Raw genomic sequence first — 144179 nt, 5'->3', positions numbered from 1 at the left:
CTCGCCACAGGTGGGAAAAGAATACTCTATCTTTCATTTCGCAGATCAACTCCACCGGTCTGTGGTCCGAGATGTCTAAGGCGAACGGGGGAAGCTCCGCTGCCTTGCAGTCAACGATCGAGGAATTCAAAGAAGGAGACGCATAGGCGCGGTCCAAGCGAGCATGTACATCACCTCGGCACCAGGTGTGTTGGAACGTTTGACCGTGTCGTAACACGTACGCGTCTGATAAATTAAACTGTTGCACCAGTTTTTGGAGTTCTGTGATATATGTGTCAACCCGCTCTTTAGAAGGGCCTGATCTATCTGTGAGATTATTGAGAACACAGTTAAAGTCGCCTGTAAGTATGAAATGTTTCCGTTCCAGGAACAAAGGGTTCAGCTGTTTATAAAAGCTGGCCGTTGCCGGGCTTCTAAGTGGTGCATAAATTTTTATAAGTCTTAATTTTTCTGTTTGGTACTTGAAGTCGAGTACTACCATGCCACCCTCGGGGTCGAAACTGAAATGGCATCCGTTAAGCAATGACCAATTTAATATTATGATACCGGCCCCGCACGCTTGATGTGTGGGGAATGACAAGAACCCTTTGGCCCGGAATTGCCTTTCGAGACTCTTCACTTTCTCTAAGGAGTCTATGTTGGTTTCCTGTGCGTGAAACCTTAAAACGTTCTGCTGACTGAAGTCCTTGCTTTTCATTCGACTCAATCTGCGACTGCTTACATAGTTAAGCACTTCCGGACGCGAGCTTGGTAAATGCCTGGCTGGAAATGAAGAGGCAGAATACGTTAAATTCCTCAGCCGCGTTAATCTCGTCTTAAGGTCATTCAGGTAGGTCTTCATTAACAGTGAAGACGGTTGTCCCCGCTATACGATCCGGATACGATGCAATGCTTAAGCTCTCTTCCTTCATCTAGGCAGATCTCCCTCCAAGATCGTTTAAGCTCGTCCCATTTCCTGCGTTCATCGTCGCTGCTAAGCAGGTCCGAAGACTGGCCGAGGCCGTTTCGTCATAGAAAAGCTTATTATCCACTCGCCACAGGTGGGAAAAGAATAATCTGTCTTTCATTTCGCAGATCAACTCCACCGGTCTGTGGTCCGAATGTCTAAGGCAAACGGGGGAAGCTCCACTGCCTTGCAGTCCGCGATCGAGGAATTCAAGGGAGACACGTAGGCGCGGTCGAAGCGGGCCTACCTCAATTACCTCGGCACCACGTGTGTTGGAACGTTTGACCGTGTCGTAACACGTACGCGTCTGCTAAATTAAACTGTTGCACCACTTTTTGGAGTTCAGAGGTGTATGTGTCAACCCGATCTTTAGAAGGGCCTGATCTATCTCTGAGATGATTAAGAACACAGCTAAAGTCTCCTGTAAGTATGAAATGTTTCCGTTCCTGGAACAAAGGGTTCAGCTCTTTATAAAAGCTGACCATTGCCGGGCTTCTAACTGGTGCATAAATGTTTATAGGTCTGAATTTTCTTGTTTAGTACTCAAAGTCGAGTACCACCATGCGACTCTCGGGGTCGAAACTGAAATGGCATCCGTGGAGAAGTGACCAATTCAATATTATCATACCGGCCCTGCACGCTTGATGTGTGGGGAATGCGAAGAACCCTTTGGCCCGGAATTGCCTTTCGAGACTCTTCACTTTCTCTAAGGAGTCTATGTTGATTTCCTGTAAACATAAAATGTCGCAGTGTAGCTTCCTGGCGACTCTTGCTACTGTTTTTTGCTTAGCTTGGCTGCTAAGTCCTCTGACACTCCACGTAACTGTATTTAATGGCATGGCTTGGTGAGATAAGGAGACAAATTACGGCGTGGACCTTTACGTGTTTATGTGACCTTAGTTCGATTTGAACATGTGAGCCTTCCCGGATAATTGTAACGTTTACACATCGTCACCTGGCATGGTCGAGTGTCAGTTAATGGGCCTGACACATGTAGGAGAACCATCCCCCAGCTACACGAAGTGCTCGTGCCCTAGGATGTGGGGTTGTGTGCGTTGTGGCGAAATGTAACTGCAAACCAGTCACAATAATACACGTGTGGCAACGTGCCTGCTGCCTAAAGAATACACAATTTAACAACTTGGGTATGCATTGGTGGGTGGCATAACCCTGTACACTACACCAAGATGAAATGTTCAAAAAACAAAGGATGGCCAGTTGCGCGCTACGGCCGCCTGCCCACCAGTGTGTGCTACTATGCACATGACAATGATACACGTGTTGCAACATACCTGTTGACTAATACACACATCCACGTAATACAGAATGCAAGAATCATGACATGCCTTGACAGGTGACTTAACCCTCTACACTAAAGGATGATGCAATGTTGGAAAATTGAAACGATGCCCGGTTGCGCGCTACGGCCGCCAGCGCATCGGCGTGCGCCACTATGCACATCACAAAAATACACATGTTGCAACATACCTGTTGCCTAAAAACACACATCCACGTAATACAGAATTCAACAATCATGGCTCGCAATGATGGGTCACTTAGCCCTCCATACTAAGGATGATACAATGTTGGAAAATAAAGAATAGGCCAGTTGCGCGCTGCGACTGCCGACCCACTAGAGTGTCCTGGGCGCGTGTATACCACGGCTGGCATCGGGTGGCCCACGAGCCTCCACAGCCAGTTGTTGTGCTGTCGCGCAAAAACAATAGAGACAGAAACACATTCTAGACGCCAAACTTGCGTCTATCAACCCGCAGCCGCGCTGGGAACACGTTCCACTCAAGTGGTCGCGAACAACGCAGTTACGCCAGTGGACAGGAAACTTCCCACCGATCCGGGTGGCCTTTGCCAAACTCGGACGACTGGAGCGCAGTGCTCGTTCCAGAAAATGGTGTGCGAGTGCCAACCAAAACCCGCCCCGGTATAAGAGTCTTTGGGAAAAAAAGACCGTATGCAGGCAGCACACGTCATCCGCATTCGTTAAACGGCGGCAGAGACACGCCAGCGCAAGTGTCAAACTGCCCGGAAAAACGAGCGAAACAAACATTCTTAGCCGGCGCTAATCTGACGTTTGTCTTCGTAAATACACACGAAGCAGATGCACGCCAGGAACCCGCCGGCGCGTGACACCAGCTAGAACAAAAAAAGGGGGGGGGGGGAGAGAAACCCCGCAACAACAACCATCAGGCCAGACGGGCATTTTGACGCGCTCCTTCGTCGTTATTACTGCTTCTGCACCTGGAACAGCCTCCGCGTTAGCAGCCGCGAGCGAAGCAGCTACGCAAACGGGCAGGCAATGCTGCGCCAGTCCGGGCAGCCGTACTACGCCATGCTCGCTCAGCCAGCCGAGCCTTCACTCCCGCCCCAGGAGAGCAGCGCTGCACGGCCGACAAACCCGCTCCGATGAGCGAAACGTCCAAAAGGCGCGCCCACAGGCAGCCCTCGCTGTCTGCCCCGCCAAACCGGCGGCGGGAACACGGCCGTAGAGGCAACCAGTTGAAGGACCACGAAATGAAAAAAACTATAAGTCCCCAGCGCGTCCGGCGCCGCCACGGGTCTGCCGCGCAACCGAAGGCGGAACAGTTGCCATAGACCTAACTACGGGCACGGTACACAAGCTGCCGCGAACAGAAATAAGCGAAACCATCATTGTCGCTCACGTACCTAATAAAGGTCACTGTTGTCCGCATCCATTGCGTCCACAGACCCTGGTTCACTGTCGCGTCGCCCGGGCGTTAGGTCTGTCCATTCCTCTCCGGCCGACCAGTCCAACCGCCGTTCACCACTATGGTCGCGCCTAGGCTTCTTGGCACTCCCGTGCTGCCGCTCCGTTCCGTGTTCAGCCGAGACTGAGGGAGTCGCGGTGTTGCCGTGGCCAAGTGTCTCGGGCTGCTGGCGTACATCGTTGTGCGCTGCTCGTCTGTGTCCGGAGCGTGAGTTGCGCCTGAGCGGGTTGTCGCTGCTCTCGCCCCTCGGAGATTCTGGTGCTTCTTCCTCTATGACAAGCGCGCTCGGCTCGTCTGATGACGACGTCGACGACGTTTCAGCTTCCAGGAGGTTCGTCCCGTCGCTGCTCGCTTCGGAACCACGTCGGGCGCCCCGCCTGCCCCCCAGTTCTCGCCGCCCCTTGGGGCTACTTCGTGATGCTAGCAGAACTGCAGCCTGCTGTTGTGCAACAGGCTCTGTACCAGGAAGTTGATCCTGAGACTGGGCGTCTTCTTCGCCCCCTGCTTCATGGCCTGACTGCCCGGCCGAACCGCTGCTTCGCCCTGTTTCGGTCTTAGCGCGGGGGCCAGTGGCGACCTCCTGCCCGTCTTCGTCGCCTGTTTTATCCCACCATTGGCTCGGGCTTGCGCCGGCGTCCTTCCGTTGTCCCGCCTCCCCTCGACTCGAACCAGGCATCGGCTCGGTGCTCTGCTGCCTCACGCCTTCCTGGGGGGGGGGCGTGTCCGTTGTCGCCATGTTGTGCTCCCTTTCGGGTGCTGCCGCCGCCATGAGGTGCGGCTGCGGCGCCGCTTCCTGACTGGACGCCGTCGCGCTGGCTTGGCGTCTTAATGCCATCGATGTCTTTGATTTCCATGCGGGTGTCTTGCGGACCCTGCGGTTGAGTCCTCGGTGCGGGGTCCTGCAACGTAGGACCGTGTTCCGCCCCTTCCCTGGCGTTGCAGCTCTTCTGTAGGGACCGGGGCGCTGCCTTCAGCGGTGTCAACTTCCGCTGCGTCCTCTCGGCCTCCGGCGCCCTTCCGAGAGGAGGGAACTCGTCCACGTCCATTGCGGCCATGCTATAAGACTTTCGACCGGTGCAATCCACGCTTGCGTGCGCGCCACCACAGCGGCGACACGCAAGCGAGCAGGTCTCCTCAAGGTGGCCAAAGATGCCACACCGTCGATAAAATGGTGTCTCGCATTGAGCCTTATAATGTCCCTCCTGGCTGCAGCGACGACACAGCCGGCGGACACCTCGGTACTCAAACGTGGCACGATGACCACTCACCCGGGCGAAGTTCGGGAGGGGGTTGTCGCGTTTCATATTCATCTTAAGGTACCTTGTACCTGTGCGTATACAGGGCCGGTCTTTATACCGCGCTTACTCGATTTTCAGGCTGGTTCCAAACATCTTCAACCTCTCGGCTACTTCGTTGTCCGAAATATAGCTCGGGAGGTATATGCAGGTGACGCCGGCGACTTGACGTGCCACGCGGACTAGGGCTGCGACTTGGTTTCCGAGGCGGAGGCCGCCTACTTCGAGAACCTTGTGGACTGCAGGTGCAGAGTTGATGCCGACTTGAAAGCCGAACGCTCCAAGGTGCTGGACACTATAGATTTCATTGACGGTGACTAGGGCTTCAACGGCGTCGATGACTTCGTCAACGGACGTACCCGGCGGCGACCGGACGTTCAAGATGTGATGCTTTGGCGGTGGGATGGCGACAGGAACCCCGCGTGCTGCCCTCGCGCGGGCACGATGAAACTTGGTTCTGGCGGCAATTAACCGGCTTGATGCTTCGATTTGAGGAGAGACCTGAACGATGCAATTACCTATACTCTCCGAGGCTGGTTTCCTAAATGGGGTCACTTACTTGGCCAAGCGAACCTTCAAGCTATTCTCAAATTTGCATGCTTAAACCTCAACTCTTCTTATTATTTAGCAAGTGTATATCTGACTGAGCTTTTCTACATGTACTTGTTGGTAGAGAAGTTTTTCATGTTGGTGTATTCACGTTTAAAAGCTAATAACATCATTAAAAGTAGCCCGGATTGGTTGCACTGCACGACTGCTATTTTCATGCGCAGCAGTCGCCATCTGGTGTTGAACATCGAAGTTTTAAACGCATGGGGAGGATTTTTTTTTACCGGATCCTTTTTTGTATTAGTTCTAAAAGCCAGTACACATGCAGTTGGTCCCACCCATAGCCTTCAAGGCTAGTGATGGGTCCACACACTAAACAAGTACAATAATATTGCCAGAGTTTTTGGTCAATGGGCTCAATCACAACACACTTCAGTAACACAGAAGAAAACTGGCAAGCTTAAGTATATAACTTTGTGGTATATTCGACCGAAGCAGAGAGTCCAAAGAATGTCCAAAGCACCGACGGGGCATCAAAAATAAAAACAAGCTGTTTCTTCTTATGCAAATTTATTTACACGCTTCTTCATTCCAATAGTTCCATAGAAATCAGGAAAAGATGTTTTAACGATGCCAAAATGTCCTTCCTTTGTCCACAGGCTCCTTTATATTGTACAGGTCTATGTGTGTATGTATTATGAGAAGGCGGGAAGGTAAATAGACTCTTTGTAGCGGCTCTTGTTTGTTTCATTGATATTCTGAGTATAGTAAGGGGCACCTCCTTATTGGACCTTATTTATTGTATTTACTACTTCAGCTATCTTTAAATTATATGAAATTGATGCGGGTAACATCCGTAGCTGTTCAAAAAGGGCATACAGGGGCGAGTACTTCTCGAATAATTTATCGTACGAATAGCACGTTATTAAAGGCGACAAACATGGTCTCAATACGTTTTGTATGTCTTGCCCCTCGTTTGCAGGCAATAGCATAAATCGCTGAGCTCAAATGAGAAATACAGAACGCGTGAAATCGAAAGTCCAAAGCACTCTCTAGCTTTTAGTAATACATGACAGCCATGACTTCATTTGGAGCAGATATTAATAATTTGTTCCTTCCAGTGCATATCAGACTCAAACACAGCACCAAGATATTACTTGCATTGCGACACGCTGAGCACATTCTTGTTGTTAATAATTGATGCAACGTGGTGATAATTTATGTTATGCGCGAGTGAAACACGGTGTACTTTATTTTCTGGTTATAAAGAGTCAACTGATTACTTATGTACCATTGTGATACTTCGCTAAGTTCTTCAATAAATTTACATTTCAGTTCCTCTAAGTTATCGCCTGTGGAAAGTAATGCTCTGTCATCGGCATGCATAATAGGTTCAGAATCCTTCAGACCTGACGGAAGATCGTTATTATAAAAAAAAACAGAGGCCCAGCAAGAAACCTTGCAGAACACAGAAAATAGTGTTTTGTAGTAGAGAGGTTAGGTTGTTTACAGCAACATATTGATTCCTATTTGAAAAATAACTTTTAATTGGATTATAAATATTTCCTTTCAGACACTAATTTTCCAATTTCTGTTGCACAGTATTGTCTTATCTACCGCATCGAAAGCTTTGGATACATCTAAGTAAACTACTAAGGCTAGTTTGTTATTACGCAGTGCAGTATTTACGAGTTGTGTAAGAACAACTGCGGAAGACGTTGATCATTGGCGCCTGAAGCCATGCTGATTAGGACAGATGATGTTACATTTGTTTTAAAATTTATGTATACGCTTACAAAGTGCCTTTACAAAAACTGTATTGATTGCATTTAGCAGCGATATAGGCCTGTACTTTTCTATGTCGGATCGCTCACCGCTTTTAAAGATAAGTATGACCTTCTTGACCTGCAGTTGATCAGGATACACTCCATTTTCCAACGTATCGTTTAGGATATGCAGTAGATAGATTCCCAGCATATCAAAGTTGTTTTTTATCAGCCTAACAGGTAATGCATCTGGTTCTGCCGCCTTAGAGACTGAAGGGGTTGTTTACTGTTGTAACTAATTCTTCAATTTCTATGTGAGGCAATGGAAAAGTGTTGTCACGCTCTGCCATTTTCACTGAAGAAACATCAGCATGTAATTGTGCAGCTACCTTAGGCCCTACGGAGGCAAAATAGGTACCAAATAATTCAACTGTACCTTCGTCAACAGTTTCAGGGAAAGTGGAGATGTTCGATCCTAAGCTGATTGCGTAATTTACCGTGTCCCAATGTTTTGTTTTGTATTTACATGCGCCTGCTTCACGAGAGATGAATAACATGTTTTTTTTCCTTTTCCTCATAGAGAACATAGATAGCTTGAGATAGCGTTAAAATTGAGTTATGTAATATTCGTTTGATCTGAACTGTTACCAATTGTGGTACCATTTATCTTTTTACAATGTTAATATTTCAGCATTCATTCAAGCACACTTTGGGTAGATGTATTTTTATGGGTCGGCACAGACCGCCATTTAACGGCATTTTAAGTGTATCTAGAAATTTCATGTACTCGGTATCAACGTGTTTATCATATGCCGTAATGAAATCTGTTCGTTCTAATATTTCACGCAGCCGGACCTAGTCTATCTTACTCAGTGTTTTACTATGTACCGAATGTAGTGTTTCTCAATAGGAACAATAATGGATTAATGGTCTGCAATCAACTCACCGCAAGGACCAGCCTGCGCAGCTTAAGTAATATGGCACAGGATGGGATCTAGTGAGTAGTTGAGGTATCGGGGCGCGAGTTGCTTCTGTTTAAAAAGTTTTCTCCGAACCTATTAATGCTCTTTCGAACAGCTTACGCCTATACGCCACGCTGTTACGGATCCGTGCGCCGACAATGGTCCGCGCAGGCGCACGTTACACTTTTCTGACAGTAACGCTATTATTGCGCGATGATGCACAGGAGCGGTAACTGCGCTCGGACTGCCACTGCGGTAACACCAGATACGCTTGCTCATCGATATCGCGCCAATCAACAATGTAAGTCTTTCTTTTGATTGCAATGGTAGGCCCTGCCCAAACGGGCAAGGCCTCTCAAAAATTGGCCTATAGGCTCATTGGAGTGTCCCCCCCACAGTAATCTTTAGTAAAAGGCGAATAAGGAATTTTATTCGTGACTCGGGTACAATCGGGTTCCAGTCAGTTTACAATCGTCAAGGTCACAGACAGGTTCCAGACAAATTCAAACACACTATTTCACATGGTGCATTACAAGAATGTAGCAGGTTGTCTATCCCTGCCATGGACACAAACAGTACACTTCATGTCTTGCGCAACCCTTCAATTGGGGCGCACTGAAATTTCACTCTTCCATGCGTGAGTGCAATAAACGGGCATGACAACTTCTTAAGGAACCCTTCTTCTCCCAAGAAGAAAAGCTCTGTCTCCAAATGGTCAATTGCTATGGTGTACATTCTTGATAGCAGCCTCCACTGATTTTTCCGGGCCTTACCCTGATTCACAGCCAGCCCCTTGTTCTCCCACAGGACGAAGAACCCTACGGCAATCAAGAGCCGGGCCACATGGTTATGCGGGCACGGTCCTCGGTTAATAAACCTTTGGATCTTTAACGATGCATACGCTTTACCCAACAACGTCCAGAACGTTTTTGCTACCTGACAGAAGAGCAAGGCGTGTTTGTTGTCTTCATCAGATTCACAGTTAACACAGTGTTCACTTTTGGTGTAGTGCCACTTGTACATGCGGTCCGCTGTTGGTAAGACAGACCAAGCAAAGCGCCAGACGACATCCTGAATGTCACCCGGTAGCCATCTGGGGGTTAGCAAGACCCATGGGAATTGTGTTTTCTTTGTGTCGTTTACCGAAGTTAGCAAGAGTTCTTCGGCTAGTTCTGTATTGTTCACCTCCAAGAGGGGCGTTTCTAATCGTAGACAAGAGATTCTCTTGAAGATGCCTATGAAATGCCTATAAAAAGCTGAAGGGTTTACTGCTTTACGACCTGTTATCTGTGCCTGAGAAAACAGGCGACCTTGAACACCCAAAAAGTAGCAAGCTGGCTTCCTTGCTGGGTGGTCCGGACTCAATTGCAGTACTCTCAGTGTGGTCTTAAGGGCAAAGATGTGTGCCAAAACAACAACCGAGGGGATGTTCCAGCCGCCTTTCTCTCTTGGCAAGCCAAGATTCTCATACTTCACCAAGGCTGTCTTGGTATTCCAGAAGAAACGTATTATCTGCGACTTCACCTGTCTGGCTATCCGGTACGGTACGACAACAGAGTTGGCCAAAAACCACAGAACGCCCATAACGAGGTACCTTCGTACAGCGAAGGGAAATCTTGAGGGCGTGGGCACACCTCCTTTTTGAAAGAGTGGAGTTCAGTCTTCCAGCTCTCAACTGATGTTCCCTTTGCATTGTACTCGATCCCTAGTATGCGGATCCTATTTACCACTGTGAAACCATGCAGCGTTGGTGGTGCTCACGAGTGCAAACAGAGCGACTTACATTTGTGGATATTAAGTTTCGCGCCTGAGATGGAGGCGTACTCTGCGAACACTCCTAAGGCTACGCCTAAACTGTCTTCGTCCCTGTGATAAATTGTCACGTCATCTGCATATGCCGTGACTTTTGCCGAACAATTGCCTGGGAGCTGTAACCCCAGCACGCTCTTGTGTTTTTCTACTTGCAACAGGAATGTTTCAATCGTCAAGGCGAAGAGCAAGGGTGAACGCGGACAGCCTTGTCGCACGCCGCGTGAAACCTGAAAGGATGCTACTATCTCCTGATTCATGGTCAGGTCACTACCGATATCATTGTACAGTTCCATGATCAGGTACACAAACTGCCTAGGAAACCCAAACGCTAGTAATACCGCAAATATGTATGTGTGGTCCACCCTGTCGAAGGCTTGAGCTTGGTCGAGAGACGTTAGCCGCCCTCTGGCTTGCCTTGCCCCAGTGTACTCTATTATGTCCCTGTTGAGCATGTTTAAAGTTTGGACATTACGCCCTGAGACGGAGCAGGATTGCCAAGAATGTATTGAGCAGGATTGCCAAGAATGTATTAACGATGGCATGATCTCCTGCACTCGCATCGTCAGTACGGTGGTCAGCAGCTTGTAGTCGGTGCCCAACAACATGATGGGGCTCCAATTACGTGGATCCTCGAGGCCTTCTTCCGATTTCGGAAGTAAGATGATCCTTCCCTTGTTAAACGACTGTGGGAGACTGTGCGTACTTATGAACTCATTAAGGACTTCACACAACTTTGGACCTATGAGGTCCCACAAAGTGCGGTAGAATTCAGCTGTAAGGCCATCGCAACCTGGCGCTGAGCCTTTATGCAAGTGGTGTAATGCTCGTGAGAGGTCCTCTAACGTTATCGGGGTAATTAGGTAACAGTACTCTTCTGGTGAGAGTTGTGGCAAGTCCGCCAAGAAAGGATGGCCGAGTACACTATTCAACTTGAGCTCAAGCTCGTGGGTAGAGAGGCTCTCAAAATGTGCGTGAAACCTTAAAACGTTCTGCTGACTGAAGTCCTTGCTTTTCATCCGACTCACTCTGCGACTGCTTACATAGTTAAGCACTTCCGGACGCGAGCTTGGTAAATGCCTGGCTGGAAATGAAGAGACAGAAGACGTTAAATTCCTCAGCCGCGTTAATCTCGTCTTAAGGTCATTCAGGTAGGTCTTCATCACCAGTGAGGACGGCTGGCCCCGCTATACCATCCGGATACGATGCAATGTGTCTGATTAGGTCGGAGTGCCTGTGCTTAAGCTTCTTTCCTTCATCTGGACAGATCTCCCTCCAAAATCGTTTAAGCTCGTCCCATTTCCTGCGTTCATCGTCGCAGCTAAGCGGTTCCGAAGACAGGCCATGGCCGTTTCGTCATAGAAAAGCTTATTATCCACTTGCCACAGGGGGGAAAAGAATAATCTGTCTTTCATTTCGCAGATCAACTCCACCGGTCTGTAGTCCGAAATGTCTAAGGCAAACGGGGGAAGCTCCACTGCCTTGCGGAATTGCCTCGAGGAATTCAAGGGAGACACGTATGCGCGGTCCAAACGGGCCTGTAGATTACCTCGGCACCACGTGTGTTGGAACGTGTGACCATGTCGTAACACGTACGCGTATGCTAAATTAAACTGTTGCACCAGTTTTTGGAGTTCAGAGGTGTATGTGTCAACCCGAGCTTTAGAAGGGCCTGATCTATCTGTGAGATGATTAAGAACACAGTTAAAGTCTCCTGTAAGTATGAAATGTTTCCGTTCCAGGAACAAAGGGTTCAGCTGTTTATAAAAGCTGACCATTGCCGGGCTTCTAACTGGTGCGTAAATGTCTATAGGTCTGAAATTTTCTGTTTAGTACTCAAAGTCGAGCACCACCATGCGACCCTTGGGGTCGAAACTGAAATGGAATCCGTTGAGAAGTGACCAATTCAATATTATCATACCGGCCCCGCACGCTTGATGTGTGGGGAACGAGAAGAACCCTTTAGCCCGGAATTGGCTTTCAAGGCTCTTCACTTTCGCTATGGAGTCTATGTTGGTTTCCTGTAGACATAGAATGTCCCAGTGTAGTTTTCTGGCGACTCTTGCCACTGTTTTCTGCTTAGCTTTGCTGCTAAGTCCCCTGACATTCCATGTAACTATATTTAATGGCATGGTTTGGTAAAAAAGGAGACTAAATTACGGTGTTATATGACCTTGTTAATTCGATTTTAACATGTGGGCCTTCCCGAATAGTATTAAGATTTACAGATCATTGCCTGGCCTGATCGGCTGTCAGTTAATGAACGTGATACATGAAAGAGAACCATTCCCTTGCTCCACGCAGTGCTCGTGCCCTTTAATGTGGAGTTGTGTGCGTTGTGGCAAAACGCAACTGCAAACCAGTCATGATAATACACATGTGGCAACATGCCTCTTGCATAAAGAATACACATCCACCTGAGACACAATTCATCAGCTTGGGTATGCATTGATAGGTGGCATAACCCTGTATATTATAGGATGATGTAATGTTGAAAAAATGAAAGGGTGGGGTGCACGCTACGGCCGCCGACCCACCAGTGTGAGCAACTTGGCACCTAACAATAATACCCATGTATCAACATACCTGTTGCCTAAAAACACACATTCACGTAATACACAATTCAATAATGGCATGCATTGATGGGTGGCTGAACCCTCTACACTAAAGGATGATGAAGTGTTGAAAAAAAAAGGATAGGCCGGTTGCGCGCTACGACTCCCGACCCACTAGGGTGCCCGGGGCGCGTGCATACCACGTCGGGCATGGGCTGCGCGCGTGCCGCTACGGCCAGTTGTTGCACTGTGGCGCAAAAACAATAATGATAAATATGCATTCTAGACGCCAAACTTGCGTCTACCTGCAGCCGCGCTGGGAACACGTGCCACACAAGTGGTCCCGAACAGAACAATTCCGCCAGTGGACAGGGAACGCCCCACCAGGTCCGGGCGGCTCGTTGCCACGCTCGGCCGTCTGGAGCGCAGTACTCGCTCCCAGAGAATGGCGTGCCAGTGCCAGCCGAAACCCGCCCCAGCATACGAGCCTTCAGAGGGAAAAAAACCGTCTGCATCCGTTCGACGACAGCGGGGACACGCCTGCACAAGTGACAAACTGCGAGGAAAAAGAAGAAAAAAAGAAAAGAACACGCAACGAGCAAGACGAGCATTTTGACGCGGTCCTGCGTCTATGTTGCTGCCTCCGCACGCGGAACACCCTCCGCGTGGACGAAGAAGCCACGTGAACGGGTAGGCAATGCCATGCCGGTCAGGGCAGCCATACGCCACGCTCGCTCGGCCAGCCGAGCCGCCACTCCCGCCCCAAGAGCGCAGAGGTGCACGGAAGATAAACCCGCTCCGATGAGCGAGACATCGAAAAGGCGCGCCCACAAACAGCCCTCGTCGTATGCCCTCCTAAGTGGCGGCGCGAACACAACCGTACAGGGCAAAACCCGTCCATACACGTTTCCGCCGACCAGGTTAAGGCACAGAACACCTATACAAACTTAGAGAAGGGAAACTGTACTGTACCTTCCACAGTGCAACGGAAATAAGCGTAGCGGTGGCGTCGTGTACTAAGGTACGCGACCACAGGTGGCGCTGTACAACAGGAAACGGAAACGGGGTTTTGCACAGTATACCAGGTGTTCTGTGGCTTTACTGGGTGTCTGGCTGCTGCGCCTCGATCGTGCTCACGCCAGTTTAGTTGCTGTGTGGCAAACGTTGCTTTGGTTGTCACACAGCAACCAAACTGGCGAGAGCACGATCGAGGCGCAGCAGAATACATGTAGCGCTGAGTCATATCGAGTTAAGGCACTCTCTGAACTGACTTTTACGGACATCCCGAGCGGTTTTTCGTTCATTACGCCGCCGTTACCCCGAGTTGTGCCGCCGCGCTCCAGCTGTTGCATTTCGTGTAGGGCTACTGACAGAATGCGGTTTCCAGGTGGCACGATGGCCTCGACTGGAATAAACGCATACGACACCAAAGATTGAGTAAGCCTGAAAATATTTTATTTGCATTTTACAAGTACAATAAGCACACGTCTACGCATCCACACAAACGCGGTTACATAGTCAAGAAATGGCTCATTAATAGGTGTAGCACAAACGCACAAGAAAGACCTAAGCTACAAAACGTAAGGTCGGCTGGTAAGTATAATAATTGCCCTGTCACCGCGTGTCACTTTTATACAGCATCTTTACAGCACTACCAGGCCGGGTAGTTTGGCGGAAAGAACGCAACAGCTTACGGCCGTCAGCTGCCTCTTCCTTACGGGTGTCATAATTATCCTAATCTCCGCATGAACGTCGTGCAAGTCCGCATACAGGTATCTGTATCTGAACCACATGTGCCAGCTTAGTGAAATTACAACCACTGCGTCTTATCAAACGTATTGGTTTTGCAAATGCGCATTACAGCTGACGGAACGACGTATTGTAAGTGAAGCACAAGAGAACAAGGACAAAAGGAGGATACAACACTTGTAGAAATGAAGAATTAGTAGGCGTAAAGCAAACAAATGATGACGGAGAACACGCAATGATGCATCGGGTGTTCTGTGACATCGGTTTGCGTAGTTATGGTGTTATGGAGATCAACGGCATAAAAACGTACCTTCAAGCGTACTACCTCAACCTCCGCCGCATTCATTATGATAATCAACGCCTAAACAAAATGAGGCACTATTCTTTGCCAAGAGTAGACCTTTTTACAGCAAGTCTATGTAATGACTCGCAGACGAAACCAGCATGCTTTTGAAAATGTTTTACCGCCGTTGTATTCGAACGCCAACGGCCAGGAAACACATCGATACCAATAGGCTGTCGGCTGTCGGTGGTTAATCAAGTACAAAAACCTTGACGCTATGACTAAAAAGTAGCTTCAACAATAAAATAAAAGAAATCAACTGGCTATTTGCTTGAGATAAAAAAAAACATCCTTAGACACCGCGATTGTTTATGTAAATAGTTTGTGCAAAGTAAAAAATTCAGCATGTTCAGCGCCCCTAGCAGAAAAAGCACAAATTAAAGTATGCGATCAAATTAGAGTAGCTCCACTTGCGCGCTTACGCTGAAACACGCCTTGATTGATTTTTCGCCCTCTGCGGCCATTTGCTGAACATGAGTGTGCGGGGCCTGGTTAAGTACCGCCAACCTGCCCTCCTCCTCCACGCTCCTCTCCCACTCACCCCCTTAGCTTCCGGGTCAAGCGGAACTTACGTAGCTGCAGCTTCCTATTCCGAGTGGAAGTGACACTTAGTTTTTTAGCGTTGTTTACTTTCGCGCCGCTGGAGAGGCTTTAATTGCACAAGCTGCGGTTGAAACTGTGAATGCGATTCCATCCAAGAACCACCGCCTACTGTAACCAGCGATCTGCTCGTATTCGCTGCTTCGCGTCAACCTGCGACGGGTTGTGGCACGAGCGACATCGTACAGTGGAATGTAGCGCCTGGGCGCTTGGAGACCACTGCCGCTTTTCGTGCATTTGGACAACTGCGACCGCGAACTACTACTTAGGTGGAATACAGCAGCTTGTTCCTTTTGCATTCGTGTGCTGTGTGCTTTGCATTCGTGTGCTCGTGTGCTGTGTTTGGGGTGAAGCTAGCAGTTTACTGCCTCTGAGACGCAACACCTGTGTGGCTGTGTGTCGTGCAGTGTGGGTACACGCACTCGCAGTTATGCTTGTGTGCTGTGTTTGGGCTGAAGCTAGCAGTTTACTGCCTCTGAGACGCAACACATGTGTGGCTGTGTGTCGTGCAGTGTGGGTACACGTACTCGCAGTTTTGCTTGTGTGCTGTGTTTGGGCTGAAGCTAGCAGCTTACTGCCTCTGAGACGCAACACCTGTGTGTCGTGCAGTGTGGGTACACGTACTCGCAGTTTTGCTTGTGTGCTGTGTTTGGGCTGAAGCTAGCAGTTTACTGCCTCTGAGAAGCAACACCTGTGTGTCGTGCAGTGTGGGTACACGTACTCGCAGTTTTGCTTGTGTGCTGTGTTTTGGCTGCAGCTATCAGTTTACTGCCTCTGAGACGCAACACCTGTGTGGCTGTGTGTCGTGCCGTGTGGGTATGTGTAGCTGTGGTCTTCTCGATTTCTGTTGGCAGTAGATGAATGGAATGCACCGTGCCTCTTGCATGAACAGTGAGAAAAGAAGAGCGGTAAGAATGGTTGCACATCATTACAACATTCCAGCATCATAGCATAATGGCATTATAGCATGCAGTTGCGATGTTGCCATTACTTCATCCCTCTAATGCTGTTGTGATTGCTTTCTTGTCACTTCAGCGTATTTGTGTCATTTTCAGTTTCACTCTCACCGTCTTGCCGTTGCATATCGTGCTGCTGCCTATGCCGTTGTCGCCGTACCGTGAAATCAGCTGTCATTATTTCATCAGACAGAGAGAGAGAGAAAGGGAAGAAGGAAAGGCAGGGAGGTTAACCAGACTGAGTCCACCATAGAGTTTCTCACTACATTACCTAGAGGGAAATCTGGCGCTGCTGCGCTGTGGTATGCATGGGAATGCCGGTATATTGTGGATTCGGATTGGCATCGTTCTCGTAGAGACAGGACACCTTGAGGACGCGCTTGGCAAGTACCGTTCCGTCTGTCACAATGATTCATTTTCTACTAGAACAGCATGGGAAAAGCTGTTTTAGCTTTATTATTACGCGAAAATATGTTTTGTTTAACTATGAGAACTTGTTATAGTGTATACGACTACATGTTAAGTAAAAAGTATCAGTGGGCCGCTGAAGTTGGAGGACAGACGACAAGGTTTGTGCTCACTTTGAAACAGTTGGTCGTCTGTTCTTACTTTTCTTCCCTTGGTCATGCATCGTGGGTGAGTAAAGATGTAATATGCGTGAATGGAAATATTTTATGAAGATTTTACTTTGAGAACGCGTTATTTGCGTAGCCATATCCACGTTTTAGACGAAGCCTCTTACAACACCAGCGAACACGAGCCTCGCAGACAAATACCGTCATTCCCATGACGGCACGATGCCCCCTTAAGAAACTCCCATAGACGGTGGCGCCAGATTACCCTCTAGGTGTTATAGTGAGAAACTCCATGGAGTCCACCTTGCTACCCCACATCAGTCATGCCGTCGCACTCATTGTGCCCGCATCTCTGAGTCAGAATTGCACAATACCATCTCCATCATTGGCTTTGATCTCATGATGACACCATTGTCATCCTGTTTTTGTCAGCATACCAGGTTCATGATTCCATCATCATGTCATCTCGCTGTGTGTTAGGCCACTGTCATCATATTTCCTACAAAGCTACAACATTTCATGGTTGACGTGCAGTGGTCGTAATGCCGTCATCACCACACCATCGTGTACATCATATGGTTTCTTTGTTGTCATTATTGCTTCATCCAGAACTGTCGTTTAATGGTTCCTGTACTGTCGGCCTTGTGACATTCCGGTAGTGTCATAGCAGTGACGTGGTAGTGGGTCCAGTCTCGCATTTCCCTTGAGAGAATCTCCTCAACTTGGTATCAACTCTGTTGCACCACTGTAGAGCAAGAAGGTAGGTCTATTGCAAGTGTTCGTATGAGCCATGTAGTGTGCAATTGCTAATTTTCAAGGGGCAATAGCTTTCTTCAAAAACATAGACGAAAGGTTTGCGTGAAGCAATTGTAATGCATGGAGACTGCAAGAACAATTTTTGCTCAATGAAAGTGGAACTCTTACCTTCACCGTATATGGAGGAGCAGTATTTTTTATGGATGTAATCTCACGTGATTGCTTCTTTCTAACACAATAGCGTCACTTCGAGCTGAATGCGTAATACTTTCCTAACCTGCAATGTTGCAGAAGTTCCTAAACATGTGAAAGTGTTGCCTACTGCCTTTTCTTTAAATCGCTGAAGCATTTTGTAGCCTCCACCATATATCTAATAGGACGCTCCACTTCACGGCCAACAGAAAATGAACACTGAAAGGGCAACTTTGGAAATTTTTCTATGTCCACTGACCTTGAAATTAAAATTTTGAGTATACATTCCCTTTTTTACTCTGATTGTTCATGCCAAACGGTGTGACTAAACATGAATTAGTTTTCCTTATCACGAACCTCAAATATTGGTTGCATGCTCCCGGGCCATGCCCACGGATGTATAACTCTGCACTTGGCGTCCCGTGTTTGTGATGTCGTACACTACACGACCACTTAGACCACAAACGACGAAGCTAGGACCCTTTCGCACAAGTCGATGGCCAGCAATCATCATTTCGAGATACGTCACCACCGATGCTTTTCTTCGTCTACCTGCAGCACACTGTGTTGTGTTTCGGCATGTCAGCTGCCTTGCACAGTGGGCAAAAAAAATATCGATCCTGCAGTGCTAACTCTGAGCAATCGAAGGTTTATTCGCAATTTAAAATTAGGGATGAGCTTCTAAGCCAATTATACCATTCCACTGGTAACAGTAATGTCAACGGCATTTGGATATTAAAACGTCCTAATGTACCTAAACACCAGAGGTTCCATTTAAAGTGTATCCAAACTGTACAAGTGGCTTGCATGACATAACCGTCATAGCAATCGCATTGAAATGTGTTGAAGTTTAAAGAGAAATAAAAATTGCGGCCTTACAAGAAAAATGGCACCTGTGAATAACGTAGGGGCAAATTTTACTACAAATCCGCTAACAGGTAATTTCGGAAAGCTTCACTGAAAGAAGGTCGTCATGACGTGAAACGTGTAACATAACAAGATTATATGTACGTGAATGTGAATGACACCCAACAATGATCTTCAAACGTGGTACAGCGTACGTAGCATTGCTGCACATTCAGTATGCTTTATGATGTACAATATTAGATTGGCAGCATATTTCCAACACCTTCGCGAACTCGAACTATGAGGTTCATGTTAAAAGGTGCAACTTGCACAATTGTTCTTTGTTTGAGTGGCTGACAAAATTTAAATTTCATTCCCTTCTTTTGTGTTGCACAACTGTGAAAATAAATTTACAACGGAAACTAAGCATTGTGTTAAAAGCAGTGTGGGGCTGATCATACGAAGTTTTTTTGTTTTTAGGTGCGTTTTACAATTCGCTGGTCACCTCATTTGGTTAAATGATATGTTACGAGCTATGTTGCATTATCATGTGTATCTCAAAGTGTCACCTGTATTGCTGTGACTGAGAAAGTCCGATTTTTTGTTGCATGGCGGACAAAGAGAAGCTTCTTATTACCGTGTATTTCCATGTGCTCCTACGAGGTCATGTTCACTCATGACCGAAACCAAAAATACATGCAGTTTGTGTGCCAAGCCGTAGTTTCCACCTCCTTTATGTCCATGTGAATTATTTAACACACAGTTTAGGTTTCGACAGCATAAGCTGTAAAGGAACGCACTCAGACTTTTGTGGCAACAGTTGTTCTGTATGCACTGGAAGACATGCTATGTGGGCTGTGCTGTTACTGTGCTTGCTGAAATGGTGTCGTGCGACAATTCTTTTAATAGAATTTGTCCTCTTTGAATGATTGGCCATATTCGTTGTTTTTAGTTTGTTGTTGAATACTTCCGTAGTGTTTGCTACGTGTGTTACATTGTGACATACATCGAGATTTATTTGTGCTGGAAGTCGTTAACATGACGAGATTTTTCCTCTGTCTGAGGCGGACACACATTTGTGTCCTATCATCGAGGAGCGGTTTACTTTTTGACATGTTATGCTCGTATGTACTGCAAAGAAGTGTGCGTGCGTAACACCTCCTTAGTATTTCCTTTCAGCATGAGCGTAGGAAGCAATGGTGACAGCAGTTAGCGGCTCGGACTTAAACTACTAATCCACGTAATTTATAGCTTTGGCATGCATTTGTGTAATCTACACGAAGTACACGTGATGTTGTGTTGGCAGTGAGGGTGCAAGTATTAGTTTAAAAATCGGCTTTTTTCTATACTTCGATGGCACAACAAAGTTGTGCGGTGCCTATCCATACTTGAAAAGCACTGGAAGTGCATGGTACCTCACAAGATTATTGCAAAGGTGGAACTCCTTTGTCAATTGCACCATCTTGGCAGAAAGGCGAATTCCTGTTCCATACTGTGCAAAAACAAAAATGTGGAGGATTGTGCCATGAACAGGGAGCGAATTCTATGTAAAAAAAGGGGGGGAACAGCTGTTCACATGCTGCACACCTAGCCAACGCGCCTCCCACATGAATTTTTGCGCTCACAACAGCGGACTTTTCAGCGCTTCCTGCAACTGGCCGGCGCATGCACGGACACTTGGGTGGTCGTAATTAGAATGTACTTCATTAAATCTTGAGTTGGTCAAATGGCATCGTCGGCCCGTCCTCACACGTTTTGACTCGCACATACTTTACAGCATACAGCACACGGCGGCGTCGTTATCGCCTCTGGAATTTATCTGGAACATCACGGCTACAGCGACGGCAGAAATGCGCCTACAGTGTCCATATAATTGCTATTGTGGTAAAAACAGATTGGAATAGCTAGAAGTTTCACCAGCCCGGAGTTGGTCGCGGCTCTCTGCGTCTGCAGTGACATATCGTGAACTAGAAGCTGTGTGACCGCGCTGATTGCGCCACATGATTTATTAACATTGCAGTTATCAGCGTTGGCACGGGAATGCGTAGTTAGATCATAGTGCCAACAATGCTCTTGCCTTTATGCAGATAAACATGCACAATGCTGCCTCTTTACATACTGTAATGTTGTTTTCGTGTTTGTCTTTAATATACTTATGTGCTTTCGAAGAGCCCTGTAAATTCCATTATTCCACCAAAATTGTCATTGGCCTGCTCCAAACTGCATCAAAATGAATATTTTCTGCCCCAAATTGATCCAAAATACAATTTTGTCTGCTCCAGACTGCTCACGCAATGTTACTTGCTCCAAGAATTGCTGAAAAACTATTTGGGGCAGTTTCACCTGTTACATTGCCACACTACATTACTACTAAACCTTGAAACATATGCTGGTATTTTTAAGTTTTAATTAATACATACACATTAGTTAGAAATCAGCAGTAAACTTTTGGTGTATAGTTTGTAATAAATGAGGCCATGACTGTGGCCAACTCTGAAATTGGCCTCAGCTGCCGTTCCAGGGTGTCTGCCTGCCGCTCCATTGCGTCGGCCAGCCTGCTGCTAACCTGGTTGTTGAGCGCCTGTAGCTGAGCAGTTTCCTGCAATAAAAATCTTTCATCAGCAATGCTTCTGCACATGTTACTGTGAAAGGCAGAGTTTTGCTGAACATGCAGTCGTCTTCGACGGCAAAACCCATGGCCATGCAATGCCACTAGCACCAACACATTCATTCACATTCGGACTTGCTGTCGTTAATTCTTGCGAAAATGTAACGGAGAGAACGAGGCTACTAGTTTCACTCTACCAGCATGCAGCAGCACTCATTCAGCCTCGCTTCTAAAAAAATGTACTGCCGCCATCACAAGAATATGTGAGGATAACTGGTAATGTGAAGCAGCACTGGATGCAATTGCACTGGGAACACAAGAGTATGGTTGGGTCAAAGCCAGGCATGCGAAACGTGTAGACAATCTAATGAACCATTAGTGTAGTTGTCACTTGAACCATGTATTGTAAGTGAACATGGCTAGCCTTCACGGGCACAAAACTGTGCTTTTTGCAGAGGCGGCAATTCGCATGCGATTAATTTGTCAGTTACGGCCCAGCCTGGACAGGCTAATACAGCGTTTGCATAGCGTCTCGGCGACTGATCATCTGGCGTGGTGCAGGTGTGACTTGACAGGCATGCATGTCTGGCCTGTGCCTCTAGGTCAGCAAGCAGAATTGCAGCTGGTTTCATATACTGCAGAAATGGACTGCATGCCTAGTGGTAGGTTGGGCGCAACCTCGCTTTTGTATAGATTTCATCCAGTCCTGTTTCGCCATGGTGACGTTGCCCAATGATGTTTGCATCCGCATTTGGGTGAAGTGTCGCAATGGGAGCACATCACGTCAACTTGCTAGTGCTTGCCTAATGTGACTCCTACTTGCATGTGTGCACTCTCAATCTCAGTACTGCTTGCATCACTGCAAGGGCGTACCAACGTATTGTTTTCTGAGGGGGAAATGTTGGGTAGGTACTGCAACATGTCTGATTGTTAGATATATAGTCAAGTGAACAATGTACTCAATGTAATGTCAACCTCACGACGCAGGACATATGCAAGCCTGTTCTGCGAAACAAAGCTTTCGTAGCTTCGTTTGGCTGCTCTGTACTATCCACCTTTTACCTGTAGGTTTTGGTGCAACTATTTCTGCTACTGCACTATAGCTCTCGATCCACAATTAAAATAGAATGCATGTTCCTGTGCTATCGAAGTTCTTTGCGAAACCTGCAAGCATGTATTGCATTGATAGTCAGACGTTGTGTAATTCCCTCGCATTTCTACAGGTAACAGTGATGCGTTGTAATGGACTTATTCATTAACAGTGCGCGGTTTGTAATGATTCACATATTTTACTAATTGCCCCGTCACTGCTTTGCAACTGACATGTTTATATGTATTGATATTCTTGGTGCTATTTATTTGCCTTAGTAGCAACGCGCTCGGGTGTCTCGTTTCATAAAAAACTACAGCTGTACCTCGCATTTTCATGTGCTGGTCGTCCGTCTCTCTTGTCATGTAGCATTGCCAGTTTTTTTTTTCAGTTGTCAACGCCATGTTTGTAAAACTTTCTGATGCAATTATATGTCGCTCCATGCTGATTTCTGTCATCATAATTGGCATAAATCTTTTAAATGTGCTGTGTGCTGCTACGGACGCATGTGCCGTCACAACATAATAAAAAGATGAAGTGCTACAAAGCAATCGACAATGGCTGCTTGACCTTATGGACTCTCACATGAGATTCAGATACTGCCAGCTGTGTGGTTACAGCACAGTTATAGCGGCCGTTATAGATGAATGAAAAGCGTGCTTGGGTACAGATGTTCAGCGATATGCATGGCATCTTGACGCATTTTCGAGCAGAGCAAAATTTTTTGAGAACATTTGAAACAAGACACAGTATAACTGTGTTAGTACATTACCCAGGGGCCACTGACAACAGAATGCTTGACTCGGGAAAAGTTCGCAGAGTGCATATACAAGTAGGACTGCATGGTCAGAGTGCAAGACCCAGGAAAACGCTGCAAGCAGGCAAACATCAATGAAATGTCACATGTACAATACATGTTCGGTCACCTCCACAGAATGACAAATGTACAGTGTAAAACAATGCAATGTTACCACACTTAAGAGTGTGCCTATCTTGTGACAATAGGTAAGCAACGAATGCACTCAATTTCAAAGTAACATTGTGATATGTAGGGTTGCTTATGCACACATTGGTATGCAACTAACAGTTAGTTAAAACAGTGTTGTATTGTTCCACTTGCACATCTTGCATTTTCTGTCAAGTGTATGTATGTTTTCTAAATGAATGTGCCAGTAATAACGCTTCAATGCTTGGAAGCACAACCACTAGAAAGACTGCCGTTGTCAGGCATGATGTGGCACCTAGCCCCAGGAGAAAGTATCTCGCATTTTGGCCGCTGCAAGTGCAACATTGCTATTCATAACGAAAGGTTCTCAGCCATGCCAAAGGGGGTCACGGAAGGGGGGGAGTTGGTGAAAATTATGAGGCATCTCAAATTCACATTAACATCGCCGTTTCGATACGCTACACTTATCCATATGTCTGGCAAATGTCATGTAGCTGCATCACAGTGCTTTTGAACTGATTACAGAAGCGTGTATAAAACTCGTACTGGAGGCCGTGAGGTCCTGATAAGCTATCACCTGAACCCTTTCAGTGTCGTTGACGTACCGATGTGTTTCTGCGTTTCTTTCGCAAAAGAGTTACTTTGACATTGCTTTTGTGTGACAGTGATTTGAGGACCACAGAAAGGGAGCATTTGCCATTCTAGGTGGCATCATATTTTTTTTTCTGCACAAACAAGAAGAGACTGGCATTTTGTTTGCAATATCGGAGAAAGAAAACCGCTGGGGGTGTTTCATGCCCGAAAGGAAAACAACAATGAAAGGGTGAAACAATGAAATCAGTACATTTATGCTGTAATCAGTACAAATCAGTACAAACAACAATGAAATCAGTACATTTTATGCTAGCTATGCGTACATGAATAACAATGTATTGAACAGCTCTACATGTGACAAAAGGTATTGCGGCTGCCTAAGCACTACAAGCTGCTTGTTACAAGACTTCAATCCCACTTTTTAGGGCATATACTTGCATGTGATGAGCAACGTTGTTTTTCACATTAAGTTAAGTGACCAGTACAACGGACTTCTATATCACTATTACAGCTATGTTGACATTAAATGCACACATTTTTGGCGTGAGGTCGCTATTACGTTCATACACCACACACGTTCATACACGTTCATACACCACACACTTACGGCTGGCAGTACACCTGCTTCCTGTAACGCCTGTGCTCACAGATGGTGGTCGCTGCTCAGAGACAAGTGTCGCCTGGGTGTGACACCTGTCACAGCTGAGGAGTGAGGTTGCTGGGAGTCGCTCTGCTTTAAGAAAAGCAAATTGTTAAGCTTAAGAGATGCAGACACTGGTCACAATAGTTACAAAATGTGAAGCATATTGTGCAATGCAATAGGCTTTGCTCTTTTAGGTACAGCATTGCCTCCAAGGCCTTCATTTGTGATGGAAACTTGTGCTCCAGCATTGTTTATTGCCTACTAGTTTTATTTAGAAAATCTCATTACGCCCTTCCTTACTGCTTAGTTACACAAGGCAACAGGACAGGTGAAGGTTTCTAACTGCCAATCCTGGCCTTTCTAAAGGAATACATACAAACGAGATTCTCACTTCGCAGTGGCTGCTCACGAAGAGCGTAGGCCGCGCCGGTACGGTGCTCGCAGGGCCGAGTAGGGCGAGCACTCGGCCCTTGGCGCCCCCAAGAAGTCCGCCGCCGGTAGACCTGCAATGGGGTTTGCGTAAACACCCTAAACAGACGTTGCCGTAAAGCATACACGCCTAGTTTACTTACTTCATGACGGCGGAGAGGTTGCCTGCGTCCGCCCTGTCCCGACTTACGAACCTATTCCACCAGCAACGGCGCTGCACCACGGGCTTTGTGGGAGGGCCGGTATCATTTAGGAAATTGGCGAGCTCCTCCAACATTTCCTTTTTCCTTTGAGCGATGAATTTTCGGTCCAGACCTCCGGATGATTTAACTAAGCGGGGATTTCGTTCCATAAAGTTGATTATAATTTTCTGTGGCCGATGGTTTATGTGAGGGCCAATATCCCGTGGTGCCATGGCGCTTTGATGGACAAACACTGTCGTCTAGAAGCTTGACTGCAGAGGGGTAGAAAATATTTAGGAAAACGTACAGACCGCTACTGGACTCTTTTATTCAGCATAATGAATAAATCCTTTGCAGTACACTCTTCTTGAACTTGTGGGCCTGCATAAATATTATTATGCGCAGTCAACATCACAGCCGTCTGTTCAACGCCGCGACTTACCGTTGAATGTCATATTTCCTTGACGCAGCAGACAATACAGTTGTCGGTGTGGTACTAGAGGCGATTCGAGTTCCAAGTTCTCTCGAAGCATTGCACTCGTGACGACTGCAATGCTTCGTTGCTCCATTCGTTGCTCCATTGCTCCAATGCTCCATTGACAACGATTTTAGCAGTACTGTGGGAGAACTCTCCGAGACAGCAACCATCAACACGACATACTGCCGCCGCTACTTTACAGGGATTACCCACGCTCAGTAGCCGACTATCCTGCGTCAACTATTCATTGCAAGCGTAGACGCTGTCATTTTGCGCTTCAGTTCCAACATTAGCATCAGCGAGTGCACCAAGACAGCAACTACCAACAAGACATATACTCCTGCCGTCAGTTTACGGGGATGCTCGGTAAGCGACGGTTTGTGGTCAGCTGTTTTTCATTTCAAACAGCTGCCATCTTGAGTTTCGGTTCGATACGTGGATACGGTTCGATACGTGGTGGCAAACTAGCAATTGCAGTCGTTCCAATGCCACAAAAAATTGAAACGCCGCTATACCGTACAAAAAAATGAGGAAAATAAAATTTTCAGACACATTATGTTGTTACCAGTCACGCGGCCAAGCTCGTCTCACATCTTCACTCGGCAAACCACAACCGAAACTAATAGCAAACGGCTAAACGGCATTTCAATCGATTTACGTTGTCACGGGTGAGTTCCAGGGCGCGCCAGGCACGATTCTCTTCGGGTACGCGGTCTTCCACTTCATTTTAGTGCAAGTTCGGACTCCCTTCTGATGACGTCAGCACTCGCTGAAGTTCAGAACAGAACGCGCATCCGATGATGTCAGGCCGAAGTGGACAGTCCACTAGGTGGACTCTTGCAGAATATCCCCCCAGGCAATTAGTTGAAGAACCACGAGAAGAAAAACCGATGAGTTCTCAGCGCGTCCGGCGCCGCTACGGGCTGACCGCACAACCGAGGACGGAACAGTTGCCATAGGCCTAACTACGGACATGGTACACAAGCTGCCGCGAACAGTAAAAAGCGAAAGCATCATTGTCGCTCACGTACCTAATAAATATCACTGTCATCCGCATCCATTGCGTCGGCAGACCCTGGTTCAGTCATGTCGCCCAGGTGTTAGGTCTGTCCATTCAGTTCCGGCCAACCAGTCCAGCCGCCGTTCAACGCTGTCGTCGCGCCTAGGTTTCTTGGCACTCCCGTGCAGCCGCTCCGTTCCGCGTTCCGCCGAGACTGAGGGAGCCACGGTGTTGCCGTGGCCAGGTGTCTCGGGCTGCTGACGTACATCTTTGTGCACGTCTCGGCTGTGTCCGGAGCGTGAGTTGCGCCTGCGCGGGTCGTCGCTGCTCTCGCCCCTCGGAGATTCTGGCGCCTCTTTGTCTATGACGAGCGCGCTCGGCTCGTCTGATGACGACGTCGACGACGTTTCGGCTTCCAGGAGGTTCGTCCCGTCGATGCTCACCTCGGAACCTCGTCGGGCGCCCCGCCTGTCCCCCCTTTCTCTCCGCGCCTTGGGGCTACTACGTGTTGCTGGCAGAACTGCTGCCTGCTGCTGTGCAACAGGCTGTGTACCAGGAAGTTGGTCCTGAGCCTGGGCGTCTTCCTCGCCCACAGCTTCATGGCCCGACTGCCCGGCCGAACTGCTGCTTCGCCCTGAATTGGTGTTACCGCGGGGGCCAGTGGTGACTTCATGCCCATCTTCATCGCCTGTTTTATGCCACCATTGGCTCGGGCTTCCGCCAGCGTCCTTCCGTTGTCCCGCCTCCCCTCGACTCGAACCAGGCGTCGGCTCGGTGCTCTGCTGCCTCACGCCTTCCTGGGGGGGGGGGGGGGGGGCGTGTCCGTTGTCGCCATTTTGTGCTCCCTTTCGGTTGCTGCCGCCGCCATGAGGTGCGGCTACGGCGCCGCTTCCTGGCTGGACGCCGTCGCGCTGGCTTGGCGTCTTGATGCCGTCGGTATCTTTGCTTTCCATGCGGGTGTCTTGCGGACCTTGCGGTTCCGTCCTCGGTGCGGGGTCCTGCAACGTAGGACCGTGTTCCGCCCTTTCCCTATCGTTGCAGCTCCTCTTTGGGGACCGGGGCGCTGCCTTCAGCGGCGTCAACTTCCGCTGCGTCCTCTCGGCCTCCGGGGCCCTTCCGAGCGGCGGGAAGTCGTCCACTTCCATTGCGGCCATGCTATAAGACTTTCGGGCGGTGCAATCCACGCGTGTGCGCCACCACAGTGGCGACACGCGAGCGAATAGGTCTCCTCCGGGTGCCCGAAGATGCCGCACCGTCGACAGAACGGTCTCTCGCACTGAGCCTTATAGTGTCCCTCCTGGCTGCAACGACTGCATAGCCGGCGGACACCTCGGTACTCTAACGCGGCGCGATAACCACTCACCCGGGCGAAGTTCGGGAGGCGGTTTTCGTGCTTCATATTCACATTACGGTACCTTGTACCTGTACGTATACTGCGCCGTTCTTTATACCGCGCTTGCTCAATTTTCAGGGTGGTTCCAAACATCTTCAAACTCTCGGCTACTTCGTTGTCCGAAATATAGCTCGGGAGGTACATGCAGGAGACGCTGGCGACTTGGCGTGCGACGGGGACTAAGGCTGCGACTTGGTTTCCGAGGCGGAGGCCGCCTACTTCGACAAGCTTGTGGACTGCAGGTGCAGAGTTGATGCCGACTTGAAAGTCAAACGCTCCAAGGTGCTGGACACTGTAGATTTCATTGAAGGTGACTAGGGCTTCAACGGCGTCGATGACTTCGTCCACGGACGTGCCCGGTGGCGACCGGACGTTGAAGAAGTGATGCTTTGGCGGTGGCATGGCGACAAAAACCCCGCGTGCCGCCCTCGCCCGGGCACGATGAAACTTGGTTCTGGCGGCAGAAAAACCGGCTTGATGCGTGGATTTGAGGAGAGCCCTGAGCCATAAAATAAAAGAACCAACTTAGAGAAGGGAAACTGTACATTCCGCAGTGGTTCGAAAATAAGCAGCGGCAGCGCATTGAACTTAGGTGGACGCCAGATGACGTTGCTCAATCCGGAAGGGGAACTGCACATTTTTTTAGAGCGAAATCCAATATGGCCGCTTTTTGCCGGTCGCGTACGCTGGTACGCGCCGTGCTTGCCCTGTAGGCTAAGCGGCATGCCTCAATGCCTTCGCGGCTGCGTAGCTGGTGCGTTCTAATTGCCAAGAGCCTCCACTGACACCCACACAAAGAAGCCACAAGTGAGTGAACAGAACGCGCGACTCTATTGGCAGAAGACACAAGCTCTGTACATTCTCGTGCAATAGCAGAAATAAAATTTGCATGTCGAGATACGCTGGAATCATTGACGCGAGCTCGTAAACGGCTTACCGTCGTCGTCGCACGTGGTGGCCAGGTTAACGAGCGACAACCAGCAGCGGAAACGTATTGGACCGAATGTGCCACCTGTTTGCAGCGACAGTCGCCGTTAAAAATGCCCAAATTGCATTACGAAGCAATCGGGTGACGCAGGCATCTGCTGCCGCAGCCTACACAGCGACATGGGCTACCCCGGATTTTAGCCGTTCACTCCTTTCTTACCTGCCCGTTTCTTTTCTTTCGAGGGCCGCTAATGTGTGGCTCACACTTGATGTCTCACATTTTCTCAATACGGACAAGTCGCTTTCGTGGGCATCACCTTCATCAGCTACTTTTGCGGGCCTTTCCAACCATCTGGCTATCAACTTCATACGCATCGAACTGTGTAAGCACGTATGCTGCTCTCCGTTCATGTCTAATCGCGGCCGAGAAAGGCAACAGGCACAATTTGCCCATGGCTGCAGCAGGAAAGGCTGAACGGGAAGCACGAATCACGGTGTGTGTAAATTGGGAGTCTATGTCTCTGTGCAGATTGCAGGAGCAAATGCTTACTTCGAGAGACTGCTTCCCAGTGCAACCGACCAGGCCGCAATATTCGAAAAACATAACACTGCGACCGTAACCAAGTGACATAACAGCAAAATTAAAGAGCAATCAATCACCACATAAGGTTCAGACAATACATTATACATTGGCTACGAACCGTATGGCAACATAGAGCATTCACATACACGGGTCTCTTACGGTACATTCAGCCGCCTACCTACAGGCGTAATGCTTGCCTTCATCGCACGTGGTGGTCTAGTAACGAGCGACAACCAGCAGCAGAAACAGATTGGACGGAGTGTCCCACCTGTTTGCAGCGACAGTCGCCGTTAAAAATGCCCAAATTGCATTGCGAAGCCATCGGGTGACGCAGGAATCTGCTGCCGCAGCCTACACAGCGGCATGGACGACCCATCATTTTAGCATTGACTCCTTTCCAACCTGCATGTTTTTCTTTCGGAGGCCGCTAATGTGTGGCTCGCACTTGGTGTCCCAGTGTCTCAATATGGACAAGTCGCTTTCGTGGGCATCACCTTCATCAGCCACTTGTGCGGGCCTTTCCACCCAACTTCATACACGTCCGACCATTTAAGCAAGTATGCTGGTCTCCGTTCATGCCTAATCGCGGCCGAGAAAGGCCAGAGGCACAATTTGCTCATGGGTGCAGCAGGAAAGGGTGAACGAGGCGCAAGAATCACGGTGTGTGTAAATTGGGAGTCTATGGCGCTGTGCATACTGCAGGAGCAAATGCTTACTTCGAGAGACTGCTTCCCAGTGCAACTGACCAGGCCGCAATATTCGAAAAACATAACACTGCGACCGTAACCAAGTGACACAACAGCAAAATTAAACAGCAATCAGTCACCGCATGAGGTTCAGACAATATATTATACATTGGCTACGAACCCTCTTACATGCATAATGCGTGTCTGCCGCATGTGGTGGTCTGGTAACGAGCGACAACCAGCGGTACAAACAGATTGGACAGAGCCTCGCACCTGTTTGAACCAACAGTGCCCGTTGAAGATGAGCAACTTCCATTGCGAAGTAATCAGGTGACGCAGGCATCTGCTGCCGCAACCAACACAGCGACATGGACTACCCGGCATTTTAGCGTTAAGTCCTTTCCAACCTGCACATTTATTTTCTTTCGAGGGCCGCTATGTGTGGCTCACACTTTGTGTCCCACTTTGTCGCAACGTGGACAAGTGTGCTTTTGTGGACATCACCTTTAGCAGCCATTCTTGCGGGCCTTTCCACCCATACGGCTATCAACTTCATACACTTCGAACGATGTAAGCACATATGGTGGTCTCCGTTTTGAGCAAATCATGGCCGAAGTAGGCGACAAGCACAATTTGCCCATGGCTGCAGCAGGCCAAAACGAACGGGGCGCACCAGTTACGGTGTGTGTATACTGGGGGTCTATGTCGCTTTGCGGACTGCAGGAGCAAATGCTTACCTCGAGGGACTGCTTACCAATGCAACTGACCAGGCCCCCACACCCGAGGAACGTAACACAGTTACCACAACCAAGTGGGGCAGCAAAACCATATTCTGCAATCAATCACTTTAGTGTAGCTTGCACAAAGACCCAGGCTATCAAGGAAGAGGGGCAATCATCAGCGAGACTAGGAATATGGAAAATGAGAAAGTCTGCATTCAAGAGAGAAGCCACTCTGCTCTGCAAGCACTGAAGGCTAAAAACATCAAGAAAAGTAAAATGGTGCACATCACACGTGCATAGGTTAATGCAAGACACATGCCAATGCTGCATGAGCTATTTCAGGAGAGGAATTGCGCATGACAACATACACTAGAAGATACTGCTACAGATATGTCAGGCTACTAGACAGTGACTGGTATCAAGTATCAGCGAAGAATCGATTGACCTTTATGTTTGGATGAGGATGAATGATCTCTAACAAAAATGGGCAATGAGAAAGCTTGCATTTATAGAAAAAAATTACACTTGGCACAAACCGAATTGACATGGCTAGGAAGCTGATTAAGGGCAAACTGACGGAACTCAATCTTTTGGCCAGCGTCGTCCGTGCTTGGTCAGATGTTGCAGGCGCATCTGAAGACGAAGAATTTCTAGAAAGTCCTTTTTGAGTTACCTGGATGACTCAGCCAAATGTCCGTGCTGGTGGAATGGTGGCTGAAGCTCTGTTCAGTCTTGACACAGTCCTCTGCAGACTTGATATCCCATCCATATTCTTCTGCATGCGCTTCTTTCTTGGTGTAAAAGCCTTGCAAATTCGGCTCCAGCCCCTTTCTGTTGGCGCAGACTGTTGGGGCAAAACGGTGACACATGACATACAGCACAGATTAGCCAAACTTATGTGTGTTTTCTCTTATGTTCGAACCAATTATACTGAACCGTAAATATTCATGAACAAACAATCATATCTGCTGCAAACACCAAGCCAATACAGCGTATATGAAACATATTTATTGCTGAACCATCTGTTGTTTACCTTGTAGTAGTCCCCGCAGGGGCGTCTGCGTAAGCAGGCGTTTGGTGTGTTGCGACACCACGTACCCGAGCACACGAGGGTTGGACCCTCCCGCGTGTAGCCGTGCGCGGCTTAGCCGTGTCTGGGGAAAAGGGGATCCTGGGGGTTGAGTCGATGCTGGGTGTTTGGACCTTTAAGGCCCCCCGGCGGAGGCAACACACCTCTTCGGCCTCGCCTTCACATAGACGGCACCCCCGGACTGACCCACCCGGGGGAAATCGGCAGTCGCCTTTTCCTATCTCTCTCTTCGCACATCTTCGTCTTTCCCTCTCCCTTTTAGTCTTTCCTGTCTTCTTTTTTTTCTGATAACTTCCAACATTCCTGGCGGCGAGGGTTAACCTGGTGTGGTATGACCTACCTTGGTTATAACATATGTGGTTATAGCGACGATGTACAGTTGGCATGGTAGGGCTTGTTTCACCACATACCTTGCCTTGTCCCCTTGTTGGGCTCGGTGGTGGGTGACTGGCATTGTTGCTGAATATTCAACATATTTCATGGGAACTTCCAACCCTTTTTCAACCGATCGTCCCTCTAAAACGGGGCGCACCGATGCTACATTTCAGTTTTCTCTAAAACCCACTCAGACATTCCCGAAATTTCACGTTGTACACAGTGACAAACCTGACAAGAAGGCAAGAACGATTTCACCATTCATTGTGGCGAAGTATCTCACAGAGACCATTGGAGGCGGCTATAAAATCACCAAGCTGGCCAGTGGGGACCTGTTACTTGAACTGAAAGACAAAGCACAACATGACAAGCTAACAAACCTTGTACAACTTGGAGACATCCCCGTCAGTGTAACAGCACACCGAACCGTGAATACGGCCAAAGGCGTAATTTCTGACATTGACTTGATGGATTTGACCGAAGAGGAACTCCTGGAAGGATGGAAGGATGAAAATGTAATAAACGTACAAAGAATAAAGATCAGACGGGACAATAAGGAGCTACCAACTAAACACCTGATAGTTACCTTTGGCTCTAGCACGTTACCAGAGACCATAGAAACTGGATATATAAAAATCAGAGTACGACCCTACATCCCCAACCCGCGACGCTGTTTTAAATGCCAGAGGTTTGGCCACGCTTCCCAGAGCTGCCGAGGGCGGCTAACATGTGCAAAATGCGGCATCAATGATCACTCTGCAGATGACTGTAAGGCTGAGCCCCGTTGTAGCAATTGCAACGGTGGCCATCCCGCATATTCTCGATCATGCGCTGTCTGGAAAAAAGAAAAAGAAATAATTACGATAAAGGTAAAAGAAAACATAACTTTCAGAGAAGCACGACAACGCATCTCACCAACATTTGCACAGAGCACATCTTTCGCCGAAGTGGTACGTCGGGGGGCAGTACCACAACGGCACTTGGCGGACGCCAGCGCCACGCATAGCGAGCGTGCGGCAACGCCACCCGCCCCCACGGTGGGAGCAGCGAAGGCTGCCCTACCTCTCCCGAATTTGTCCACAGTGGAGGCCTCTGCTGGTGCTGGCACCAGTCAGCCCAGCTCCGAGGTCAAGACAAACCCACCAACCACCAGGACGGTGGGCTCCAAGGCCTTGTCTTTAGAGACAAGGCCTTCGCGTAAAACACACCGCTCGCAAGAGCGCGTGTCCAGTGCCTCTCAAGAGGCCATGGACACAACACCCAGTCAGAAGGCGCAGGTACGCCTAAGGAGCGGCGCGACATTGTCGACCGCTCCAGGAAAGACAAAACTCCAATTACAGGGCCTCAAAAGGGCGCTGTAAGCTAAATCAAGTCCTCTTTGACACATAGCACAACATTTATTTTAATATGGATACAATGATTATTCAGTGGAATATCAGAGGCCTGCTTTGCAACCTCGATGATATCCAAGAAATCCTTAAAGAACTAACTCCAAAAGTGCTGTGTGTCCAAGAGACTCACTTGAAATCCAATCATAAAAACTTCCTACGTCAGTATGTTATTTTTCGGAAGGATCGCGATGATGCCCTCGCATCATCCGGCGGCGTAGCCATCATAGCTGACAAATCTATAGCCTGTCAACACCTACGGCTACTAACACCCCTTGAGGCAGTGGCCGTTCGTGCTGTACTTTTAAATAAACTGATAACCATTTGCTCTTTATACATACCACCGCATTTTCAGCTTCACAAACAAGAATTTCAAACATTAATAGATCAGTTACCCGAACCATATCTTGTGCTTGGAGATTTAAATGCACACAGCAACCTATGGGGCGACTCGCGCTGCGACGCGAGAGGTCGCCTGATTGAACAATTCCTTTTTTCTTCAGGTGCATGTCTTTTGAATGGGAAGGAGCCCACGTACTACAATCTGGCAAACAAAACATACTCCTCAATAGATCTTAGCATTGCATCTCCAACTCTTCTACCTTACTTTAAATGGAAAGTTATTAAAAACCCTTATGGGAGTGACCATTTCCCTGTAGCTCTATGCACACCAAGGTCTGATGAACGTCCCCCACAATTACCTCGCTGGAAAACTGACTCAGCTGACTGGGAAAAGTTCAAAAAACTTGCTTCTTTATCCTGGGACGACATGAGTGCTTTAAGCATAGACGCTGCGATTAAATATTTTACGGGATTTCTCCTTGATACCTCCACCAAATGTATCGCTGTAACAAGTGGATTGTCCACAAAACGCCGTCTTCCGTGGTGGAATGATGTGTCGAATAGCGCGTAAGAAGCAGAACAAGGCATGGCGTTTACTTCGGGATTCTCCGACGGCAGAAAATTTAGTCAATTTCAAGCAGGTCAAATCCCAGGGTCGAAGAACGCGGCGACAAGCTAGAAGAGAGAGTTGGAGAAAGTATATATCGGGCATTAACTCTTACACTGACGAAACAAAGGTTTGGAATAGAGTGAATAGAATAAAGGGCCGACAGTCTTACTCTCTGCCTTTAGTGAATACTCAAGGCGACAGCATGGAAGATCAGGCGAACTTTCTTGGCGCACATTTCGAACATATATCCAGCTCGTCGCACTACTCTGAAACATTCCAAAGATACAAAAGGCAAATAGAAGGACAACCATTAGAACGGAAAAGTACAAACTGCGAGGCATACAATAGACCTTTTTGCATGGCAGAGCTTCAGGCAGCCCTAAACAGCTGCAACAAATCTGCCCCAGGTTCTGACCGCATCCTATATGAAATGCTAAAACACCTGCCGTCTGAATCACAAGAAACCCTTCTTTGTCTCTACAATTCTATATGGTCTTCCGGCCACATTCCCTCTGCCTGGAAAGAGGCCATCATAATTCCTATTTTGAAACAGGGTAAGGACCCTTCTTTGCCAAATAGTTATAGGCCTATTGCATTGACGAGCTGCTTATGCAAAGTTTTTGAAAAGATGGTAAACAGTCGCCTGGTTCACTACCTAGAAATAAACAAGAAATTAGACCCATATCAGTGTGGTTTCAGAGAAGGCAGATCGACGACAGATCAGCTTGTTCGCATGGAAATGTATATCAGGGATGCCTTTATCCACAAACAGCTTGTATTATCAGTATTTCTCGACATGGAGAAGGCTTATGATACTACGTGGCGCTTCGGAATCCTTCGGGAGTTTTATACAATGGGCATTCGCGGCAACTTGCTGAGAATAGTTGAAAGTTATCTCTCTGACAGGACATTTCGTGTTAGAGTTGGCAACGTGCAATCTCGACCATTCATACAGGAGACAGGTGTACCGCAGGGTGGAGTACTGAGCTGCACGTTATTTATTGTTAAAATGAATTCCCTCCACACCGTATTACCTCGCACACTCTTCTATTCCGTCTATGTGGACGATGTACAGATAGGGTTCAGGTCATGCAATCTTAGCATTTGCGAGCGGCAGCTACAACTTGGCTTGAATAGATTCTCAAGGTGGGCGGACGAGGATGGTTTAAAATTGAACCCGCAAAAGAGCACATGTGTCCTGTTTTCAAACAAGAGAGGTGTACTACCACAACCCGATATTAACCTTAATGGAGAAAAACTAACTTTCAGCCCTGAACACAAATTCTTAGGTGTTATCCTGGACACAAAACTTAACTTCATCCCCCACCTAAAATATCTTAAAGAAAAGTGCCTCAAGACCATGAATCTCCTCAAGCTGCTCTCTCGAACAACCTGGGGCAGTGACAGGAAGTGTCTGCTTACCCTGTACAAGAGTCTCGTACAATCACGCCTCGACTACGGAGCCGTCGTGTACCATTCGGCAACTGAGAGTGCGCTAAAGATTCTCGACCCAATCCACAACCTCGGTATACGACTGGCAACAGGCGCATTTAGAACTAGCCCTGTTGAAAGTCTGTACGTTGAAGCCAACGAATGGTCTTTACACCAACGCAGAACATTCCTAAGTTTTGCATACTACACCAAGGTTAAATCAGACACCGAGCATCCATGTCATTCCATAGTTAGCGACCTGTCCGCTTCCAGACTTTACACTAACCGCCCACGTATTAGAACTCCTTTGAGCCTACGCTTGGAAGCAATGGCAGAAGAAACAGACATCCATATCCCGGAAAATATCCTTATGCCTCCCACTCGCCTTCCACCTCCTTGGGAATGGCAGACCATGCAATGCGATATCTCTTTTGTCGAAATAACAAAACATGCACCAGAGGCACACATACAGTCACACTTCCTCGAACTCCAAGCGAAGTACTGCTGTGCGGAATATTATACAGATGCTTCCAGATCTTCTGCTGGTGTCGCGTATGCAGCTCTTGGGCCATGTTTTTCCACCTCGGATTCTCTAAATCCCAACACAAGTATTTTCACGCCTGAGGCGTACGCGATACTCTCTGCTGTAAAACATATCAGACAAACAAATCTCAATAAGGCCATCATTTTCACAGACTCATTAAGCGTAATAAGGGCTTTAATGAGTTTTCGAAAACATAAAAACCCTAGTTTTAATAATCTATACACAGAACTATGCCTAGGCTTACATACAACCAAAACATAGTCATATGTTGGGTGCCTGGCCATAGGGGTATGAAAGGTAATGTAGCTGCTGACGAAAGTGCAACGTCAGTCGTCTTTAATGAAACGGATGTGAATAAACCCATAGCAGCTACAGAACTTAAGCCATTCTTACGCCACAAACTGAGGAAGCACTGGCAGGACCAATGGGATAATGCAGTAGAGAATAAGCTACACGTTATCAAACCAAAATTAGGCAACTGGATATCTGAAAGAACAGCAAGACATAAGGAAGTGCTTCTTTGTAGGTTAAGAATAGGACATACTTACGTCACTCACTCCTACCTTTTGACGGGAAGCGAACCTCCGACATGTACCAAATGTGGCAAGAGGCTTACAGTTATCCATGTTCTTATATAATGCACAGAAATAGAGGCAGAAAGAAAAAAGCACTTTCCCTCTGCTTATCTCCAACACACACCGTTACACCCAGCATTCTTTCTCAGCAATGAACCCCTTTTTACTTTTCAATCAGTAATAAACTTTCTAACTGAAACGGACACCTTACAAGTGATTTGGCCAGGCTACTTGTAGCACGGCCTCCGCCTGGAGGACGTAGCTGCAACGAAACCATTATTTAGAGCACGTGTCTCCCAGCCCTTGCTTTCAAGGCCTTGCTGAGGCACTAGTGCTACAGATTCTACATATTTTACTGATCATCCCTATCTCGTGGAACATCTATTGTCATCAGAGAAACGATCAATCACTGTCATTTTTAATATGTAGATATTCTTCTTTTATGCACTTTAGAGCGAATAAATTTTAGGTCCTTTTACATCTTCATTACACCACATGCATGTTTTGCACATTTTAGTGAATATTTTAGGCCACTATACAGCCGTGTTTTATTACTCCTCGCAATTAACACTCACATATCATTGAGAAGCACTTATCATCGACTTGGCGCTCTTTCGCCACATCTGGCCCTTGCGCCAATAAACTCTACTAATCAATCAAATCAACCTTGTAGTAGTAGCCAACGTCCACACAATGACCTTGCTGTAGCAGGCAGCAGCTTCTGTTTAGCGCGTGGAGTGTGTTGCTTTATACTGGTGCCGTCCTCATTACTGTATGTCTGGAACAAAAATTTTGACTGAATCAGAAAACGAAAAAGCAAAATTTTGCAATATGAAATGCATAAAGGTATGACAAATATGTTATGATTTGCGACTTCCCCGCAGGGGCGTCTGCGTCAGCAGGCGTTTGGTGTGTTGCGCCACCACGTACCCGAGCACACGAGGGTTGGACCCTCCCGCGTGTAGCCGTGCGCCGCTTAGCCGTGTCCGGGGAAAAGGGGATCCTGGGGGTAGAGCCAATGCCGGGTGTTTGGACCTTTATGGCCCCTCGGCGGCGGCAACACACCCCTTTGGCCTCGGCTTCACGCAGACGGCACCCCCGGACTGACCCACCCGGGGGAAATCGGTAGTTGCCTTTTCCTGTCTCTCTCTCCCTCCAGCCTTCGTCTTTCTCTCACTTTTCACCTTTCCTGTCTTCTCCTAGCTTCCGTTTACTTCCAATTTTTCCAGGCAGCAAGGGTTAACCTTGTGTGAATAACCAACCTAGGTTATCTCATATTTGGTTATAGTGATAACATACAGCTGGCGTTTGCAGGACCTGTCTTTACAGTCCCTGTAACGTCCCCTTGTAGGGCTCCACGGTGGGTGGTTGGCGTTATCGCCGAAAATTACATTTTTCTATGGCAAGTTCCTTTCCTCCAATTCCTGATCGCCCTCAAAAAAGAAGGCGCACCGAAGATGTATTCCAGTTCTTTGGCCGTCAAAGACCGAACTTCTCACGGTACCATGTCATCCACTCTGAAAAATCCGATAAACAAGTACGAAATATCTCCCCTTTTATAGTTTCCAAGTCCTTAACTGATGTCCTTGGTCCAGGCTACAAGGTATCAAGGCTGGCAAGTGGCGATCTCCTGTTAGAACTACATGACCAGAAACAATACGAAAAGTTGCCCAGTCTAGTGTCATTTGGGGATGTTCCATTGACAGTAACTCCTCACCGCACTCTGAACACCACCCGCGGCGTTGTGTCTGATGACGATTTGTTCCAGCTGACAGAAGCTGAGCTCTTGGAGGGCTTCAGTGAGCAGAACGTTGTCAATGTCAGAAGAATTAAGATCAGAAGGGATGGTAAAGAAATTCAAACGAAGCACCTAATACTCACATTCGGTTCAAGTATTCTGCCCGAGTCTGTAGAGGCCGGGTACATCAAGCTCCGTGTCAGACCATATGTACCGAATCCCCTAAGGTGTTTCAAATGCCAGCGTTTCGACCACAGCTCGCAGAGCTGCCGAGGCCGCCAAACATGTGCGAAATTAGTGCCCTTGAACACGCCACTGAAGCATGTAATAACTCTCTCCACTGTGTAAACTGTGACGGGGATCACGCCGCGTACTCGCGGTCGTGCCCCTCATGGAAAAAGGAAAAAGAAATTGTAACTATAAAAGTAAAAGACAATATTTCGTTCAAAGAGGCACGAAGGCGGGTATCATACCTGCCAAAGAAAACCTTTGCCGATGTGGCGCGTCAGGGGGCAGCGTCACAACGGCCTCCGGCGGCTGTCCGACCCTCAAGCAGTGAGTCGGCAGTTACGCCATCTGTCCCCGCGGCGGTTGCAGCTAGCGCTGCTCCGTCAACCGAGGAGAAGGGATCATCGACCCTGAAGGTGGGCGCAGCCGAGGCTGCCTCAACCTCCCACGTCCCTTCCAGCGCTGGCAACGGCCGGCGCAGCCAAATCCCCCAGGGAACCCCATCGACCTCCGGGCTGGTGGGCGCAGGGGTCTTGCCCTCCAAGGCGGGACTCTCCCTGGTAACTTCTCGCTCGCCGCAAGAGCAGGTGTCCGGCGCCTCACAAGAGGCAATGGACACTACACCTATCCTCCAGGGGCGCCACGCGCCTAAGGAGCGGCGAGGTTCACTCGAACGCTCCAGAAAGGGCAAGACCCCAATTACAGGGCCTCGAAAGAGCTCTGTAATCTAATCTCTGAAATCTCTGTAAATAATAGTTCTGTTTCCGTACACACAGCACCTATTTACTCCAAATATGGATACACAGATAATACAATGGAACGTCAGAGTTCTTAGAAATCTTGATGATGTGCAGGAACTCATCCACAAATACAATTCAAAAGAGCTGTGTCTACAGGAAACACAGCTAAAATCCAAACATACAAACTTCCTCCGACAGTACATAACTTATCGCGATGATGCTGACGCATCATCGGGCGGTGTCGCCATTGTTATCCATAAGAGCATTGCGTGTCAACGTTTACAGCTACGAACGCCTCTCGAAGCAGTGGCGGTTCGAGCTGTTCTCCTAAACAAACTCATCACCATTAGCTCTCTTTACATACCCCTACATTACAAATTAACGAAACATGAATTTCAATCCTATATAGATCAAGTGCCAGAACCTTATGTTGTTCTTGGCGATTTCAATGCGCATAGCACCTTGTGGGGAGACTCTCGCATCGATGCGCGAGGTCGTCTCGTTGAACAGTTCCTTTTTTCTTCTGGAGCGTGCCTTCTAAATAAGAAGGAACCCACATATTACTCTCTTGCAAACAGATCCTTTTCGTCAATAGATCTTAGTATAGTTTCCTCGTCAATACTGCCTGAACTCAAATGGGAAGTTACAAGCAATCCTTACGGGAGCGATCACTTCCCCGTACTGCTAAGAACATCTAAAGAAAATGAATTTCCCCCACAAGTTCCTAGGTGGAAGATAGATACAGCCGACTGGGAGAAATTTCGTAATCTATCTAGAATCTCATGGGCTGATATGTCTTCTCTAGAAATCGATGCCGCTGTGGAGTATTTTACAGCGTTCATAATAGATGCCGCATCTAAATGCATATCTGAAGGAAGTGGTTTGGCATGCAGATGGCGTGTCCCGTGGTGGAACGACGAATGTAGGATTGCTCGTAAGAAACAGAACAAAGCGTGGGGGTTGCTACGCGCTTCCCCCACTGCAGAGAATCTTATCAACTTTAAGAAAGTAAAATCGCAAGGCAGGAGCACCCTCAGGCAGGCCAGAAGAGAAAGTTGGCAGAACTTTTTATCAAGTATTAACACGTTTAGAGATGAGGCGAAAGTCTGGAACCGCGTAAATAGAATTAGAGGGCGGCAAACATATTCCCTCCCTCTAGTAAATACACAGGGCGATACACTGAAAGATCAGGCCGACTCACTGGGGGAACAAAATCATTATTCATAATCCTTCCTAAAATATAAACAAATAGAAGAATGCAAGCCACTCATCAATAAATGCCGACAGAATGAACCGTACAATTGCCCTTTTAGTGCTGCCGAGTTGAAAGCTGCCTTGAGCGCATGCAAGACCTCTGCACCGGGATCCGATAGAATCATGTATGAAATGCTCAAAAACTTACACAATGACACGCAAGTAACACTACTTACACTCTTCAACACTATCTGGGACGCAGGGTACCTTCCAACGGCATGGAAAGAAGCCATTGTGGTCCCTGTTTTGAAACAAGGGAAAGACCCTTCTTCAGTGGCGAGTTACCGCCCGATAGCCCTCACAAGCTGCATGTGTAAGGTATTTGAAAAAATGATAAATCGGCGACTCATCCATTTCCTTGAACAAAACAAAATGCTTGATCCCTTTCAGTGTGGCTTCCGAGAAGGGCGCTGCACAACCGACCATCTTGTACGTATCGAAGGACATATTCGTGACGCGTTTGTACACAAACAGTTCTTCTTATCGATATTCCTCGATATGGAGAAGGCGTACGATACGACCTGGCGCTACGGAATCTTGAGAGATTTGTCAGAAATGGGCATTCATGGTAATATGCTAAACGTAATAAAAAGCTACTTGTCCAATCGTACCTTCCGGGTGAAAGTAGGCAATGTGCTGTCACGTCCTTTTGCACAAGAAACCGGTGTACCCCAGGGTGGCGTGCTCAGTTGCATACTCTTTATTGTTAAGATGACAACACTTCGTGCTTCCTTACCACCGGTCATTTTGTATTCCGTCTACGTGGACGACATTCAAATAGGTTTCAAATCCTGTAACCTCGCAAGGTGCGAGAGACAGGTACAGCATGGTTTGAACAAGGTGTCAGGGTGGGCAGAGAAAAATGGATTCAAAATCAATCCTCATAAGAGTTCTTGTGTTTTGTTTACAAGGAAGAGAGGCCTGGTTCCGGATCCCTGCTTAGAAGTGTGTGGACAACAGATACCTGTAAACAAAGAACACAAATATCTAGGTGTCATACTTGACTACAGACTCACTTTCGTCCCCCACATTAAACATCTTAAAGAGAAATGTCTGAAAACAATGAACATAATGAAACTTCTATCCCAGACTACGTGGGGTAGTGACAGGAAGTGTCTAATGAATATCTATAAGAGCCTCATTCGATCCCGACTAGACTATGGTGCCGTGATCTATCATTCTGCCGCCCCGAGCGCGCTAAAGATGCTAGGCCCTGTTCACCATCTGGGTATCCGTTAAGCCACAGGAGCTTTCAGAACGAGTCCCGTACAAAGTTTATATGCAGAATCGAATGAGTGGTCACTTCATATCCAGAGAACATACATCAGCCAAACATATTTTCTGAAAGTCCACTCAAATCCACAACATGCCTGTTTTAATACCATTAATGACATGACATATGCTACACTCTTTCACAATCGTCCCTCCGTAAGGCAGCCTTTCTCGCTGCGTGTGAGGGAGCTTAGTGATCAAATGCATGTCCCACTCCTCGAGCTGCCCCTAATGCATCCAGCCAAGCTGTCTCGTCCTTGGGAGTGGCAGCTCATACAATGCGATATATCCTTCATGCAAGTTACAAAACACGCTTCAGACATTGAAATCCAAATGCATTTGCGTGAACTCCAGCACAAACACTCCTGCACGGAGTTCTACACAGACGCATCGAAGTCACACGACGGGGTGTCCTATGCAACCGTCGGTCCATCCTTCTCGGAATCCGACGTACTGCATCCGGAAACTAGCATCTTTACGGCTGAGGCCTACGCAGTATTGTCGACCGTGAAGCATATTAGCAAATCAAAACTCAAAAAATCAGTCATATATACGGACTCCCTAAGTGTTGTGAGGGCTTTGATATCGTTTTGTAAGCACAAAAATCCTGTTATAATCGAGCTTTATTCCGTCTTATGTAAAGCATATGTATCTAACCAGTATGTGATTATATGCTGGGTGCCAGGTCATAGGGCCATCGAAGGTAATGTTCTGGCGGACCAGATGGCCACGTCAGTTGCAAGGCATTCTGCTAATTCCACCGCTGCAGTTCCTGTCACAGATCTGAAGCCCTTCTTACGGAGGAAACTACGCAACCACTGGCAACGCCTATGGGACGCGGAAACAAATAATAAGCTCCACGTGATAAAGCCACAGTTAGGATTCTGGCCTTCCGTAACAAAATCACGCCGAACAGATGTCCTATTCTGTCGGCTGAGAATAGGACACACATTTGGCACGCATAACTATTTACTCACTGAAAATGATCCTCCAACCTGCGGTAGATGCGGGGAGAGGCTGACCGTCCTCCACGTCCTCCTGGAGTGTCCGGAAGCCGAATATGAACGAAAGAAACATTTTCCCTTAGCATGCCGACAGCACATCCCCCTTCATCTTGTTATGTTACTCGGCCCAGAACCTTTATTTGACACCAACGCAGTCTTAAGTTTTCTGAAAGATGTTGTCTTGCATGTTTTTAGCCCCACATGTTCGTAGCGGGTCCTGTCTTCAGAGGATGGCGCTGCGATAGCTTTTTCGTATCGCACATGCCTCTGGGCCGTTGTGTTTCAAGGGCTGTGGCGAGGCAGCAGTGCTCCAAGTAATTTTAACATCCTATATTTTTCTACTTTGCATCATTCTTCCACGATGGATTTTAATGTTCATAGTATTCGCCTTTTGTCATTGCCATAATTTTATAACAAGTTAATTTTACGCACTTTACAGCGAATATTTTTAGGCCACTTTACAGCCAAGTCACATCTTCCATAATACATCGTCAACGTTACCACTTGTCATGGCGCTCTTTGGCCAAACCTGGCCCTTGCGCCACAAAAAACCACACATCATCATCATGATTTGCGACTACAGAACACATGCAAATGTGCACTGTCTGTTCTAGGGTGCTTAAGCAGCATGTAAAATAAATATTACTATTGTCCATAAGATTGATGTCTGCCTAACTAAAATGCATGTCAACAGCTTAAGTATTATTAAGATCACAACTGAGAACATTAGTGAGTTCATTTATACACTAGGAGATATCACACTGCTGGTTCCACAAGCAAATGCATGAAAGTCATGAAGCTATCGGAACTGATCCATTATTTTTCTACACGAACGTGATGTACTGCTTCACTACTGCAAAAATAAATGCCCTAGGGTAAACCAAACTGAACAGCAAGAACATTTGGAACCGACAAGTACGAAATATGGGTGAATTATCATGCTTGCAACTGTTTAATACATTACATTCTGTACTTTCACTTCATTTTACCAAAGGATTATTCGGTTTTGTGGACGAAAGACGTTGCCGGCGGACTCGAAAAAAAAGTTTAATATGTATATTGATAAGGCTACTCAGTCACCTACGACCACGGCTACAATAAGGTGAAAAATGAGACGCGCGTTCCGATATCGCTTTCTTTCCTGGTTGTGTGTGTAAACGACAGCCTCGCAAATAAAAGTTTATTTAGGAAACAGCTACTGAGATCCTGACTGCCCATATGTAATGCAGGATCTAGTTCGTTAACTTGTGCCCGCCTGGAAGGTAATGAGACGGATGTTAAATAACCGTTCAAGCAGTGGTGTTAAACGACTCACCGTTTTTGCCGTTGTCAGCCACAGCAAAATCCAGCTCCCGTTTCGATGCAGACTTGTTCCGAATGGCTCACGACCGAAACCCAACTTCCGGGCTTATATGTCCGCTTGCAAATACGTTACTTCACCCTAAGTTAAATAACGCGAGACATCGAAGCGCAAGAAACTAGTTTTAGAAACTAAGAAGCAACCAGTCTGAGTGTACGAACGAATGAATCCGTGCCGCCGTGCACTCAAACTACCGGTAATTTTTTTTTAATCCAGGCCAGAGGTCACGTGAAAGATCGATGATGCTGAACGCTATTTGCGTTTATAATGACGAAGAAACATTGTACTCTTTGCTGGTAAGTTTATTATCTAATGAGCAATGATAATTTTGCCATGTTTTTTATGTAAAAAAATGCTTCGGTATTTGTAAGAGAAAGTTTGTAAGATAAAATTGCGCTTACTACGACGCCTTTACCGGGTAATGTTGGAACTAACGTTACCATCCCGAAGTGATTCTACTACGCTGCTTTTGTTAGCAGCGGCGCGCGGTCGATTTTTTCGCCCTCTGTGGCCATTTGTTGAACTTGAGAATGTGCTACCCCTGCCTGAGCGATGAAATTACGTACGCTTTCCGAGGCTGGTTTCCTAAATGGGGTCACTTACTTGGCCAAGCGAACCTTCTAGCTATTCTCAAATTTGCATGCTTAAACCTCAACTCTTGTTATTCTTTAGCAAGTGTATATCTGACTGAGCTTTTCTACATGTACTTGTTGGTAGAGAAATTTTTCATGTTGGTGTATTCACGTTTAAAAGCTAATAACATCATTAAAAGTAGCCCGGATTGGTTGCACTACACGACTGCTATTTTCATGCGCAGCAGTCGCCATCTGGTGTTGAACATCGAAGTTTTAAACTCATGGGGAGGATTTTTTTTTACGGGATCCTTTTTTGTATTAGTTCTAAAAGCCAGTACACATGCAGTTGGTCCCACCCATAGCCTTCAAGGCTAGTGATGGGTCCGCACACTAAACAAGAACAATAATATTGGCACAGTTTTTGGTGAATGGGTACAATCACAACACACTTCAGTAACACAGAAGAAAACTGGCAAGCTTAAGTATATAACTTTGTGGTATATTCGACCGAAGCAGAGAGTCCAAAGAATGTCCAAAGCACCGACGGGGCATCAAAAATGGAAACAAGCTGTTTCTTCTTATGCAAATTTATTTACACGCTTCTTGATTCCAATAGTTCCATAGAAATCAGGAAAAGATGTTTTAACGATGCCAAAATGTCATTCCTTTCCATTACTTCGTTTGGAACTTCAATACACACGTAGGCTCCTTTATATTGTACAGCTCTATGTTTGTATGTATTATGAGAAGGCGGGAAGGTAAATGGACTATTTGTAGCGGCTCTGGTTTGTTTCATTGATATTCTGAATATAGTAAGGGGCAGCTCGTTATTGGCCCTTATTTATTGTATTTACTACATCAGCTATCTTCAATTTATAAGAAATTGATGCGGCTGCTGATGCTGAAACATGCGTAGCTGCTCAAAAAGGGGCATACTGGTGTGAGTACTTTTTGAATAATTTATTAGACGAATAACACGTTATTGAAGGCGACAAACATGGTATAAATATGTTTTCTATGTCCTGCCCCTTGTTTGCAGGCAATAGCATCAATCGCTGAGCACAAATGAGAAATACAGAAAGCGTGAAATCGAAAGTCCAAAGCACTCTCTAGCCCTTAGTAATACATGACAGCCATGACTTAATTTGGAGCAGACATTAATAATTTGTTGTTTCCAGTGCATATCAGACTCAAACACAGCACCAAGACATTGCTTGCATTGCGACTCGCTGAGCACAATCTTGTTGTTAATAAGTGATGCAACGTGGTCATTATTTATGTTATTCGCGAGTGAAACACGGTGTACTTTATTTTCTGGTTATAAGGAGTCAGCTGATTACTTATGTACCATTGTGATACTTCGCTAAGTTCTTCATTAATTTTACATTTCAGTTCCTCTAAGTTATCGCCTGCGGAAAGTAACGCTGTATCATCGGCATCCATAATAGCTTCAGAATCCTTCAGACCTGACGGAAGATCGTTAATATAAAAAAACAGAGGCTCAGCAAGGAACCTTGCAGAACGCAGAAATTAGTGTTTTGCGGTAGAGAGGTTAGATTGTTTACAGCAACATACAGTTTCCTATTTGAAAAAAAACTTTTAATTAGATAGTAATAAATACTTCCTTTCAGACCCTAAGTTTCCCATTTCTGTTGCAGTATTGTCTGATCTACCGCATCGAAAGCTTTGGATACATCTAAGTAAACTACTATGACTAGTTTGTCATTATGCAGTGCAGTATTTATGACTTGTCTACGAACAAGAACGGCGGAAAACGTTGATCTTTAGACCCTGAAGACATGCTGATTAGGACAGATGATGTTATACTTGTTTTAAACATTCTGTATACGCTTACAAAGTGCCTTTACAAGAACTGTATCGATTGCATTTAGCAGCGATATGGGCCTGTGCTTTTCTATGTCGGTTCGCTCACCGCTTTTAAAGATAGGTATGACCTTCTTCACCTGCAGGTCGTCAGGATACACTCCGTTTTCCAACCTATGGTTTAAGATATGCAGTAAATGGATTCCCAGTATATCAAAGTTGTTTTTTATCAGCCTAACAGCTAATGCATCTGGTTCTGCCGCCTTAGCGACTGAAGGGTTGCTCACTGTTGTAAACAATTCTTCCATTTCTATATGAGGCAATGCAGAAGTGTTGTTGTCACGCTCGGACATTTTCACTGAAGGAACATCAGGATGTACTTGTGCAGCTAGCTACCTTAGGCCCTACGGAGACAAACTAGGCACTAAATGATTCAGCTGTACCTTCGTCAACAGTTTCAGGGAAAGTAGAGATGTTGGATGCTAAGCCGATTGCGTAATTTACCGTGTCCCAATATTTTTTTTATTTAGATGGCGATGAATAACATTGTTTTTTTTTCCTTTTCCTCATAGGAAACATAGATACGTTTAGATAGCGTTTAAATTGAGTTGTGTAATATTCGCTTGATCTGAACGGTTGCCATTTATGCTTATCTTTTTAATTCAGTATTCATGCAAGGACACTTTGGGTAGCTGTATTTCTTATGGGTCGGCATAGAGTGCCGTTGAACGGCATTTTAACGCGACAGCGTTAAGGAGCTCGTGTCGCAGAAAAGCCGGTGTCGTCGGCGTCCGCGGCGTTGGCCGCGAGCGATAAATCATGGCAGGCGCTTCATAAATATAAAGCAACTTCCAAGATTGGCTCGGTGGGAATCGAACCGGGATCTCCGGAGTGTGAGACGGACACGCTACCACTCAGCCACGAGTTCGATGCTTGAAAGCGGTACAAAAGCGCTTCTAGTGAATGCGGTGTCCCTTAGAAACGTGCCGTAGAAAGTTATACTGCGATGTATATCGGTAATTATGAGCATGTAACTTACAGAAGTCGCAGTTGCACGAGTAGCGAAGTACGTTTCCGCTACATTTCTTCTGCGCTTACCGCACACGCAGAGCCATCTTGCGGCAAACACAGAAGACCCCGTCCTCTCAATGTACGGCGCTGCCCAGACAGGAGGCGCGCCGCGCGCGCATTGGGACCGGTGCCAGGCGCGTCGCGGTCCCGACTCCCTCTCCCCTGACGACGCTTCGCCGTGCTCCCGGTCGCAGAATCAAGCGCCGTTCCTTTCTTATCTATCTCTCTGCCCGTGCCGATCACGACGTTTGGCTGGCGTAGATCGTTTCCCCTCCGAGACACCGAGTTCTTTGGTTCGTTCCGTTTGCTCAGGCGCACGTTTCGTTGCCGCGCCGAACTCTGCGTTGCTCGACGCTCACCGCGTTATAGGTGGGCGCTAAGTCCGATGCGGGGCGCCTCGTAAGTGATCGCTGTGCCGTAGCGAATTGTCTTATACCCCTTGGCGGGTCGACGGGAACGCTGTCGCGTTCCACTCTTGAAGGTGAAGCCTAAGCGTCTTCCAATTTTTTTAAGTATATCTAGAAGTATCATGTACTCGGTATCAACGTGTTTATCATATGCCGTAATGAAATGTGTTCGTTCTAAAATTTCACGCAGCCGGACGTAGTCTATCTTACTCAGTATTTTACTCTATACCGAATGCAGCGTTTTTCAATAGGATCAATAATGGATGAATGGTCTGCAATAAACTCACCGCAAGGACCAGACTGCCAAGCGTAAGTAATATGACACAGGATTTGATCATCTGAGTAGTTGAGGTACCGGGGCGCGAGTTGCTTCTGTTTAAAAGTTTTCTCCGAAATTCTGAATGCCCTTTTGAACAGCTTACACCTATACGCCACGCTGTTACGGATCTGTACGCAGACAACGGCGCGCGCAGGAGCACGTTAAGCTTTTTTGACGGTAACGCTATTCTTACGCGATGATGCACGGGAGCGGTAACTAGGCGCGGTCGGCCACAGCGGTAACGCCAGATAGGCTAGCTCATCGATATCCTCGTCAATCAACAACGTGAGTCTTCCCTTTGATTGCAATGGCAGGCCCTGCCCAAACGGGCAAGGCCTCTCAAAAATTGGCCTATAGGCTCATTAGAGTGTCCCCCCCACAGTAATCTTTAGTAAAAGGCGAATAAGGAATTTTATTCGTGACTCGGGTACAATCGGGTTCCAGTCAGTTTACAATCGTCAAGGTCACAGACAGGTTCCAGACAAATTCAAACACACTATTTCACATGGTGCATTACAAGAATGTAGCAGGTTGTCTATCCCTGCTATGGACACAAACAGTACACTTCATGTCTTGCGCAACCCTTCAATTGGGGAGCACTGAAATTTCACTTTACCATGCGTGAGTGCAATAAATGGGCATGACCACTTCTTAAGGAACTCTTCTTCACCCAAGAAGAAGAGCTGTGTCTCCAAATGGTCAATTACTATGGTATACATTCTTGATAGCAGCCTCCACTGATTTTTCCGGGCCTTACCCTGATTCACAGCCAGCCCCCTGTTCTCCCACAGGACGAAAAACCCTACGGCAATCAAGAGCCGGGCCAAAGGTTATGCGGGCACGGTCCTCGGTTAACAAACCTTTGGATCTTTAAAGATGCATACGCTTTACCCAACGACGTCTAGAACGTTTTTGCTACCTGACAGAAGAGCAAGGCGTGTTTGTTGTCTTCATGTGATTTACAGTTAACAGATCGTTCAATTTTGGTGTAGTGCCACTTGTACATGCGGTCCGCTGTGGGTAAGACGGACCAACCAAAGCGCCAGACGGCATCCTGAATGTCACCCGGTAACCAGCTGGGGGTTAGCAAGACCCATGGGAATTGTGTTTTCTTTGTGTCGTTTACCGAAATTAGCAAGAGTTCTTGGGCTAGTTCTGTATTGTTCACCTCCAAAAGGGGTGTTTCTAATTGTAGAGATGAGATTCTCTTGAAAATGCCTATGACATGCTTATAAAAGGCTGAAGGATTTACTGCTTTAGGGCCTGTGCCTGAGAAAACAGGCGACCTTGAACACTCAGGAAGTAGCAAGCCAGCTTCCTTGCTGGGTGGTCAGGACTCAATTATAATACTCTCAGTGTGGTCTTAAGAGCAAAGATGTCTGCCAAAACAACCACCGGGGGAATGTTCCACCCGCCTTGCTCTCTTGGCAAGCCAAGATTCTCGTACTTCACCAAGGCTGTCTTGGTATTCCAAAAGAAACGTATTATCTGCGACTTCACCTGTCTGGCTATCTGGTACGGTACGACCACAGAGTTGGCCAAGAACCACAGGCGGCCTGTAAGAACGCCCATTACGAGGTACCTTCATACAGCGAAGGGAAAGCTGAACTTGAGGGCGTGGGACACCTCCTCTTTGAAAGAGTGTAGTTCAGTCTTCCAGCTCTCGACTGATGCTCCCTTTGCATCGTACTCGATCCCTAGCATGCGGATCCTATTTTCCACTGTAACACCATGCAACGTTGTTGGTGCTGACGAGTGCAAACAGGGCGCCTTACTTTTGTGGATATTGAGTTTCGCGCCTGAAATGAAGGCGTACTCTTCGAACACTCCTGGGCTACGCCTAGACTGTCTTCGTCTCTGTGATAAATTGTCACGTCGTCGGCATATGCAGTGCCTTTTACCGAACAATTGGCTGGGAGCTGTAACCCCAGCACGCTCTTGTGTTTTTCTACTTGCAACAGGAATGGTTCAATCGTCAACGCAAAAAGCGAGTGTGAAAGCGGACAGCCTTGTCGCACGCCGCGTGAAACCTGAAAGGATGCTACTATCTCCTGATTCATCGTCAGGTCGCTACCAATGTCATTGTTCGGTTCCATAATCAGGTACACAAACTGCCTGGGAAACCCAAAGGCTAGTAATACCGCAAATATGTATGTGTGCTCCACCCTGTCGAAGGCTTGAGCTTGGTCGAGAGAACTTAGCCACCCTCTGGCTTGCCTTGCCCCAGTGTACTCTATTATGTCCCTGTTGAGCATGTTTAGGGTTTGGACATTACGCCCTGAGACTGAGCAGGATTGCCAAGAATGTAATAACGATGCCATGATCTCCTGCACTCGCATCGTCAGTACGGTGGTCAGCAGCTTGTAGTCCGTGCCTAACAATGTGATGGGGCGCCAACTGCGTGGGTCATCGAGACCGTCATCCAATTTAGGAAGTAAAATTATCCTTCCTTGCTTTTAAAGGACTGCGGGAGAGTGTGCGTACTTATGAACTTATTAAGGACTTCACACAACTTTGGGCCTATGAGGTCCCAAAAAAGTGGAGGAGAATTCAGCTGTAAGGCCGTCGCAACCTGGCGCTGAGCCTTTATGCAGGTGGTGTAATGCTCGTGAGAACTCCTCTAATGAGATTGGGGTAACCAGGTAACAGTAGTCCTCAGGAGAGAGCTGTGGCAAGTCCGCCAAGAAAGGATGGCCGAGTACACTATCCATTTTGAGCTCAAGCTCGTGGGTAGAGAGACTCTCAAAATGTTCGTGAAACCTTAAAATGTCCTGTTGACTAAAGTCCTTGTTTTTTATCCGACTCAATCTACGACTGCTTACGTAGATAAGCACTTCCGGATGAGAGCTTGGTAAATGCCTGGCTGGAAATGAAGACACACAAGACGTTAAATTCCTCAGCCGCGTTAATCTCGTCTTAATGTCGTTCAGGTAGGTCTTCATTAACAGTGAGGACGGTTGGCCCCGCTGTACGATCCGGATGCGATGCAATGTATGTCTGATTAGGTCGGAGTGCCTGTGCTTAAGCTTTTTTTCCTTCATCTGTGCACATCTCCCTCCAAGATCGTTTGAGCTCGTCCCAGTTTCCTGTGTTCATCGTCGCCGCTAAGCGGTTACGGAGACTGGCCATGGCCGTTTCGTCGTGGAAAAGCTTATTGTCTACTCGCCACAGGTGGGAAAACAATACTCTATCTTTCATTTCGCAGATCAACTCCACCGGTCTGTGGTCCGAGATGTCTAAGGCGAACGGGGGAAGCTCCAATGCCATGCAGTCAACGATCGAGGAATTCAAAGAAGGAGACGCATAGGCGCGGTCCAAGCGAGCCTGTACTTCACCTCGGCACCACGTGTGTTGGAACGCTTGACCGTGTCGTAACACGTACGCGTCTGATAAATTAAACTGTTGCACCAGTTTTTGGAGTTCTGTGATGTATGTGTCAACCCGCTCTTTAGAAGGGCCTGATCTATCTGTGAGATTATTGAGAACACAGTTAAAGTCGCCTGTAAGTATGAAATGTTTCCGTTCCAGGAACAAAGGGTTCAGCTGTTTATAGAAGCTGGCCATTGCCGGGCTTCTAAGTGGTGCATAAATGTTTATAAGTCTGAATTTTTCTGTTTGGTACTTGACGTCGAGTACTACCATGCGACCCTCGGGGTCGAAACTGAAATGGCATCCGTTAAGCAATGACCAATTTAATATTATGATACCGGCCCCGCACGCTTGATGTGTGGGGAATGAGAAGAACCCTTTGGCCCGGAATTGCCTTTCGAGACTCTTCACTTTCTCTAAGGAGTCTATGTTGGTTTCCTGTAAACATAAAATTTCGCAGTGTAGCTTCCTGGCGACTCTTGCTACTGTTTTTTGCTTAGCTTGGCTGCTAAGTCCTCTGACACTCCACGTAACTATATTTAATGGCATGGTTTGGTGAGATAAGGAGACAAATTACGGCGTGGACCTTTACGTGTTTATGTGACCTTGGTTCGATTTGAACATGTGGGCCTTCCCGGATAATTGTAACGTTTACACATCGTCACCTGGCATGGTCGAGTGTCAGTTAATGGGCCTGACACATGTAGGAGAACCATCCCCTAGCTACACGAAGTGCTCGTGCCCTAGTATGTGGGGTTGTGTGCGTTGTGGCGAAATGTAACTGCAAACCAGTCATACTAATACACGTGTGGCAACGTGCCTGCTGCCTAAAGAATACACAATTTAACAACTTGGGTATGCATTGGTGGGTGGCATAACCCTGTACACTACACCAAGATGAAATGTTCAAAAAACAAAGGATGGCCAGTTGCGCGCTACGGCCGCCGGCCCACCAGTGTGTGCTACTATGCACATGACTATGATACACGTGTTGCAACATACTTGTTGACTAACACACACATCCACGTAATGCAGAATGCAAGAATCATGACATGCCTTGACAGGTGACTTAACCCTCTACACTAAAGGATGATGCAATGTTGGAAAATTGAAATGATGCCCGGTTGCGCGCTACGGCCGCCAGCGCATCGGTGTGCGCCACTATGCACATGACAAAAATACACATGTTGCAACATACCTATTGCCTAAAAACACACATCCACGTAATACAGAATTCAACAATCATGGCTCGCAATGATGGGTCACTTAACCCTCCATACTAAGGATGATACAATGTTGGAAAATAAAGAATAGGCCAGTTGCGCGCTGCGACTGCCGACCCACTAGAGTGTCCTGGGCGCGTGTATACCACGGCTGGCATCGGGTGGCCCACGAGCCTCCACAGCCAGTTGTTGTGCTGTCGCGCAAAAACAATAGAGACAAACACATTCTAGACGCCAAACTTGCGTCTATCAACCCGCAGCCGCGCTGGGAACACGTTCCACTCAAGTGGTCGCGAACAACGCAGTTACGCCAGTGGACAGGAAACTTCCCACCGATCCGGGTGGCCTTTGCCAAACTCGGACGACTGGAGCGCAGTGCTCGTTCCAGAAAATGGTGTGCGAGTGCCAACCAAAACCCGACCCGGTATAAGAGTCTTTGGGAAAAAAAGACTGTATGCAGGCAGCACACGTCATCCGCATTCGTTAAACGGCGGCGGAGGCGCGCCAGCGCAAGTGTCAAACTGCCCGGAAAAACGAGCGAAACAAACATTCTTAGCCGGCGCTAATCTGACGTTTGTCTTCGTAAATACACACGAAGCAGATGCACGCCAGGAACCCGCCCGCGCGTGACACCAGCTAGAACAAAAAAAAAGGGGGGGGGGGAGAGAAACCCCGCAACAACAACCATCAGGCCAGACGGGCATTTTGACGCGCTCCTTCGTCGTTATTACTGCTTCTGCACCTGGAACAGCCTCTGCGTTAGCAGCCGCGAGCGAAGCAGCTACGTAAACGGGCAGGCAATGCTGCGCCAGTCCGGGCAGCCGTACTACCTAATAAAGGTCACTGTCGTCCGCATCCATTGCGTCGACAGACCCTGGTTCACTGTCGCGTCTCCCGGGCGTTAGGTCTGTCCATTCAGCTCCGGCCAACCAGTCCAACCGCCGTTCACCACTATCGTCGCGCCTAGGTCTCTTGGCACTCCCGTGCTGCCGCTCCGTTCCGTGTTCAGCCGAGACTGAGGGAGTCGCGGTGTTGCCGTGGCCAAGTGTCTCGGGCTGCTGGCGTACATCGTTGTGCCCTGCTCGTCTGTGTCCGGAGCGTGAGTTGCGGCTGAGCGGGTTGTCGCTGCTCTCGCTCCTCGGAGATTCTGGTGCTTCTTCCTCTATGACAAGCGCGCTCGGCTCGTCTGATGACGACGTCGACGACGTTTCAGCTTCCAGGAGGTTCGTCCCGTCGCTGCTCGCTTCTGAACCACGTCGGGCGCCCCGCCTGCCCCCCATTTCTCGCCGCCCCTTGGGGCTACTTCGTGATGCTGGGAGAACTGCAGCCTGCTGTTGTGCAACAGGCTCTGTACCAGGAAGTTGATCCTGAGACTGGGCGTCTTCTTCGCCCCCTGCTTCATGGCCTGACTGCCCGGCCGAACCGCTGCTTCGCCCTGTTTCGGTGTTAGCGCGGGGGCCAGTGGTGACCTCCTGCCCATCTTCGTCGCCTGTTTTATCCCACCATTGGCTCGGGCTTCCGCCGGCGTCCTTCCGTTGTCGCGCCTCCCCTCGACTCGAACCAGGCATCGGCTCGGTGCTCTGCTGCCTCACGCCTTCCTGGAAGGGGGGGAGGGGCGTGTCCGTTGTCGCCATGTTGTGCTCCCTTTCGGGTGCTGCCGCCGCCATGAGATGCGGCTGCGGCGCCGCTTCCTGACTGGACGCCGTCGCGCTGGCTTGGCGTCTTAATGCCATCGGTGTCTTTGATTTCCATGCGGGTGTCTTGCGGACCTTGCGGTTGAGTCCTCGGTGCGAGGTCCTGCAACGTAGGACCGTGTTCCGCCCCTTCCCTGGCGTTGCAGCTCTTCTGTATGGACCGGGGCGCTGCCTTCAGCGGCGTCAACTTCCGCTGCGTCCTCTCGGCCTCCGGGGCCCTTCCGGGAGGCGGGAACTCGTCCACTTCCATTGCGGCCATGCTATCAGACTTTCGGTCGGCGCAATCCACGCTTGCGTGCGCGCCACCACAGCGGCGACACGCAAGCGAGCAGGTCTCCTCAGGGTGGCCAAAGATGCCACACCGTCGATGAAATGGTGTCTAGCATTGAGCCTTATAATGTCCCTCCTGGCAGCAGCGACGGCACAGCCGGCGGACACCTCGGAACTCAAACGTGGCACGATGACCACTCACCCGGGCGAAGTTCGGGAGGGGGTTGTCGCGTTTCATATTCATCTTAAGGTACCTTGTACCTGTGCGTATACAGGGCCGGTCTTTATACCGCGCTTACTCGATTTTCAGGGTGGTTCCAAACATCTTCAAACTCTCGGCTACTTCGTTTTCGGAAATATAGCTCGGGAGGTACATGCAGGTGACGCCGGCGACTTGGCGTGCCACGCGGACTAGGGCTGCGACTTGGTTTCCGAGGCGGAGGCCGCCTACTTCGAGAACCTTGTGGACTGCAGGTGCAGAGTTGATGCCGACTTGAAAGTCGAACGCTCCAAGGTGCTGGACATATAGATTTCATTGACGGTGACTAGGGTTTCAACGGCGTCGACGACTTCGTCCACGGACGTACCCGGCGCCGACCGGACGTTGAAGAAGTGATGCTTTGGCGGTGGGATGGCGACAGGAACCCCTCGTGCTGCCCTCGCGCGGGCACGATGAAACTTGGTTCTGGCGGCAATTAACCGGTTGACGCGTGGATTTGAGGAGAGACCTGAACGATGAAATTACCTATACTCTCCGAGGCTGGTCTCATAAATGGGGTCACTTACTTGGCCAAGCGAACGTTCAAGCTATTAAAAAATTTGCATGCTTAAACATCAACTCTTGTTATTCTTTAGCAAGTGCATACCTGACTGGGCTTTTCGACATGTACTTGTTAATAGAGAAATTTTAAATGTTTCTGTATTCACGTTTAAAAGCTAATAACAGTGTTACAAATAGCCCGGATTGCTTGCACTGCACGACTGCCATTTTCATGCGCAGCTGTCGCCATCTGGTGTTGAACATCGAAGTTTTAAACGCATGCGCCGGCCTTTTTTTTACCGGATACTTTTTATTATTAGTTATAAAATCCAGTAAACACGCAGTTGGTCCCACCCGTAGCCTTCAAGGCTAGTGATGGGCCCGCACTCTAAACAACTACTATAATATTGGCAGACTTCTTGTTGAATGGGCTCAATCACAACACACTTCAGTAACACGCAAGAAAATTGGCAAGCTTCAGTATATAACTTTGTGGTATATTCGACCGAAGCAGAGTCCAAAGTCCAAAGAACGACCAAAGCACCGACAGGGCATCAAAAATAAAAACAAGCTGTTTCTTTTTTTTTAATATATTTACACGCTTCTTCAATCCTGTAGTTCCATAGTAAAGAGGAAAAGATGTTTTAAGGATGCCAAAATGTCATTCCTTTCCATTACTTCGTTTGGAACTTCATTACACACGTAGGCTCCTTTATATTCTACAGGTCTATGGCTGTATGTATTATGAGAAGGCGGGAAGGTAAATAGGCTGTTTGTAGCTGCTCCTGTTTGTTTCATTGATAATCTGAAAATAGTAAGCAGCAGCTCGTTATTGGACCTTATTAATCCATTTACTACTTCAGCTATCTTCACTTTATGTGAAATTGATACGGGTAACATCCGTAGCTGTTCAAAAAGGGCATACAGGGGTGAGTACTTCTTGAATAATTTATCATATGAATAGCACGTTATTGAAGGCAACAAACATGGTCTCAATATGTTTTGTATGTCTTGCCCCTCGTTTGCAGACAATAGCACAAATCGCTTAGCGCAAATGAGAAATACAGAACGCGTGAAATCGAAAGACCAAAGCACTCTACAGCTTTTAGTAATACATTACAGCCATGACTTAATTTGGAGCAGACATTAATGATTTGTTCCTTCCAGTGCATATCAGACTCAAACACAGCACCAAGATATTACTTGCATTGCGACACGCTGAGCACATTCTTGTTGTTAATAATTGATGCAACGTGGTGATAATTTATATTATGCGCGAGTGAAACACGATGTACTTTATTTTCTGATTATAAAGAGTCAGCTGATTACTTATGGACCATTGTGATACTTCGCTAAGTTCTTCATTAAATGTACATTTCAGTTCCTCTAAATTATCGCCTGTGGAAAGTAATGCTAAGTCATCGGCATGCATAATAGGTTCAGAATCCTTCAGACCTAACGGAAGATCGTTATTATAAAGAAAACAGAGGCCCAGCAAGGAACCTTGCAGAACACAGAAAATAGTGTTTTGTACTAGAGAGGTTAGATTGTTTACAGCAACATATTGTTTCTTATTGGAAAAATAACTTTTAATTGGATTATAAATATTTCCTTTCAGGCCCTAAGTTTCCCATTTCTGTTGCACAGTATTGTCTGATCTACCGCATCGAAAGCTTTGGATACATCTAAGTAAACTACTAAGGCTAGTTTGTTATTATGCAGTGCAGTGTTTATCAGATGTGTAAGAACAACAACTGTGAAAGACGTTGATCTTTGGCGCCTGAAGCCATGCTGATTAGGACAGATGATGTTATATTTCTTTTAAAAATTCTGTATACGCTTACAAAGTGCCTTCACAAAAACTGTATTTACAATGTTTTTACAATGTTAATATTTCAGTATTCATCCAAGGACACTTTGGGTAGATGTATTTTTATGGGTCGGCACGGACCGCCGTTTAACGGCATTTTTAAGTGTATCTAGAAATTTCATGTACTCGGTATCAAGGTGTTTATCATATGCCGTAATGAAATCTGTTCCTTCTAATATTTCACGCAGCCGGACCTAGTCTATCTTACTCAGTGTTTTACTATGTACCGAATGTAGTGTTTCTCAATAGGAACAATAATGGATTAATGGTCTGCAATCAACTCACCGCAAGGACCAGCCTGCGCAGCTTAAGTAATATGGCACAGGATGGGATCTAGTGAGTAGTTGACGTATCGTGGCGCGAGATGCTTCTGTTTAAAAAGTTTTCTCCGAACTTATTAATGCTCTTTCGAACAGCTTACGCCTATAGACCAGAACACGCTAGTCTCGCACCCAGACTAACCGAACGCATACTGCAGCACCCGGGTTGCCCGGTCGACCGGCGCCGTTTTGTACTGGGCTGCCAAAGTGTGTTCGCCGGCGACCAGTAGACATGGCAAGCGCCAGCTCTAGGGCTCCAAAGTGCGGAAATGTGCCCGTTCACACGGATCCAAAGTACAAGAAGTCATCTGGGCATCATTGCGTCGTGTTTGGATGCCAAAACAACCAGCGGAAAAGGAGCAGGTTGCTTAGCGCTGTTTGCGAAGTGCACAACACACGTAGGGAATCGTGCCGGTGCGGTGTTTTCAGCCTGCACCGATTTCCATCCGCAACGAGGAATGCCAAGCTGCGCCACCGGTGGATAGCTGCAGTGAATAGGAAGAACTACCAACCCAGTGAAAATGCTCGAGTGAGTATTCGATCTGTGTATATTTTGGTGCCACGTTCAACTTTGCGCCATACAAACGTAATGTGTGTAACACGCAGGTTTGCTCCGAGCACTTTCTGGGCAACAAGCCTACAGAGCGGAATCCCGCGCCGCTGCTTCGCCTTGGCTATAACAAAAAGGCAAGCCTTTTCGTGTTTTCATTCAGGCAGAGCTCCCGACGGTTAAACGGAACAGTTGAGTTTGCGGTTAGCGATACTTGCAGCTGGTGCACGGAATGACCATGAAGCGTGAACTACAAGTTGTAGGCCTTGCTGCTGAGCGTTATTGCTAATGAAAGTAAACCGAAGTCTGCTCGTCACGTGGCATGCGTCCACAAAAACGTAAACGACGACTACTCGTCGCCGAAGGTTTTCTTGCAGCCCACCTACCTTTACGAGCTGGTGTTGCAGGTGTCATTCGTAACGAATTCATTTGAGCCTCCTGAGCTCTAAACTGCGTGCGGGCTGTTATGCGGGGCAAAGCGCAAAATATTTCCGTTCATATGGCGGGGAAAATAAGGTGCTTAAGTATTCTTGTATTTTGTAACAAAATTTTGATCGTTCTCACTAGCTTTTTTTTAATGTTTTTTTTTCTAAGGGAGCGCCAACAATCCGATGGCCTCGCACAATCGAAACACGTCTGGTACCAGGTAGCTGCAGTTGGTGGGGCTAATTTCTTGGAATGCAGGTGCGGTTGTTGTCTTGTACCAAAGGGGTCCTGATGATGCAGCTTTAAGTAGGGATGGTAATTTTACGTGCCCTGTCATGGTTTGTGCAACTGTACATCACTTGCATCTGTCATGCTCGCCCTGTTATACGGGCTTTGACTGCACATGTAGTTGAACATTATAACTACTGTAGTACCTCATTTCCCAATGAGTGCAGGTTTAGCATCATATGCTGCTTGTTCGAGTGCTGTAGGCTTTTGTTCTGAATGTTGTACTCTTAAGTGGTTGCACGATACAATTGGCCTGGTGTATTTTCTATTTCATTTTGAGAGGACTTTATATCTTCGCAACAGTGATGGCATGGGAAAGAACTACAGCCCTTCTTACTATAACATCTATTTTGCTTTCAATGTGCAGGTGGTGAAGGGCAGGCGTCTGCTAACCAGGCAGTCAAACGACCTCGCCAGTTGGTTGCCAAACGCGGCCAACCCAGTAGACACTATGACAAACAAGACCAAACTGAAAGTGCAGATGACAGTGTTCTGCGTGCTTTAATAATATATGACACCAACACAGTCCTGTAAATTCCATCACAGGTTACGTGCCAAAAAGCTCACACGTGTTCTAGCATATAGCGCGCGGTTTGTACAAACGTACTAGCGTACCTACCCGATGTATTCGCTTCTGCAGTCTGCACAGCACTCAGTATGGCCATTGCGGACTTGCATGAGGTCTTGAAGTTTGATTGAATCCAGACAGCGAAAATGACAGGTTAGAAAAAACGCGACACACGCCTTCCGCCCAGCTAAACAGCACAAGTTTCGTTTTCGCGCCGGGTCGCATCTCCCGGCGTGGCAGCCCAAGCCTCCTACTTCGCGGCGCTTGGGATAGATGGCGCGACCGGCGCTCATCAATATGGCGGCGCCCTTTGAATTCACGGTGTTCTGGTGTATACGCGACGCTGTTACGGATCGGTACGCCGACAACGGCGCGCGCAGGCGCAGGTTAGACTTTTCTGACAGTAACGCTATTATTGCGCGATGATGCACAGGAGCGGTAACTGCGCTCGGACTGCCACTGCGGCAACACCAGATACGCTTGATCATCGATATCGCGCCAATCAACAACGTAAATCTTTCTTTTGATTGCAATGGTAGGCCCTGCCCAAACGGGCAAGGCCTCTCAAAAATTGGCCTATAGGCTCATTGGAGTGTCCCTCCCCACGGTAATCATTAGTAAAAGGCGAAAGATTAATACGTGGATTTGAGGAGAGACCTGAGCGATGAAATTACCTATGCTGTGCGAGACTGGTCTGCTAAATGGTGTCACTTACTTGGCCAAGCGAACCTTCAAGCTATTCTCAAATTTGCATGCTTAAACCTCAACTCTTGTTATTCTTTAGCAAGTGTATACCTGCCTGGGCTTTTCGACATGTACTTGTTAATAGAGAAATTTTAAATGTTTCCGTATTCACGTTTAAAAGCTAATAACAGTGTTAAAATAGCCCGGATTGCTTGCACTGCACGACTACCATTTTCATGCGCAGCTGTCGCCATCTGGTGTTGAACATCGAAGATTTAAACGCATGCGCTGGCCTTTTTTTTACCGGATACTTTTTATTATTAGTTCTAAAATCCAGTACACACGCAGTTGGTCCCACCCATAGCCTTCAAGGCTAGTGATGGGCCCACACTCTAAACAAGTACTATAATATTGGCAGACTTTTTGTTGAATGGGCTCAATCACAACACACTTCAGTGACACGCAAGAAAATTGGCAAGCTTCAGTATATAACTTTGTGGTATATTCGACCGAAGCAGAGTCCAAAGTCCAAAGAACGACCAAAGCACCGTCAGGGCATCAAAAATAAAAACAAGCTGTTTCTTTTTTTGTAAATTTATTTACACGCTTCTTCATTCCAGTAGTTCCATAGTAAAGAGGAAAAGATGTTTTAACGATGCCAAAATGTCATTCCTTTCCATTACTTCGTTTGGAACTTCATTACACACGTAGGCTCCTTTCTATTGTAGAGGTCTATGGCTGTATGTATTATGAGAAGGCGGGAAGGTAAATAGGCTGTTTGTAGCTGCTCCTCTTTGTTTCATTGATAATCTGAAAATAGTAAGCAGGAGCTCGTTATTGGACCTTATTAATCCATTTACTACTTCAGCTATCTTCAATTTATGTGAAATTGATACGGATGACATCCGTAGCTGTTCAGAAAGGACATACATGGGTGAGAATTTCTTGAATAATTTATCATACGAATAGCACGTTATTGAAGGCGACAAACATGGTCTCAATATGTTTTGTATGTCTTGCCCCTCGTTTGCAGGCAATAGCACAAATCGCTGAGCGCAAATGAGAAATACAGAACGCGTGAAATCGAAAGTCCAAAGCACTCTACAGCTTTTAGTAATACATGACAGCCATGACTTCATTTGGAGTAGACAGTAATAATTTGTTCCTTCCAGTGCATATCAGACTCAAACACAGCACCAAGATATAACTGGCATTGCGACACGCTGAGCGCATTCTTGTTGTTAATAATTGATGCAACGTGGTGATAATTTATATTATTCGCGAGTGAAACACGGTGTACTTTATTTTCTGATTATAAAGAGTCAGCTGATTACTTATGGACCATTGTGATACTTGGCTAAGTTCTTCATTAAATGTACATTTCAGTTCCTCTAAATTATCGCCTGTGGAAAGTAATGCTATGTCATCGGCATGCATAATAGGTTCAGAATCCTTCAGACCTGACGGAAGATCGTTATTATAAAGAAAACAGAGGCCCAGCAAGGAACCTTGCAGAAGCCAGAAAATAGTGTTTTGTAGTAGAGAGGTTAGATTGTTTACAGCAACATATTGTTTCCTATTTGAAAAATAACATTTAATTGGATTATAAATATTTCCTTTCAGACACTAATTTTCCAATTTCTGTTGCACAGTATTGTCTGATCTACTGCATCGAAAGCTTTGGATACATCTAAGTAAACTACTAAGGCTAGTTTGTTATTATGCAGTGCAGTATTTATGAGTTGTGTAAGAACAACAACTGCGAAAGACGTTGATCTTTGGCGCCAGAAGCCATGCTGATTAGGACAGATGATGTTATATTTCTTTTAAAAATTTTGTATACGCTTACAAAGTGTCTTTACAAAAACTGTATTGATTGCATTTAGCAGCGATATAGGCCTGTACTTTTCTATGTCGGATCGCTCACCGCTATTAAAGATGGATATGACCTTCTTGACCTGCAGTTGATCAGGATACACTCCATTTTCCAACGTATGGTTTAAGATATGCAGTAGATAGATTCCCAGCATATCAAAGTTGTTTTTTATCAGCCTAACAGGTAATGCATCAATCAGGTTCTGCCGCCTTAGAGACTGAAGGGTTGTTTACTGTTGTAACTAATTCTTCAATTTCTATGTGAGGCAATGCAAAAGTGTTGTTGTCACGCTCTGCCATTTTCACTGAAGGAACATCAGCATGTACTTGTGCAGCTACCTTAGGCTCTACGGAGGCAAAATAGGTACCAAATGATTCAACTGTACCTTCGTCAACAGTTGCAGGGAAAGTAGAGATGTTCGATCCTAAGCCGATTGCGTAATTTACCGTGTCCCAATGTTTTTTTGTATTTACATGCGCCTGCTTCACGAGAGATGAATAACATGTTTTTTTTTCCTTTTCCTCATAGAGAACATAGATAGCTTTAGATAGCGTTTAAATTGAGTTAGGTAAGATTCGTTTGATGTGAACTGTTACCATTTGTGGTACCATTTATGTTTTTACAATGTTAATATTTCAGTGTTCATCCAAGGACACTTTGGGTAGATGTATTTTTATGGGTCGTCACAGACCGCCGTTTAACGGCATTTTTAAGTGTATCTAGAAATTTCATGTACTCGGTATCAACGTGTTTATCATATGCCGTAATGAAATCTGTTCGTTCTAATATTTCACGCAGCCGGACCTAGTCTATCTTACTCAGTGTTTTACTATGTACCGAATGTAGTGTTTCTCAATAGGAACAATAATGGATTAATGGTCTGCAATCAACTCGCCGCAAGGACCAGCCTGCGCAGCTTAAGTAATATGGCACAGGATGGGATCTAGTTAGTAGTTGAGGTATCGGGGCGCGAGTTGCTTCTGTTTAAAAAGCTTTCTCCGAACGTATTAATGCTCTTTCGAACAGCTTACGCCTATACGCCACGCTGTTACGGATCCGTACGCCGACAACGGCGCGCGCAGGCGCAGGTTAGACTTTTCTGACAGTAACGCTATTATTGCGCGATGATGCACAGGAGCGGTAACTGCGCTCGGACTGCCACTGCGGCAACACCAGATACGCTTGATCATCGATATCGCGCCAATCAACAACGTAAATCTTTCTTTTGATTGGAATGGTAGGCCCTGCCCAAACGGGCAAGGCCTCTCAAAAATTGGCCTATAGGCTCATTGGAGTGTCCCTCCCCACGGTAATCTTTAGTAAAAGGCGAAAGATTAATACGTGGATTTGAGGAGAGACCTGAGCGATGAAATTACCTATGCTGTGCGAGACTGGTCTGCTAAATGGTGTCACTTACTTGGCCAAGCGAACCTTCAAGCTATTCTCAAATTTGCATGCTGAAACCTCAACTCATGTTATTCTTTAGCAAGTGTATACCTGCCTGGGCTTTTCGACATGTACTTGTTAATAGAGAAATTTTAAATGTTTCCGTATTCACGTTTAAAAGCTAATAACAGTGTTAAAAATAGCCCGGATTGCTTGCACTGCACGACTGCCATTTTTATGCGCTGCTGACGCCATCTGGTGTTGAACATCGAAGATTTAAACGCATGCGCTGGCCTGTTTTTTTACCGGATACTTTTTATTATTAGTTCTAAAATCCAGTACACACGCAGTTGGTCCCACCCATAGCCTTCAAGGCTAGTGATGGGCCCACACTCTAAACAAGTACTATAATACTGGCAGACTTTTTGTTGAATGGGCTCAATCACAACACACTTCAGTGACACGCAAGAAAATTGGCAAGCTTCAGTATATAACTTTGTGGTATATTCGACCGAAGCAGAGTCCAAAGTCCAAAGAACGACCAAAGCACCGACAGGGCATCAAAAATAAAAACAAGCTGTTTCTTTTGTTGTAATCTTATTTACACGCTTCTTCATTCCAGTAGTTCCATAGTAAAGAGGAAAAGATGTTTTAACGATGCTAAAATATCATTCCTTTGCATTACTTCGTTTGGAACTTCATTACACACGTAGTTTCCTTTATATTGTATAGGTCTATGGCTGTATGTATAATGAGAAGGCGGGAAGGTAAATAGGCTGTTTGTAGCTGCTCCTGTTTGTTTCATTGATAATCTGAAAATAGTAAGCAGCAGCTCGTTATTGGACCTTATTAATCCATTTACTACTTCAGCTATCTTCAATTTATGTGAAATTGATACGGATAACATCCGTAGCTGTTCAGAAAGGACATACATGGGTGAGAATTTCTTGAATAATTTATCATACGAATAGCACGTTATTGAAGGCGACAAACATGGTCTCAATATGTTTTGTATGTCTTGCCCCTCGTTTGCAGGCAATAGCACAAATCGCTGAGCGCAAATGAGAAATACAGAACGCGTGAAATCGAAAGACCAAAGCACTCTACAGCTTTTAGTAATACATGACAGCCATGACTTCATTTGGAGCAGACAGTAATAATTTGTTCCTTCCAGTGCATATCAGACTCAAACACAGCACCAAGATATAACTTGCATTGCGTCACGCTGAGCGCATTCTTGTTGTTAATAATTGATGCAACGTGGTGATAATTTATATTATTCGCGAGTGAAACACGGCGTACTTTATTTTCTGGTTATAAAGAGTCAGCTGATTACTTATGTACCATTGTGATACTTGGCTAAGTTCTTCATTAAATGTACATTTCAGTTCCTCTAAATTATCGCCTGTGGAAAGTAATGCTATGTCATCGGCATGCATAATAGGTTCAGAATCCTTCAGACCTGACGGAAGATCGTTATTATAAAGAAAACAGAGGCCCAACAAGGAACCTTGCAGAAGCCAGAAAATAGTGTTTTGTAGTAGAGAGGTTAGATTGTTTACAGCAACATATTGTTTCCTATTTGAAAAATAACATTTAATTGGATTATAAATATTTCATTTCAGACACTAATTTTCCAATTTCTGTTGCACAGTATTGTCTGATCTACCGCATCGAAAGCTTTGGATACATCTAAGTAAACTACTAAGGCTAGTTTGTTATTATGCAGTGCAGTATTTATGAGTTGTGTAAGAACAACAACTGCGAAAGACGTTGATCTTTGGCGCCAGAAGCCATGCTGATTAGGACAGATGATGTTATATTTCTTTTAAAAATTTTGTATACGCTTACAAAGTGTCTTTACAAAAACTGTATTGATTGCATTTAGCAGCGATATAGGCCTGCACTTTTCTATGTCGGATCGCTCACCGCTATTAAAGATGGATATGGCCTTCTTGACCTGCAGTTGATCAGGATACACTCCATTTTCCAACGTATGGTTTAAGATATGCAGTAGATAGATTCCCAGCATATCAAAGTTGTTTTTTATCAGCCTAACAGGTAATGCATCAATCAGGTTCTGCCGCCTTAGAGACTGAAGGGTTGTTTACTGTTGTAACTAATTCTTCAATTTCTATGTGAGGCAATGCAAAAGTGTTGTTGTCACGCTCTGCCATTTTCACTGAAGGAACATCAGCATGTACTTGTGCAGCTACCTTAGGCTCTACGGAGGCAAAATAGGTACCAAATGATTCAACTGTACCTTCGTCAACAGTTTCAGGGAAAGTAGAGATGTTCGATCCTAAGCCGATTGCGTAATTTACCGTGTCCCAATGTTTTTTTGTATTTACATGCGCCTGCTTCACGAGAGATGAATAACATGTTTTTTTTCCTTTTCCTCATAGAGAACATAGATAGCTTTAGATAGCGTTTAAATTGAGTTAGGTAAGATTCGTTTGATGTGAACTGTTACCATTTGTGGTACCATTTATGTTTTTACAATGTTAATATTTCAGTGTTCATCCAAGGACACTTTGGGTAGATGTATTTTTATGGGTCGTCACAGACCGCCGTTTAACGGCATTTTTAAGTGTATCTAGAAATTTCATGTACTCGGTATCAACGTGTTTATCATATGCCGTAATGAAATCTGTTCGTTCTAATATTTCACGCAGCCGGACCTAGTCTATCTTACTCAGTGTTTTACTATGTACCGAATGTAGTGTTTCTCAATAGGAACAATAATGGATTAATGGTCTGCAATCAACTCGCCGCAAGGACCAGCCTGCGCAGCTTAAGTAATATGGCACAGGATGGGATCTAGTTAGTAGTTGAGGTATCGGGGCGCGAGTTGCTTCTGTTTAAAAAGCTTTCTCCGAACGTATTAATGCTCTTTCGAACAGCTTACGCCTATACGCCACGCTGTTACGGATCCGTACGCCGACAACGGCGCGCGCAGGCGCAGGTTAGACTTTTCTGACAGTAACGCTATTATTGCGCGATGATGCACAGGAGCGGTAACTGCGCTCGGACTGCCACTGCGGCAACGCCAGATACGCTTGATCATCGATATCGCGCCAATCAACAACGTAAATCTTTCTTTTGATTGGAATGGTAGGCCCTGCCCAAACGGGCAAGGCCTCTCAAAAATTGGCCTATAGGCTCATTGGAGTGTCCCTCCCCACGGTAATCTTTAGTAAAAGGCGAAAGATTAATACGTGGATTTGAGGAGAGACCTGAGCGATGAAATTACCTATGCTGTGCGAGACTGGTCTGCTAAATGGTGTCACTTACTTGGCCAAGCGAACCTTCAAGCTATTCTCAAATTTGCATGCTGAAACCTCAACTCATGTTATTCTTTAGCAAGTGTATACCTGCCTGGGCTTTTCGACATGTACTTGTTAATAGAGAAATTTTAAATGTTTCCGTATTCACGTTTAAAAGCTAATAACAGTGTTAAAAATAGCCCGGATTGCTTGCACTGCACGACTGCCATTTTTATGCGCTGCTGACGCCATCTGGTGTTGAACATCGAAGATTTAAACGCATGCGCTGGCCTGTTTTTTTACCGGATACTTTTTATTATTAGTTCTAAAATCCAGTACACACGCAGTTGGTCCCACCCATAGCCTTCAAGGCTAGTGATGGGCCCACACTCTAAACAAGTACTATAATACTGGCAGACTTTTTGTTGAATGGGCTCAATCACAACACACTTCAGTGACACGCAAGAAAATTGGCAAGCTTCAGTATATAACTTTGTGGTATATTCGACCGAAGCAGAGTCCAAAGTCCAAAGAACGACCAAAGCACCGACAGGGCATCAAAAATAAAAACAAGCTGTTTCTTTTGTTGTAATCTTATTTACACGCTTCTTCATTCCAGTAGTTCCATAGTAAAGAGGAAAAGATGTTTTAACGATGCTAAAATATCATTCCTTTGCATTACTTCGTTTGGAACTTCATTACACACGTAGTTTCCTTTATATTGTATAGGTCTATGGCTGTATGTATAATGAGAAGGCGGGAAGGTAAATAGGCTGTTTGTAGCTGCTCCTGTTTGTTTCATTGATAATCTGAAAATAGTAAGCAGCAGCTCGTTATTGGACCTTATTAATCCATTTACTACTTCAGCTATCTTCAATTTATGTGAAATTGATACGGATAACATCCGTAGCTGTTCAGAAAGGACATACATGGGTGAGAATTTCTTGAATAATTTATCATACGAATAGCACGTTATTGAAGGCGACAAACATGGTCTCAATATGTTTTGTATGTCTTGCCCCTCGTTTGCAGGCAATAGCACAAATCGCTGAGCGCAAATGAGAAATACAGAACGCGTGAAATCGAAAGACCAAAGCACTCTACAGCTTTTAGTAATACATGACAGCCATGACTTCATTTGGAGCAGACAGTAATAATTTGTTCCTTCCAGTGCATATCAGACTCAAACACAGCACCAAGATATAACTTGCATTGCGTCACGCTGAGCGCATTCTTGTTGTTAATAATTGATGCAACGTGGTGATAATTTATATTATTCGCGAGTGAAACACGGCGTACTTTATTTTCTGGTTATAAAGAGTCAGCTGATTACTTATGTACCATTGTGATACTTGGCTAAGTTCTTCATTAAATGTACATTTCAGTTCCTCTAAATTATCGCCTGTGGAAAGTAATGCTATGTCATCGGCATGCATAATAGGTTCAGAATCCTTCAGACCTGACGGAAGATCGTTATTATAAAGAAAACAGAGGCCCAACAAGGAACCTTGCAGAAGCCAGAAAATAGTGTTTTGTAGTAGAGAGGTTAGATTGTTTACAGCAACATATTGTTTCCTATTTGAAAAATAACATTTAATTGGATTATAAATATTTCATTTCAGACACTAATTTTCCAATTTCTGTTGCACAGTATTGTCTGATCTACCGCATCGAAAGCTTTGGATACATCTAAGTAAACTACTAAGGCTAGTTTGTTATTATGCAGTGCAGTATTTATGAGTTGTGTAAGAACAACAACTGCGAAAGACGTTGATCTTTGGCGCCAGAAGCCATGCTGATTAGGACAGATGATGTTATATTTCTTTTAAAAATTTTGTATACGCTTACAAAGTGTCTTTACAAAAACTGTATTGATTGCATTTAGCAGCGATATAGGCCTGCACTTTTCTATGTCGGATCGCTCACCGCTATTAAAGATGGATATGGCCTTCTTGACCTGCAGTTGATCAGGATACACTCCATTTTCCAACGTATGGTTTAAGATATGCAGTAGATAGATTCCCAGCATATCAAAGTTGTTTTTTATCAGCCTAACAGGTAATGCATCAATCAGGTTCTGCCGCCTTAGAGACTGAAGGGTTGTTTACTGTTGTAACTAATTCTTCAATTTCTATGTGAGGCAATGCAAAAGTGTTGTTGTCACGCTCTGCCATTTTCACTGAAGGAACATCAGCATGTACTTGTGCAGCTACCTTAGGCTCTACGGAGGCAAAATAGGTACCAAATGATTCAACTGTACCTTCGTCAACAGTTTCAGGGAAAGTAGAGATGTTCGATCCTAAGCCGATTGCGTAATTTACCGTGTCCCAATGTTTTTTTGTATTTACATGCGCCTGCTTCACGAGAGATGAATAACATGTTTTTTTTCCTTTTCCTCATAGAGAACATAGATAGCTTTAGATAGCGTTTAAATTGAGTTAGGTAAGATTCGTTTGATGTGAACTGTTACCATTTGTGGTACCATTTATGTTTTTACAATGTTAATATTTCAGTGTTCATCCAAGGACACTTTGGGTAGATGTATTTTTATGGGTCGTCACAGACCGCCGTTTAACGGCATTTTTAAGTGTATCTAGAAATTTCATGTACTCGGTATCAACGTGTTTATCATATGCCGTAATGAAATCTGTTCGTTCTAATATTTCACGCAGCCGGACCTAGTCTATCTTACTCAGTGTTTTACTATGTACCGAATGTAGTGTTTCTCAATAGGAACAATAATGGATTAATGGTCTGCAATCAACTCGCCGCAAGGACCAGCCTGCGCAGCTTAAGTAATATGGCACAGGATGGGATCTAGTTAGTAGTTGAGGTATCGGGGCGCGAGTTGCTTCTGTTTAAAAAGCTTTCTCCGAACGTATTAATGCTCTTTCGAACAGCTTACGCCTATACGCCACGCTGTTACGGATCCGTACGCCGACAACGGCGCGCGCAGGCGCAGGTTAGACTTTTCTGACAGTAACGCTATTATTGCGCGATGATGCACAGGAGCGGTAACTGCGCTCGGACTGCCACTGCGGCAACACCAGATACGCTTGCTCATCGATATCGCGCCAATCAACAACGTAAATCTTTCTTTTGATTGGAATGGTAGGCCCTGCCCAAACGGGCAAGGCCTCTCAAAAATTGGCCTATAGGCTCATTGGAGTGTCCCTCCCCACGGTAATCTTTAGTAAAAGGCGAAAGATTAATACGTGGATTTGAGGAGAGACCTGAGCGATGAAATTACCTATGCTGTGCGAGACTGGTCTGCTAAATGGTGTCACTTACTTGGCCAAGCGAACCTTCAAGCTATTCTCAAATTTGCATGCTGAAACCTCAACTCATGTTATTCTTTAGCAAGTGTATACCTGCCTGGGCTTTTCGACATGTACTTGTTAATAGAGAAATTTTGAATGTTTCCGTATTCACGTTTAAAAGCTAATAACAGTGTTAAAAATAGCCCGGATTGCTTGCACTGCACGACTGCCATTTTTATGCGCTGCTGTCGCCATCTGGTGTTGAACATCGAAGATTTAAACGCATGCGCTGGCCTGTTTTTTTACCGGATACTTTTTATTATTAGTTCTAAAATCCAGTACACACGCAGTTGGTCCCACCCATAGCCTTCAAGGCTAGTGATGGGCCCACACTCTAAACAAGTACTATAATATTGGCAGACTTTTTGTTGAATGGGCTCAATCACAACACACTTCAGTGACACGCAAGAAAATTGGCAAGCTTCAGTATATAACTTTGTGGTATATTCGACCGAAGCAGAGTCCAAAGTCCAAAGAACGACCAAAGCACCGACAGGGCATCAAAAATAAAAACAAGCTGTTTCTTTTTTTGTAAACTTATTTACACGCTTCTTCATTCCAGTAGTTCCATAGTAAAGAGGAAAAGATGTTTTAACGATGCTAAAATATCATTCCTTTGCATTACTTCGTTTGGAACTTCATTACACACGTAGTTTCCTTTATATTGTATAGGTCTATGGCTGTATGTATAATGAGAAGGCGGGAAGGTAAATAGGCTGTTTGTAGCTGCTCCTGTTTGTTTCATTGATAATCTGAAAATAGTAAGCAGCAGCTCGTTATTGGACCTTATTAATCCATTTACTACTTCAGCTATCTTCAATTTATGTGAAATTGATACGGATAACATCCGTAGCTGTTCAGAAAGGACATACATGGGTGAGAATTTCTTGAATAATTTATCATACGAATAGCACGTTATTGAAGGCGACAAACATGGTCTCAATATGTTTTGTATGTCTTGCCCCTCGTTTGCAGGCAATAGCACAAATCGCTGAGCGCAAATGAGAAATACAGAGCGCGTGAAATCGAAAGACCAAAGCACTCTACAGCTTTTAGTAATACATGACAGCCATGACTTCATTTGGAGCAGACAGTAATAATTTGTTCCTTCCAGTGCATATCAGACTCAAACACAGCACCAAGATATAACTTGCATTGCGTCACGCTGAGCGCATTCTTGTTGTTAATAATTGATGCAACGTGGTGATAATTTATATTATTCGCGAGTGAAACACGGCGTACTTTATTTTCTGGTTATAAAGAGTCAGCTGATTACTTATGTACCATTGTGATACTTTGCTAAGTTCTTCATTAAATGTACATTTCAGTTCCTCTAAATTATCGCCTGTGGAAAGTAATGCTATGTCATCGGCATGCATAATAGGTTCAGAATCCTTCAGACCTGACGGAAGATCGTTATTATAAAGAAAACAGAGGCCCAGCAAGGAACCTTGCAGAAGCCAGAAAATAGTGTTTTGTAGTAGAGAGGTTAGATTGTTTACAGCAACATATTGTTTCCTATTTGAAAAATAACATTTAATTGGATTATAAATATTTCCTTTCAGACACTAATTTTCCAATTTCTGTTGCACAGTATTGTCTGATCTACCGCATCGAAAGCTTTGGATACATCTAAGTAAACTACTAAGGCTAGTTTGTTATTATGCAGTGCAGTATTTATGAGTTGTGTAAGAACAACAACTGCGAAACACGTTGATCTTTGGCGCCAGAAGCCATGCTGATTAGGACAGGTGATGTTATATTTCTTTTAAAAATTTTGTATACGCTTACAAAGTGTCTTTACAAAAACTGCATTGATTGCATTTAGCAGCGATATAGGCCTGTACTTTTCTATGTCGGATCGCTCACCGCTATTAAAGATGGATATGACCTTCTTGACCTGCAGTTGATCAGGATACACTCCATTTTCCAACGTATGGTTCAAGATATGCAGTAGATAGATTCCCAGCATATCAAAGTTGTTTTTTATCAGCCTAACAGGTAATGCATCAATCAGGTTCTGCCGCCTTAGAGACTGAAGGGTTGTTTACTGTTGTAACTAATTCTTCAATTTCTATGTGAGGCAATGCAAAAGTGTTGTTGTCACGCTCTGCCATTTTCACTGAAGGAACATCAGCATGTACTTGTGCAGCTACCTTAGGCTCTACGGAGGCAAAATAGCTACCAAATGATTCAACTGTACCTTCGTCAACAGTTTCAGGGAAAGTAGAGATGTTCGATCCTAAGCCGATTGCGTAATTTACCGTGTCCCAATGTTTTTTTGTATTTACATGCGCCTGCTTCACGAGAGATGAATAACATGTTTTTTTCCTTTTCCTCATAGAGAACATAGATAGCTTTAGATAGCGTTTAAATTGAGTTAGGTAAGATTCGTTTGATGTGAACTGTTACCATTTGTGGTACCATTTATGTTTTTACAATGTTAATATTTCAGTGTTCATCCAAGGACACTTTGGGTAGATGTATTTTTATGGGTCGTCACAGACCGCCGTTTAACGGCATTTTTAAGTGTATCTAGAAATTTCATGTACTCGGTATCAACGTGTTTATCATATGCCGTAATGAAATCTGTTCGTTCTAATATTTCACGCAGCCGGACCTAGTCTATCTTACTCAGTGTTTTACTATGTGCCGAATGTGTTGTTTCTCAATAGGAACAATAATGGATTAATGGTCTGCAATCAACTCGCCGCAAGGACCAGCCTGCGCAGCTTAAGTAATATGGCACAGGATGGGATCTAGTTAGTAGTTGAGGTATCGGGGCGCGAGTTGCTTCTGTTTAAAAAGCTTTCTCCGAACGTATTAATGCTCTTTCGAACAGCTTACGCCTATACGCCACGCTGTTACGGATCCGTACGCCGACAACGGCGCGCGCAGGCGCAGGTTAGACTTTTCTGACAGTAACGCTATTATTGCGCGATGATGCACAGGAGCGGTAACTGCGCTCGGACTGCCACTGCGGCAACACCAGATACGCTTGCTCATCGATATCGCGCCAATCAACAACGTAAACCTTTCTTTTGATTGGAATGGTAGGCCCTGCCCAAACGGGCAAGGCCTCTCAAAAATTGGCCTATAGGCTCATTGGAGTGTCCCTCCCCACGGTAATCTTTAGTAAAAGGCGAAAGATTAATACGTGGATTTGAGGAGAGACCTGAGCGATGAAATTACCTATGCTGTGCGAGACTGGTCTGCTAAATGGTGTCACTTACTTGGCCAAGCGAACCTTCAAGCTATTCTCAAATTTGCATGCTGAAACCTCAACTCATGTTATTCTTTAGCAAGTGTATACCTACCTGGGCTTTTCGACATGTACTTGTTAATAGAGAAATTTTAAATGTTTCCGTATTCACGTTTAAAAGCTAATAACAGTGTTAAAAATAGCCCGGATTGCTTGCACTGCACGACTGCCATTTTTATGCGCTGCTGTCGCCATCTGGTGTTGAACATCGAAGATTTAAACGCATGCGCTGGCCTGTTTTTTTACCGGATACTTTTTATTATTAGTTCTAAAATCCAGTACACACGCAGTTGGTCCCACCCATAGCCTTCAAGGCTAGTGATGGGCCCACACTCTAAACAAGTACTATAATACTGGCAGACTTTTTGTTGAATGGGCTCAATCACAACACACTTCAGTGACACGCAAGAAAATTGGCAAGCTTCAGTATATAACTTTGTGGTATATTCGACCGAAGCAGAGTCCAAAGTCCAAAGAACGACCAAAGCACCGACAGGGCATCAAAAATAAAAACAAGCTGTTTCTTTTTTTGTAAACTTATTTACACGCTTCTTCATTCCAGTAGTTCCATAGTAAAGAGGAAAAGATGTTTTAACGATGCTAAAATATCATTCCTTTGCATTACTTCGTTTGGAACTTCATTACACACGTAGTTTCCTTTATATTGTATAGGTCTATGGCTGTATGTATAATGAGAAGGCGGGAAGGTAAATAGGCTGTTTGTAGCTGCTCCTGTTTGTTTCATTGATAATCTGAAAATAGTAAGCAGCAGCTCGTTATTGGACCTTATTAATCCATTTACTACTTCAGCTATCTTCAATTTATGTGAAATTGATACGGATAACATCCGTAGCTGTTCAGAAAGGACATACATGGGTGAGAATTTATTGAATAATTTATCATACGAATAGCACGTTATTGAAGGCGACAAACATGGTCTCAATATGTTTTGTATGTCTTGCCCCTCGTTTGCAGGCAATAGCACAAATCGCTGAGCGCAAATGAGAAATACAGAACGCGTGAAATCGAAAGACCAAAGCACTCTACAGCTTTTAGTAATACATGACAGCCATGACTTCATTTGGAGCAGACAGTAATAATTTGTTCCTTCCAGTGCATATCAGACTCAAACACAGCACCAAGATATAACTTGCATTGCGTCACGCTGAGCGCATTCTTGTTGTTAATAATTGATGCAACGTGGTGATAATTTATATTATTCGCGAGTGAAACACGGCGTACTTTATTTTCTGGTTATAAAGAGTCAGCTGATTACTTATGTACATTTGTGATACTTGGCTAAGTTCTTCATTAAATGTACATTTCAGTTCCTCTAAATTATCGCCTGTGGAAAGTAATGCTATGTCATCGGCATGCATAATAGGTTCAGAATCCTTCAGACCTGACGGAAGATCGTTATTATAAAGAAAACAGAGGCCCAGCAAGGAACCTTGCAGAAGCCAGAAAATAGTGTTTTGTAGTAAAGAGGTTAGATTGTTTACAGCAACATATTGTTTCCTATTTGAAAAATAACATTTAATTGGATTATAAATATTTCCTTTCAGACACTAATTTTCCAATTTCTGTTGCACAGTATTGTCTGATCTACCGCATCGAAAGCTTTGGATACATCTAAGTAAACTACTAAGGCTAGTTTGTTATTATGCAGTGCAGTATTTATGAGTTGTGTAAGAACAACAACTGCGAAAGACGTTGATCTTTGGCGCCAGAAGCCATGCTGATTAGGACAGATGATGTTATATTTCTTTTAAAAATTTTGTATACGCTTACAAAGTGTCTTTACAAAAACTGTATTGATTGCATTTAGCAGCGATATAGGCCTGTACTTTTCTATGTCGGATCGCTCACCGCTATTAAAGATGGATATGACCTTCTTGACCTGCAGTTGATCAGGATACACTCCATTTTCCAACGTATGGTTTAAGATATGCAGTAGATAGATTCCCAGCATATCAAAGTTGTTTTTTATCAGCCTAACAGGTAATGCATCAATCAGGTTCTGCCGCCTTAGAGACTGAAGGGTTGTTTACTGTTGTAACTAATTCTTCAATTTCTATGTGAGGCAATGCAAAAGTGTTGTTGTCACGCTCTGCCATTTTCACTGAAGGAACATCAGCATGTACTTGTGCAGCTACCTTAGGCTCTACGGAGGCAAAATAGGTACCAAATGATTCAACTGTACCTTCGTCAACAGTTTCAGGGAAAGTAGAGATGTTCGATCCTAAGCCGATTGCGTAATTTACCGTGTCCCAATGTTTTTTTTGTATTTACATGCGCCTGCTTCACGAGAGATGAATAACATGTTTTTTTCCTTTTCCTCATAGAGAACATAGATAGCTTTAGATAGCGTTTAAATTGAGTTAGGTAAGATTCGTTTGATGTGAACTGTTACCATTTGTGGTACCATTTATGTTTTTACAATGTTAATATTTCAGTGTTCATCCAAGGACACTTTGGGTAGATGTATTTTTATGGGTCGTCACAGACCGCCGTTTAACGGCATTTTTAAGTGTATCTAGAAATTTCATGTACTCGGTATCAACGTGTTTATCATATGCCGTAATGAAATCTGTTCGTTCTAATATTTCACGCAGCCGGACCTAGTCTATCTTACTCAGTGTTTTACTATGTGCCGAATGTGTTGTTTCTCAATAGGAACAATAATGGATTAATGGTCTGCAATCAACTCGCCGCAAGGACCAGCCTGCGCAGCTTAAGTAATATGGTACAGGATGGGATCTAGTTAGTAGTTGAGGTATCGGGGCGCGAGTTGCTTCTGTTTAAAAAGCTTTCTCCGAACGTATTAATGCTCTTTCGAACAGCTTACGCCTATACGCCACGCTGTTACGGATCCGTACGCCGACAACGGCGCGCGCAGGCGCAGGTTAGACTTTTCTGACAGTAACGCTATTATTGCGCGATGATGCACAGGAGCGGTAACTGCGCTCGGACTGCCACTGCGGCAACACCAGATACGCTTGCTCATCGATATCGCGCCAATCAACAACGTAAATCTTTCTTTTGATTGGAATGGTAGGCCCTGCCCAAACGGGCAAGGCCTCTCAAAAATTGGCCTATAGGCTCATTGGAGTGTCCCTCTCCACGGTAATCTTTAGTAAAAGGCGAAAGATTAATACGTGGATTTGAGGAGAGACCTGAGCGATGAAATTACCTATGCTGTGCGAGACTGGTCTGCTAAATGGTGTCACTTACTTGGCCAAGCGAACCTTCAAGCTATTCTCAAATTTGCATGCTGAAACCTCAACTCATGTTATTCTTTAGCAAGTGTATACCTACCTGGGCTTTTCGACATGTACTTGTTAATAGAGAAATTTTAAATGTTTCCGTATTCACGTTTAAAAGCTAATAACAGTGTTAAAAATAGCCCGGATTGCTTGCACTGCACGACTGCCATTTTTATGCGCTGCTGTCGCCATCTGGTGTTGAACATCGAAGATTTAAACGCATGCGCTGGCCTGTTTTTTTACCGGATACTTTTTATTATTAGTTCTAAAATCCAGTACACACGCAGTTGGTCCCACCCATAGCCTTCAAGGCTAGTGATGGGCCCACACTCTAAACAAGTACTATAATACTGGCAGACTTTTTGTTGAATGGGCTCAATCACAACACACTTCAGTGACACGCAAGAAAATTGGCAAGCTTCAGTATATAACTTTGTGGTATATTCGACCGAAGCAGAGTCCAAAGTCCAAAGAACGACCAAAGCACCGACAGGGCATCAAAAATAAAAACAAGCTGTTTCTTTTTTTGTAAACTTATTTACACGCTTCTTCATTCCAGTAGTTCCATAGTAAAGAGGAAATGATGTTTTAACGATGCTAAAATATCATTCCTTTGCATTACTTCGTTTGGAACTTCATTACACACGTAGTTTCCTTTATATTGTATAGGTCTATGGCTGTATGTATAATGAGAAGGCGGGAAGGTAAATAGGCTGTTTGTAGCTGCTCCTGTTTGTTTCATTGATAATCTGAAAATAGTAAGCAGCAGCTCGTTATTGGACCTTATTAATCCATTTACTACTTCAGCTATCTTCAATTTATGTGAAATTGATACGGATAACATCCGTAGCTGTTCAGAAAGGACATACATGGGTGAGAATTTCTTGAATAATTTATCATACGAATAGCACGTTATTGAAGGCGACAAACATGGTCTCAATATGTTTTGTATGTCTTGCCCCTCGTTTGCAGGCAATAGCACAAATCGCTGAGCGCAAATGAGAAATACAGAACGCGTGAAATCGAAAGACCAAAGCACTCTACAGCTTTTAGTAATACATGACAGCCATGACTTCATTTGGAGCAGACAGTAATAATTTGTTCCTTCCAGTGCATATCAGACTCAAACACAGCACCAAGATATAACTTGCATTGCGTCACGCTGAGCGCATTCTTGTTGTTAATAATTGATGCAACGTGGTGATAATTTATATTATTCGCGAGTGAAACACGGCGTACTTTATTTTCTGGTTATAAAGAGTCAGCTGATTACTTATGTACATTTGTGATACTTGGCTAAGTTCTTCATTAAATGTACATTTCAGTTCCTCTAAATTATCGCCTGTGGAAAGTAATGCTATGTCATCGGCATGCATAATAGGTTCAGAATCCTTCAGACCTGACGGAAGATCGTTATTATAAAGAAAACAGAGGCCCAGCAAGGAACCTTGCAGAAGCCAGAAAATAGTGTTTTGTAGTAGAGAGGTTAGATTGTTTACAGCAACATATTGTTTCCTATTTGAAAAATAACATTTAATTGGATTATAAATATTTCCTTTCAGACACTAATTTTCCAATTTCTGTTGCACAGTATTGTCTGATCTACCGCATCGAAAGCTTTGGATACATCTAAGTAAACTACTAAGGCTAGTTTGTTATTATGCAGTGCAGTGTTTATGAGTTGTGTAAGAACAACAACTGCGAAAGACGTTGATCTTTGGCGCCAGAAGCCATGCTGATTAGGACAGATGATGTTATATTTCTTTTAAAAATTTTGTATACGCTTACAAAGTGTCTTTACAAAAACTGTATTGATTGCATTTAGCAGCGATATAGGCCTGTACTTTTCTATGTCGGATCGCTCACCGCTATTAAAGATGGATATGACCTTCTTGACCTGCAGTTGATCAGGATACACTCCATTTTCCAACGTATGGTTTAAGATATGCAGTAGATAGATTCCCAGCATATCAAAGTTGTTTTTTATCAGCCTAACAGGTAATGCATCAATCAGGTTCTGCCGCCTTAGAGACTGAAGGGTTGTTTACTGTTGTAACTAATTCTTCAATTTCTATGTGAGGCAATGCAAAAGTGTTGTTGTCACGCTCTGCCATTTTCACTGAAGGAACATCAGCATGTACTTGTGCAGCTACCTTAGGCTCTACGGAGGCAAAATAGGTACCAAATGATTCAACTGTACCTTCGTCAACAGTTTCAGGGAAAGTAGAGATGTTCGATCCTAAGCCGATTGCGTAATTTACCGTGTCCCAATGTTTTTTTTGTATTTACATGCGCCTGCTTCACGAGAGATGAATAATATGTTTTTTTCCTTTTCCTCATAGAGAACATAGATAGCTTTAGATAGCGTTTAAATTGAGTTAGGTAAGATTCGTTTGATGTGAACTGTTACCATTTGTGGTACCATTTATGTTTTTACAATGTTAATATTTCAGTGTTCATCCAAGGACACTTTGGGTAGATGTATTTTTATGGGTCGTCACAGACCGCCGTTTAACGGCATTTTAAGTGTATCTAGAAATTTCATGTACTCGGTATCAACGTGTTTATCATATGCCGTAATGAAATCTGTTCGTTCTAATATTTCACGCAGCCGGACCTAGTCTATCTTACTCAGTGTTTTACTATGTGCCGAATGTGTTGTTTCTCAATAGGAACAATAATGGATTAATGGTCTGCAATCAACTCGCCGCAAGGACCAGCCTGCGCAGCTTAAGTAATATGGTACAGGATGGGATCTAGTTAGTAGTTGAGGTATCGGGGCGCGAGTTGCTTCTGTTTAAAAAGCTTTCTCCGAACGTATTAATGCTCTTTCGAACAGCTTACGCCTATACGCCACGCTGTTACGGATCCGTACGCCGACAACGGCGCGCGCAGGCGCAGGTTAGACTTTTCTGACAGTAACGCTATTATTGCGCGATGATGCACAGGAGCGGTAACTGCGCTCGGACTGCCACTGCGGCAACACCAGATACGCTTGCTCATCGATATCGCGCCAATCAACAACGTAAATCTTTCTTTTGATTGGAATGGTAGGCCCTGCCCAAACGGGCAAGGCCTCTCAAAAATTGGCCTATAGGCTCATTGGAGTGTCCCTCTCCACGGTAATCTTTAGTAAAAGGCGAAAGATTAATACGTGGATTTGAGGAGAGACCTGAGCGATGAAATTACCTATGCTGTGCGAGACTGGTCTGCTAAATGGTGTCACTTACTTGGCCAAGCGAACCTTCAAGCTATTCTCAAATTTGCATGCTGAAACCTCAACTCATGTTATTCTTTAGCAAGTGTATACCTACCTGGGCTTTTCGACATGTACTTGTTAATAGAGAAATTTTAAATGTTTCCGTATTCACGTTTAAAAGCTAATAACAGTGTTAAAAATAGCCCGGATTGCTTGCACTGCACGACTGCCATTTTTATGCGCTGCTGTCGCCATCTGGTGTTGAACATCGAAGATTTAAACGCATGCGCTGGCCTGTTTTTTTACCGGATACTTTTTATTATTAGTTCTAAAATCCAGTACACACGCAGTTGGTCCCACCCATAGCCTTCAAGGCTAGTGATGGGCCCACACTCTAAACAAGTACTATAATACTGGCAGACTTTTTGTTGAATGGGCTCAATCACAACACACTTCAGTGACACGCAAGAAAATTGGCAAGCTTCAGTATATAACTTTGTGGTATATTCGACCGAAGCAGAGTCCAAAGTCCAAAGAACGACCAAAGCACCGACAGGGCATCAAAAATAAAAACAAGCTGTTTCTTTTTTTGTAAACTTATTTACACGCTTCTTCATTCCAGTAGTTCCATAGTAAAGAGGAAATGATGTTTTAACGATGCTAAAATATCATTCCTTTGCATTACTTCGTTTGGAACTTCATTACACACGTAGTTTCCTTTATATTGTATAGGTCTATGGCTGTATGTATAATGAGAAGGCGGGAAGGTAAATAGGCTGTTTGTAGCTGCTCCTGTTTGTTTCATTGATAATCTGAAAATAGTAAGCAGCAGCTCGTTATTGGACCTTATTAATCCATTTACTACTTCAGCTATCTTCAATTTATGTGAAATTGATACGGATAACATCCGTAGCTGTTCAGAAAGGACATACATGGGTGAGAATTTCTTGAATAATTTATCATACGAATAGCACGTTATTGAAGGCGACAAACATGGTCTCAATATGTTTTGTATGTCTTGCCCCTCGTTTGCAGGCAATAGCACAAATCGCTGAGCGCAAATGAGAAATACAGAACGCGTGAAATCGAAAGACCAAAGCACTCTACAGCTTTTAGTAATACATGACAGCCATGACTTCATTTGGAGCAGACAGTAATAATTTGTTCCTTCCAGTGCATATCAGACTCAAACACAGCACCAAGATATAACTTGCATTGCGTCACGCTGAGCGCATTCTTGTTGTTAATAATTGATGCAACGTGGTGATAATTTATATTATTCGCGAGTGAAACACGGCGTACTTTATTTTCTGGTTATAAAGAGTCAGCTGATTACTTATGTACATTTGTGATACTTGGCTAAGTTCTTCATTAAATGTACATTTCAGTTCCTCTAAATTATCGCCTGTGGAAAGTAATGCTATGTCATCGGCATGCATAATAGGTTCAGAATCCTTCAGACCTGACGGAAGATCGTTATTATAAAGAAAACAGAGGCCCAGCAAGGAACCTTGCAGAAGCCAGAAAATAGTGTTTTGTAGTAGAGAGGTTAGATTGTTTACAGCAACATATTGTTTCCTATTTGAAAAATAACATTTAATTGGATTATAAATATTTCCTTTCAGACACTAATTTTCCAATTTCTGTTGCACAGTATTGTCTGATCTACCGCATCGAAAGCTTTGGATACATCTAAGTAAACTACTAAGGCTAGTTTGTTATTATGCAGTGCAGTGTTTATGAGTTGTGTAAGAACAACAACTGCGAAAGACGTTGATCTTTGGCGCCAGAAGCCATGCTGATTAGGACAGATGATGTTATATTTCTTTTAAAAATTTTGTATACGCTTACAAAGTGTCTTTACAAAAACTGTATTGATTGCATTTAGCAGCGATATAGGCCTGTACTTTTCTATGTCGGATCGCTCACCGCTATTAAAGATGGATATGACCTTCTTGACCTGCAGTTGATCAGGATACACTCCATTTTCCAACGTATGGTTCAAGATATGCAGTAGATAGATTCCCAGCATATCAAAGTTGTTTTTTATCAGCCTAACAGGTAATGCATCAATCAGGTTCTGCCGCCTTAGAGACTGAAGGGTTGTTTACTGTTGTAACTAATTCTTCAATTTCTATGTGAGGCAATGCAAAAGTGTTGTTGTCACGCTCTGCCATTTTCACTGAAGGAACATCAGCATGTACTTGTGCAGCTACCTTAGGCTCTACGGAGGCAAAATAGGTACCAAATGATTCAACTGTACCTTCGTCAACAGTTTCAGGGAAAGTAGAGATGTTCGATCCTAAGCCGATTGCGTAATTTACCGTGTCCCAATGTTTTTTTGTATTTACATGCGCCTGCTTCACGAGAGATGAATAACATGTTTTTTTCCTTTTCCTCATAGAGAACATAGATAGCTTTAGATAGCGTTTAAATTGAGTTAGGTAAGATTCGTTTGATGTGAACTGTTACCATTTGTGGTACCATTTATGTTTTTACAATGTTAATATTTCAGTGTTCATCCAAGGACACTTTGGGTAGATGTATTTTTATGGGTCGTCACAGACCGCCGTTTAACGGCATTTTTAAGTGTATCTAGAAATTTCATGTACTCGGTATCAACGTGTTTATCATATGCCGTAATGAAATCTGTTCGTTCTAATATTTCACGCAGCCGGACCTAGTCTATCTTACTCAGTGTTTTACTATGTGCCGAATGTGTTGTTTCTCAATAGGAACACTAATGGATTAATGGTCTGCAATCAACTCGCCGCAAGGACCAGCCTGCGCAGCTTAAGTAATATGGCACAGGATGGGATCTAGTTAGTAGTTGAGGTATCGGGGCGCGAGTTGCTTCTGTTTAAAAAGCTTTCTCCGAACGTATTAATGCTCTTTCGAACAGCTTACGCCTATACGCCACGCTGTTACGGATCCGTACGCCGACAACGGCGCGCGCAGGCGCAGGTTAGACTTTTCTGACAGTAACGCTATTATTGCGCGATGATGCACAGGAGCGGTAACTGCGCTCGGACTGCCACTGCGGCAACACCAGATACGCTTGATCATCGATATCGCGCCAATCAACAACGTAAATCTTTCTTTTGATTGGAATGGTAGGCCCTGCCCAAACGGGCAAGGCCTCTCAAAAATTGGCCTATAGGCTCATTGGAGTGTCCCTCCCCACGGTAATCTTTAGTAAAAGGCGAAAGATTAATACGTGGATTTGAGGAGAGACCTGAGCGATGAAATTACCTATGCTGTGCGAGACTGGTCTGCTAAATGGTGTCACTTACTTGGCCAAGCGAACCTTCAAGCTATTCTCAAATTTGCATGCTGAAACCTCAACTCATGTTATTCTTTAGCAAGTGTATACCTGCCTGGGCTTTTCGACATGTACTTGTTAATAGAGAAATTTTAAATGTTTCCGTATTCACGTTTAAAAGCTAATAACAGTGTTAAAAATAGCCCGGATTGCTTGCACTGCACGACTGCCATTTTTATGCGCTGCTGTCGCCATCTGGTGTTGAACATCGAAGATTTAAACGCATGCGCTGGCCTGTTTTTTTACCGGATACTTTTTATTATTAGTTCTAAAATCCAGTACACACGCAGTTGGTCCCACCCATAGCCTTCAAGGCTAGTGATGGGCCCACACTCTAAACAAGTACTATAATACTGGCAGACTTTTTGTTGAATGGGCTCAATCACAACACACTTCAGTGACACGCAAGAAAATTGGCAAGCTTCAGTATATAACTTTGTGGTATATTCGACCGAAGCAGAGTCCAAAGTCCAAAGAACGACCAAAGCACCGACAGGGCATCAAAAATAAAAACAAGCTGTTTCTTTTGTTGTAATCTTATTTACACGCTTCTTCATTCCAGTAGTTCCATAGTAAAGAGGAAAAGATGTTTTAACGATGCTAAAATATCATTCCTTTGCATTACTTCGTTTGGAACTTCATTACACACGTAGTTTCCTTTATATTGTATAGGTCTATGGCTGTATGTATAATGAGAAGGCGGGAAGGTAAATAGGCTGTTTGTAGCTGCTCCTGTTTGTTTCATTGATAATCTGAAAATAGTAAGCAGCAGCTCGTTATTGGACCTTATTAATCCATTTACTACTTCAGCTATCTTCAATTTATGTGAAATTGATACGGATAACATCCGTAGCTGTTCAGAAAGGACATACATGGGTGAGAATTTCTTGAATAATTTATCATACGAATAGCACGTTATTGAAGGCGACAAACATGGTCTCAATATGTTTTGTATGTCTTGCCCCTCGTTTGCAGGCAATAGCACAAATCGCTGAGCGCAAATGAGAAATACAGAACGCGTGAAATCGAAAGACCAAAGCACTCTACAGCTTTTAGTAATACATGACAGCCATGACTTCATTTGGAGCAGACAGTAATAATTTGTTCCTTCCAGTGCATATCAGACTCAAACACAGCACCAAGATATAACTTGCATTGCGTCACGCTGAGCGCATTCTTGTTGTTAATAATTGATGCAACGTGGTGATAATTTATATTATTCGCGAGTGAAACACGGCGTACTTTATTTTCTGGTTATAAAGAGTCAGCTGATTACTTATGTACCATTGTGATACTTGGCTAAGTTCTTCATTAAATGTACATTTCAGTTCCTCTAAATTATCGCCTGTGGAAAGTAATGCTATGTCATCGGCATGCATAATAGGTTCAGAATCCTTCAGACCTGACGGAAGATCGTTATTATAAAGAAAACAGAGGCCCAGCAAGGAACCTTGCAGAAGCCAGAAAATAGTGTTTTGTAGTAGAGAGGTTAGATTGTTTACAGCAACATATTGTTTCCTATTTGAAAAATAACATTTAATTGGATTATAAATATTTCCTTTCAGACACTAATTTTCCAATTTCTGTTGCACAGTATTGTCTGATCTACTGCATCGAAAGCTTTGGATACATCTAAGTAAACTACTAAGGCTAGTTTCTTATTATGCAGTGCAGTATTTATGAGTTGTGTAAGAACAACAACTGCGAAAGACGTTGATCTTTGGCGCCAGAAGCCATGCTGATTAGGACAGATGATGTTATATTTCTTTTAAAAATTTTGTATACGCTTACAAAGTGTCTTTACAAAAACTGTATTGATTGCATTTAGCAGCGATATAGGCCTGTACTTTTCTATGTCGGATCGCTCACCGCTATTAAAGATGGATATGACCTTCTTGACCTGCAGTTGATCAGGATACACTCCATTTTCCAACGTATGGTTTAAGATATGCAGTAGATAGATTCCCAGCATATCAAAGTTGTTTTTTATCAGCCTAACAGGTAATGCATCAATCAGGTTCTGCCGCCTTAGAGACTGAAGGGTTGTTTACTGTTGTAACTAATTCTTCAATTTCTATGTGAGGCAATGCAAAAGTGTTGTTGTCACGCTCTGCCATTTTCACTGAAGGAACATCAGCATGTACTTGTGCAGCTACCTTAGGCTCTACGGAGGCAAAATAGGTACCAAATGATTCAACTGTACCTTCGTCAACAGTTTCAGGGAAAGTAGAGATGTTCGATCCTAAGCCGATTGCGTAATTTACCGTGTCCCAATGTTTTTTTGTATTTACATGCGCCTGCTTCACGAGAGATGAATAACATGTTTTTTTCCTTTTCCTCATAGAGAACATAGATAGCTTTAGATAGCGTTTAAATTGAGTTAGGTAAGATTCGTTTGATGTGAACTGTTACCATTTGTGGTACCATTTATGTTTTTACAATGTTAATATTTCAGTGTTCATCCAAGGACACTTTGGGTAGATGTATTTTTATGGGTCGTCACAGACCGCCGTTTAACGGCATTTTTAAGTGTATCTAGAAATTTCATGTACTCGGTATCAACGTGTTTATCATATGCCGTAATGAAATCTGTTCGTTCTAATATTTCACGCAGCCGGACCTAGTCTATCTTACTCAGTGTTTTACTATGTGCCGAATGTGTTGTTTCTCAATAGGAACAATAATGGATTAATGGTCTGCAATCAACTCGCCGCAAGGACCAGCCTGCGCAGCTTAAGTAATATGGCACAGGATGGGATCTAGTTAGTAGTTGAGGTATCGGGGCGCGAGTTGCTTCTGTTTAAAAAGCTTTCTCCGAACGTATTAATGCTCTTTCGAACAGCTTACGCCTATACGCCACGCTGTTACGGATCCGTACGCCGACAACGGCGCGCGCAGGCGCAGGTTAGACTTTTCTGACAGTAACGCTATTATTGCGCGATGATGCACAGGAGCGGTAACTGCGCTCGGACTGCCACTGCGGCAACACCAGATACGCTTGCTCATCGATATCGCGCCAATCAACAACGTAAATCTTTCTTTTGATTGGAATGGTAGGCCCTGCCCAAACGGGCAAGGCCTCTCAAAAATTGGCCTATAGGCTCATTGGAGTGTCCCTCCCCACGGTAATCTTTAGTAAAAGGCGAAAGATTAATACGTGGATTTGAGGAGAGACCTGAGCGATGAAATTACCTATGCTGTGCGAGACTGGTCTGCTAAATGGTGTCACTTACTTGGCCAAGCGAACCTTCAAGCTATTCTCAAATTTGCATGCTGAAACCTCAACTCATGTTATTCTTTAGCAAGTGTATACCTACCTGGGCTTTTCGACATGTACTTGTTAATAGAGAAATTTTAAATGTTTCCGTATTCACGTTTAAAAGCTAATAACAGTGTTAAAAATAGCCCGGATTGCTTGCACTGCACGACTGCCATTTTTATGCGCTGCTGTCGCCATCTGGTGTTGAACATCGAAGATTTAAACGCATGCGCTGGCCTGTTTTTTTACCGGATACTTTTTATTATTAGTTCTAAAATCCAGTACACACGCAGTTGGTCCCACCCATAGCCTTCAAGGCTAGTGATGGGCCCACACTCTAAACAAGTACTATAATACTGGCAGACTTTTTGTTGAATGGGCTCAATCACAACACACTTCAGTGACACGCAAGAAAATTGGCAAGCTTCAGTATATAACTTTGTGGTATATTCGACCGAAGCAGAGTCCAAAGTCCAAAGAACGACCAAAGCACCGACAGGGCATCAAAAATAAAAACAAGCTGTTTCTTTTTTTGTAAACTTATTTACACGCTTCTTCATTCCAGTAGTTCCATAGTAAAGAGGAAAAGATGTTTTAACGATGCTAAAATATCATTCCTTTGCATTACTTCGTTTGGAACTTCATTACACACGTAGTTTCCTTTATATTGTATAGGTCTATGGCTGTATGTATAATGAGAAGGCGGGAAGGTAAATAGGCTGTTTGTAGCTGCTCCTGTTTGTTTCATTGATAATCTGAAAATAGTAAGCAGCAGCTCGTTATTGGACCTTATTAATCCATTTACTACTTCAGCTATCTTCAATTTATGTGAAATTGATACGGATAACATCCGTAGCTGTTCAGAAAGGACATACATGGGTGAGAATTTCTTGAATAATTTATCATACGAATAGCACGTTATTGAAGGCGACAAACATGGTCTCAATATGTTTTGTATGTCTTGCCCCTCGTTTGCAGGCAATAGCACAAATCGCTGAGCGCAAATGAGAAATACAGAACGCGTGAAATCAAAAGACCAAAGCACTCTACAGCTTTTAGTAATACATGACAGCCATGACTTCATTTGGAGCAGACAGTAATAATTTGTTCCTTCCAGTGCATATCAGACTCAAACACAGCACCAAGATATAACTTGCATTGCGTCACGCTGAGCGCATTCTTGTTGTTAATAATTGATGCAACGTGGTGATAATTTATATTATTCGCGAGTGAAACACGGCGTACTTTATTTTCTGGTTATAAAGAGTCAGCTGATTACTTATGTACATTTGTGATACTTGGCTAAGTTCTTCATTAAATGTACATTTCAGTTCCTCTAAATTATCGCCTCTGGAAAGTAATGCTATGTCATCGGCATGCATAATAGGTTCAGAATCCTTCAGACCTGACGGAAGATCGTTATTATAAAGAAAACAGAGGCCCAGCAAGGAACCTTGCAGAAGCCAGAAAATAGTGTTTTGTAGTAGAGAGGTTAGATCGTTTACAGCAACATATTGTTTCCTATTTGAAAAATAACATTTAATTGGATTATAAATATTTCCTTTCAGACACTAATTTTCCAATTTCTGTTGCACAGTATTGTCTGATCTACCGCATCGAAAGCTTTGGATACATCTAAGTAAACTACTAAGGCTAGTTTGTTATTATGCAGTGCAGTGTTTATGAGTTGTGTAAGAACAACAACTGCGAAAGACGTTGATCTTTGGCGCCAGAAGCCATGCTGATTAGGACAGATGATGTTATATTTCTTTTAAAAATTTTGTATACGCTTACAAAGTGTCTTTACAAAAACTGTATTGATTGCATTTAGCAGCGATATAGGCCTGTACTTTTCTATGTCGGATCGCTCACAGCTATTAAAGATGGATATGACCTTCTTGACCTGCAGTTGATCAGGATACACTCCATTTTCCAACGTATGGTTTAAGATATGCAGTAGATAGATTCCCAGCATATCAAAGTTGTTTTTTATCAGCCTAACAGGTAATGCATCAATCAGGTTCTGCCGCCTTAGAGACTGAAGGGTTGTTTACTGTTGTAACTAATTCTTCAATTTCTATGTGAGGCAATGCAAAAGTGTTGTTGTCACGCTCTGCCATTTTCACTGAAGGAACATCAGCATGTACTTGTGCAGCTACCTTAGGCTCTACGGAGGCAAAATAGGTACCAAATGATTCAACTGTACCTTCGTCAACAGTTTCAGGGAAAGTAGAGATGTTCGATCCTAAGCCGATTGCGTAATTTACCGTGTCCCAATGTTTTTTTTGTATTTACATGCGCCTGCTTCACGAGAGATGAATAACATGTTTTTTTCCTTTTCCTCATAGAGAACATAGATAGCTTTAGATAGCGTTTAAATTGAGTTAGGTAAGATTCGTTTGATGTGAACTGTTACCATTTGTGGTACCATTTATGTTTTTACAATGTTAATATTTCAGTGTTCATCCAAGGACACTTTGGGTAGATGTATTTTTATGGGTCGTCACAGACCGCCGTTTAACGGCATTTTTAAGTGTATCTAGAAATTTCATGTACTCGGTATCAACGTGTTTATCATATGCCGTAATGAAATCTGTTCGTTCTAATATTTCACGCAGCCGGACCTAGTCTATCTTACTCAGTGTTTTACTATGTACCGAATGTAGTGTTTCTCAATAGGAACAATAATGGATTAATGGTCTGCAATCAACTCGCCGCAAGGACCAGCCTGCGCAGCTTAAGTAATATGGCACAGGATGGGATCTAGTTAGTAGTTGAGGTATCGGGGCGCGAGTTGCTTCTGTTTAAAACGCTTTCTCCGAACGTATTAATGCTCTTTCGAACAGCTTACGCCTATACGCCACGCTGTTACGGATCCGTACGCCGACAACGGCGCGCGCAGGCGCAGGTTAGACTTTTCTGACAGTAACGCTATTATTGCGCGATGATGCACAGGAGCGGTAACTGCGCTCGGACTGCCACTGCGGCAACACCAGATACGCTTGCTCATCGATATCGCGCCAATCAACAACGTAAATCTTTCTTTTGATTGGAATGGTAGGCCCTGCCCAAACGGGCAAGGCCTCTCAAAAATTGGCCTATAGGCTCATTGGAGTGTCCCTCCCCACGGTAATCTTTAGTAAAAGGCGAAAGATTAATACGTGGATTTGAGGAGAGACCTGAGCGATGAAATTACCTATGCTGTGCGAGACTGGTCTGCTAAATGGTGTCACTTACTTGGCCAAGCGAACCTTCAAGCTATTCTCAAATTTGCATGCTGAAACCTCAACTCATGTTATTCTTTAGCAAGTGTATACCTGCCTGGGCTTTTCGACATGTACTTGTTAATAGAGAAATTTTGAATGTTTCCGTATTCACGTTTAAAAGCTAATAACAGTGTTAAAAATAGCCCGGATTGCTTGCACTGCACGACTGCCATTTTTATGCGCTGCTGTCGCCATCTGGTGTTGAACATCGAAGATTTAAACGCATGCGCTGGCCTGTTTTTTTACCGGATACTTTTTATTATTAGTTCTAAAATCCAGTACACACGCAGTTGGTCCCACCCATAGCCTTCAAGGCTAGTGATGGGCCCACACTCTAAACAAGTACTATAATACTGGCAGACTTTTTGTTGAATGGGCTCAATCACAACACACTTCAGTGACACGCAAGAAAATTGGCAAGCTTCAGTATATAACTTTGTGGTATATTCGACCGAAGCAGAGTCCAAAGTCCAAAGAACGACCAAAGCACCGACAGGGCATCAAAAATAAAAACAAGCTGTTTCTTTTTTTGTAAACTTATTTACACGCTTCTTCATTCCAGTAGTTCCATAGTAAAGAGGAAAAGATGTTTTAACGATGCTAAAATATCATTCCTTTGCATTACTTCGTTTGGAACTTCATTACACACGTAGTTTCCTTTATATTGTATAGGTCTATGGCTGTATGTATAATGAGAAGGCGGGAAGGTAAATAGGCTGTTTGTAGCTGCTCCTGTTTGTTTCATTGATAATCTGAAAATAGTAAGCAGCAGCTCGTTATTGGACCTTATTAATCCATTTACTACTTCAGCTATCTTCAATTTATGTGAAATTGATACGGATAACATCCGTAGCTGTTCAGAAAGGACATACATGGGTGAGAATTTCTTGAATAATTTATCATACGAATAGCACGTTATTGAAGGCGACAAACATGGTCTCAATATGTTTTGTATGTCTTGCCCCTCGTTTGCAGGCAATAGCACAAATCGCTGAACGCAAATGAGAAATACAGAACGCGTGAAATCAAAAGACCAAAGCACTCTACAGCTTTTAGTAATACATGACAGCCATGACTTCATTTGGAGCAGACAGTAATAATTTGTTCCTTCCAGTGCATATCAGACTCAAACACAGCACCAAGATATAGCTTGCATTGCGTCACGCTGAGCGCATTCTTGTTGTTAATAATTGATGCAACGTGGTGATAATTTATATTATTCGCGAGTGAAACACGGCGTACTTTATTTTCTGGTTATAAAGAGTCAGCTGATTACTTATGTACCATTGTGATACTTGGCTAAGTTCTTCATTAAATGTACATTTCAGTTCCTCTAAATTATCGCCTGTGGAAAGTAATGCTATGTCATCGGCATGCATAATAGGTTCAGAATCCTTCAGACCTGACGGAAGATCGTTATTATAAAGAAAACAGAGGCCCAACAAGGAACCTTGCAGAAGCCAGAAAATAGTGTTTTGTAGTAGAGAGGTTAGATCGTTTACAGCAACATATTGTTTCCTATTTGAAAAATAACATTTAATTGGATTATAAATATTTCCTTTCAGACACTAATTTTCCAATTTCTGTTGCACAGTATTGTCTGATCTACCGCATCGAAAGCTTTGGATACATCTAAGTAAACTACTAAGGCTAGTTTGTTATTATGCAGTGCAGTGTTTATGAGTTGTGTAAGAACAACAACTGCGAAAGACGTTGATCTTTGGCGCCAGAAGCCATGCTGATTAGGACAGATGATGTTATATTTCTTTTAAAAATTTTGTATACGCTTACAAAGTGTCTTTACAAAAACTGTATTGATTGCATTTAGCAGCGATATAGGCCTGTACTTTTCTATGTCGGATCGCTCACAGCTATTAAAGATGGATATGACCTTCTTGACCTGCAGTTGATCAGGATACACTCCATTTTCCAACGTATGGTTTAAGATATGCAGTAGATAGATTCCCAGCATATCAAAGTTGTTTTTTATCAGCCTAACAGGTAATGCATCAATCAGGTTCTGCCGCCTTAGAGACTGAAGGGTTGTTTACTGTTGTAACTAATTCTTCAATTTCTATGTGAGGCAATGCAAAAGTGTTGTTGTCACGCTCTGCCATTTTCACTGAAGGAACATCAGCATGTACTTGTGCAGCTACCTTAGGCTCTACGGAGGCAAAATAGGTACCAAATGATTCAACTGTACCTTCGTCAACAGTTTCAGGGAAAGTAGAGATGTTCGATCCTAAGCCGATTGCGTAATTTACCGTGTCCCAATGTTTTTTTTGTATTTACATGCGCCTGCTTCACGAGAGATGAATAACATGTTTTTTTCCTTTTCCTCATAGAGAACATAGATAGCTTTAGATAGCGTTTAAATTGAGTTAGGTAAGATTCGTTTGATGTGAACTGTTACCATTTGTGGTACCATTTATGTTTTTACAATGTTAATATTTCAGTGTTCATCCAAGGACACTTTGGGTAGATGTATTTTTATGGGTCGTCACAGACCGCCGTTTAACGGCATTTTTAAGTGTATCTAGAAATTTCATGTACTCGGTATCAACGTGTTTATCATATGCCGTAATGAAATCTGTTCGTTCTAATATTTCACGCAGCCGGACCTAGTCTATCTTACTCAGTGTTTTACTATGTACCGAATGTAGTGTTTCTCAATAGGAACAATAATGGATTAATGGTCTGCAATCAACTCGCCGCAAGGACCAGCCTGCGCAGCTTAAGTAATATGGCACAGGATGGGATCTAGTTAGTAGTTGAGGTATCGGGGCGCGAGTTGCTTCTGTTTAAAACGCTTTCTCCGAACGTATTAATGCTCTTTCGAACAGCTTACGCCTATACGCCACGCTGTTACGGATCCGTACGCCGACAACGGCGCGCGCAGGCGCAGGTTAGACTTTTCTGACAGTAACGCTATTATTGCGCGATGATGCACAGGAGCGGTAACTGCGCTCGGACTGCCACTGCGGCAACACCAGATACGCTTGCTCATCGATATCGCGCCAATCAACAACGTAAATCTTTCTTTTGATTGGAATGGTAGGCCCTGCCCAAACGGGCAAGGCCTCTCAAAAATTGGCCTATAGGCTCATTGGAGTGTCCCTCCCCACGGTAATCTTTAGTAAAAGGCGAAAGATTAATACGTGGATTTGAGGAGAGACCTGAGCGATGAAATTACCTATGCTGTGCGAGACTGGTCTGCTAAATGGTGTCACTTACTTGGCCAAGCGAACCTTCAAGCTATTCTCAAATTTGCATGCTGAAACCTCAACTCATGTTATTCTTTAGCAAGTGTATACCTGCCTGGGCTTTTCGACATGTACTTGTTAATAGAGAAATTTTGAATGTTTCCGTATTCACGTTTAAAAGCTAATAACAGTGTTAAAAATAGCCCGGATTGCTTGCACTGCACGACTGCCATTTTTATGCGCTGCTGTCGCCATCTGGTGTTGAACATCGAAGATTTAAACGCATGCGCTGGCCTGTTTTTTTACCGGATACTTTTTATTATTAGTTCTAAAATCCAGTACACACGCAGTTGGTCCCACCCATAGCCTTCAAGGCTAGTGATGGGCCCACACTCTAAACAAGTACTATAATACTGGCAGACTTTTTGTTGAATGGGCTCAATCACAACACACTTCAGTGACACGCAAGAAAATTGGCAAGCTTCAGTATATAACTTTGTGGTATATTCGACCGAAGCAGAGTCCAAAGTCCAAAGAACGACCAAAGCACCGACAGGGCATCAAAAATAAAAACAAGCTGTTTCTTTTTTTGTAAACTTATTTACACGCTTCTTCATTCCAGTAGTTCCATAGTAAAGAGGAAAAGATGTTTTAACGATGCTAAAATATCATTCCTTTGCATTACTTCGTTTGGAACTTCATTACACACGTAGTTTCCTTTATATTGTATAGGTCTATGGCTGTATGTATAATGAGAAGGCGGGAAGGTAAATAGGCTGTTTGTAGCTGCTCCTGTTTGTTTCATTGATAATCTGAAAATAGTAAGCAGCAGCTCGTTATTGGACCTTATTAATCCATTTACTACTTCAGCTATCTTCAATTTATGTGAAATTGATACGGATAACATCCGTAGCTGTTCAGAAAGGACATACATGGGTGAGAATTTCTTGAATAATTTATCATACGAATAGCACGTTATTGAAGGCGACAAACATGGTCTCAATATGTTTTGTATGTCTTGCCCCTCGTTTGCAGGCAATAGCACAAATCGCTGAACGCAAATGAGAAATACAGAACGCGTGAAATCAAAAGACCAAAGCACTCTACAGCTTTTAGTAATACATGACAGCCATGACTTCATTTGGAGCAGACAGTAATAATTTGTTCCTTCCAGTGCATATCAGACTCAAACACAGCACCAAGATATAGCTTGCATTGCGTCACGCTGAGCGCATTCTTGTTGTTAATAATTGATGCAACGTGGTGATAATTTATATTATTCGCGAGTGAAACACGGCGTACTTTATTTTCTGGTTATAAAGAGTCAGCTGATTACTTATGTACCATTGTGATACTTGGCTAAGTTCTTCATTAAATGTACATTTCAGTTCCTCTAAATTATCGCCTGTGGAAAGTAATGCTATGTCATCGGCATGCATAATAGGTTCAGAATCCTTCAGACCTGACGGAAGATCGTTATTATAAAGAAAACAGAGGCCCAACAAGGAACCTTGCAGAAGCCAGAAAATAGTGTTTTGTAGTAGAGAGGTTAGATTGTTTACAGCAACATATTGTTTCCTATTTGAAAAATAACATTTAATTGGATTATAAATATTTCATTTCAGACACTAATTTTCCAATTTCTGTTGCACAGTATTGTCTGATCTACCGCATCGAAAGCTTTGGATACATCTAAGTAAACTACTAAGGCTAGTTTGTTATTATGCAGTGCAGTATTTATGAGTTGTGTAAGAACAACAACTGCGAAAGACGTTGATCTTTGGCGCCAGAAGCCATGCTGATTAGGACAGATGATGTTATATTTCTTTTAAAAATTTTGTATACGCTTACAAAGTGTCTTTACAAAAACTGTATTGATTGCATTTAGCAGCGATATAGGCCTGTACTTTTCTATGTCGGATCGCTCACCGCTATTAAAGATGGATATGACCTTCTTGACCTGCAGTTGATCAGGATACACTCCATTTTCCAACGTATGGTTTAAGATATGCAGTAGATAGATTCCCAGCATATCAAAGTTGTTTTTTATCAGCCTAACAGGTAATGCATCAATCAGGTTCTGCCGCCTTAGAGACTGATGGGTTGTTTACTGTTGTAACTAATTCTTCAATTTCTATGTGAGGCAATGCAAAAGTGTTGTTGTCACGCTCTGCCATTTTCACTGAAGGAACATCAGCATGTACTTGTGCAGCTACCTTAGGCTCTACGGAGGCAAAATAGGTACCAAATGATTCAACTGTACCTTCGTCAACAGTTTCAGGGAAAGTAGAGATGTTCGATCCTAAGCCGATTGCGTAATTTACCGTGTCCCAATGTTTTTTTGTATTTACATGCGCCTGCTTCACGAGAGATGAATAACATGTTTTTTTCCTTTTCCTCATAGAGAACATAGATAGCTTTAGATAGCGTTTAAATTGAGTTAGGTAAGATTCGTTTGATGTGAACTGTTACCATTTGTGGTACCATTTATGTTTTTACAATGTTAATATTTCAGTGTTCATCCAAGGACACTTTGGGTAGATGTATTTTTATGGGTCGTCACAGACCGCCGTTTAACGGCATTTTTAAGTGTATCTAGAAATTTCATGTACTCGGTATCAACGTGTTTATCATATGCCGTAATGAAATCTGTTCGTTCTAATATTTCACGCAGCCGGACCTAGTCTATCTTACTCAGTGTTTTACTATGTGCCGAATGTGTTGTTTCAGAATAGGAACAATAATGGATTAATGGTCTGCAATCAACTCGCCGCAAGGACCAGCCTGCGCAGCTTAAGTAATATGGCACAGGATGGGATCTAGTTAGTAGTTGAGGTATCGGGGCGCGAGTTTCTTCTGTTTAAAAAGCTTTCTCCGAACGTATTAATGCTCTTTCGAACAGCTTACGCCTATACGCCACGCTGTTACGGATCCGTACGCCGACAACGGCGCGCGCAGGCGCAGGTTAGACTTTTCTGACAGTAACGCTATTATTGCGCGATGATGCACAGGAGCGGTAACTGCGCTCGGACTGCCACTGCGGCAACACCAGATACGCTTGCTCATCGATATCGCGCCAATCAACAACGTAAATCTTTCTTTTGATTGGAATGGTAGGCCCTGCCCAAACGGGCAAGGCCTCTCAAAAATTGGCCTATAGGCTCATTGGAGTGTCCCTCCCCACGGTAATCTTTAGTAAAAGGCGAAAGATTAATACGTGGATTTGAGGAGAGACCTGAGCGATGAAATTACCTATGCTGTGCGAGACTGGTCTGCTAAATGGTGTCACTTACTTGGCCAAGCGAACCTTCAAGCTATTCTCAAATTTGCATGCTGAAACCTCAACTCATGTTATTCTTTAGCAAGTGTATACCTACCTGGGCTTTTCGACATGTACTTGTTAATAGAGAAATTTTAAATGTTTCCGTATTCACGTTTAAAAGCTAATAACAGTGTTAAAAATAGCCCGGATTGCTTGCACTGCACGACTGCCATTTTTATGCGCTGCTGTCGCCATCTGGTGTTGAACATCGAAGATTTAAACGCATGCGCTGGCCTGTTTTTTTACCGGATACTTTTTATTATTAGTTCTAAAATCCAGTACACACGCAGTTGGTCCCACCCATAGCCTTCAAGGCTAGTGATGGGCCCACACTCTAAACAAGTACTATAATACTGGCAGACTTTTTGTTGAATGGGCTCAATCACAACACACTTCAGTGACACGCAAGAAAATTGGCAAGCTTCAGTATATAACTTTGTGGTATATTCGACCGAAGCAGAGTCCAAAGTCCAAAGAACGACCAAAGCACCGACAGGGCATCAAAAATAAAAACAAGCTGTTTCTTTTTTTGTAAACTCATTTACACGCTTCTTCATTCCAGTAGTTCCATAGTAAAGAGGAAAAGATGTTTTAACGATGCTAAAATATCATTCCTTTGCATTACTTCGTTTGGAACTTCATTACACACGTAGTTTCCTTTATATTGTATAGGTCTATGGCTGTATGTATAATGAGAAGGCGGGAAGGTAAATAGGCTGTTTGTAGCTGCTCCTGTTTGTTTCATTGATAATCTGAAAATAGTAAGCAGCAGCTCGTTATTGGACCTTATTAATCCATTTACTACTTCAGCTATCTTCAATTTATGTGAAATTGATACGGATAACATCCGTAGCTGTTCAGAAAGGACATACATGGGTGAGAATTTATTGAATAATTTATCATACGAATAGCACGTTATTGAAGGCGACAAACATGGTCTCAATATGTTTTGTATGTCTTGCCCCTCGTTTGCAGGCAATAGCACAAATCGCTGAGCGCAAATGAGAAATACAGAACGCGTGAAATCGAAAGACCAAAGCACTCTACAGCTTTTAGTAATACATGACAGCCATGACTTCATTTGGAGCAGACAGTAATAATTTGTTCCTTCCAGTGCATATCAGACTCAAACACAGCACCAAGATATAACTTGCATTGCGTCACGCTGAGCGCATTCTTGTTGTTAATAATTGATGCAACGTGGTGATAATTTATATTATTCGCGAGTGAAACACGGCGTACTTTATTTTCTGGTTATAAAGAGTCAGCTGATTACTTATGTACATTTGTGATACTTGGCTAAGTTCTTCATTAAATGTACATTTCAGTTCCTCTAAATTATCGCCTGTGGAAAGTAATGCTATGTCATCGGCATGCATAATAGGTTCAGAATCCTTCAGACCTGACGGAAGATCGTTATTATAAAGAAAACAGAGGCCCAGCAAGGAACCTTGCAGAAGCCAGAAAATAGTGTTTTGTAGTAAAGAGGTTAGATTGTTTACAGCAACATATTGTTTCCTATTTGAAAAATAACATTTAATTGGATTATAAATATTTCCTTTCAGACACTAATTTTCCAATTTCTGTTGCACAGTATTGTCTGATCTACCGCATCGAAAGCTTTGGATACATCAAAGTAAACTACTAAGGCTAGTTTGTTATTATGCAGTGCAGTGTTTATGAGTTGTGTAAGAACAACAACTGCGAAAGACGTTGATCTTTGGCGCCAGAAGCCATGCTGATTAGGACAGATGATGTTATATTTCTTTTAAAAATTTTGTATACGCTTACAAAGTGTCTTTACAAAAACTGTATTGATTGCATTTAGCAGCGATATAGGCCTGTACTTTTCTATGTCGGATCGCTCACCGCTATTAAAGATGGATATGACCTTCTTGACCTGCAGTTGATCAGGATACACTCCATTTTCCAACGTATGGTTTAAGATATGCAGTAGATAGATTCCCAGCATATCAAAGTTGTTTTTTATCAGCCTAACAGGTAATGCATCAATCAGGTTCTGCCGCCTTAGAGACTGAAGGGTTGTTTACTGTTGTAACTAATTCTTCAATTTCTATGTGAGGCAATGCAAAAGTGTTGTTGTCACGCTCTGCCATTTTCACTGAAGGAACATCAGCATGTACTTGTGCAGCTACCTTAGGCTCTACGGAGGCAAAATAGGTACCAAATGATTCAACTGTACCTTCGTCAACAGTTTCAGGGAAAGTAGAGATGTTCGATCCTAAGCCGATTGCGTAATTTACCGTGTCCCAATGTTTTTTTGTATTTACATGCGCCTGCTTCACGAGAGATGAATAACATGTTTTTTTCCTTTTCCTCATAGAGAACATAGATAGCTTTAGATAGCGTTTAAATTGAGTTAGGTAAGATTCGTTTGATGTGAACTGTTACCATTTGTGGTACCATTTATGTTTTTACAATGTTAATATTTCAGTGTTCATCCAAGGACACTTTGGGTAGATGTATTTTTATGGGTCGTCACAGACCGCCGTTTAACGGCATTTTTAAGTGTATCTAGAAATTTCATGTACTCGGTATCAACGTGTTTATCATATGCCGTAATGAAATCTGTTCGTTCTAATATTTCACGCAGCCGGACCTAGTCTATCTTACTCAGTGTTTTACTATGTACCGAATGTAGTGTTTCTCAATAGGAACAATAATGGATTAATGGTCTGCAATCAACTCGCCGCAAGGACCAGCCTGCGCAGCTTAAGTAATATGGCACAGGATGGGATCTAGTTAGTAGTTGAGGTATCGGGGCGCGAGTTGCTTCTGTTTAAAAAGCTTTCTCCGAACGTATTAATGCTCTTTCGAACAGCTTACGCCTATACGCCACGCTGTTACGGATCCGTACGCCGACAACGGCGCGCGCAGGCGCAGGTTAGACTTTTCTGACAGTAACGCTATTATTGCGCGATGATGCACAGGAGCGGTAACTGCGCTCGGACTGCCACTGCGGCAACACCAGATACGCTTGCTCATCGATATCGCGCCAATCGACAACGTAAATCTTTTTTTTGATTGGAATGGTAGGCCCTGCCCAAACGGGCAAGGCCTCTCAAAAATTGGCCTATAGGCTCATTGGAGTTTCCCTCCCCACGGTAATCTTTAGTAAAAGGCGAAAGATTAATACGTGGATTTGAGGAGAGACCTGAGCGATGAAATTACCTATGCTGTGCGAGACTGGTCTGCTAAATGGTGTCACTTACTTGGCCAAGCGAACCTTCAAGCTATTCTCAAATTTGCATGCTGAAACCTCAACTCATGTTATTCTTTAGCAAGTGTATACCTGCCTGGGCTTTTCGACATGTACTTGTTAATAGAGAAATTTTAAATGTTTCCGTATTCACGTTTAAAAGCTAATAACAGTGTTAAAAATAGCCCGGATTGCTTGCACTGCACGACTGCCATTTTTATGCGCTGCTGTCGCCATCTGGTGTTGAACATCGAAGACTTAAACGCATGCGCTGGCCTGTTTTTTTACCGGATACTTTTTATTATTAGTTCTAAAATCCAGTACACACGCAGTTGGTCCCACCCATAGCCTTTAAGGCTAGTGATGGGCCCACACTCTAAACAAGTACTATAATACTGGCAGACTTTTTGTTGAATGGGCTCAATCACAACACACTTCAGTGACACGCAAGAAAATTGGCAAGCTTCAGTATATAACTTTGTGGTATATTCGACCGAAGCAGAGTCCAAAGTCCAAAGAACGACCAAAGCACCGACAGGGCATCAAAAATAAAAACAAGCTGTTTCTTTTTTTGTAAACTTATTTACACGCTTCTTCATTCCAGTAGTTCCATAGTAAAGAGGAAAAGATGTTTTAACGATGCTAAAATATCATTCCTTTGCATTACTTCGTTTGGAACTTCATTACACACGTAGTTTCCTTTATATTGTATAGGTCTATGGCTGTATGTATAATGAGAAGGCGGGAAGGTAAATAGGCTGTTTGTAGCTGCTCCTGTTTGTTTCATTGATAATCTGAAAATAGTAAGCAGCAGCTCGTTATTGGACCTTATTAATCCATTTACTACTTCAGCTATCTTCAATTTATGTGAAATTGATACGGATAACATCCGTAGCTGTTCAGAAAGGACATACATGGGTGAGAATTTCTTGAATAATTTATCATACGAATAGCACGTTATTGAAGGCGACAAACATGGTCTCAATATGTTTTGTATGTCTTGCCCCTCGTTTGCAGGCAATAGCACAAATCGCTGAGCGCAAATGAGAAATACAGAACGCGTGAAATCGAAAGACCAAAGCACTCTACAGCTTTTAGTAATACATGACAGCCATGACTTCATTTGGAGCAGACAGTAATAATTTGTTCCTTCCAGTGCATATCAGACTCAAACACAGCACCAAGATATAACTTGCATTGCGTCACGCTGAGCGCATTCTTGTTGTTAATAATTGATGCAACGTGGTGATAATTTATATTATTCGCGAGTGAAACACGGCGTACTTTATTTTCTGGTTATAAAGAGTCAGCTGATTACTTATGTACCATTGTGATACTTGGCTAAGTTCTTCATTAAATGTACATTTCAGTTCCTCTAAATTATCGCCTGTGGAAAGTAATGCTATGTCATCGGCATGCATAATAGGTTCAGAATCCTTCAGACCTGACGGAAGATCGTTATTATAAAGAAAACAGAGGCCCAGCAAGGAACCTTGCAGAAGCCAGAAAATAGTGTTTTGTAGTAGAGAGGTTAGATTGTTTACAGCAACATATTGTTTCCTATTTGAAAAATAACATTTAATTGGATTATAAATATTTCCTTTCAGACACTAATTTTCCAATTTCTGTTGCACAGTATTGTCTGATCTACTGCATCGAAAGCTTTGGATACATCTAAGTAAACTACTAAGGCTAGTTTGTTATTATGCAGTGCAGTATTTATGAGTTGTGTAAGAACAACAACTGCGAAAGACGTTGATCTTTGGCGCCAGAAGCCATGCTGATTAGGACAGATGATGTTATATTTCTTTTAAAAATTTTGTATACGCTTACAAAGTGTCTACAAAAACTGTATTGATTGCATTTAGCAGCGATATAGGCCTGTACTTTTCTATGTCGGATCGCTCACCGCTATTAAAGATGGATATGACCTTCTTGACCTGCAGTTGATCAGGATACACTCCATTTTCCAACGTATGGTTTAAGATATGCAGTAGATAGATTCCCAGCATATCAAAGTTGTTTTTTATCTGCCTAACAGGTAATGCATCAATCAGGTTCTGCCGCCTTAGAGACTGAAGGGTTGTTTACTGTTGTAACTAATTCTTAAATTTCTATGTGAGGCAATGCAAAAGTGTTGTTGTCACGCTCTGCCATTTTCACTGAAGGAACATCAGCATGTACTTGTGCAGCTACCTTAGGCTCTACGGAGGCAAAATAGGTACCAAATGATTCAACTGTACCTTCGTCAACAGTTTCAGGGAAAGTAGAGATGTTCGATCCTAAGCCGATTGCGTAATTTACCGTGTCCCAATGTTTTTTTGTATTTACATGCTCCTGCTTCACGAGAGATGAATAACATGTTTTTTTCCTTTTCCTCATAGAGAACATAGATAGCTTTAGATAGCGTTTAAATTGAGTTAGGTAAGATTCGTTTGATGTGAACTGTTACCATTTGTGGTACCATTTATGTTTTTACAATGTTAATATTTCAGTTTTCATCCAAGGACACTTTGGGTAGATGTATTTTTATGGGTCGTCACAGACCGCCGTTTAACGGCATTTTTAAGTGTATCTAGAAATTTCATGTACTCGGTATCAACGTGTTTATCATATGCCGTAATGAAATCTGTTCGTTCTAATATTTCACGCAGCCGGACCTAGTCTATCTTACTCAGTGTTTTACTATGTACCGAATGTAGTGTTTCTCAATAGGAACAATAATGGATTAATGGTCTGCAATCAACTCGCCGCAAGGACCAGCCTGCGCAGCTTAAGTAATATGGCACAGGATGGGATCTAGTTAGTAGTTTAGGTATCGGGGCGCGAGTTGCTTCTGTTTAAAAAGCTTTCTCCGAACGTATTAATGCTCTTTCGAACAGCTTACGCCTATACGCCACGCTGTTACGGATCCGTACGCCGACAACGGCGCGCGCAGGCGCAGGTTAGACTTTTCTGACAGTAACGCTATTATTGCGCGATGATGCACAGGAGCGGTAACTGCGCTCGGACTGCCACTGCGGCAACACCAGATACGCTTGCTCATCGATATCGCGCCAATCAACAACGTAAATCTTTCTTTTGATTGGAATGGTAGGCCCTGCCCAAACGGGCAAGGCCTCTCAAAAATTTGCCTATAGGCTCATTGGAGTGTCCCTCCCCACGGTAATCTTTAGTAAAAGGCGAAAGATTAATACGTGGATTTGAGGAGAGACCTGAGCGATGAAATTACCTATGCTGTGCGAGACTGGTCTGCTAAATGGTGTCACTTACTTGGTCAAGCGAACCTTCAAGCTATTCTCAAATTTGCATGCTGAAACCTCAACTCATGTTATTCTTTAGCAAGTGTATACCTGCCTGGGCTTTTCGACATGTACTTGTTAATAGAGAAATTTTAAATGTTTCCGTATTCACGTTTAAAAGCTAATAACAGTGTTAAAAATAGCCCGGATTGCTTGCACTGCACGACTGCCATTTTTATGCGCTGCTGTCGCCATCTGGTGTTGAACATCGAAGATTTAAACGCATGCGCTGGCCTGTTTTTTAACCGGATACTTTTTATTATTAGTTCTAAAATCCAGTACACACGCAGTTGGTCCCACCCATAGCCTTCAAGGCTAGTGATGGGCCCACACTCTAAACAAGTACTATAATACTGGCAGACTTTTTGTTGAATGGGCTCAATCACAACACACTTCAGTGACACGCAAGAAAATTGGCAAGCTTCAGTATATAACTTTGTGGTATATTCGACCGAAGCAGAGTCCAAAGTCCAAAGAACGACCAAAGCACCGACAGGGCATCAAAAATAAAAACAAGCTGTTTCTTTTTTTGTAAACTTATTTACACGCTTCTTCATTCCAGTAGTTCCACAGTAAAGACGAAAAGATGTTTTAACGATGCTAAAATATCATTCCTTTGCATTACTTCGTTTGGAACTTCATTACACACATAGGCTCCTTTATATTGTACAGGTCTATGGCTGTATGTATAATGAGAAGGCGGGAAGGTAAATAGGCTGTTTGTAGCTGCTCCTGTTTGTTTCATTGATAATCTGAAAATAGTAAGCAGCAGCTCGTTATTGGACCTTATTAATCCATTTACTACTTCAGCTATCTTCAATTTATGTGAAATTGATACGGATAACATCCGTAGCTGTTCAGAAAGGACATACATGGGTGAGAATTTCTTGAATAATTTATCATACGAATAGCACGTTATTGAAGGCGACAAACATGGTCTCAATATGTTTTGTATGTCTTGCCCCTCGTTTGTAGGCAATAGCACAAATCGCTGAGCGCAAATGAGAAATACAGAACGCGTGAAATCGAAAGACCAAAGCACTCTACAGCTTTTAGTAATACATGACAGCCATGACTTCATTTGGAGCAGACAGTAATAATTTGTTCCTTCCAGTGCATATCAGACTCAAACACAGCACCAAGATATAACTTGCATTGCGTCACGCTGAGCGCATTCTTGTTGTTAATAATTGATGCAACGTGGTGATAATTTATATTATTCGCGAGTGAAACACGGCGTACTTTATTTTCTGGTTATAAAGAGTCAGCTGATTACTTATGTACCATTGTGATACTTGGCTAAGTTCTTCATTAAATGTACATTTCAGTTCCTCTAAATTATCGCCTGTGGAAAGTAATGCTATGTCATCGGCATGCATAATAGGTTCAGAATCCTTCAGACCTGACGGAAGATCGTTATTATAAAGAAAACAGAGGCCCAGCAAGGAACCTTGCAGAAGCCAGAAAATAGTGTTTTGTAGTAGAGAGGTTAGATTGTTTACAGCAACATATTGTTTCCTATTTGAAAAATAACATTTAATTGGATTATAAATATTTCCTTTCAGACACTAATTTTCCAATTTCTGTTGCACAGTATTGTCTGATCTACTGCATCGAAAGCTTTGGATACATCTAAGTAAACTACTAAGGCTAGTTTGTTATTATGCAGTGCAGTATTTATGAGTTGTGTAAGAACAACAACTGCGAAAGACGTTGATCTTTGGCGCCAGAAGCCATGCTGATTAGGACAGATGATGTTATATTTCTTTTAAAAATTTTGTATACGCTTACAAAGTGTCTTTACAAAAACTGTATTGATTGCATTTAGCAGCGATATAGGCCTGTACTTTTCTATGTCGGATCGCTCACCGCTATTAAAGATGGATATGACCTTCTTGACCTGCAGTTGATCAGGATACACTCCATTTTCCAACGTATGGTTTAAGATATGCAGTAGATAGATTCCCAGCATATCAAAGTTGTTTTTTATCAGCCTAACAGGTAATGCATCAATCAGGTTCTGCCGCCTTAGAGACTGAAGGGTTGTTTACTGTTGTAACTAATTCTTCAATTTCTATGTGAGGCAATGCAAAAGTGTTGTTGTCACGCTCTGCCATTTTCACTGAAGGAACATCAGCATGTACTTGTGCAGCTACCTTAGGCTCTACGGAGGCAAAATAGGTACCAAATGATTCAACTGTACCTTCGTCAACAGTTTCAGGGAAAGTAGAGATGTTCGATCCTAAGCCGATTGCGTAATTTACCGTGTCCCAATGTTTTTTTGTATTTACATGCGCCTGCTTCACGAGAGATGAATAACATGTTTTTTTCCTTTTCCTCATAGAGAACATAGATAGCTTTAGATAGCGTTTAAATTGAGTTAGGTAAGATTCGTTTGATGTGAACTGTTACCATTTGTGGTACCATTTATGTTTTTACAATGTTAATATTTCAGTGTTCATCCAAGGACACTTTGGGTAGATGTATTTTTATGGGTCGTCACAGACCGCCGTTTAACGGCATTTTTAAGTGTATCTAGAAATTTCATGTACTCGGTATCAACGTGTTTATCATATGCCGTAATGAAATCTGTTCGTTCTAATATTTCACGCAGCCGGACCTAGTCTATCTTACTCAGTGTTTTACTATGTACCGAATGTAGTGTTTCTCAATAGGAACAATAATGGATTAATGGTCTGCAATCAACTCGCCGCAAGGACCAGCCTGCGCAGCTTAAGTAATATGGCACAGGATGGGATCTAGTTAGTAGTTGAGGTATCGGGGCGCGAGTTGCTTCTGTTTAAAAAGCTTTCTCCGAACGTATTAATGCTCTTTCGAACAGCTTACGCCTATACGCCACGCTGTTACGGATCCGTACGCCGACAACGGCGCGCGCAGGCGCAGGTTAGACTTTTCTGACAGTAACGCTATTATTGCGCGATGATGCACAGGAGCGGTAACTGCGCTCGGACTGCCACTGCGGCAACACCAGATACGCTTGCTCATCGATATCGCGCCAATCAACAACGTAAATCTTTCTTTTGATTGGAATGGTAGGCCCTGCCCAAACGGGCAAGGCCTCTCAAAAATTGGCCTATAGGCTCATTGGAGTGTCCCTCCCCACGGTAATCTTTAGTAAAAGGCGAAAGGTTAATACGTGGATTTGAGGAGAGACCTGAGCGATGAAATTACCTATGCTGTGCGAGACTGGTCTGCTAAATGGTGTCACTTACTTGGCCAAGCGAACCTTCAAGCTATTCTCAAATTTGCATGCTGAAACCTCAACTCATGTTATTCTTTAGCAAGTGTATACCTGCCTGGTCTTTTCGACATGTACTTGTTAATAGAGAAATTTTAAATGTTTCCGTATTCACGTTTAAAAGCTAATAACAGTGTTAAAAATAGCCCGGATTGCTTGCACTGCACGACTGCCATTTTTATGCGCTGCTGTCGCCATCTGGTGTTGAACATCGAAGATTTAAACGCATGCGCTGGCCTGTTTTTTTACCGGATACTTTTTATTATTAGTTCTAAAATCCAGTACACACGCAGTTGGTCCCACCCATAGCCTTCAAGGCTAGTGATGGGCCCACACTCTAAACAAGTACTATAATACTGGCAGACTTTTTGTTGAATGGGCGCAATCACAACACACTTCAGTGACACGCAAGAAAATTGGCAAGCTTCAGTATATAACTTTGTGGTATATTCGACCGAAGCAGAGTCCAAAGTCCAAAGAACGACCAAAGCACCGACAGGGCATCAAAAATAAAAACAAGCTGTTTCTTTTTTTGTAAACTTATTTACACGCTTCTTCATTCCAGTAGTTCCATAGTAAAGAGGAAAAGATGTTTTAACGATGCTAAAATATCATTCCTTTGCATTACTTCGTTTGGAACTTCATTACACACGTAGTTTCCTTTATATTGTATAGGTCTATGGCTGTATGTATAATGAGAAGGCGGGAAGGTAAATAGGCTGTTTGTAGCTGCTCCTGTTTGTTTCATTGATAATCTGAAAATAGTAAGCAGCAGCTCGTTATTGGACCTTATTAATCCATTTACTACTTCAGCTATCTTCAATTTATGTGAAATTGATACGGATAACATCCGTAGCTGTTCAGAAAGGACATACATGGGTGAGAATTTCTTGAATAATTTATCATACGAATAGCACGTTATTGAAGGCGACAAACATGGTCTCAATATGTTTTGTATGTCTTGCCCCTCGTTTGCAGGCAATAGCACAAATCGCTGAGCGCAAATGAGAAATACAGAACGCGTGAAATCGAAAGACCAAAGCACTCTACAGCTTTTAGTAATACATGACAGCCATGACTTCATTTGGAGCAGACAGTAATAATTTGTTCCTTCCAGTGCATATCAGACTCAAACACAGCACCAAGATATAACTTGCATTGCGTCACGCTGAGCGCATTCTTGTTGTTAATAATTGATGCAACGTGGTGATAATTTATATTATTCGCGAGTGAAACACGGCGTACTTTATTTTCTGGTTATAAAAAGTCAGCTGATTACTTATGTACCATTGTGATACTTGGCTAAGTTCTTCATTAAATGTACATTTCAGTTCCTCTAAATTATCGCCTGTGGAAAGTAATGCTATGTCATCGGCATGCATAATAGGTTCAGAATCCTTCAGACCTGACGGAAGATCGTTATTATAAAGAAAACAGAGGCCCAACAAGGAACCTTGCAGAAGCCAGAAAATAGTGTTTTGTAGTAGAGAGGTTAGATTGTTTACAGCAACATATTGTTTCCTATTTGAAAAATAACATTTAATTGGATTATAAATATTTCATTTCAGACACTAATTTTCCAATTTCTGTTGCACAGTATTGTCTGATCTACCGCATCGAAAGCTTTGGATACATCTAAGTAAACTACTAAGGCTAGTTTGTTATTATGCAGTGCAGTATTTATGAGTTGTGTAAGAACAACAACTGCGAAAGACGTTGATCTTTGGCGCCAGAAGCCATGCTGATTAGGACAGATGATGTTATATTTCTTTTAAAAATTTTGTATACGCTTACAAAGTGTCTTTACAAAAACTGTATTGATTGCATTTAGCAGCGATATAGGCCTGTACTTTTCTATGTCGGATCGCTCACCGCTATTAAAGATGGATATGACCTTCTTGACCTGCAGTTGATCAGGATACACTCCATTTTCCAACGTATGGTTTAAGATATGCAGTAGATAGATTCCCAGCATATCAAAGTTGTTTTTTATCAGCCTAACAGGTAATGCATCAATCAGGTTCTGCCGCCTTAGAGACTGAAGGGTTGTTTACTGTTGTAACTAATTCTTCAATTTCTATGTGAGGCAATGCAAAAGTGTTGTTGTCACGCTCTGCCATTTTCACTGAAGGAACATCAGCATGTACTTGTGCAGCTACCTTAGGCTCTACGGAGGCAAAATAGGTACCAAATGATTCAACTGTACCTTCGTCAACAGTTTCAGGGAAAGTAGAGATGTTCGATCCTAAGCCGATTGCGTAATTTACCGTGTCCCAATGTTTTTTTGTATTTACATGCGCCTGCTTCACGAGAGATGAATAACATGTTTTTTTCCTTTTCCTCATAGAGAACATAGATAGCTTTAGATAGCGTTTAAATTGAGTTAGGTAAGATTCGTTTGATGTGAACTGTTACCATTTGTGGTACCATTTATGTTTTTACAATGTTAATATTTCAGTGTTCATCTAAGGACACTTTGGGTAGATGTATTTTTATGGGTCGTCACAGACCGCCGTTTAACGGCATTTTTAAGTGTATCTAGAAATTTCATGTACTCGGTATCAACGTGTTTATCATATGCCGTAATGAAATCTGTTCGTTCTAATATTTCACGCAGCCGGACCTAGTCTATCTTACTCAGTGTTTTACTATGTACCGAATGTAGTGTTTCTCAATAGGAACAATAATGGATTAATGGTCTGCAATCAACTCGCCGCAAGGACCAGCCTGCGCAGCTTAAGTAATATGGCACAGGATGGGATCTAGTTAGTAGTTGAGGTATCGGGGCGCGAGTTGCTTCTGTTTAAAAAGCTTTCTCCGAACGTATTAATGCTCTTTCGAACAGCTTACGCCTATACGCCACGCTGTTACGGATCCGTACGCCGACAACGGCGCGCGCAGGCGCAGGTTAGACTTTTCTGACAGTAACGCTATTATTGCGCGATGATGCACAGGAGCGGTAACTGCGCTCGGACTGCCACTGCGGCAACACCAGATACGCTTGCTCATCGATATCGCGCCAATCAACAACGTAAATCTTTCTTTTGATTGGAATGGTAGGCCCTGCCCAAACGGGCAAGGCCTCTCAAAAATTGGCCTATAGGCTCATTGGAGTGTCCCTCCCCACGGTAATCTTTAGTAAAAGGCGAAAGATTAATACGTGGATTTGAGGAGAGACCTGAGCGATGAAATTACCTATGCTGTGCGAGACTGGTCTGCTAAATGGTGTCACTTACTTGGCCAAGCGAACCTTCAAGCTATTCTCAAATTTGCATGCTGAAACCTCAACTCATGTTATTCTTTAGCAAGTGTATACCTGCCTGGGCTTTTCGACATGTACTTGTTAATAGAGAAATTTTAAATGTTTCCGCATTCACGTTTAAAAGCTAATAACAGTGTTAAAAATAGCCCGGATTGCTTGCACTGCACGACTGCCATTTTTATGCGCTGCTGTCGCCATCTGGTGTTGAACATCGAAGATTTAAACGCATGCGCTGGCCTGTTTTTTTACCGGATACTTTTTATTATTAGTTCTAAAATCCAGTACACACGCAGTTGGTCCCACCCATAGCCTTCAAGGCTAGTGATGGGCCCACACTCTAAACAAGTACTATAATACTGGCAGACTTTTTGTTGAATGGGCTCAATCACAACACACTTCAGTGACACGCAAGAAAATTGGCAAGCTTCAGTATATAACTTTGTGGTATATTCGACCGAAGCAGAGTCCAAAGTCCAAAGAACGACCAAAGCACCGACAGGGCATCAAAAATAAAAACAAGCTGTTTCTTTTTTTGTAATCTTATTTACACGCTTCTTCATTCCAGTAGTTCCATAGTAAAGAGGAAAAGATGTTTTAACGATGCTAAAATATCATTCCTTTGCATTACTTCGTTTGGAACTTCATTACACACGTAGTTTCCTTTATATTGTATAGGTCTATGGCTGTATGTATAATGAGAAGGCGGGAAGGTAAATAGGCTGTTTGTAGCTGCTCCTGTTTGTTTCATTGATAATCTGAAAATAGTAAGCAGCAGCTCGTTATTGGACCTTATTAATCCATTTACTACTTCAGCTATCTTCAATTTATGTGAAATTGATACGGATAACATCCGTAGCTGTTCAGAAAGGACATACATGGGTGAGAATTTCTTGAATAATTTATCATACGAATAGCACGTTATTGAAGGCGACAAACATGGTCTCAATATGTTTTGTATGTCTTGCCCCTCGTTTGCAGGCAATAGCACAAATCGCTGAGCGCAAATGAGAAATACAGAACGCGTGAAATCGAAAGACCAAAGCACTCTACAGCTTTTAGTAATACATGACAGCCATGACTTCATTTGGAGCAGACAGTAATAATTTGTTCCTTCCAGTGCATATCAGACTCAAACACAGCACCAAGATATAACTTGCATTGCGTCACGCTGAGCGCATTCTTGTTGTTAATAATTGATGCAACGTGGTGATAATTTATATTATTCGCGAGTGAAACACGGCGTACTTTATTTTCTGGTTATAAAAAGTCAGCTGATTACTTATGTACCATTGTGATACTTGGCTAAGTTCTTCATTAAATGTACATTTCAGTTCCTCTAAATTATCGCCTGTGGAAAGTAATGCTATGTCATCGGCATGCATAATAGGTTCAGAATCCTTCAGACCTGACGGAAGATCGTTATTATAAAGAAAACAGAGGCCCAACAAGGAACCTTGCAGAAGCCAGAAAATAGTGTTTTGTAGTAGAGAGGTTAGATTGTTTACAGCAACATATTGTTTCCTATTTGAAAAATAACATTTAATTGGATTATAAATATTTCATTTCAGACACTAATTTTCCAATTTCTGTTGCACAGTATTGTCTGATCTACCGCATCGAAAGCTTTGGATACATCTAAGTAAACTACTAAGGCTAGTTTGTTATTATGCAGTGCAGTATTTATGAGTTGTGTAAGAACAACAACTGCGAAAGACGTTGATCTTTGGCGCCAGAAGCCATGCTGATTAGGACAGATGATGTTATATTTCTTTTAAAAATTTTGTATACGCTTACAAAGTGTCTTTACAAAAACTGTATTGATTGCATTTAGCAGCGATATAGGCCTGTACTTTTCTATGTCGGATCGCTCACCGCTATTAAAGATGGATATGACCTTCTTGACCTGCAGTTGATCAGGATACACTCCATTTTCCAACGTATGGTTTAAGATATGCAGTAGATAGATTCCCAGCATATCAAAGTTGTTTTTTATCAGCCTAACAGGTAATGCATCAATCAGGTTCTGCCGCCTTAGAGACTGAAGGGTTGTTTACTGTTGTAACTAATTCTTCAATTTCTATGTGAGGCAATGCAAAAGTGTTGTTGTCACGCTCTGCCATTTTCACTGAAGGAACATCAGCATGTACTTGTGCAGCTACCTTAGGCTCTACGGAGGCAAAATAGGTACCAAATGATTCAACTGTACCTTCGTCAACAGTTTCAGGGAAAGTAGAGATGTTCGATCCTAAGCCGATTGCGTAATTTACCGTGTCCCAATGTTTTTTTGTATTTACATGCGCCTGCTTCACGAGAGATGAATAACATGTTTTTTTCCTTTTCCTCATAGAGAACATAGATAGCTTTAGATAGCGTTTAAATTGAGTTAGGTAAGATTCGTTTGATGTGAACTGTTACCATTTGTGGTACCATTTATGTTTTTACAATGTTAATATTTCAGTGTTCATCTAAGGACACTTTGGGTAGATGTATTTTTATGGGTCGTCACAGACCGCCGTTTAACGGCATTTTTAAGTGTATCTAGAAATTTCATGTACTCGGTATCAACGTGTTTATCATATGCCGTAATGAAATCTGTTCGTTCTAATATTTCACGCAGCCGGACCTAGTCTATCTTACTCAGTGTTTTACTATGTACCGAATGTAGTGTTTCTCAATAGGAACAATAATGGATTAATGGTCTGCAATCAACTCGCCGCAAGGACCAGCCTGCGCAGCTTAAGTAATATGGCACAGGATGGGATCTAGTTAGTAGTTGAGGTATCGGGGCGCGAGTTGCTTCTGTTTAAAAAGCTTTCTCCGAACGTATTAATGCTCTTTCGAACAGCTTACGCCTATACGCCACGCTGTTACGGATCCGTACGCCGACAACGGCGCGCGCAGGCGCAGGTTAGACTTTTCTGACAGTAACGCTATTATTGCGCGATGATGCACAGGAGCGGTAACTGCGCTCGGACTGCCACTGCGGCAACACCAGATACGCTTGCTCATCGATATCGCGCCAATCAACAACGTAAATCTTTCTTTTGATTGGAATGGTAGGCCCTGCCCAAACGGGCAAGGCCTCTCAAAAATTGGCCTATAGGCTCATTGGAGTGTCCCTCCCCACGGTAATCTTTAGTAAAAGGCGAAAGATTAATACGTGGATTTGAGGAGAGACCTGAGCGATGAAATTACCTATGCTGTGCGAGACTGGTCTGCTAAATGGTGTCACTTACTTGGCCAAGCGAACCTTCAAGCTATTCTCAAATTTGCATGCTGAAACCTCAACTCATGTTATTCTTTAGCAAGTGTATACCTGCCTGGGCTTTTCGACATGTACTTGTTAATAGAGAAATTTTAAATGTTTCCGCATTCACGTTTAAAAGCTAATAACAGTGTTAAAAATAGCCCGGATTGCTTGCACTGCACGACTGCCATTTTTATGCGCTGCTGTCGCCATCTGGTGTTGAACATCGAAGATTTAAACGCATGCGCTGGCCTGTTTTTTTACCGGATACTTTTTATTATTAGTTCTAAAATCCAGTACACACGCAGTTGGTCCCACCCATAGCCTTCAAGGCTAGTGATGGGCCCACACTCTAAACAAGTACTATAATACTGGCAGACTTTTTGTTGAATGGGCTCAATCACAACACACTTCAGTGACACGCAAGAAAATTGGCAAGCTTCAGTATATAACTTTGTGGTATATTCGACCGAAGCAGAGTCCAAAGTCCAAAGAACGACCAAAGCACCGACAGGGCATCAAAAATAAAAACAAGCTGTTTCTTTTTTTGTAATCTTATTTACACGCTTCTTCATTCCAGTAGTTCCATAGTAAAGAGGAAAAGATGTTTTAACGATGCTAAAATATCATTCCTTTGCATTACTTCGTTTGGAACTTCATTACACACGTAGTTTCCTTTATATTGTATAGGTCTATGGCTGTATGTATAATGAGAAGGCGGGAAGGTAAATAGGCTGTTTGTAGCTGCTCCTGTTTGTTTCATTGATAATCTGAAAATAGTAAGCAGCAGCTCGTTATTGGACCTTATTAATCCATTTACTACTTCAGCTATCTTCAATTTATGTGAAATTGATACGGATAACATCCGTAGCTGTTCAGAAAGGACATACATGGGTGAGAATTTCTTGAATAATTTATCATACGAATAGCACGTTATTGAAGGCGACAAACATGGTCTCAATATGTTTTGTATGTCTTGCCCCTCGTTTGCAGGCAATAGCACAAATCGCTGAGCGCAAATGAGAAATACAGAACGCGTGAAATCGAAAGACCAAAGCACTCTACAGCTTTTAGTAATACATGACAGCCATGACTTCATTTGGAGCAGACAGTAATAATTTGTTCCTTCCAGTGCATATCAGACTCAAACACAGCACCAAGATATAACTTGCATTGCGTCACGCTGAGCGCATTCTTGTTGTTAATAATTGATGCAACGTGGTGATAATTTATATTATTCGCGAGTGAAACACGGCGTACTTTATTTTCTGGTTATAAAGAGTCAGCTGATTACTTATGTACCATTGTGATACTTGGCTAAGTTCTTCATTAAATGTACATTTCAGTTCCTCTAAATTATCGCCTGTGGAAAGTAATGCTATGTCATCGGCATGCATAATAGGTTCAGAATCCTTCAGACCTGACGGAAGATCGTTATTATAAAGAAAACAGAGGCCCAACAAGGAACCTTGCAGAAGCCAGAAAATAGTGTTTTGTAGTAGAGAGGTTAGATTGTTTACAGCAACATATTGTTTCCTATTTGAAAAATAACATTTAATTGGATTATAAATATTTCCTTTCAGACCCTAATTTTCCAATTTCTGTTGCACAGTATTGTCTGATCTACCGCATCGAAAGCTTTGGATACATCTAAGTAAACTACTAAGGCTAGTTTGTTATTATGCAGTGCAGTATTTATGAGTTGTGTAAGAACAACAACTGCGAAAGACGTTGATCATTGGCGCCAGAAGCCATGCTGATTAGGACAGATGATGTTATATTTCTTTTAAAAATTTTGTATACGCTTACAAAGTGTCTTTACAAAAACTGTATTGATTGCATTTAGCAGCGATATAGGCCTGTACTTTTCTATGTCGGATCGCTCACCGCTATTAAAGATGGATATGACCTTCTTGACCTGCAGTTGATCAGGATACACTCCATTTTCCAACGTATGGTTTAAGATATGCAGTAGATAGATTCCCAGCATATCAAAGTTGTTTTTTATCAGCCTAACAGGTAATGCATCAGTCAGGTTCTGCCGCCTTAGAGACTGAAGGGTTGTTTACTGTTGTAACTAATTCTTCAATTTCTATGTGAGGCAATGCAAAAGTGTTGTTGTCACGCTCTGCCATTTTCACTGAAGGAACATCAGCATGTACTTGTGCAGCTACCTTAGGCTCTACGGAGGCAAAATAGGTACCAAATGATTCAACTGTACCTTCGTCAACAGTTTCAGGGAAAGTAGAGATGTTCGATCCTAAGCCGATTGCGTAATTTACCGTGTCCCAATGTTTTTTTGTATTTACATGCGCCTGCTTCACGAGAGATGAATAACATGTTTTTTTCCTTTTCCTCATAGAGAACATAGATAGCTTTAGATAGCGTTTAAATTGAGTTAGGTAAGATTCGTTTGATGTGAACTGTTACCATTTGTGGTACCATTTATGTTTTTACAATGTTAATATTTCAGTGTTCATCCAAGGACACTTTGGGTAGATGTATTTTTATGGGTCGTCACAGACCGCCGTTTAACGGCATTTTTAAGTGTATCTAGAAATTTCATGTACTCGGTATCAACGTGTTTATCATATGCCGTAATGAAATCTGTTCGTTCTAATATTTCACGCAGCCGGACCTAGTCTATCTTACTCAGTGTTTTACTATGTGCCGAATGTGTTGTTTCTCAATAGGAACAATAATGGATTAATGGTCTGCAATCAACTCGCCGCAAGGACCAGCCTGCGCAGCTTAAGTAATATGGCACAGGATGGGATCTAGTTAGTAGTTGAGGTATCGGGGCGCGAGTTGCTTCTGTTTAAAAAGCTTTCTCCGAACGTATTAATGCTCTTTCGAACAGCTTACGCCTATACGCCACGCTGTTACGGATCCGTGCGCCGACAATGGCCCGCGCAGGCGCAGGTTAGACTTTTCTGACAGTAACGCTATTATTGCGCGATGATGCACAGGAGCGGTAACTGCGCTCGGACTGCCACTGCGGCAACACCAGATACGCTTGCTCATCGATATCGCGCCAATCAACAACGTAAATCTTTCTTTTGATTGGAATGGTAGGCCCTGCCCAAACGGGCAAGGCCTCTCAAAAATTTGCCTATAGTCTCATTGGAGTGTCCCTCCCCACGGTAATCTTTAGTAAAAGGCGAAAGATTAATACGTGGATTTGAGGAGAGACCTGAGCGATGAAATTACCTATGCTGTGCGAGACTGGTCTGCTAAATGGTGTCACTTACTTGGTCAAGCGAACCTTCAAGCTATTCTCAAATTTGCATGCTGAAACCTCAACTCATGTTATTCTTTAGCAAGTGTATACCTGCCTGGGCTTTTCGACATGTACTTGTTAATAGAGAAATTTTAAATGTTTCCGTATTCACGTTTAAAAGCTAATAACAGTGTTAAAAATAGCCCGGATTGCTTGCACTGCACGACTGCCATTTTTATGCGCTGCTGTCGCCATCTGGTGTTGAACATCGAAGATTTAAACGCATGCGCTGGCCTGTTTTTTTACCGGATACTTTTTATTATTAGTTCTAAAATCCAGTACACACGCAGTTGGTCCCACCCATAGCCTTCAAGGCTAGTGATGGGCCCACACTCTAAACAAGTACTATAATACTGGCAGACTTTTTGTTGAATGGGCTCAATCACAACACACTTCAGTGACACGCAAGAAAATTGGCAAGCTTCAGTATATAACTTTGTGGTATATTCGACCGAAGCAGAGTCCAAAGTCCAAAGAACGACCAAAGCACCGACAGGGCATCAAAAATAAAAACAAGCTGTTTCTTTTTTTGTAAACTTATTTACACGCTTCTTCATTCCAGTAGTGCCACAGTAAAGACGAAAAGATGTTTTAACGATGCTAAAATATCATTCCTTTGCATTACTTCGTTTGGAACTTCATTACACACATTGGCTCCTTTATATTGTACAGGTCTATGGCTGTATGTATAATGAGAAGGCGGGAAGGTAAATAGGCTGTTTGTAGCTGCTCCTGTTTGTTTCATTGATAATCTGAAAATAGTAAGCAGCAGCTCGTTATTGGACCTTATTAATCCATTTACTACTTCAGCTATCTTCAATTTATGTGAAATTGATACGGATAACATCCGTAGCTGTTCAGAAAGGACATACATGGGTGAGAATTTCTTGAATAATTTATCATACGAATAGCACGTTATTGAAGGCGACAAACATGGTCTCAATATGTTTTGTATGTCTTGCCCCTCGTTTGTAGGCAATAGCACAAATCGCTGAGCGCAAATGAGAAATACAGAACGCGTGAAATCGAAAGACCAAAGCACTCTACAGCTTTTAGTAATACATGACAGCCATGACTTCATTTGGAGCAGACAGTAATAATTTGTTCCTTCCAGTGCATATCAGACTCAAACACAGCACCAAGATATAACTTGCATTGCGTCACGCTGAGCGCATTCTTGTTGTTAATAATTGATGCAACGTGGTGATAATTTATATTATTCGCGAGTGAAACACGGCGTACTTTATTTTCTGGTTATAAAGAGTCAGCTGATTACTTATGTACCATTGTGATACTTGGCTAAGTTCTTCATTAAATGTACATTTCAGTTCCTCTAAATTATCGCCTGTGGAAAGTAAAGCTATGTCATCGGCATGCATAATAGGTTCAGAATCCTTCAGACCTGACGGAAGATCGTTATTATAAAGAAAACAGAGGCCCAGCAAGGAACCTTGCAGAAGCCAGAAAATAGTGTTTTGTAGTAGAGAGGTTAGATTGTTTACAGCAACATATTGTTTCCTATTTGAAAAATAACATTTAATTGGATTATAAATATTTCCTTTCAGACACTAATTTTCCAATTTCTGTTGCACAGTATTGTCTGATCTACTGCATCGAAAGCTTTGGATACATCTAAGTAAACTACTAAAGCTAGTTTGTTATTATGCAGTGCAGTATTTATGAGTTGTGTAAGAACAACAACTGCGAAAGACGTTGATCTTTGGCGCCAGAAGCCATGCTGATTAGGACAGATGATGTTATATTTCTTTTAAAAATTTTGTATACGCTTACAAAGTGTCTTTACAAAAACTGTATTGATTGCATTTAGCAGCGATATAGGCCTGTACTTTTCTATGTCGGATCGCTCACCGCTATTAAAGATGGATATGACCTTCTTGACCTGCAGTTGATCAGGATACACTCCATTTTCCAACGTATGGTTTAAGATATGCAGTAGATAGATTCCCAGCATATCAAAGTTGTTTTTTATCAGCCTAACAGGTAATGCATCAATCAGGTTCTGCCGCCTTAGAGACTGAAGGGTTGTTTACTGTTGTAACTAATTCTTCAATTTCTATGTGAGGCAATGCAAAAGTGTTGTTGTCACGCTCTGCCATTTTCACTGAAGGAACATCAGCATGTACTTGTGCAGCTGCCTTAGGCTCTACGGAGGCAAAATAGGTACCAAATGATTCAACTGTACCTTCGTCAACAGTTTCAGGGAAAGTAGAGATGTTCGATCCTAAGCCGATTGCGTAATTTACCGTGTCCCAATGTTTTTTTGTATTTACATGCGCCTGCTTCACGAGAGATGAATAACATGTTTTTTTCCTTTTCCTCATAGAGAACATAGATAGCTTTAGATAGCGTTTAAATTGAGTTAGGTAAGATTCGTTTGATGTGAACTGTTACCATTTGTGGTACCATTTATGTTTTTACAATGTTAATATTTCAGTGTTCATCCAAGGACACTTTGGGTAGATGTATTTTTATGGGTCGGCACAGACCGCCGTTTAACGGCATTTTTAAGTGTATCTAGAAATTTCATGTACTCGGTATCAACGTGTTTATCATATGCCGTAATGAAATCTGTTCGTTCTAATATTTCACGCAGCCGGACCTAGTCTATCTTACTCAGTGTTTTACTATGTACCGAATGTAGTGTTTCTCAATAGGAACAATAATGGATTAATGGTCTGCAATCAACTCGCCGCAAGGACCAGCCTGCGCAGCTTAAGTAATATGGCACAGGATGGGATCTAGTTAGTAGTTGAGGTATCGGGGCGCGAGTTGCTTCTGTTTAAAAAGCTTTCTCCGAACGTATTAATGCTCTTTCGAACAGCTTACGCCTATACGCCACGCTGTTACGGATCCGTACGCCGACAACGGCGCGCGCAGGCGCAGGTTAGACTTTTCTGACAGTAACGCTATTATTGCGCGATGATGCACAGGAGCGGTAACTGCGCTCGGACTGCCACTGCGGCAACACCAGATACGCTTGCTCATCGATATCGCGCCAATCAACAACGTAAATCTTTCTTTTGATTGGAATGGTAGGCCCTGCCCAAACGGGCAAGGCCTCTCAAAAATTGGCCTATAGGCTCATTGGAGTGTCCCTCCCCACGGTAATCTTTAGTAAAAGGCGAAAGATTTATACGTGGATTTGAGGAGAGACCTGAGCGATGAAATTACCTATGCTGTGCGAGACTGGTCTGCTAAATGGTGTCACTTACTTGGCCAAGCGAACCTTCAAGCTATTCTCAAATTTGCATGCTGAAACCTCAACTCATGTTATTCTTTAGCAAGTGTATACCTGCCTGGTCTTTTCGACATGTACTTGTTAATAGAGAAATTTTAAATGTTTCCGTATTCACGTTTAAAAGCTAATAACAGTGTTAAAAATAGCCCGGATTGCTTGCACTGCACGACTGCCATTTTTATGCGCTGCTGTCGCCATCTGGTGTTGAACATCGAAGATTTAAACGCATGCGCTGGCCTGTTTTTTTACCGGATACTTTTTATTATTAGTTCTAAAATCCAGTACACACGCAGTTGGTCCCACCCATAGCCTTCAAGGCTAGTGATGGGCCCACACTCTAAACAAGTACTATAATACTGGCAGACTTTTTGTTGAATGGGCTCAATCACAACACACTTCAGTGACACGCAAGAAAATTGGCAAGCTTCAGTATATAACTTTGTGGTATATTCGACCGAAGCAGAGTCCAAAGTCCAAAGAACGACCAAAGCACCGACAGGGCATCAAAAATAAAAACAAGCTGTTTCTTTTTTTGTAAACTTATTTACACGCTTCTTCATTCCAGTAGTTCCATAGTAAAGAGGAAAAGATGTTTTAACGATGCTAAAATATCATTCCTTTGCATTACTTCGTTTGGAACTTCATTACACACGTAGTTTCCTTTATATTGTATAGGTCTATGGCTGTATGTATAATGAGAAGGCGGGAAGGTAAATAGGCTGTTTGTAGCTGCTCCTGTTTGTTTCATTGATAATCTGAAAATAGTAAGCAGCAGCTCGTTATTGGACCTTATTAATCCATTTACTACTTCAGCTATCTTCAATTTATGTGAAATTGATACGGATAACATCCGTAGCTGTTCAGAAAGGACATACATGGGTGAGAATTTCTTGAATAATTTATCATACGAATAGCACGTTATTGAAGGCGACAAACATGGTCTCAATATGTTTTGTATGTCTTGCCCCTCGTTTGCAGGCAATAGCACAAATCGCTGAGCGCAAATGAGAAATACAGAACGCGTGAAATCGAAAGACCAAAGCACTCTACAGCTTTTAGTAATACATGACAGCCATGACTTCATTCGGAGCAGACAGTAATAATTTGTTCCTTCCAGTGCATATCAGACTCAAACACAGCACCAAGATATAACTTGCATTGCGTCACGCTGAGCGCATTCTTGTTGTTAATAATTGATGCAACGTGGTGATAATTTATATTATTCGCGAGTGAAACACGGCGTACTTTATTTTCTGGTTATAAAGAGTCAGCTGATTACTTATGTACCATTGTGATACTTGGCTAAGTTCTTCATTAAATGTACATTTCAGTTCCTCTAAATTATCGCCTGTGGAAAGTAATGCTATGTCATCGGCATGCATAATAGGTTCAGAATCCTTCAGACCTGACGGAAGATCGTTATTATACAGAAAACAGAGGCCCAACAAGGAACCTTGCAGAAGCCAGAAAATAGTGTTTTGTAGTAGAGAGGTTAGATTGTTTACAGCAACATATTGTTTCCTATTTGAAAAATAACATTTAATTGGATTATAAATATTTCCTTTCAGACCCTAATTTTCCAATTTCTGTTGCACAGTATTGTCTGATCTACCGCATCGAAAGCTTTGGATACATCTAAGTAAACTACTAAGGCTAGTTTGTTATTATGCAGTGCAGTATTTATGAGTTGTGTAAGAACAACAACTGCGAAAGACGTTGATCATTGGCGCCAGAAGCCATGCTGATTAGGACAGATGATGTTATATTTCTTTTAAAAATTTTGTATACGCTTACAAAGTGTCTTTACAAAAACTGTATTGATTGCATTTAGCAGCGATATAGGCCTGTACTTTTCTATGTCGGATCGCTCACCGCTATTAAAGATGGATATGACCTTCTTGACCTGCAGTTGATCAGGATACACTCCATTTTCCAACGTATGGTTTAAGATATGCAGTAGATAGATTCCCAGCATATCAAAGTTGTTTTTTATCAGCCTAACAGGTAATGCATCAGTCAGGTTCTGCCGCCTTAGAGACTGAAGGGTTGTTTACTGTTGTAACTAATTCTTCAATTTCTATGTGAGGCAATGCAAAAGTGTTGTTGTCACGCTCTGCCATTTTCACTGAAGGAACATCAGCATGTACTTGTGCAGCTACCTTAGGCTCTACGGAGGCAAAATAGGTACCAAATGATTCAACTGTACCTTCGTCAACAGTTTCAGGGAAAGTAGAGATGTTCGATCCTAAGCCGATTGCGTAATTTACCGTGTCCCAATGTTTTTTTGTATTTACATGCGCCTGCTTCACGAGAGATTAATAACATGTTTTTTTCCTTTTCCTCATAGAGAACATAGATAGCTTTAGATAGCGTTTAAATTGAGTTAGGTAAGATTCGTTTGATGTGAACTGTTACCATTTGTGGTACCATTTATGTTTTTACAATGTTAATATTTCAGTGTTCATCCAAGGACACTTTGGGTAGATGTATTTTTATGGGTCGTCACAGACCGCCGTTTAACGGCATTTTTAAGTGTATCTAGAAATTTCATGTACTCGGTATCAACGTGTTTATCATATGCCGTAATGAAATCTGTTCGTTCTAATATTTCACGCAGCCGGACCTAGTCTATCTTACTCAGTGTTTTACTATGTGCCGAATGTGTTGTTTCTCAATAGGAACAATAATGGATTAATGGTCTGCAATCAACTCGCCGCAAGGACCAGCCTGCGCAGCTTAAGTAATATGGCACAGGATGGGATCTAGTTAGTAGTTGAGGTATCGGGGCGCGAGTTGCTTCTGTTTAAAAAGCTTTCTCCGAACGTATTAATGCTCTTTCGAACAGCTTACGCCTATACGCCACGCTGTTACGGATCCGTGCGCCGACAATGGCCCGCGCAGGCGCAGGTTAGACTTTTCTGACAGTAACGCTATTATTGCGCGATGATGCACAGGAGCGGTAACTGCGCTCGGACTGCCACTGCGGCAACACCAGATACGCTTGCTCATCGATATCGCGCCAATCAACAACGTAAATCTTTCTTTTGATTGGAATGGTAGGCCCTGCCCAAACGGGCAAGGCCTCTCAAAAATTTGCCTATAGTCTCATTGGAGTGTCCCTCCCCACGGTAATCTTTAGTAAAAGGCGAAAGATTAATACGTGGATTTGAGGAGAGACCTGAGCGATGAAATTACCTATGCTGTGCGAGACTGGTCTGCTAAATGGTGTCACTTACTTGGTCAAGCGAACCTTCAAGCTATTCTCAAATTTGCATGCTGAAACCTCAACTCATGTTATTCTTTAGCAAGTGTATACCTGCCTGGGCTTTTCGACATGTACTTGTTAATAGAGAAATTTTAAATGTTTCCGTATTCACGTTTAAAAGCTAATAACAGTGTTAAAAATAGCCCGGATTGCTTGCACTGCACGACTGCCATTTTTATGCGCTGCTGTCGCCATCTGGTGTTGAACATCGAAGATTTAAACGCATGCGCTGGCCTGTTTTTTTACCGGATACTTTTTATTATTAGTTCTAAAATCCAGTACACACGCAGTTGGTCCCACCCATAGCCTTCAAGGCTAGTGATGGGCCCACACTCTAAACAAGTACTATAATACTGGCAGACTTTTTGTTGAATGGGCTCAATCACAACACACTTCAGTGACACGCAAGAAAATTGGCAAGCTTCAGTATATAACTTTGTGGTATATTCGACCGAAGCAGAGTCCAAAGTCCAAAGAACGACCAAAGCACCGACAGGGCATCAAAAATAAAAACAAGCTGTTTCTTTTTTTGTAAACTTATTTACACGCTTCTTCATTCCAGTAGTGCCACAGTAAAGACGAAAAGATGTTTTAACGATGCTAAAATATCATTCCTTTGCATTACTTCGTTTGGAACTTCATTACACACATTGGCTCCTTTATATTGTACAGGTCTATGGCTGTATGTATAATGAGAAGGCGGGAAGGTAAATAGGCTGTTTGTAGCTGCTCCTGTTTGTTTCATTGATAATCTGAAAATAGTAAGCAGCAGCTCGTTATTGGACCTTATTAATCCATTTACTACTTCAGCTATCTTCAATTTATGTGAAATTGATACGGATAACATCCGTAGCTGTTCAGAAAGGACATACATGGGTGAGAATTTCTTGAATAATTTATCATACGAATAGCACGTTATTGAAGGCGACAAACATGGTCTCAATATGTTTTGTATGTCTTGCCCCTCGTTTGTAGGCAATAGCACAAATCGCTGAGCGCAAATGAGAAATACAGAACGCGTGAAATCGAAAGACCAAAGCACTCTACAGCTTTTAGTAATACATGACAGCCATGACTTCATTTGGAGCAGACAGTAATAATTTGTTCCTTCCAGTGCATATCAGACTCAAACACAGCACCAAGATATAACTTGCATTGCGTCACGCTGAGCGCATTCTTGTTGTTAATAATTGATGCAACGTGGTGATAATTTATATTATTCGCGAGTGAAACACGGCGTACTTTATTTTCTGGTTATAAAGAGTCAGCTGATTACTTATGTACCATTGTGATACTTGGCTAAGTTCTTCATTAAATGTACATTTCAGTTCCTCTAAATTATCGCCTGTGGAAAGTAATGCTATGTCATCGGCATGCATAATAGGTTCAGAATCCTTCAGACCTGACGGAAGATCGTTATTATAAAGAAAACAGAGGCCCAGCAAGGAACCTTGCAGAAGCCAGAAAATAGTGTTTTGTAGTAGAGAGGTTAGATTGTTTACAGCAACATATTGTTTCCTATTTGAAAAATAACATTTAATTGGATTATAAATATTTCCTTTCAGACACTAATTTTCCAATTTCTGTTGCACAGTATTGTCTGATCTACTGCATCGAAAGCTTTGGATACATCTAAGTAAACTACTAAAGCTAGTTTGTTATTATGCAGTGCAGTATTTATGAGTTGTGTAAGAACAACAACTGCGAAAGACGTTGATCTTTGGCGCCAGAAGCCATGCTGATTAGGACAGATGATGTTATATTTCTTTTAAAAATTTTGTATACGCTTACAAAGTGTCTTTACAAAAACTGTATTGATTGCATTTAGCAGCGATATAGGCCTGTACTTTTCTATGTCGGATCGCTCACCGCTATTAAAGATGGATATGACCTTCTTGACCTGCAGTTGATCAGGATACACTCCATTTTCCAACGTATGGTTTAAGATATGCAGTAGATAGATTCCCAGCATATCAAAGTTGTTTTTTATCAGCCTAACAGGTAATGCATCAATCAGGTTCTGCCGCCTTAGAGACTGAAGGGTTGTTTACTGTTGTAACTAATTCTTCAATTTCTATGTGAGGCAATGCAAAAGTGTTGTTGTCACGCTCTGCCATTTTCACTGAAGGAACATCAGCATGTACTTGTGCAGCTACCTTAGGCTCTACGGAGGCAAAATAGGTACCAAATGATTCAACTGTACCTTCGTCAACAGTTTCAGGGAAAGTAGAGATGTTCGATCCTAAGCCGATTGCGTAATTTACCGTGTCCCAATGTTTTTTTGTATTTACATGCGCCTGCTTCACGAGAGATGAATAACATGTTTTTTTCCTTTTCCTCATAGAGAACATAGATAGCTTTAGATAGCGTTTAAATTGAGTTAGGTAAGATTCGTTTGATGTGAACTGTTACCATTTGTGGTACCATTTATGTTTTTACAATGTTAATATTTCAGTGTTCATCTAAGGACACTTTGGGTAGATGTATTTTTATGGGTCGTCACAGACCGCCGTTTAACGGCATTTTTAAGTGTATCTAGAAATTTCATGTACTCGGTATCAACGTGTTTATCATATGCCGTAATGAAATCTGTTCGTTCTAATATTTCACGCAGCCGGACCTAGTCTATCTTACTCAGTGTTTTACTATGTACCGAATGTAGTGTTTCTCAATAAGAACAATAATGGATTAATGGTCTGCAATCAACTCGCCGCAAGGACCAGCCTGCGCAGCTTAAGTAATATGGCACAGGATGGGATCTAGTTAGTAGTTGAGGTATCGGGGCGCGAGTTGCTTCTGTTTAAAAAGCTTTCTCCGAACGTATTAATGCTCTTTCGAACAGCTTACGCCTATACGCCACGCTGTTACGGATCCGTACGCCGACAACGGCGCGCGCAGGCGCAGGTTAGACTTTTCTGACAGTAACGCTATTATTGCGCGATGATGCACAGGAGCGGTAACTGCGCTCGGACTGCCACTGCGGCAACACCAGATACGCTTGCTCATCGATATCGCGCCAATCAACAACGTAAATCTTTCTTTTGATTGGAATGGTAGGCCCTGCCCAAACGGGCAAGGCCTCTCAAAAATTGGCCTATAGGCTCATTGGAGTGTCCCTCCCCACGGTAATCTTTAGTAAAAGGCGAAAGATTAATACGTGGATTTGAGGAGAGACCTGAGCGATGAAATTACCTATGCTGTGCGAGACTGGTCTGCTAAATGGTGTCACTTACTTGGCCAAGCGAACCTTCAAGCTATTCTCAAATTTGCATGCTGAAACCTCAACTCATGTTATTCTTTAGCAAGTGTATACCTGCCTGGGCTTTTCGACATGTACTTGTTAATAGAGAAATTTTAAATGTTTCCGCATTCACGTTTAAAAGCTAATAACAGTGTTAAAAATAGCCCGGATTGCTTGCACTGCACGACTGCCATTTTTATGCGCTGCTGTCGCCATCTGGTGTTGAACATCGAAGATTTAAACGCATGCGCTGGCCTGTTTTTTTACCGGATACTTTTTATTATTAGTTCTAAAATCCAGTACACACGCAGTTGGTCCCACCCATAGCCTTCAAGGCTAGTGATGGGCCCACACTCTAAACAAGTACTATAATACTGGCAGACTTTTTGTTGAATGGGCTCAATCACAACACACTTCAGTGACACGCAAGAAAATTGGCAAGCTTCAGTATATAACTTTGTGGTATATTCGACCGAAGCAGAGTCCAAAGTCCAAAGAACGACCAAAGCACCGACAGGGCATCAAAAATAAAAACAAGCTGTTTCTTTTTTTGTAATCTTATTTACACGCTTCTTCATTCCAGTAGTTCCATAGTAAAGAGGAAAAGATGTTTTAACGATGCTAAAATATCATTCCTTTGCATTACTTCGTTTGGAACTTCATTACACACGTAGTTTCCTTTATATTGTATAGGTCTATGGCTGTATGTATAATGAGAAGGCGGGAAGGTAAATAGGCTGTTTGTAGCTGCTCCTGTTTGTTTCATTGATAATTGAAAATAGTAAGCAGCAGCTCGTTATTGGACCTTATTAATCCATTTACTACTTCAGCTATCTTCAATTTATGTGAAATTGATACGGATAACATCCGTAGCTGTTCAGAAAGGACATACATGGGTGAGAATTTCTTGAATAATTTATCATACGAATAGCACGTTATTGAAGGCGACAAACATGGTCTCAATATGTTTTGTATGTCTTGCCCCTCGTTTGCAGGCAATAGCACAAATCGCTGAGCGCAAATGAGAAATACAGAACGCGTGAAATCGAAAGACCAAAGCACTCTACAGCTTTTAGTAATACATGACAGCCATGACTTCATTTGGAGCAGACAGTAATAATTTGTTCCTTCCAGTGCATATCAGACTCAAACACAGCACCAAGATATAACTTGCATTGCGTCACGCTGAGCGCATTCTTGTTGTTAATAATTGATGCAACGTGGTGATAATTTATATTATTCGCGAGTGAAACACGGCGTACTTTATTTTCTGGTTATAAAGAGTCAGCTGATTACTTATGTACCATTGTGATACTTGGCTAAGTTCTTCATTAAATGTACATTTCAGTTCCTCTAAATTATCGCCTGTGGAAAGTAATGCTATGTCATCGGCATGCATAATAGGTTCAGAATCCTTCAGACCTGACGGAAGATCGTTATTATAAAGAAAACAGAGGCCCAACAAGGAACCTTGCAGAAGCCAGAAAATAGTGTTTTGTAGTAGAGAGGTTAGATTGTTTACAGCAACATATTGTTTCCTATTTGAAAAATAACATTTAATTGGATTATAAATATTTCCTTTCAGACCCTAATTTTCCAATTTCTGTTGCACAGTATTGTCTGATCTACCGCATCGAAAGCTTTGGATACATCTAAGTAAACTACTAAGGCTAGTTTGTTATTATGCAGTGCAGTATTTATGAGTTGTGTAAGAACAACAACTGCGAAAGACGTTGATCATTGGCGCCAGAAGCCATGCTGATTAGGACAGATGATGTTATATTTCTTTTAAAAATTTTGTATACGCTTACAAAGTGTCTTTACAAAAACTGTATTGATTGCATTTAGCAGCGATATAGGCCTGTACTTTTCTATGTCGGATCGCTCACCGCTATTAAAGATGGATATGACCTTCTTGACCTGCAGTTGATCAGGATACACTCCATTTTCCAACGTATGGTTTAAGATATGCAGTAGATAGATTCCCAGCATATCAAAGTTGTTTTTTATCAGCCTAACAGGTAATGCATCAGTCAGGTTCTGCCGCCTTAGAGACTGAAGGGTTGTTTACTGTTGTAACTAATTCTTCAATTTCTATGTGAGGCAATGCAAAAGTGTTGTTGTCACGCTCTGCCATTTTCACTGAAGGAACATCAGCATGTACTTGTGCAGCTACCTTAGGCTCTACGGAGGCAAAATAGGTACCAAATGATTCAACTGTACCTTCGTCAACAGTTTCAGGGAAAGTAGAGATGTTCGATCCTAAGCCGATTGCGTAATTTACCGTGTCCCAATGTTTTTTTGTATTTACATGCGCCTGCTTCACGAGAGATGAATAACATGTTTTTTTCCTTTTCCTCATAGAGAACATAGATAGCTTTAGATAGCGTTTAAATTGAGTTAGGTAAGATTCGTTTGATGTGAACTGTTACCATTTGTGGTACCATTTATGTTTTTACAATGTTAATATTTCAGTGTTCATCCAAGGACACTTTGGGTAGATGTATTTTTATGGGTCGTCACAGACCGCCGTTTAACGGCATTTTTAAGTGTATCTAGAAATTTCATGTACTCGGTATCAACGTGTTTATCATATGCCGTAATGAAATCTGTTCGTTCTAATATTTCACGCAGCCGGACCTAGTCTATCTTACTCAGTGTTTTACTATGTGCCGAATGTGTTGTTTCTCAATAGGAACAATAATGGATTAATGGTCTGCAATCAACTCGCCGCAAGGACCAGCCTGCGCAGCTTAAGTAATATGGCACAGGATGGGATCTAGTTAGTAGTTGAGGTATCGGGGCGCGAGTTGCTTCTGTTTAAAAAGCTTTCTCCGAACGTATTAATGCTCTTTCGAACAGCTTACGCCTATACGCCACGCTGTTACGGATCCGTGCGCCGACAATGGCCCGCGCAGGCGCAGGTTAGACTTTTCTGACAGTAACGCTATTATTGCGCGATGATGCACAGGAGCGGTAACTGCGCTCGGACTGCCACTGCGGCAACACCAGATACGCTTGCTCATCGATATCGCGCCAATCAACAACGTAAATCTTTCTTTTGATTGGAATGGTAGGCCCTGCCCAAACGGGCAAGGCCTCTCAAAAATTTGCCTATAGTCTCATTGGAGTGTCCCTCCCCACGGTAATCTTTAGTAAAAGGCGAAAGATTAATACGTGGATTTGAGGAGAGACCTGAGCGATGAAATTACCTATGCTGTGCGAGACTGGTCTGCTAAATGGTGTCACTTACTTGGTCAAGCGAACCTTCAAGCTATTCTCAAATTTGCATGCTGAAACCTCAACTCATGTTATTCTTTAGCAAGTGTATACCTGCCTGGGCTTTTCGACATGTACTTGTTAATAGAGAAATTTTAAATGTTTCCGTATTCACGTTTAAAAGCTAATAACAGTGTTAAAAATAGCCCGGATTGCTTGCACTGCACGACTGCCATTTTTATGCGCTGCTGTCGCCATCTGGTGTTGAACATCGAAGATTTAAACGCATGCGCTGGCCTGTTTTTTTACCGGATACTTTTTATTATTAGTTCTAAAATCCAGTACACACGCAGTTGGTCCCACCCATAGCCTTCAAGGCTAGTGATGGGCCCACACTCTAAACAAGTACTATAATACTGGCAGACTTTTTGTTGAATGGGCTCAATCACAACACACTTCAGTGACACGCAAGAAAATTGGCAAGCTTCAGTATATAACTTTGTGGTATATTCGACCGAAGCAGAGTCCAAAGTCCAAAGAACGACCAAAGCACCGACAGGGCATCAAAAATAAAAACAAGCTGTTTCTTTTGTTGTAATCTTATTTACACGCTTCTTCATTCCAGTAGTTCCATAGTAAAGAGGAAAAGATGTTTTAACGATGCTAAAATATCATTCCTTTGCATTACTTCGTTTGGAACTTCATTACACACGTAGTTTCCTTTATATTGTATAGGTCTATGGCTGTATGTATAATGAGAAGGCGGGAAGGTAAATAGGCTGTTTGTAGCTGCTCCTGTTTGTTTCATTGATAATCTGAAAATAGTAAGCAGCAGCTCGTTATTGGACCTTATTAATCCATTTACTACTTCAGCTATCTTCAATTTATGTGAAATTGATACGGATAACATCCGTAGCTGTTCAGAAAGGACATACATGGGTGAGAATTTCTTGAATAATTTATCATACGAATAGCACGTTATTGAAGGCGACAAACATGGTCTCAATATGTTTTGTATGTCTTGCCCCTCGTTTGCAGGCAATAGCACAAATCGCTGAGCGCAAATGAGAAATACAGAACGCGTGAAATCGAAAGACCAAAGCACTCTACAGCTTTTAGTAATACATGACAGCCATGACTTCATTTGGAGCAGACAGTAATAATTTGTTCCTTCCAGTGCATATCAGACTCAAACACAGCACCAAGATATAACTTGCATTGCGTCACGCTGAGCGCATTCTTGTTGTTAATAATTGATGCAACGTGGTGATAATTTATATTATTCGCGAGTGAAACACGGCGTACTTTATTTTCTGGTTATAAAGAGTCAGCTGATTACTTATGTACCATTGTGATACTTGGCTAAGTTCTTCATTAAATGTACATTTCAGTTCCTCTAAATTATCGCCTGTGGAAAGTAATGCTATGTCATCGGCATGCATAATAGGTTCAGAATCCTTCAGACCTGACGGAAGATCGTTATTATAAAGAAAACAGAGGCCCAACAAGGAACCTTGCAGAAGCCAGAAAATAGTGTTTTGTAGTAGAGAGGTTAGATTGTTTACAGCAACATATTGTTTCCTATTTGAAAAATAACATTTAATTGGATTATAAATATTTCATTTCAGACACTAATTTTCCAATTTCTGTTGCACAGTATTGTCTGATCTACCGCATCGAAAGCTTTGGATACATCTAAGTAAACTACTAAGGCTAGTTTGTTATTATGCAGTGCAGTATTTATGAGTTGTGTAAGAACAACAACTGCGAAAGACGTTGATCTTTGGCGCCAGAAGCCATGCTGATTAGGACAGATGATGTTATATTTCTTTTAAAAATTTTGTATACGCTTACAAAGTGTCTTTACAAAAACTGTATTGATTGCATTTAGCAGCGATATAGGCCTGCACTTTTCTATGTCGGATCGCTCACCGCTATTAAAGATGGATATGGCCTTCTTGACCTGCAGTTGATCAGGATACACTCCATTTTCCAACGTATGGTTTAAGATATGCAGTAGATAGATTCCCAGCATATCAAAGTTGTTTTTTATCAGCCTAACAGGTAATGCATCAATCAGGTTCTGCCGCCTTAGAGACTGAAGGGTTGTTTACTGTTGTAACTAATTCTTCAATTTCTATGTGAGGCAATGCAAAAGTGTTGTTGTCACGCTCTGCCATTTTCACTGAAGGAACATCAGCATGTACTTGTGCAGCTACCTTAGGCTCTACGGAGGCAAAATAGGTACCAAATGATTCAACTGTACCTTCGTCAACAGTTTCAGGGAAAGTAGAGATGTTCGATCCTAAGCCGATTGCGTAATTTACCGTGTCCCAATGTTTTTTTGTATTTACATGCGCCTGCTTCACGAGAGATGAATAACATGTTTTTTTTCCTTTTCCTCATAGAGAACATAGATAGCTTTAGATAGCGTTTAAATTGAGTTAGGTAAGATTCGTTTGATGTGAACTGTTACCATTTGTGGTACCATTTATGTTTTTACAATGTTAATATTTCAGTGTTCATCCAAGGACACTTTGGGTAGATGTATTTTTATGGGTCGTCACAGACCGCCGTTTAACGGCATTTTTAAGTGTATCTAGAAATTTCATGTACTCGGTATCAACGTGTTTATCATATGCCGTAATGAAATCTGTTCGTTCTAATATTTCACGCAGCCGGACCTAGTCTATCTTACTCAGTGTTTTACTATGTACCGAATGTAGTGTTTCTCAATAGGAACAATAATGGATTAATGGTCTGCAATCAACTCGCCGCAAGGACCAGCCTGCGCAGCTTAAGTAATATGGCACAGGATGGGATCTAGTTAGTAGTTGAGGTATCGGGGCGCGAGTTGCTTCTGTTTAAAAAGCTTTCTCCGAACGTATTAATGCTCTTTCGAACAGCTTACGCCTATACGCCACGCTGTTACGGATCCGTACGCCGACAACGGCGCGCGCAGGCGCAGGTTAGACTTTTCTGACAGTAACGCTATTATTGCGCGATGATGCACAGGAGCGGTAACTGCGCTCGGACTGCCACTGCGGCAACACCAGATACGCTTGCTCATCGATATCGCGCCAATCAACAACGTAAATCTTTCTTTTGATTGGAATGGTAGGCCCTGCCCAAACGGGCAAGGCCTCTCAAAAATTGGCCTATAGGCTCATTGGAGTGTCCCTCCCCACGGTAATCTTTAGTAAAAGGCGAAAGATTAATACGTGGATTTGAGGAGAGACCTGAGCGATGAAATTACCTATGCTGTGCGAGACTGGTCTGCTAAATGGTGTCACTTACTTGGCCAAGCGAACCTTCAAGCTATTCTCAAATTTGCATGCTGAAACCTCAACTCATGTTATTCTTTAGCAAGTGTATACCTGCCTGGGCTTTTCGACATGTACTTGTTAATAGAGAAATTTTGAATGTTTCCGTATTCACGTTTAAAAGCTAATAACAGTGTTAAAAATAGCCCGGATTGCTTGCACTGCACGACTGCCATTTTTATGCGCTGCTGTCGCCATCTGGTGTTGAACATCGAAGATTTAAACGCATGCGCTGGCCTGTTTTTTTACCGGATACTTTTTATTATTAGTTCTAAAATCCAGTACACACGCAGTTGGTCCCACCCATAGCCTTCAAGGCTAGTGATGGGCCCACACTCTAAACAAGTACTATAATATTGGCAGACTTTTTGTTGAATGGGCTCAATCACAACACACTTCAGTGACACGCAAGAAAATTGGCAAGCTTCAGTATATAACTTTGTGGTATATTCGACCGAAGCAGAGTCCAAAGTCCAAAGAACGACCAAAGCACCGACAGGGCATCAAAAATAAAAACAAGCTGTTTCTTTTTTTGTAAACTTATTTACACGCTTCTTCATTCCAGTAGTTCCATAGTAAAGAGGAAAAGATGTTTTAACGATGCTAAAATATCATTCCTTTGCATTACTTCGTTTGGAACTTCATTACACACGTAGTTTCCTTTATATTGTATAGGTCTATGGCTGTATGTATAATGAGAAGGCGGGAAGGTAAATAGGCTGTTTGTAGCTGCTCCTGTTTGTTTCATTGATAATCTGAAAATAGTAAGCAGCAGCTCGTTATTGGACCTTATTAATCCATTTACTACTTCAGCTATCTTCAATTTATGTGAAATTGATACGGATAACATCCGTAGCTGTTCAGAAAGGACATACATGGGTGAGAATTTCTTGAATAATTTATCATACGAATAGCACGTTATTGAAGGCGACAAACATGGTCTCAATATGTTTTGTATGTCTTGCCCCTCGTTTGCAGGCAATAGCACAAATCGCTGAGCGCAAATGAGAAATACAGAGCGCGTGAAATCGAAAGACCAAAGCACTCTACAGCTTTTAGTAATACATGACAGCCATGACTTCATTTGGAGCAGACAGTAATAATTTGTTCCTTCCAGTGCATATCAGACTCAAACACAGCACCAAGATATAACTTGCATTGCGTCACGCTGAGCGCATTCTTGTTGTTAATAATTGATGCAACGTGGTGATAATTTATATTATTCGCGAGTGAAACACGGCGTACTTTATTTTCTGGTTATAAAGAGTCAGCTGATTACTTATGTACCATTGTGATACTTGGCTAAGTTCTTCATTAAATGTACATTTCAGTTCCTCTAAATTATCGCCTGTGGAAAGTAATGCTATGTCATCGGCATGCATAATAGGTTCAGAATCCTTCAGACCTGACGGAAGATCGTTATTATAAAGAAAACAGAGGCCCAGCAAGGAACCTTGCAGAAGCCAGAAAATAGTGTTTTGTAGTAGAGAGGTTAGATTGTTTACAGCAACATATTGTTTCCTATTTGAAAAATAACATTTAATTGGATTATAAATATTTCCTTTCAGACACTAATTTTCCAATTTCTGTTGCACAGTATTGTCTGATCTACCGCATCGAAAGCTTTGGATACATCTAAGTAAACTACTAAGGCTAGTTTGTTATTATGCAGTGCAGTATTTATGAGTTGTGTAAGAACAACAACTGCGAAACACGTTGATCTTTGGCGCCAGAAGCCATGCTGATTAGGACAGGTGATGTTATATTTCTTTTAAAAATTTTGTATACGCTTACAAAGTGTCTTTACAAAAACTGCATTGATTGCATTTAGCAGCGATATAGGCCTGTACTTTTCTATGTCGGATCGCTCACCGCTATTAAAGATGGATATGACCTTCTTGACCTGCAGTTGATCAGGATACACTCCATTTTCCAACGTATGGTTCAAGATATGCAGTAGATAGATTCCCAGCATATCAAAGTTGTTTTTTATCAGCCTAACAGGTAATGCATCAATCAGGTTCTGCCGCCTTAGAGACTGAAGGGTTGTTTACTGTTGTAACTAATTCTTCAATTTCTATGTGAGGCAATGCAAAAGTGTTGTTGTCACGCTCTGCCATTTTCACTGAAGGAACATCAGCATGTACTTGTGCAGCTACCTTAGGCTCTACGGAGGCAAAATAGCTACCAAATGATTCAACTGTACCTTCGTCAACAGTTTCAGGGAAAGTAGAGATGTTCGATCCTAAGCCGATTGCGTAATTTACCGTGTCCCAATGTTTTTTTGTATTTACATGCGCCTGCTTCACGAGAGATGAATAACATGTTTTTTTCCTTTTCCTCATAGAGAACATAGATAGCTTTAGATAGCGTTTAAATTGAGTTAGGTAAGATTCGTTTGATGTGAACTGTTACCATTTGTGGTACCATTTATGTTTTTACAATGTTAATATTTCAGTGTTCATCCAAGGACACTTTGGGTAGATGTATTTTTATGGGTCGTCACAGACCGCCGTTTAACGGCATTTTTAAGTGTATCTAGAAATTTCATGTACTCGGTATCAACGTGTTTATCATATGCCGTAATGAAATCTGTTCGTTCTAATATTTCACGCAGCCGGACCTAGTCTATCTTACTCAGTGTTTTACTATGTGCCGAATGTGTTGTTTCTCAATAGGAACAATAATGGATTAATGGTCTGCAATCAACTCGCCGCAAGGACCAGCCTGCGCAGCTTAAGTAATATGGCACAGGATGGGATCTAGTTAGTAGTTGAGGTATCGGGGCGCGAGTTGCTTCTGTTTAAAAAGCTTTCTCCGAACGTATTAATGCTCTTTCGAACAGCTTACGCCTATACGCCACGCTGTTACGGATCCGTACGCCGACAACGGCGCGCGCAGGCGCAGGTTAGACTTTTCTGACAGTAACGCTATTATTGCGCGATGATGCACAGGAGCGGTAACTGCGCTCGGACTGCCACTGCGGCAACACCAGATACGCTTGCTCATCGATATCGCGCCAATCAACAACGTAAACCTTTCTTTTGATTGGAATGGTAGGCCCTGCCCAAACGGGCAAGGCCTCTCAAAAATTGGCCTATAGGCTCATTGGAGTGTCCCTCCCCACGGTAATCTTTAGTAAAAGGCGAAAGATTAATACGTGGATTTGAGGAGAGACCTGAGCGATGAAATTACCTATGCTGTGCGAGACTGGTCTGCTAAATGGTGTCACTTACTTGGCCAAGCGAACCTTCAAGCTATTCTCAAATTTGCATGCTGAAACCTCAACTCATGTTATTCTTTAGCAAGTGTATACCTACCTGGGCTTTTCGACATGTACTTGTTAATAGAGAAATTTTAAATGTTTCCGTATTCACGTTTAAAAGCTAATAACAGTGTTAAAAATAGCCCGGATTGCTTGCACTGCACGACTGCCATTTTTATGCGCTGCTGTCGCCATCTGGTGTTGAACATCGAAGATTTAAACGCATGCGCTGGCCTGTTTTTTTACCGGATACTTTTTATTATTAGTTCTAAAATCCAGTACACACGCAGTTGGTCCCACCCATAGCCTTCAAGGCTAGTGATGGGCCCACACTCTAAACAAGTACTATAATACTGGCAGACTTTTTGTTGAATGGGCTCAATCACAACACACTTCAGTGACACGCAAGAAAATTGGCAAGCTTCAGTATATAACTTTGTGGTATATTCGACCGAAGCAGAGTCCAAAGTCCAAAGAACGACCAAAGCACCGACAGGGCATCAAAAATAAAAACAAGCTGTTTCTTTTTTTGTAAACTTATTTACACGCTTCTTCATTCCAGTAGTTCCATAGTAAAGAGGAAAAGATGTTTTAACGATGCTAAAATATCATTCCTTTGCATTACTTCGTTTGGAACTTCATTACACACGTAGTTTCCTTTATATTGTATAGGTCTATGGCTGTATGTATAATGAGAAGGCGGGAAGGTAAATAGGCTGTTTGTAGCTGCTCCTGTTTGTTTCATTGATAATCTGAAAATAGTAAGCAGCAGCTCGTTATTGGACCTTATTAATCCATTTACTACTTCAGCTATCTTCAATTTATGTGAAATTGATACGGATAACATCCGTAGCTGTTCAGAAAGGACATACATGGGTGAGAATTTATTGAATAATTTATCATACGAATAGCACGTTATTGAAGGCGACAAACATGGTCTCAATATGTTTTGTATGTCTTGCCCCTCGTTTGCAGGCAATAGCACAAATCGCTGAGCGCAAATGAGAAATACAGAACGCGTGAAATCGAAAGACCAAAGCACTCTACAGCTTTTAGTAATACATGACAGCCATGACTTCATTTGGAGCAGACAGTAATAATTTGTTCCTTCCAGTGCATATCAGACTCAAACACAGCACCAAGATATAACTTGCATTGCGTCACGCTGAGCGCATTCTTGTTGTTAATAATTGATGCAACGTGGTGATAATTTATATTATTCGCGAGTGAAACACGGCGTACTTTATTTTCTGGTTATAAAGAGTCAGCTGATTACTTATGTACATTTGTGATACTTGGCTAAGTTCTTCATTAAATGTACATTTCAGTTCCTCTAAATTATCGCCTGTGGAAAGTAATGCTATGTCATCGGCATGCATAATAGGTTCAGAATCCTTCAGACCTGACGGAAGATCGTTATTATAAAGAAAACAGAGGCCCAGCAAGGAACCTTGCAGAAGCCAGAAAATAGTGTTTTGTAGTAAAGAGGTTAGATTGTTTACAGCAACATATTGTTTCCTATTTGAAAAATAACATTTAATTGGATTATAAATATTTCCTTTCAGACACTAATTTTCCAATTTCTGTTGCACAGTATTGTCTGATCTACCGCATCGAAAGCTTTGGATACATCTAAGTAAACTACTAAGGCTAGTTTGTTATTATGCAGTGCAGTATTTATGAGTTGTGTAAGAACAACAACTGCGAAAGACGTTGATCTTTGGCGCCAGAAGCCATGCTGATTAGGACAGATGATGTTATATTTCTTTTAAAAATTTTGTATACGCTTACAAAGTGTCTTTACAAAAACTGTATTGATTGCATTTAGCAGCGATATAGGCCTGTACTTTTCTATGTCGGATCGCTCACCGCTATTAAAGATGGATATGACCTTCTTGACCTGCAGTTGATCAGGATACACTCCATTTTCCAACGTATGGTTTAAGATATGCAGTAGATAGATTCCCAGCATATCAAAGTTGTTTTTTATCAGCCTAACAGGTAATGCATCAATCAGGTTCTGCCGCCTTAGAGACTGAAGGGTTGTTTACTGTTGTAACTAATTCTTCAATTTCTATGTGAGGCAATGCAAAAGTGTTGTTGTCACGCTCTGCCATTTTCACTGAAGGAACATCAGCATGTACTTGTGCAGCTACCTTAGGCTCTACGGAGGCAAAATAGGTACCAAATGATTCAACTGTACCTTCGTCAACAGTTTCAGGGAAAGTAGAGATGTTCGATCCTAAGCCGATTGCGTAATTTACCGTGTCCCAATGTTTTTTTTGTATTTACATGCGCCTGCTTCACGAGAGATGAATAACATGTTTTTTTCCTTTTCCTCATAGAGAACATAGATAGCTTTAGATAGCGTTTAAATTGAGTTAGGTAAGATTCGTTTGATGTGAACTGTTACCATTTGTGGTACCATTTATGTTTTTACAATGTTAATATTTCAGTGTTCATCCAAGGACACTTTGGGTAGATGTATTTTTATGGGTCGTCACAGACCGCCGTTTAACGGCATTTTTAAGTGTATCTAGAAATTTCATGTACTCGGTATCAACGTGTTTATCATATGCCGTAATGAAATCTGTTCGTTCTAATATTTCACGCAGCCGGACCTAGTCTATCTTACTCAGTGTTTTACTATGTGCCGAATGTGTTGTTTCTCAATAGGAACAATAATGGATTAATGGTCTGCAATCAACTCGCCGCAAGGACCAGCCTGCGCAGCTTAAGTAATATGGTACAGGATGGGATCTAGTTAGTAGTTGAGGTATCGGGGCGCGAGTTGCTTCTGTTTAAAAAGCTTTCTCCGAACGTATTAATGCTCTTTCGAACAGCTTACGCCTATACGCCACGCTGTTACGGATCCGTACGCCGACAACGGCGCGCGCAGGCGCAGGTTAGACTTTTCTGACAGTAACGCTATTATTGCGCGATGATGCACAGGAGCGGTAACTGCGCTCGGACTGCCACTGCGGCAACACCAGATACGCTTGCTCATCGATATCGCGCCAATCAACAACGCAAATCTTTCTTTTGATTGGAATGGTAGGCCCTGCCCAAACGGGCAAGGCCTCTCAAAAATTGGCCTATAGGCTCATTGGAGTGTCCCTCTCCACGGTAATCTTTAGTAAAAGGCGAAAGATTAATACGTGGATTTGAGGAGAGACCTGAGCGATGAAATTACCTATGCTGTGCGAGACTGGTCTGCTAAATGGTGTCACTTACTTGGCCAAGCGAACCTTCAAGCTATTCTCAAATTTGCATGCTGAAACCTCAACTCATGTTATTCTTTAGCAAGTGTATACCTACCTGGGCTTTTCGACATGTACTTGTTAATAGAGAAATTTTAAATGTTTCCGTATTCACGTTTAAAAGCTAATAACAGTGTTAAAAATAGCCCGGATTGCTTGCACTGCACGACTGCCATTTTTATGCGCTGCTGTCGCCATCTGGTGTTGAACATCGAAGATTTAAACGCATGCGCTGGCCTGTTTTTTTACCGGATACTTTTTATTATTAGTTCTAAAATCCAGTACACACGCAGTTGGTCCCACCCATAGCCTTCAAGGCTAGTGATGGGCCCACACTCTAAACAAGTACTATAATACTGGCAGACTTTTTGTTGAATGGGCTCAATCACAACACACTTCAGTGACACGCAAGAAAATTGGCAAGCTTCAGTATATAACTTTGTGGTATATTCGACCGAAGCAGAGTCCAAAGTCCAAAGAACGACCAAAGCACCGACAGGGCATCAAAAATAAAAACAAGCTGTTTCTTTTTTTGTAAACTTATTTACACGCTTCTTCATTCCAGTAGTTCCATAGTAAAGAGGAAATGATGTTTTAACGATGCTAAAATATCATTCCTTTGCATTACTTCGTTTGGAACTTCATTACACACGTAGTTTCCTTTATATTGTATAGGTCTATGGCTGTATGTATAATGAGAAGGCGGGAAGGTAAATAGGCTGTTTGTAGCTGCTCCTGTTTGTTTCATTGATAATCTGAAAATAGTAAGCAGCAGCTCGTTATTGGACCTTATTAATCCATTTACTACTTCAGCTATCTTCAATTTATGTGAAATTGATACGGATAACATCCGTAGCTGTTCAGAAAGGACATACATGGGTGAGAATTTCTTGAATAATTTATCATACGAATAGCACGTTATTGAAGGCGACAAACATGGTCTCAATATGTTTTGTATGTCTTGCCCCTCGTTTGCAGGCAATAGCACAAATCGCTGAGCGCAAATGAGAAATACAGAACGCGTGAAATCGAAAGACCAAAGCACTCTACAGCTTTTAGTAATACATGACAGCCATGACTTCATTTGGAGCAGACAGTAATAATTTGTTCCTTCCAGTGCATATCAGACTCAAACACAGCACCAAGATATAACTTGCATTGCGTCACGCTGAGCGCATTCTTGTTGTTAATAATTGATGCAACGTGGTGATAATTTATATTATTCGCGAGTGAAACACGGCGTACTTTATTTTCTGGTTATAAAGAGTCAGCTGATTACTTATGTACATTTGTGATACTTGGCTAAGTTCTTCATTAAATGTACATTTCAGTTCCTCTAAATTATCGCCTGTGGAAAGTAATGCTATGTCATCGGCATGCATAATAGGTTCAGAATCCTTCAGACCTGACGGAAGATCGTTATTATAAAGAAAACAGAGGCCCAGCAAGGAACCTTGCAGAAGCCAGAAAATAGTGTTTTGTAGTAGAGAGGTTAGATTGTTTACAGCAACATATTGTTTCCTATTTGAAAAATAACATTTAATTGGATTATAAATATTTCCTTTCAGACACTAATTTTCCAATTTCTGTTGCACAGTATTGTCTGATCTACCGCATCGAAAGCTTTGGATACATCTAAGTAAACTACTAAGGCTAGTTTGTTATTATGCAGTGCAGTGTTTATGAGTTGTGTAAGAACAACAACTGCGAAAGACGTTGATCTTTGGCGCCAGAAGCCATGCTGATTAGGACAGATGATGTTATATTTCTTTTAAAAATTTTGTATACGCTTACAAAGTGTCTTTACAAAAACTGTATTGATTGCATTTAGCAGCGATATAGGCCTGTACTTTTCTATGTCGGATCGCTCACCGCTATTAAAGATGGATATGACCTTCTTGACCTGCAGTTGATCAGGATACACTCCATTTTCCAACGTATGGTTTAAGATATGCAGTAGATAGATTCCCAGCATATCAAAGTTGTTTTTTATCAGCCTAACAGGTAATGCATCAATCAGGTTCTGCCGCCTTAGAGACTGAAGGGTTGTTTACTGTTGTAACTAATTCTTCAATTTCTATGTGAGGCAATGCAAAAGTGTTGTTGTCACGCTCTGCCATTTTCACTGAAGGAACATCAGCATGTACTTGTGCAGCTACCTTAGGCTCTACGGAGGCAAAATAGGTACCAAATGATTCAACTGTACCTTCGTCAACAGTTTCAGGGAAAGTAGAGATGTTCGATCCTAAGCCGATTGCGTAATTTACCGTGTCCCAATGTTTTTTTTGTATTTACATGCGCCTGCTTCACGAGAGATGAATAATATGTTTTTTTCCTTTTCCTCATAGAGAACATAGATAGCTTTAGATAGCGTTTAAATTGAGTTAGGTAAGATTCGTTTGATGTGAACTGTTACCATTTGTGGTACCATTTATGTTTTTACAATGTTAATATTTCAGTGTTCATCCAAGGACACTTTGGGTAGATGTATTTTTATGGGTCGTCACAGACCGCCGTTTAACGGCATTTTAAGTGTATCTAGAAATTTCATGTACTCGGTATCAACGTGTTTATCATATGCCGTAATGAAATCTGTTCGTTCTAATATTTCACGCAGCCGGACCTAGTCTATCTTACTCAGTGTTTTACTATGTGCCGAATGTGTTGTTTCTCAATAGGAACAATAATGGATTAATGGTCTGCAATCAACTCGCCGCAAGGACCAGCCTGCGCAGCTTAAGTAATATGGTACAGGATGGGATCTAGTTAGTAGTTGAGGTATCGGGGCGCGAGTTGCTTCTGTTTAAAAAGCTTTCTCCGAACGTATTAATGCTCTTTCGAACAGCTTACGCCTATACGCCACGCTGTTACGGATCCGTACGCCGACAACGGCGCGCGCAGGCGCAGGTTAGACTTTTCTGACAGTAACGCTATTATTGCGCGATGATGCACAGGAGCGGTAACTGCGCTCGGACTGCCACTGCGGCAACACCAGATACGCTTGCTCATCGATATCGCGCCAATCAACAACGTAAATCTTTCTTTTGATTGGAATGGTAGGCCCTGCCCAAACGGGCAAGGCCTCTCAAAAATTGGCCTATAGGCTCATTGGAGTGTCCCTCTCCACGGTAATCTTTAGTAAAAGGCGAAAGATTAATACGTGGATTTGAGGAGAGACCTGAGCGATGAAATTACCTATGCTGTGCGAGACTGGTCTGCTAAATGGTGTCACTTACTTGGCCAAGCGAACCTTCAAGCTATTCTCAAATTTGCATGCTGAAACCTCAACTCATGTTATTCTTTAGCAAGTGTATACCTACCTGGGCTTTTCGACATGTACTTGTTAATAGAGAAATTTTAAATGTTTCCGTATTCACGTTTAAAAGCTAATAACAGTGTTAAAAATAGCCCGGATTGCTTGCACTGCACGACTGCCATTTTTATGCGCTGCTGTCGCCATCTGGTGTTGAACATCGAAGATTTAAACGCATGCGCTGGCCTGTTTTTTTACCGGATACTTTTTATTATTAGTTCTAAAATCCAGTACACACGCAGTTGGTCCCACCCATAGCCTTCAAGGCTAGTGATGGGCCCACACTCTAAACAAGTACTATAATACTGGCAGACTTTTTGTTGAATGGGCTCAATCACAACACACTTCAGTGACACGCAAGAAAATTGGCAAGCTTCAGTATATAACTTTGTGGTATATTCGACCGAAGCAGAGTCCAAAGTCCAAAGAACGACCAAAGCACCGACAGGGCATCAAAAATAAAAACAAGCTGTTTCTTTTTTTGTAAACTTATTTACACGCTTCTTCATTCCAGTAGTTCCATAGTAAAGAGGAAATGATGTTTTAACGATGCTAAAATATCATTCCTTTGCATTACTTCGTTTGGAACTTCATTACACACGTAGTTTCCTTTATATTGTATAGGTCTATGGCTGTATGTATAATGAGAAGGCGGGAAGGTAAATAGGCTGTTTGTAGCTGCTCCTGTTTGTTTCATTGATAATCTGAAAATAGTAAGCAGCAGCTCGTTATTGGACCTTATTAATCCATTTACTACTTCAGCTATCTTCAATTTATGTGAAATTGATACGGATAACATCCGTAGCTGTTCAGAAAGGACATACATGGGTGAGAATTTCTTGAATAATTTATCATACGAATAGCACGTTATTGAAGGCGACAAACATGGTCTCAATATGTTTTGTATGTCTTGCCCCTCGTTTGCAGGCAATAGCACAAATCGCTGAGCGCAAATGAGAAATACAGAACGCGTGAAATCGAAAGACCAAAGCACTCTACAGCTTTTAGTAATACATGACAGCCATGACTTCATTTGGAGCAGACAGTAATAATTTGTTCCTTCCAGTGCATATCAGACTCAAACACAGCACCAAGATATAACTTGCATTGCGTCACGCTGAGCGCATTCTTGTTGTTAATAATTGATGCAACGTGGTGATAATTTATATTATTCGCGAGTGAAACACGGCGTACTTTATTTTCTGGTTATAAAGAGTCAGCTGATTACTTATGTACATTTGTGATACTTGGCTAAGTTCTTCATTAAATGTACATTTCAGTTCCTCTAAATTATCGCCTGTGGAAAGTAATGCTATGTCATCGGCATGCATAATAGGTTCAGAATCCTTCAGACCTGACGGAAGATCGTTATTATAAAGAAAACAGAGGCCCAGCAAGGAACCTTGCAGAAGCCAGAAAATAGT

General features: G+C 43.1%; 1 protein-coding gene and 26 non-coding genes across 27 annotated transcripts; all 27 read right to left on the bottom strand.

Moving 5' to 3' along the window:
* Positions 1–3628: 3628 nt before the first annotated feature.
* On the bottom strand, positions 3629–4525 carry LOC139055716 (uncharacterized). The gene has a single exon (XM_070533249.1). The coding sequence runs from the start codon at positions 4523–4525 to the stop codon at positions 3629–3631; it is 897 nt and encodes a 298-aa protein (XP_070389350.1).
* Positions 4526–60948: 56423 nt separating this feature from the next.
* LOC139056567 (U5 spliceosomal RNA) lies at positions 60949–61074 on the bottom strand. The gene has a single exon (XR_011512451.1). It is a non-coding gene; the product is annotated as a U5 spliceosomal RNA (small nuclear RNA).
* A 3136-nt stretch (positions 61075–64210) lies between these two features.
* On the bottom strand, positions 64211–64336 carry LOC139056526 (U5 spliceosomal RNA). The gene has a single exon (XR_011512412.1). It is a non-coding gene; the product is annotated as a U5 spliceosomal RNA (small nuclear RNA).
* A 3137-nt stretch (positions 64337–67473) lies between these two features.
* Positions 67474–67599, bottom strand: LOC139056525 (U5 spliceosomal RNA). The gene has a single exon (XR_011512411.1). It is a non-coding gene; the product is annotated as a U5 spliceosomal RNA (small nuclear RNA).
* Positions 67600–70736: 3137 nt separating this feature from the next.
* LOC139056524 (U5 spliceosomal RNA) lies at positions 70737–70862 on the bottom strand. Its single transcript, XR_011512410.1, has one exon. It is a non-coding gene; the product is annotated as a U5 spliceosomal RNA (small nuclear RNA).
* A 3136-nt stretch (positions 70863–73998) lies between these two features.
* LOC139056523 (U5 spliceosomal RNA) lies at positions 73999–74124 on the bottom strand. The gene has a single exon (XR_011512409.1). It is a non-coding gene; the product is annotated as a U5 spliceosomal RNA (small nuclear RNA).
* Positions 74125–77261: 3137 nt separating this feature from the next.
* On the bottom strand, positions 77262–77387 carry LOC139056531 (U5 spliceosomal RNA). The gene has a single exon (XR_011512417.1). It is a non-coding gene; the product is annotated as a U5 spliceosomal RNA (small nuclear RNA).
* A 3136-nt stretch (positions 77388–80523) lies between these two features.
* On the bottom strand, positions 80524–80649 carry LOC139056530 (U5 spliceosomal RNA). The gene has a single exon (XR_011512416.1). It is a non-coding gene; the product is annotated as a U5 spliceosomal RNA (small nuclear RNA).
* A 3136-nt stretch (positions 80650–83785) lies between these two features.
* Positions 83786–83911, bottom strand: LOC139056522 (U5 spliceosomal RNA). The gene has a single exon (XR_011512408.1). It is a non-coding gene; the product is annotated as a U5 spliceosomal RNA (small nuclear RNA).
* Positions 83912–87047: 3136 nt separating this feature from the next.
* Positions 87048–87173, bottom strand: LOC139056521 (U5 spliceosomal RNA). Its single transcript, XR_011512407.1, has one exon. It is a non-coding gene; the product is annotated as a U5 spliceosomal RNA (small nuclear RNA).
* A 3137-nt stretch (positions 87174–90310) lies between these two features.
* On the bottom strand, positions 90311–90436 carry LOC139056520 (U5 spliceosomal RNA). The gene has a single exon (XR_011512406.1). It is a non-coding gene; the product is annotated as a U5 spliceosomal RNA (small nuclear RNA).
* A 3137-nt stretch (positions 90437–93573) lies between these two features.
* LOC139056519 (U5 spliceosomal RNA) lies at positions 93574–93699 on the bottom strand. The gene has a single exon (XR_011512405.1). It is a non-coding gene; the product is annotated as a U5 spliceosomal RNA (small nuclear RNA).
* A 3136-nt stretch (positions 93700–96835) lies between these two features.
* Positions 96836–96961, bottom strand: LOC139056518 (U5 spliceosomal RNA). Its single transcript, XR_011512404.1, has one exon. It is a non-coding gene; the product is annotated as a U5 spliceosomal RNA (small nuclear RNA).
* A 3136-nt stretch (positions 96962–100097) lies between these two features.
* LOC139056551 (U5 spliceosomal RNA) lies at positions 100098–100223 on the bottom strand. Its single transcript, XR_011512435.1, has one exon. It is a non-coding gene; the product is annotated as a U5 spliceosomal RNA (small nuclear RNA).
* Positions 100224–103357: 3134 nt separating this feature from the next.
* Positions 103358–103483, bottom strand: LOC139056488 (U5 spliceosomal RNA). Its single transcript, XR_011512375.1, has one exon. It is a non-coding gene; the product is annotated as a U5 spliceosomal RNA (small nuclear RNA).
* A 3136-nt stretch (positions 103484–106619) lies between these two features.
* LOC139056564 (U5 spliceosomal RNA) lies at positions 106620–106745 on the bottom strand. The gene has a single exon (XR_011512448.1). It is a non-coding gene; the product is annotated as a U5 spliceosomal RNA (small nuclear RNA).
* Positions 106746–109881: 3136 nt separating this feature from the next.
* Positions 109882–110007, bottom strand: LOC139056517 (U5 spliceosomal RNA). Its single transcript, XR_011512403.1, has one exon. It is a non-coding gene; the product is annotated as a U5 spliceosomal RNA (small nuclear RNA).
* A 3136-nt stretch (positions 110008–113143) lies between these two features.
* LOC139056516 (U5 spliceosomal RNA) lies at positions 113144–113269 on the bottom strand. Its single transcript, XR_011512402.1, has one exon. It is a non-coding gene; the product is annotated as a U5 spliceosomal RNA (small nuclear RNA).
* Positions 113270–116405: 3136 nt separating this feature from the next.
* On the bottom strand, positions 116406–116531 carry LOC139056545 (U5 spliceosomal RNA). Its single transcript, XR_011512430.1, has one exon. It is a non-coding gene; the product is annotated as a U5 spliceosomal RNA (small nuclear RNA).
* A 3136-nt stretch (positions 116532–119667) lies between these two features.
* On the bottom strand, positions 119668–119793 carry LOC139056562 (U5 spliceosomal RNA). The gene has a single exon (XR_011512446.1). It is a non-coding gene; the product is annotated as a U5 spliceosomal RNA (small nuclear RNA).
* A 3136-nt stretch (positions 119794–122929) lies between these two features.
* LOC139056544 (U5 spliceosomal RNA) lies at positions 122930–123055 on the bottom strand. Its single transcript, XR_011512429.1, has one exon. It is a non-coding gene; the product is annotated as a U5 spliceosomal RNA (small nuclear RNA).
* Positions 123056–126191: 3136 nt separating this feature from the next.
* On the bottom strand, positions 126192–126317 carry LOC139056515 (U5 spliceosomal RNA). Its single transcript, XR_011512401.1, has one exon. It is a non-coding gene; the product is annotated as a U5 spliceosomal RNA (small nuclear RNA).
* A 3135-nt stretch (positions 126318–129452) lies between these two features.
* On the bottom strand, positions 129453–129578 carry LOC139056543 (U5 spliceosomal RNA). The gene has a single exon (XR_011512428.1). It is a non-coding gene; the product is annotated as a U5 spliceosomal RNA (small nuclear RNA).
* A 3137-nt stretch (positions 129579–132715) lies between these two features.
* On the bottom strand, positions 132716–132841 carry LOC139056514 (U5 spliceosomal RNA). Its single transcript, XR_011512400.1, has one exon. It is a non-coding gene; the product is annotated as a U5 spliceosomal RNA (small nuclear RNA).
* Positions 132842–135977: 3136 nt separating this feature from the next.
* Positions 135978–136103, bottom strand: LOC139056513 (U5 spliceosomal RNA). The gene has a single exon (XR_011512399.1). It is a non-coding gene; the product is annotated as a U5 spliceosomal RNA (small nuclear RNA).
* A 3137-nt stretch (positions 136104–139240) lies between these two features.
* LOC139056529 (U5 spliceosomal RNA) lies at positions 139241–139366 on the bottom strand. Its single transcript, XR_011512415.1, has one exon. It is a non-coding gene; the product is annotated as a U5 spliceosomal RNA (small nuclear RNA).
* A 3136-nt stretch (positions 139367–142502) lies between these two features.
* On the bottom strand, positions 142503–142628 carry LOC139056528 (U5 spliceosomal RNA). Its single transcript, XR_011512414.1, has one exon. It is a non-coding gene; the product is annotated as a U5 spliceosomal RNA (small nuclear RNA).
* Positions 142629–144179: the final 1551 nt, after the last annotated feature.

Source organism: Dermacentor albipictus, chromosome 2, assembly GCF_038994185.2.
Source record: "Dermacentor albipictus isolate Rhodes 1998 colony chromosome 2, USDA_Dalb.pri_finalv2, whole genome shotgun sequence".
In the NCBI taxonomy this organism is placed as follows: Eukaryota; Metazoa; Arthropoda; class Arachnida; order Ixodida; family Ixodidae; genus Dermacentor; species Dermacentor albipictus.
The sequence above is the reverse complement of the archived record's forward strand: the minus strand, read 5'-3'. Positions and strand labels throughout refer to the sequence as shown.

Bases quoted from the DNA above. Each gene is read 5' to 3' on its own strand.
- LOC139055716 (XM_070533249.1), bottom strand. From the start codon at position 4,525: ATGGCATTAAGACGCCAAGCCAGCGCGACGGCGTCCAGTCAGGAAGCG.